At 42.6% G+C, this 144,179-nt stretch overlaps 4 protein-coding genes across 5 annotated transcripts; 3 read left to right on the top strand and 1 right to left on the bottom strand.

Annotated features, from left to right (window-relative positions):
- Nucleotides 1–2,785: 2,785 nt before the first annotated feature.
- On the bottom strand, nucleotides 2,786–11,056 carry LOC116973431. Its single transcript, XM_033021497.1, has 22 exons — nucleotides 10,910–11,056; nucleotides 10,761–10,822; nucleotides 10,576–10,668; nucleotides 9,173–9,297; nucleotides 8,467–8,607; nucleotides 7,854–7,934; nucleotides 7,446–7,613; nucleotides 7,249–7,345; nucleotides 6,488–6,705; nucleotides 5,929–6,082; nucleotides 5,136–5,350; nucleotides 4,954–5,068; nucleotides 4,677–4,879; nucleotides 4,483–4,600; nucleotides 4,235–4,401; nucleotides 4,070–4,146; nucleotides 3,871–3,998; nucleotides 3,553–3,742; nucleotides 3,334–3,478; nucleotides 3,171–3,264; nucleotides 3,008–3,103; nucleotides 2,786–2,930 (listed from the first exon to the last, which is right to left on the bottom strand). The coding sequence occupies exons 1-22, from the start codon at nucleotides 10,981–10,983 to the stop codon at nucleotides 2,809–2,811; spliced, it is 2,883 nt and encodes a 960-aa protein (XP_032877388.1). The 5' UTR covers nucleotides 10,984–11,056; the 3' UTR covers nucleotides 2,786–2,808.
- A 16,439-nt stretch (nucleotides 11,057–27,495) lies between these two features.
- Nucleotides 27,496–47,010, top strand: kcns3 (potassium voltage-gated channel modifier subfamily S member 3). 2 transcript variants are annotated; one of them, XM_033021495.1, is made up of 3 exons: nucleotides 27,496–28,110; nucleotides 29,000–29,120; nucleotides 45,202–47,010. In XM_033021495.1, the coding sequence occupies exon 3, from the start codon at nucleotides 45,266–45,268 to the stop codon at nucleotides 46,745–46,747; it is 1,482 nt and encodes a 493-aa protein (XP_032877386.1). In that variant the 5' UTR covers nucleotides 27,496–28,110; nucleotides 29,000–29,120; nucleotides 45,202–45,265; the 3' UTR covers nucleotides 46,748–47,010. The 2 variants fall into 2 exon arrangements, with proteins under 2 accessions (XP_032877386.1, XP_032877387.1); XM_033021496.1 differs by lacking the exon at nucleotides 29,000–29,120.
- An 18,069-nt stretch (nucleotides 47,011–65,079) lies between these two features.
- Nucleotides 65,080–66,043, top strand: LOC116973754 (disks large-associated protein 5-like). The gene has a single exon (XM_033022062.1). The coding sequence runs from the start codon at nucleotides 65,080–65,082 to the stop codon at nucleotides 65,977–65,979; it is 900 nt and encodes a 299-aa protein (XP_032877953.1). The 3' UTR covers nucleotides 65,980–66,043.
- A 6,124-nt stretch (nucleotides 66,044–72,167) lies between these two features.
- On the top strand, nucleotides 72,168–133,419 carry LOC116973753 (disks large-associated protein 5-like). Its single transcript, XM_033022060.1, has 3 exons — nucleotides 72,168–73,265; nucleotides 73,326–73,496; nucleotides 133,294–133,419. The coding sequence occupies exons 1-3, from the start codon at nucleotides 72,168–72,170 to the stop codon at nucleotides 133,417–133,419; spliced, it is 1,395 nt and encodes a 464-aa protein (XP_032877951.1).
- The last annotated feature ends 10,760 nt before the right edge of the window (nucleotides 133,420–144,179 follow it).

Below are 144,179 nucleotides of genomic sequence, written 5' to 3'. Positions count from 1 at the left end.
TAGAACAGAGGCGAGGAAACACTTTTTCCTCACAGAGAATGGCGAGTCTGTGGAATTCTCTGCCTCAGAAGGCGGTGGAGGCAGGTTCTCTGGATGCTTTCAAGAGAGACCTAGATAGGGCTCTTAAAAATAGCAGAGTCAGGGGATATGAAGAGAAGGCAGGAACGGGGTACTGATTGGGGATGATTAGCCATGATCACATTGAATGGCGATGCTGGCTCGAGGGGCCAAATGGCCTACTCCTGCACCTATTTTCTAAATCAGATTGTCATTCATGTCAAATATTGCTTAGCCTTCATGTCAAAACATTCTTGTCAAATTTCCTTAGCCTTCTGAGAAAGCAGAGTAGTGTGGTGTGCTTTTTTAGTTGTAGTTTCAATATAGTTGGTTTGGGACAGATTGTTAGTGATATTTACACCAAGAAGCTTAAAACCCTTGACCATTTCCACTTCGATAGCATTGATGGAGAGTAGAGTAGAATACCACTTTTCTTCATGATGGGTGGCACAGTTGCTGCTTTACAGTGCCAGAGACCCAGGTTCAATCCTGCTACAGCTGCTGGTTGGTGCATTGGCTATTATTGTGCAGGATGGTGTATTGACTATTCTCAATGATTGTGGTCTGTGGGTCAGAAAGTCAAGGATCCAGTTACAGAAGGGTTGTTCATTCCTAGGTCCAGGAATTTGGAGATGAATGGATTGTGGTATTGAAGGCAGAGCTATAGTCATTTAAGGAGGAAGAAATGAGTGTCCTTGTTATCCAGACAATGCAGCAAAGAATGTAGAGCCAGGGAGATGGCATCTGCCATGGACCAGTTGCAATTGTAGACACACTGAGTGGATCAAGACTGGCTGGATTAATAGGACCGACCTTTTGAAACACTTCATAATGGAGTAAAATTTGTGGTCTATGTTTCTAAATTACTTTTTAAATAATGCTCCAATTGTACATTGAGTGTAAGAGAATTTGAATAGCTTTGAAGATATGGTTGTCAAGGATCTGGAATATCCCATCTCCTCCCATGTGAATAATATTGCAATGCAGGAGGGGTAGATCTGATTAATAAATTGAAGTTGATGTGTCCAGAAATAAAAGTCAAGAATTGGTGTATATTTTATTGGTGAGCCACTGGAAAGACAGCTTGTCCAGCAAAACAGCTTCTATTGTATCAACAAATCAAATCAGACAATGAGGTGTTTTTGTAATAGCTTTAGCACTTAAATGCTCAGAGAGATTCCTATCAGTGAACCAAATTAAGATTGAGTCTACAATAACTTCTTGCTGTGGGTCAGAACATGAACCATCTCTGATACTCAAGCATTTATCACCATTGCATACAAATTCAATATAATGACTACAACTTGCTATGGTATTAAAGCTGGAGTAACTCAGGCACTACCTCTGGAGAACATGGGTGATGTTTCAGGTCAGGATGATCTGAGAAAGATCCCAACCTGAACCACCTCTACACATTTTCTCCAGAGATGGTGCCCGACTTGCTCCAGCAGTGTCAATTTTTGTAAACCAGCATCTGCAGTATTTCAGTGACCACTTGCAAAACTGCCAGCATTTGCATCTATAGGTAATTGTTCCAAATTTTGAAATCAGCAAGTTGGAGGTTTAACAGAAGGTAAGAAACACTGAGCTACATTGGTAGATCATGTAACTTTAATGCAATAACCTAGATGTATTTTTCAATACTAATGATCGGTAGTGCAGTTTAATGATTGGTATAGTCAAATTAAAAACCTAGCTTACAGCAAACCTCTGGGCAGTAGAGATTTTATTGAGCAAACAAGCCTTCAATGCGAAAATGTTCATCCGTTGCTGCATAATGCTACTCCAGGACCAATTGCTACAACTAGGTTATTACAGATGCATTCTGCAGACCAAATTTAAAGGATATTTTGATTGTGTCCCTTTTAACTTATCCCTACTAGGTATTGCAATATGGAGAAAGTGGCAAAAACAGAACTAATTTAACAACAAGTGCCTTTGCTTAACTGTCCATGCAATTATCTCAATAGGACACAACCCAGAAATCTATCACATGACTTATCCAGGAAGCTTCAAATAGGTACAACCTCTTGCCAAGAACTGGTGTCAAATAATAAAACGGAGTATACAAATTAAGGGAGACAAAATTACTAGTCAAAATAAAGCAGCATATAGTGAGAAGATTGAAGTTTGTGCAGTGCCCAAGTATGTGAATACCCATTTTGAAATTTGGCAACCTGTTTCTGAAACTGACTAATCTGTCCCATTAAAATGGGCCAAGGTTTACAAATGGATAAGGCAGTAAAGGACAAGGCAAACCCAGGGATATTCATGGGATTTAGGTACTTTAGCCTCAAGGAAAAATTTAGGATAGCAGAAAATGGCCAGCAAGGTTATGCAATACCAAATGGGGCACCAAGTCAGTAATAGGAATTGAGTCCAAAGGGTCACTACCTGAAATGTTACCCATTCCTTCTCTCCAGAGACGCTCCAACATGAGTTACTCCAACATTTTGTGTCTATCAATAGTTGAGCTTGAAAGTTTATTGGAATTAGCACAAGTGACAACATGGAATTCAATGGTACTTTAGTTCAGGATAGTGGCACCTCAAAAATTAGATTACATTTTAAAAATCCACAAAACACCAAGCCAGATGCAAAAGGCAACACCCCACAGACTAGGCATTGATGGAAGTTTTTCACATCTTTCATAAAATCCAAAGTTCAAGAAAGTAAATTACCTTCACAGCAAACTTACACTAAAAGGCAACGGAAGACTCGGGTAATAAACATTTCAATTAAGAGCTTGTTTTAATCAGAGTCACTGCTTTTTTGACATACATGACCAACAAGTCCAAGTACAATTGAACCAACAATAATTGTTGCACCTCCAATCAGCAGCACTGGCCAGGAGTAAAATTCCATTTGGGCATCTGTGGGCCAGGGAAAATTAACAATTACAATTTTGAAAATTATGTTGCCTTGTAATAGCTCAAGAATGCTGCCTCACCTCTCATGTCATGCTCTACATTTGGAAATTTTGCTACGAGCACTGCTCCCGACGACACAGATCCCTCCAAATGGTGCACTCCATCTACACTCCGACCTGCAATGACACCATGATCAGCACCAAGCTACAAGCCACAAACCACCTTGCCATATTGTTAACTTACCCATTCGTTGTTTTCTTGGCATACATTTACCAGGACAGAGAAACTCGTTAATTGGGTCCTTCTTGCACAAAACTACACTGCAATGAAAGTACACCTGCGGGAGGAAAACATTAGTGAGACACTGCTCACTGGGTCTGAACATGATGTGGATAGCAATTCTCACCTCTCGCAACAAGGTATTGAGATCTCCCAAGATGAATGCAAATGTCTTCACTTCAAATCTTTTCACATGGCTAGGATATCTCACCCTCTCATTCCTCACAACACGATGGAAGATGGTCACTTGCAGATCAGCTTCATACTCACAGCTATTAATAAAACAAATTAGTCCATGCCAATTATTAATTGCCAACTATCCTTCATCAGAAATGGTCACACTTACCTTTGGACAATGATGGGCCACTGTGGAATACTGTCTCTTCCTGGTGAGGCAGTTGCCCAGCAGGATTGCAAGAACAACTCAATTTGTGGATCTTCATTGTGCAGCAGTTGCACTTCAAAGTAGAGGGGGACAGCCAGATACTTCACTACTGGATATTCATCTTCTTTGTACAATGTGGTATAGGATTCGTCTGCAAATTCAAAGGAAAATGTGGGTAGGTATCCAAAATAAAGTTGGGCCAGGAGAGTCATAAATCCCAGTGATCCCTATTGAGAGTCAGGTCATTATAAAGACTGAAAATATACCAAAGACTTTTACCTTTGGCAAGTTGCATATCCAAGACGATGGGTCCCATCCCAGGTACAACAACTGGCAGAGGATTGATTTGATGTTCAAACTGAAGATGCAGAGAATCATTTATGGGGTAACGACAAGATATTGCAAGTCTAGGAGGAGAAAATGTATAATTTATTCATACACACATGGAATAAGGCAAACCCATTTAAATCGTTCTTACTGAAAGGTTGGCTCTTTAGTTGATTTGGCATCCATGTACACCACTTCATTCTCATAGATCATGTAATTCTTCTCAAACTAAGAAACAAAAAAAATGTTCAGCTATTAAATGGTTGTCCAGGACTTCCTGCAGGCTCCACATGCCATTCACACACCAATTGTTTACCCTTCTCGTTGTGCCACAGGAATCCGCAGAAAAGTCAAAGACTGCTTCGAACTTGCTTTCCTTTGCCTTGCAAGTCTGGTCTTTCAGCACGATTGTGCTAGTATCCATTCTCAACTGTCTTCCAAGTTTCACAGCAGTAATCATAATCCAGCCATTTGGGAAACATCCTGAAAGAGGAAAGGTTCATCATCACCAAGAAGAAATGATGGAATGCAGCTATTAGTTGGGAAGTAAAACCAAAAACTTACTTATGAAGTCTGCAGTAGGAAAGCTGCAGGAAAGAGAAAAGTTCATCAGCACCTCGAAGGTTTTATTATCCCTCAGTTGGAAGTCAAATCTGCTCCGAAGGCCTTGGTGATTAATTGCCTGTGATGAGATAGCAATTGATTAATTTTGATTCCATTCTAATAATTGCAAGACACCATTTGTGGAAACCACATACCTCATGGACAGCTTCAGGTGAATCATGTGGAACAGTGATTGTTAAGTGGGTACCATTCTCCCTCAAGATATACCCATCATGTTCAGAGTGTAGAGAGAGCTGCATGTTTCCAATGAAAGGGATCCAATACTGATCCAAAGTCCCGTGTGTAATCAGTAAAGTCACATTTTCCTGGTCACAAAAGCCACTTGCCACTGGAAGTACTGGAGGAGGAAAGAGTTCCTTAATCACAGTCAGGGGATCTCTAAGTTACAAGAAGAAGGCCAAAACAACTCACCTATGTTGTGCTTGTGTACTAATTGAGCTACATAGGTGAACATTTCATCTTCTGGCACGACAGCCAAGGTGTAGATGATGTCAAGGGTATATTGTTCAACACCATCTCCTATATACTAAAATATAAAGCAGAGACTTAGCAGCTGGTCAGATGACATGGACATTTTACAAATAGGCCATTACCTTCCTATCAACGACTGGAGACTCCATTGGAACTTCAAGAACAAATATTTTATCAAGGGTCGTCTCATTTGGGGTAGTCGCATTGTAAACATCAAACATCTGGTTTGGTTCATCCACAGAAAAGGACTGAGAACCCAGAGTGAGTTTGTGCAGTTCCACATCAGGAAGAAAATTGCCCAATGATACATTGAATAGCCATTGTTCAGGTTTAGTATCTGAATAAGAGAAGTAGAATTAATTCTTGGAGATGCAGGTAAAATATTTCTACCAATTGGTATGAACAGTCTTCAGACCACAATCTTTCACTGATTCTAGATACTTGACATTATTTTTGATTAGTTGTAAGATCACACCAGATCATTTGGATCCAGTCGATTACTTCCAAAATACTTGGTTCAGTCAACCAAGATTTCAGCAAAAAGAGCGAAAGAATACAGCAAGATGGAGTCCCTAGTTATTCACTCACAGCATTGTGTATGGTCAAACCCTGCAAGGTCAAGTACATTGCTTTCTTCTTTGTATACACTAACACATTGTTTCATGTGCACTAACATATTGTTTCACTTATAAGTGGTGCCTCCCATGAATGGCAATAGCATTTTTCCCTTCCCTGGTTCTATTATTTGCAGCCATATTTCATTCATGTTCTTCCAATAGCATTTGGAAAGATAACCATTTCCTGCCTTGATAGGAAATCAATCCTGAATTTAAACAATTCTCAGTAACTATAGAATGATTGAGAACCTTTGTCAATAAATAGCTCAAGTTTACATTAACGACCCACAGTACCTACCATCAGTGAGAACCAGAGGCTTAGGAATAAAGGGAGTGGAGGCTGGATATATCACATTCATTTTATTCATTCCCCAGGTTTCATCTTCCCACACGTGTTCCAAAAACAGATTAATGCTATACTTGATGCCATACTGTCCATCCATTACATGGCTCTGAAATAAAACATTTAAGTTATTAGAACCAAGTGACTTAAAGCTTCATTGGAAGACATTTAAAATTTTCTGATTGCTCATTGAGCCCTTCAAGTTCAAGTCTTCAGCTACATGCAGTCAAAAGTGGATGTGCAATTATGTAGAATGCTAAACTGGGTTGGGGCTTTGGTAGCACTATAGACTGCCAAGCCCAAGATATATTTGAAGTATGAACCACATGGCTCAGCGTACATGTGCTCTAGCCTCAAGACCTCAATCTTACTAATTTAGCAAGGTTAAGATTAGCTCCTATAATTAAAATTGGTTAATATATTTAGATGGATGCATTTAAATGTCCAGAGGGCCAAAGGTGATGTCTTCATTTGATACTTATGGACATTCATTCCAGCAGCAAATTCAACTAACCTTGTAGTGTCCATCTTGTGCTCCAATTGGAACCTTTACAGCAAGTGCAGTGTCATTTTTATCCAAAGAATAATTTCTTTCTGTCATTATTTCAGGATCCAATTTGATACCATTTACTCCCATAGAACTGTTGTCTTTAAGAACTGCACTGGTCACAATTGGAGTGAATATTCTTGGCAATGTCCAGGTGATTAGGTCATCCACAAATGAAATATCACCTGGCAAGTGCAAAGAGAAAACTCGTTGGTTAAGATGCCACATACCCAATTATTTTAGACAAAGATTAAATAATGTCCTTTAAAAGATAAACTAGAATCTAGTGTTGTGGATCATTTCAAGGATGTGGTTTAGGATGCACTCATGGTGGGAAGCATATGGTTGATTATTGTGCAGAAAACATCCAGAATTTAATTTCAAACTTGTCATTGGTAGACTTGTCTTTAGACTGATAAGGATTTGTTAAAGGCAAGGTAATCTTAGATCAACTTCACACCCAATTCAGCCAAATCAAATATTACTTAAAGCTTCAACCATTCTGAATGGCTTGATATTTCATTAAAGACAGGAAAATGACTAGTATCTGCTCACATTGGTAATAATTACAAGAATTAAATTTTATATCTATTACACCTCCAAGACCACAGGATTGAAGTCCAGGCTCGAAAGAAAGCTGGCCAACATGTAATTTAGTTGAACATAGTTTTAAATAGAATGCAAATCACAGTCAAATACAATTAATAGAACTGTAAAAATATTTTTACCAAGAGGACAAGCCACTGCAGTGTCAATTAAAAGAATAATCCAATGCTGTTTGTAGAAGCTTGTTGATTTGATAACAGACAAGGGAACACCTTGGACCTAAGGGAAGGAAGTTAAAGTATTATCTCACTCATCAGTGTTTTGAGGCGCCACACACACACACACTGCTACTAAGTGGAAAAGTAATTTGTGAACTCACCAAAACTACTTCAGCTTCTTTTGTATGATAAGGAGCACGGAGCAAGATACGAGACACTGTGGTGTTGATTCCGTAATTTAGCTGATGTGCTTCTTTCACAGTCTTACTCACTTTACCACTGGAAGTGTGAAATACCACTTGCCATATTCCAGTTTCTCCTCCGACTGCCTGCATGGAACACCAGGGAAACATGAGCAACTTGAAAGTAATGAAGCAAATTCAGAAATTAATAACTCCAATTGCATTTCACTTTTGTTCCCAATCAAAACAATGCATTTTATGGATAAATATCAGTTTGAGAAAGTCCTCAACTTAATCAATACACTTCTTATTTGTAGAATGAAACTGTTGCTATTCATTAAATTAGATTTAATTTGGAAAAACAGGTAGAGAAAAAGGTGAACCTACTTCAGGAAATGCTAAAGCCCAATCTTCAGCATCTTGAGCGTAATCCTCCTCTATGGTCGGTATCTTTCTTTGTACAGAGACCTGTGCACAATTGCAAGATTAGTGCATTGCAATAGAAACATTTGTACTCAAGTACAAGCATTAATTTACATTTAATAGATTTGGCCAACACTTTCTCACAAGTTAGTGGCAAGGTACATTTTAAGATCTTTATTTATTTTGAGTGTTTTCAGTGAAGTTAGGTGGAAAGATGAGATTTAGATATGTAACTAGGGACAACCCAGGATTGTTTTGGTGTTGCAGATGGTGTTCTTTGTCAACTATGGCTATAGTTCTGATCTTAAAAAACACTCAATGGAGTGGCAGAAATGTTGTTCACATTAACTACACATTGTGGCACATGGCTCCATCTTGAACAAATAATTTTCTAAACTAATCATGCAGGTCAACAATTTCACAACTTCAATTCTGATGAAAGAATCTCAGCAATGTCTACAAATCAGAAGTTCGAGTGTAATAAAATTTGATGAATTGTAGAATTTGAGGTATGTGTAGAAGCCTCTGATAAAGTTAGTCTGATCAACTCATCTTCATCATATAGAATGGAGTTTACCTGCATGTAGTTTTCTTCACAGAAGATTTCCCTTTCAGCCCATGGAGAGTACATACAAGATAGAGTTTCAATGTACGTTGCAGCTCCGGAGGCAGGTCCTGACACTTGTATTTGTATGGTCAGATTAAACTGCTCATCATTCTGCAAATGAATTGGAAATGCACAAGTTATACCAAGAAAAGCACATGGTGATAATCTTGTCATACATTGACACCACATTTGTACAATGTTGGGCCTGCTTTAGCATAGATCCATAATGCCATAAGCACTTCTTCCAGCTCACCTCAGGCACAGGGATATACCCATTCAATGGCAGATCACATCCTTAGGATATAGTACTTAACCAAACAGTTGGACATCTAATTTTAAAGCAATCCCCATCATCTATGCTGTAGCCATGTGCTCAACTATCCCCATGAAGTACCAGGGAATAGTTCAAACCTGACCTTTAGGAGCTCTCTGAAATTTACACATTCCCCTGCAACTGTGGGTTTGTTCCAGGAGCTCCAATTTTCGCACATCCCAAAGATGTTCAGGTTGGTAGTTTTTTTTGGCCAATGCAACATTGTATAGGGAGTGAATGTGAAATAGGTACAACAGAAATAATGCAAATGGGTGATTGATGGCTGACTAGTTTGGGGCCAAAGGGACTGTTTCCATGATGGATCTTGCAATCAAAACCGTCATCTTCCTAGTAATTACTTACCAGTATTTGCACACCACAGCTGAGGACAGATGCACGGAATTCAACATTCCAGTAATCTACTGAAATTGTGTAACCACACTGTGATGCAAATCTCGGTGTTACGGAGAATATATAACCCGACTGATCTGAGACAGGAAAACAGGATAAGTTAAACAGAAGATAGACAAAATGCTGGAGTAACTCATCAGGACAGGCAGCATCTCTGGAGAGAAGGAATGGGTGATGTTTCAGTTAGAGACCCTTCTTCAGCATCTGCAGTTCCTTCCTACACACAACAGGATAAGTTACTGTATTTAGTAGGTAGACACAGAATGCTGGAGAAACTCAGTGGGTGAGGCAGCATCTATGGAGAGAAGGAATTGGCGATGTTTCGGGTCAAGACCCTTCTTTGGAATGTGTATATCGCTACACATAGAAAAAAGCATTGGAATGAAGGACACAAATCCAAAAATTCAGGGAGTAAAGAACCAAATAATTACAAATGTTACAAATGGATTAGGACTTAGGAGAATTGTTGCCCCAGTACAGGTAGGAAAGCTGTTGTACTAACTGGTAGGGAGTCAACCTGACAAAGTAACTGCCAAACCATTACAGACAACATATCAAATGCAACCAAGACAAATTCTAAGACTACAGCAGTAAACTTAAGACTTTATATTAAAATCTTTATAGGACAAGGTGTTAGATGATTAATGTTGCACTGAACATCCTGATCATCAAATGAAATCATGTTCAAAGATAGATGTGAGATATATTAGGACAAGTACATGGATGGTTTAGAGAGATATTGGCCAAACAGACAAATGGGACTAGCTTAGAGGAGTATCAAGGGCAGTTGGGCTGAAAGTGTTCCACATGTGTATCTGTACAAAACTGGTGTGAATAATCTTGCAAAGGGAAACTATCTTGTTTCTGCTTAAATCTAACCTAATCACAAAAGTTTAATAGCTTATACAAGGTATAATCTTGGACAAAAGGACAGATTTCCAATTCAAACATTGATTAGACAATTACAAACTCTGGTAACAGATGCCCTTATTCAGGATTGTATGCTTTTGAAGCTTCTCTGACTGAAAGTGCAAAGTGGCTTAAATCACCAATGGAAGTAGAGTGAAACTGCAGCAACATTTAACTAACTTACCCAAAACTTAAATTCAAAGCGAGCAATATTTTCATTGTATCTATATCCCATCCTTGGGACAATAAACTGAATTAGAATCTGTTCTATGAATGTTGTATTCAAATTAGATATACTAATCTACTCCCAACATCCACCTTCAGGTGTAATGTTTTGCGCATAATTGTGAATTGTTCACTCCGCTAGTAATGATCAGTAACGTGGACAATGAACGTCGAGTCAGTGTAGTATCGTTCAACGCGGTTATAGCTCACGGAAAACTCACCGACGACGTTAATCTGCCACAGTTTCCCAGCGAGAAAGCGCTTGTCCAGTCCGACCCAAAATACACTGTCTCGGCATTCAGTCTTCACAAAGCCTGCAGGAACGTACAGAACACTCCAGTGTTAAGCGGACTGACCCGGCGCCTTCCCTGCCCTGCCCTCCCTCTAGTGCCACCCGGACACTGACCTGCAGGCGCACTTTGTATCCCCCTGTCAGGAGCTGCCGCGACCGCCGCCACCACCACCAATCTGTAAAATAAACGAGCGCCCATCAGTGGGACGGCAAACCCCGGCGCTGCTCACAAACCCTGCCACCGTCGAATGACAAAAACTCACCCAAATATCAGCAGTACACGCGCCATGGTCCAAAGCTCGCCCGTCCGGGCGGTGTCCGTCTTGTGTTGTTGCATCGTCCCCGTTTGCCAAGAGACAGAGCGTGAACCCGCTGTAAGTGGAAGCAGAGGGAGGGGGGGCGCGCGCTATTTATCCGGGTCCGGGTGGGACAGCGCGGCGGACACCTGGCGCTGATTGCAGGCGGACACGTGACCCGCGTCCAGGTGATGCGGCAAAAATGAATGATACCGGGGTATAGGATTGACCATAATAAACACCGCCAGTGGAATTGTTTACTCACTGCTCCAGTGAACCGTTACCTAAGTATACTGGGACTTGATGTAACAGCAGTACTTCTGAGAGCATTGCACCGGTAAGCCAGCATTGATTTTCATGTTCAGGTCTCATGGTGAAATTGGATCCCACAACATTCTGACTCAAATGCAAGGAACTTTCAATTGACTACGGTCAGAGTACCAATTGTTAGATATCAACATTTCCAACATAAAATACTGTAACGTTAATTTGCAACTGATGTATAAAAATCATGCTTTGTCAATATTTCTCTCACTTTATGATAGCATAAAGACTCTTAACAACATTGATGTAAAATTGATCTTGGGGCCCCAAGTGCCCAGCTCTTTGAAAGTGGCAATACATGAACCCAGATTTTAAATACTAATAAATGAATGATTTTTGATATCCTAACATACTCTCACACATAAAACAGCTGACATTATACATTTCAGATTATAGGTCTGATATGTGAACTGAAATTTCATTTAAATCTGCTACAATTGTCAAGTAAATTGACAGTTTCTAACAACTTTTTACCTTGCAAAATGAGGAAGTTAAACTATGCAAATTCTGAAGAAGGGTCTCGACCCGAAACATTTATTCTCTCCAGAAGTGCTGCCTGTCCCTCTGAGTTACCCCAGCATTTTGTGTCTACCATGCAAAATTACACAATCTGTGCAAAGTTATACAATCGATCTCAACTGAAAAATTATCTCTTATGCAATGGTTAGGCTTAAATATTAGGTATTATTTATTTAGTTTTGTTTGGGAAGAGAGTTATTGCAATAATATTATTATACTAGTCCATCTAACTAAATCCCTTTAGTAATTATTTTCTTGAATAAAAGACATAAATTATATTAATACAGCGGCAGTGTCCTTTAATAATGTAAGTGACTGGAGAAGTTAAGTGACGTGCCAACTCAGTGTGACTCACAAAGAGATGACTGATATTTCTATATTCACCAACAACTTTAAACATCCATGCAATAAATCAGGAGAGGAATTGCATCGGTAAGTACACAATCATCAGGATTATTGGCTTAAGTAAACTAATACAAAGGAAAAGCATTACACTAAATAAGAAAAATGTATAAAGCAATATGTATTTTGCAAGGGAGAATCACCATATGTTTAATAATATTTATACACATTTTTTCACAGTAAGAATACAACTTGAATTGTGCTGAAATCGATTGAATTCACAAAGTTTTGAGAGATGTGAGTAGTTACTTTGCAATGTTACCTTATATCTATAACTTTTATATTTACATGTTTCCTGAAATGTAAATAACTGTTGTGTATTTCCAGGAAGAATACGACTTTGGATAAAGCTAATGACGTTTCAATTTTGAACATTTGCAATGAGTGAGAATCCTCATCAGCATACAATCAGAAAATAATTATGACCGGTTCCTTCCTCAGCTTAATTGGTATGAACATTATTTTGCAATACACAATCAATGCACCTGGACTTAATCTTGGTTGAGGTGAAGGTCATGAAGTTAAAGCTGGTAATTGGCCTCATGCGGTGATTCTATATGATAATCTCTTTCATATCACTGGGATCTGCAGATACCAAATGCATTCAGGAGACAAATGAGACTGCAGATGCTGGAATCTTGAGCAAAACACAAAGTGTTGGAGGAGCTCAGTGGGTCAGGCAGCACCTGGGAAGGGAATGGACATGATATTTCAGGTTGGGACCTTTCTTCAGACTGAATGCATACAGGAGACACAAGAGATTACATATACTAGAATTTTGGGCATCAGTTTGAAGAAGTGCCCCGATTCAACATATCATCTCTCCATTTCTCCACAGATGTTGCCTGATCTGCTGAGTTTCCCCAGTAGTTTGTTGAATACAGGTCTGAGCTTGACTGTGATTTAAAAAAAGAATGTTACCCCACACCGCTCTTCCAAAACACTCCTTGCCCACATATGACATTGGGGGTGGCACAGTAGCACTGTAAAGGGCCTGTCCCACGAGCATGCGACTGCATGCGGTGAGCGCTACCAAACCGGAAGCGGGGGCCGTACAGAAGTCGAGTGATGCCGTACGAGTTGACGTGAAGTTCGAGTGAAGTCCGCGGGAAGTTCGCGATAGGCGTATGCCGTCAAGACGCTGCGTACGGCATCGAGACGCTGTGCACACCCGTCAAGGCGGTGCGTACGGCCTCAATGTGGCTGCGGGCCGGCAAGCCGTTGCCGTGCTGAACTTTTGGACAGTGTCAGCTCCACACAACTCCATACGACTCCGGCGATCGAAGTGGGACCAGCCCCACGAGGCCGTGCAGCTCAAGCGACCATGTTAGGTCGTGCTTGCTGCATGCAGTCGCATGCTCGTGGGACAGGCCCTTAAAGTTGTGCACCTGTCTCACAACTCCAGTGACCTGGGTTTGTTTCTGACCTCTGGAGCTGTGAGGATTTTGCATTTTCTCCTTGTGTCTGGATGGATTTCCCCTGAGTACTCAAATTTCCTCCCACATCCCACAGATGTACTAGCTGTTAGCTATAAATTAGCTATTTGGATGAGGAACTATAAGGAGGTTGATGTTCATGAGTCCACACCACTGGTATCTTCTGAAATGCAGGGTGATATCTGGGTATCTGGGGAGACTTTAAACTGGTATGGTTGGGGGGAGGGACTCAAATTGGGAAAGCTAGCAGTCCGTGTGTGAGGCAGGAGGCAGAGAATGGTAGCACTCTGACCCAAAATGTAGGGGAGAGAGAAGAAATCTCCTCCTTGGTCATCCACCTTGCTTACAATGCTCCTAGCATTAAAATATACACATTTAAGAAACCCGCCCTCTCTTATTCTCTGTTTATTGTCAAGGTGGATGAACTTAGAGCCTGGATTCACACCTGGAAGTATGATGTTGTGGCGATCAGTGAAACATGGTTGCAGGAGGGCTGTGATTGGAAACTAAATATTCCAGGATTTCGTTGCTTCAGGTGTGATAGAATTGGAGGGGCAAGAGGTGGAGGTGTTGCATTGCTTATCAGGGAAGATATTACAGCAGTGCTTTGGCAGGATAGATTAGAGGGCTCGTCTAGGGAGGCTATTTGGGTGGAACTGAGAAATGGGAAAGGGGTAGCAACACTTATAGGGGTGTATTATAGACCGCCAAATGGGGAGCGAGAATTGGAAGAGCAAATATGTAAGGAGATTGCAGATATTAGTAGTAAGCACAAGGTAGTGATTGTGGGAGATTTCAATTTTCCACACATAGACTGGGAAACACATTCTGTAAATGGGCTGGATGGGTTGGAGTTTGTAAAATGTGTGCAGGATAGTTTTTTGCAGCAATACATAGAAGTACCTACTAGAGAAGGGGCGGTGCTGGACCTCCTGTTAGGAAATGAGACGGGTCAGGTGGCAGAGGTATGCGTTGGGGAACAGTTCGGGACCAGTGATCACAATACCTTTAGTTTCAATATAATTATGGAGAGGGTCAGAACTGGACCTAGGGTTGAGATTTTTGATTGGAGAAAGGCTAACTTTGAGGAGATGCGAAAGGATATAAAAGAAGTAAATTGGGACAGTTTATTTTATGGGAAAGATGTGGAAGAGAAATGGAAGACATTTAAAGGTGAAATTTTAAGAGTACAGAATCTTTATGTCCCTGTTCGGTTGAAAGGAAATAGTAAAAATTGGAAAGAGCCATGGTTTTCAAGGGAAATTGGACACTTGGTTCGGAAAAAGAGAGAGATCTACAATAATTATAGGCAGCATGGAGTAAATGAGGTGCTTGAGGAGTATAAAGAATGTAAAAAGAATCTTAAGAAAGAAATTAGAAAAGCTAAAAGAAGATATGAGGTTGCTTTGGCAAGTAAGGTGAAAGTAAATCCAAAGGGTTTCTACAGCTATATTAATAGCAAAAGGATAACGAGGGATAAAATTGGTCCATTAGAGAGTCAGAGTGGACAGCTATCTGCAGAGCCAAAAGAGATGGGGGAGATATTGAACAATTTCTTTTCTTCGGTATTCACCAAGGAGAAGGATATTGAATTATGTGAGGTAAGGGAAACAAGTAGAGTAGCTATGGAAACTATGAGATTTAAAAGAAGAGGAAGTACTGACACTTTTGCGAAATATAAAAGTGAATAAGTCTCCAGGCCCGGACAGGATATTCCCTAGGACATTGAGGGAAGTTAGTGTAGAAATAGCAGGGGCTATGACAGAAATATTTCAAATGTCATTAGAAACGGGAATAGTGCCGGAGGATTGGCGTACTGCGCATGTTGTTCCATTGTTTAAAAAGGGGTCTAAGAGTAAACCTAGCAATTATAAACCTGTTAGTTTGACGTCAGTGGTGGGCAAATTAATGGAAAGGATACTTAGAGATAATATATATAAGCATCTGGATAAACAGGGTCTGATTAGGAACAGTCAACATGGATTTGTGCCTGGAAGGTCGTGTTTGACTAATCTTCTTGAATTTTTTTGAAGAGGTTACTCGGGAAATTGATGAGGGTAAAGCAGTGGATGTTGTATATATGGACTTCAGTAAGGCCTTTGACAAGGTTCCTCATGGAAGGTTGGTTAAGAAGGTTCAATTGTTGGGTATTAATGGTGGAGTAGCAAGATGGATTCAACAGTGGCTGAATGGGAGATGCCAGAGAGTAATGGTGAATGGTTGTTTGTCAGGTTGGAAGCCAGTGACTAGTGGGGTGCCACATGGATCTGTGTTGGGTCCACTGTTGTTTGTCATGTACATCAATGATCTGGATGATGGTGTGGTAAATTGGATTAGTAAGTATGCCGATGATACTAAGATAGGAGGGGTTGTGGATAATGAAATAGATTTTCAAAGTGTACAGAGAGATTTATGCCAGTTGGAAGAGTGGGCTGAAAGATGGCAGATGGAGTTTAATGCTGATAAGTGTGAGGTGCTACATCTTGGCAGGACAAATCAAAATAGGAAGTACATGGTAAATGGTAGGGAATTGAAGAATGCAGGTGAACAGAGGGATCTGGGAATAACTGTGCACAGTTCCCTGAAAGTGGAATCTCATGTAGATAGGGTGGTAAAGAAAGCTTTTGATGTGCTGGCCTTTATAAATCAGAGCATTGAGTATAGAAGTTGGGATGTAATGTTAAAATTGTACAAGGCATTGGTGAGGCCAATTCTGGAGTATGGTGTACAATTTTGGTCGCCTAATTATAGGAAGGACGTCAACAAAATAGAGAGAGTACAGAGGAGATTTACTAGAATGTTGCCTGGGTTTCAGCACCTAAGTTACAGAGAAAGGTTGAACAAGATAGGTCTTTATTCTTTGGAGCGCAGAAGGTTAAGGAGGGATTTGATCGATGTCTTTAAAATTATGAGAGGGATAGACAGAGTTGACGTGGATAAGCTTTTTCCATTGAGAGTAGGGAAGATTCAAACAAGAGGACATGATTTGAGAATTAAGGGGAAAAAGTTTAGGGGTAACATGAGGGGGATCTTCTTTACTCAGAGAGTGGTAGCTGTGTGGAATGAGCTTCCAGAGGAAGTGGTGGAGGCAGGTTCGATTTTATCACTTCCGGGTTGAACATGGGTTGAACAGCTGTGTGTGAGCGTGGCTCCCGATTACTGCTCAAGTCTACTCGTTTATCTTTGCTATATTTGGAAGTGGTGGAGGCAGGTTCGTTTTTATCATTTAAAAATAAATTGGATAGTTATATGGACGGGAAAGGAATGGAGGGTTATGGTCTGAGCGCAGGTATATGGGACTAGGGGAGAATACGTGTTCGGCACGGACTAGAAGGGTCGAGATGGCCTGTTTCCGTGCTGTAATTGTTATATGGTTATATACCAAAGTAATGAATGAGATCGACCATCTGCATTTATTTAGCCTTAATTCAACAAAAAGTCCCAAGATATTTCACAGACACATTTATCCTACAAAATCCTACTGGAGACCACACAAAATGTTACTCTCTACGGTAAAGTGTTTGGTCAAATCATCTATTTTTCTATAATACTTGAAAAGCTATTTGTGAATAGACTTGATGACTTCATTGAGAAATATGAGTTATTGAGTGATCATCAATATGGGTTTAGTAATCGATCGACATCTTTAGCGGTGATGGATTTTGTAGAAAATATAGCAACAGCAATAGATAAGAAACTACACACTGTGGGTGTATTTATTGATTTACGTAAAGCATTTGATACAATTGATCATTCCTTACTTTTGCAGGAATTGGAACGTTATGGTATAAGAGATGTCACACAAAATTGGTTGGGAAGTTATTTAAGTAATAGGTTTCAGTATGTAAAAATTAATAATACTGAATCACAGCTTAAAAGAGTGACCTGTGGTGTTCCACAAGGTTCGGTACTGGGACCTAAGTTATTTATACTTTATTTAAATGATATTTGTAAAGTATCCAATACGTTGAAGTTTGTTACGTTTGCGGATGATACAAATGAATTTTGTTCAGGGAATGATATAAAAGAACAAATGAAAACAGTAGAAAGAGAATTGATAGTGCTAAAAAAAATGGTTTGAAACATAAACATAGAAACATAGAAAATAGGTGCAGGAGGAGGTCATTCAGCCTTCGAGCCAGCACCGCCATTCATTGTGATCATGCTGATTGTCCCCTATCAATAACCTGTGCCTGCCTTCTCCCCATATCCCTTGACTCCACTAGCCCCTAGAGCCCTATCTAACTCTCTCTTAATAGATATTGTATTGATATTAATAAATTATCCCTAAAGGAAAATAAAACAACATTTATGGTGTTTGGTGGTGACAGGGATAATTGTGAAATAAAATTGAATTTAAATGGAGTTGAAATTGAAAGAGTATATCAAACAAAATTCCTGGGAGTGATTATAGATCATAAACTTTGTTGGAAGCAACAGATAGAATACATCAAACGGAAATTATCTAAATCCACTTCTATTCTTTACAAAACAAAGGATCTGTTGAATAAGAAGTGTTTGTATATATTGTATTGCTGGCTTATAATGCCATATATGTCATATTGTGTTGAAGTTTGGGGAAATGTATATAAAACAAATATAGACCCTATAATTAAACTCCAGAAAAGAGCTATTAGAATAATAAATAAAGCTTCTTACCTTGAAACTACAAATCCATTATTCATAAAGTCCGGTAACTTAAATTGTTTGGATATTGTGCATGTAAAGACATTAGAAATACTTTTCCGAGTTAGGAATAAAAGCCTTTCTGTTAGTATTCATAAACATTTTTAATTAAGAGAAGGACACTATAATTTAAGAGGGTTGTGTATTTTTGAAACATGCAAAGTGAGAACCAATGTAAAATACAGATGTGTCTCAGTTTTGGGAGTCAAATTATGGAACGGGCTTAGTGATGAGTTGAAATTTTGTAGCTTTCTGTCGAGTTTCAAAAAAGCATTAAAATGTAAAATAATTAAAGATTATAATGTAAAATGTTTAAAATGTAAAATAAGTAAGGATTACAATTTAGAGTAAATTTTATTATATTTTTCTTTCCTTTGTAATACTGATATTCTGGGTTATCTTATTTTATGGATTGTATAGGATAGGCAAAAATAAGCTTTGTGGCTTCAGCCTATTCCTTTTTCGTTCATTGATTATGTGAACGTTGTGTGAAATGGATACAGTGTTGGTTCATATTCACACAGATTGTAAAGTTTTGTTCTTTTTAATGTATGACCGAAATAAACCATTCATTCATTCATTCATTCATTCATTCATTCATGTTAAGGAATATCTTAAGAGGATAGAGAAGCAAAGGTTTAGGGATGCATTTTCAAAGCTTTGGCCCTGAGACATTGAAGGCACCTATGAATTGAAGGAATATATATTTCTCAGTAGCTTGTGAGGCTGTACAGGATTGCAGAGTGGGAAAAGACCAGAGTGGGATAAAAGCATTTGAAAATAAGGATGTTTTAAAGTCAAGCCACTTCTTACTTGGAACAAATGCAGGTCAGAAAACATGGAAGTGATGGGTGAGCAAGACTTAGCTTGTGTTTGGACACAAATAATGAAGTTTTGGCTGATAAGTTAATAGTAAATATAATTCACTAAGTTTAAAAGCCAGTTGGTGAATAATGTAAAACATAGAATAATTGCTTAACATAAAGGACAGAAAGCTGGACAGAAATGAGAATGTTTAGGCACAAAATGCTGGAGTAACTCAGCGAGGCAGGCAGCATCTCTGGAGAGAAGGCATGGATGGCGTTTCGGGTCGAGACCCTACTCCAGCATTTTGTGTCTACCTTCGATTTAAACCAGCATCTGCAGTTCTTTCCTACACGATGAGGATGTATAAGCAGAACTGATCAATTTTGGAGCATTGCTATTTCTAATGAACACCAACTACTTAGACACTTGCAGACTGGTCTAATTCATCAGTTTGAAAATGATTCCAAGCTAAAAACAATAGTTGAATCTAAAAAGGAGCTCATGAGTTCCAAGGTACATTAAATAAAATCTATTGGTGATGGAGAATTAGCTAATTGAATTTAATATAGTTAACCACATATTATTATGCATTTAACATTGATGGGTGATATAAATTTACTGTGCATGATGCTGAATTAAAGTTGTAATTGGCTACAGCACAAAATCAAAATAGAATCATATCTGAGGATGCCTAAAGTACTTGTTGGTACTTTGAAAGATTTTGTTTTTTACAGTTCTGGCCCTTGAGAAAAATATGAATGTGTGAAGATCATGGAGCTACTTTGTAGAGAATGGAAAGGTAGATTCCACATGTTTACAAGACGGGGCTATGAAGAAGTGCTGGAAACCTTGCACTTTACAGCTTTGAAAGGTAGTGCTGAGAAGTCATATTATAATAAACAGAAAGTAAGTTCATTCAAGTTGAATAATTGAAGTTGAACAAATTAGTTATATTCGTGGAAATAAAAAGCAAATGCAAGACCAAAGTGAAGATTTCACAAAATTGTGGAACATTGCTTCAGAAATGAATCAGAAACAATGGCATGGATATACTGGAAGATGCTGGAACCTTGAACAAAGCACAAAGTGCTGGAGTAACTCAACAGGTCAGGCAGCGTCTGTGGAGGGAATGGATAGGTGATTTTTTGGGGGTTGGGACCCTTGTTCAGATTGGAAACTATTGCAAGTTGTTATATTGTGATTTTAAAGGGCCTGATTAATAACAATAAGGACATTCCTCATTTATTTACAATATCACTGTGCAAATAGATGAGAAGGATGAAAAAGGATGACATTTTTTTTAACATTAGATGATTTTGCACAATATTAATTTCCTTTTATTATGACCCAGACTTTATGATTCTTATGAAATAGCTAACCCATCCTCATATATATTTGCTTAACTTCTATTTATACCTTCCCCGTAATTATCTTTATTTAATTTCTATTCTATTTGCTTGCTTATATTATAGTTGCACCACACAGTTATGTATTTTAGTTGATTTGTACTACGATAGCGTGGATATGTTGATTTGTATTTGTGATTATCTGTATAGGCCTCTAGAGGGAGGCAAAACATTTCATTTTCTACAGTTACCGCAGAGCAAAATAATCCATTCTAAGCAGAATTACCATCATTTACAGAATAAAACCAACTGGAATAAGAAGATTACAGGAAAACTAATACAATCATTGATATGATAAACTATTTCTCCTGCTCTTTTCAAATCTTGAGTAATTTTCACTCATAATAAATTGTCTGCGACTGCACCCAGCTGCTGACCTTGTAATTACCTGTCTGATTACTAATCCGTGCAAAATGAATCCATGGAGCACACAGAATACTGACACTCAAGTAACTGTTACATTCATGAGAAAAGACTCTAGATTTTATTTGGCCATACTGGATTACTAAATTTGTCAAAATGAAGTTACCAACATTTCCAGTAAAACTGAATCGCATAAGACCAAGATAAACTTACAGAGAAATTGAGCATAGAAATAGACGCTTTTTTTACACTGAGTTCAAAGATGACCATCAAACACCTATTTATACTGATTCTATGCTAATCCCATTTTGTTATCCCCGTGTTCCCATCAATTCTCCCATGATTATCCACTCACCTGTACAATTAAGTGCAATTTACATGGATTAATCAACCTACCAATCCTCATGTCTTTAGGATGGGGGAGGACAATTGACCACTTTAAGGAGATTCACGGGTCGAATGTGCAAATTCCACAAGCAACATCAGAAGCCAGGACTTAACGCAGGTCACAGGAATGGTGAGGCAGCTGCTTGCTATATTGCCGCACCACTGCACCTCCCATGAATCAATACAATCAAACAATGCAAAGAGTAAATAGAAAGAGAGGAACTGCCAATAACAGATCCATTTTCACCTTTTCCAACAATTGATATTTTTGCAGCTTGAATTGATCGCTTGTCTCTTTTGATCTTCAGTTAACATTGATATTTCTGCAGCAGTAGAGAGGACTTGTAGCATCAGTTGGCTGATTTAATGCTCAGACCTACAACTTGCTAAACTAATTAATATTTCTGCGGTGGCAAGAAAGATCTCTGGATTCGGTTGACTGCTACTCACTATGGATGGAGTGATGAACGCCATCTGTTAATTTTTACTACATAGTGATAAACGTCCAACACTCAATATCACTTCTAACCCCTTCAGAATTAATACAATTACCAGAAACTTAACTCTTCACCGAGAGGCATGACCAGTTTGCGTGAGTGAAAGAATTAATGACACAAAGGGTGGTGGGTGTATGGACCGAGCTGCCGGAGGAAGTTGTTGAGGCAGAGACTATCGCAACATTTAAGAAGCATCCAGGTACATGGAAATAATAATGATAATAATGGATGGGATTTCTAATACTCAAGGCGCTTTACATCGCATTATTCATTCACTCCTCAGTCACACTCGGTGGTGGTAAGCTACTTCTGTAGCCACAGCTGCCCTGGGGCAGACTGACGGAAGCGTGGCTGCCATTCTGCGCCTACGGCCCCTCCGACCACCACCAATCACTCACACACATTCACACACAGGCAAAGGTGGGTGAAGTGTCTTGCCCAAGGACACAACGACAGTATGCACTCCAGGCGGGATTCGAACCGGCCACCTTCCGGTCGCCAGCCGAACACTTAGCCCATTGTGCCATCTGTCGTCCCCGGAAAGGACAAGTTTAGAGGTTAATGGGCCAAATATAGACAGGTGTGACTAGTGTAGATGGGATATGTTGGTCTGTGTGGGCAAGTTGGGCCAAAGGGCCTATTTCAACACTAAGACATTGTGGCTACAAAATGGTGTTTTTTTTTTTTGTTTTCTTTTTTGATTTAAATCTTTTTATTTGAATTTCACAGCAATTTGCATACATACAATGATAACAGACAGTGACAGTCAAGGCATAATTGTGCAACAGTATGTAAGCGACCCTCAAAGCCCTTACCCTTACCCACCTTCAACCCACCCGAATCAGGTCGGAACCAAACGGGGACAAACAACACTCACATACATACACATCCACACAAATATGGTAAGATAAACGAAACAAAAAGTACAAAAAAAAAAAAAAAAAAAAGGGGGTCACTAACAACAGTAAATAAGTAAGTAATTAAATAAATAAGTGTGGGGAGGGGGGGGGGGTAAGGGGAGAGCAGCTTCAGTAGAGCAGAACAATGGTGGAGAGCACTCAGTCCTCTTCCGAGTCCGGGGACAAGTTGAGAGAGTTAACAAGTTCCAAGAAAGGGTTCCATGTATCTAGGAATGTCTTGGTAGAGCCTTTGAGAGAGAACCTAAGTTTTTCAAGCTTTAAATTGTAAAGCACCTCCTTAATCCAGCGGGTGTGTGTCGGGGGACAGGTGAGCCTCCAGTTAAGCAAGATCAGTCTCCGGGCTAACAAGGTTGTAAAAGCTAGAACCCGTTTCACCGCAACAGAGAGGTTGGTGTTGGGAGGGGTACCGAAAATGGCTGACAGTGGGTTTGGAGGAATAGTCTGGCCGTAGGCTCTGCTTATCAAGTCGAAAGCACCCTAACCCTAACCCAATAGTATCGCCTAAAGTGAGGAAGTGCCAAACCGCCGTCACTCTTAGGAGACTGCAGTATCGCCTTTCGGATTCTAGCCGGTTTGCTACCCCATAAAAATTTAGATATTGTCCTTTCTAATTTATCAAAAAAAGATTTAGTGATAAGTATAGGGACGTGCTGGAAAAGATACAGGAATTTGGGTAGGATGACCATCTTGACCAGATTTATCCGGCCCATGAGGGATAGCGGTAAAACTGACCAGCGGTCAAAATCTCTTTCAGCTTTCTCAACCAGAGGCAGAAAGTTTGTGCGGAACATATCAGATAAGGGTGTTGTGATAATGACACCGAGGTAACGAAACCCGTCCTCTGCCCATTTGAATGAGGTTAAAGAGCGAGGGAGCTGCACCAAAATGGTGTTTAAAACATTTGGAATACTAAGAGAAAAATCAAAAAATTGTTGACTTTAGAAAAGTTATACATGTTTCAATTATTCAGAGAGTAAGATATAAATGGAGGTATGTAAAGACAGAGCAAACAATAGATTTCCAGATAAAGTTACAATGGAATGGTGAGAAAAATACTTCATCAAATACAAAAAAAATCACAATGAATATTCAGTTCAGGAAAACCAACAGATGGCAAGGTCCCGTCCTGAATGATAACCTATTTATGTTCTCAAGAAATGCTCCTGATCTGCTGAGTTACTCCAGCACTTTGCATCTTCTTTTGTAAACCAACATCTGAGGTTCATTGTTCCTAAATAGCAAACAGATCAACTGGGAGGGAATAAGAAGAGGAGATACTGAAGAGGAATATGAAGAGGAAATTCATAATTAAATGATGAATTTAATTATGAATTTATGCACATTCTGTTGGGAGATAAATAGAAACATTGTGGACAAGGACTGGTTGGAATAAGTAGATTCTGCCTGACCCACTGAGTTACGCCAGGTTTAGTTTAGTTTAGAGATACAGCGCTGACCTGCAATCCCTGCATATAACACTATCCTACACACACTAGGGACAATTTTTCGTTTACCAAGCTAATTAACCTACATACCTGTACGTCTTTGGAGTGTGGGAGGAAACCAAAGATCTCGGAGAAAACCCTCGCAGGTCACGGGGAGAACGTACAAACTCCGTACAGACAGCACCCGTAGTCAGGATCGAACTCGGGTCACCGGTGATGCATTTGCTGTAAGGCAGCAACTCTACCGCTGTCTATCTCTGGTTGGAATAAGGTTGAGTGAGAACTAGTGGGGGGATCCTGTTTGTAAATCTCAGAAAAGAGGTAAAAGCAGACAAGCGTGGTTAGTCTGTGGAATTGGATGCTGTGGAAGGAAGATCTCCAGAGGAAATAATAGTCAAGGAGTCATAGGCGTGGAAACAGGCCCTTTGGCCCAACTTGCCCACGCTGACCAACATGCCCCATCCACACTAATCCCACCTGCCTGCATTTGGCCCATATCCCTTTAAACCAATCCTATCCATGTACCTGTCCCAATGTTTTTTAAATGTTGTGATAATAGGGATTGTAACAACTAGTAAGGGATAAGACATGAAGGACAAAATGGGGTTCAGAGAAAGTGAAGAGAAAGCAAAACCCAGAGATGTTTAAAATTCAGGATTTTTTTGGCATCTAAAAGGAAGGAATATGGTCTCTTCTGAAAGCACCATGTGCAACAAAGGATGAAGTGGGAGAATAAAACAGGACAACTTTGAGGAATTTCCAGTTGGTGCTGCTGTAGAGCGAGGAGAATGTTGATTAAAGGATTTCTGACTCTCCTTTGCCAATCTTTCTCTATGACTTACATGAAATACGAATCCGCTTACACGCTGCGCATGAGTGAAATAGGCATTTCTCTCCCTCATAATCTTAAACGGGTTCCCATATGACTTTTGGAAAGCAGAGAAACTCTTGCAAGTTTTTTGAATTACATACATGTGAAACGATTTTAAAATGCTTACTTTGTGTTCTTTCCTTCCATGAAGTTCTCCTTCATGTAGAATTGTGCATTGATTAGGTATGCATGGTTGGCAAACAAACATTCTGTGGCACCAATAACTGTTTGGTTATTTACATTAGTAAGTATTGGGTGCATGGGGCATATTCTGTAAAACAATTTAAATTTAAAACCTGACTGTTTTTGGACCATGCATTATATACACGTGTATCCTGAGCATGCTTGATGAGTATTGGGGTCTCTGCTCAGTGTCCCTCCCAATCTCCGTCACACCTCTCCCCGGGCAATCCCTCAGGTGAGAAATTAACACAAATTTGCTACTAGATCATAATGGGATGGTCAGATATTTCAAGAGAATCAGGGACTATGGACTTCGTGCAGTAAAGGGGGGCTGAGAAAAAAGACTAGTCTACTTTAATGAATAGCAGGACAGGCATACTCCTGTTTCAATATTTTCACGTCCAGCAGTCAAATTGTGGAGAAAAGTATAACAAACAGCAAAAGGCACAGCACCTCATATTATGCTTGGGTAGCTTGAGTTAGATAATTCAAACTTATGAACTTTGAATGATCTAATTCTAAGTGACTTCTACCAACACTCCCCATCCCCTCCCCTCTTGCCCCCTTCCTTCACCCTAGCCGTTTAACCAGCTCTACAGTCCATCACATTGTATTTCTCTTGAGATCACATGATACGATCGATACGATACGATTTAACTTTATTTATCCCAGGAGGGAAATTAACACATTACACAGGGGACACCTTCCCCAGCCAATAATTGGTCTACCAGGGTTATTTGTTGCCAGCCTTGATTGGTCTTGTTCTTTTCTCCCCACCAGCTCTTCCCCACCCCCTACTTTCAGTCTGAAGAGGGATTCTAACTCTGAAATGTCACCTATTCTTCACTATTCGTGTAGAATATGGTCTGTGTCACCAACTGAGTTACTCCAGCACTTTTTGTCTGTTAACTATTTGCATCAACCTGGTAAGCACTAGTAGTTTTTTTTTGTTTTCGAGATATAGCACGGAAACCGAGTCCGCATCGACCAGCGATCCGTTAACTAGGGACACCAAGGACAATTTATACCAAGATGTCTGTAAGACGTTATACGTATTTGGAGTGTAGGAAGAAACCAAAGCTCTTGGAGAAAACTCACGCGATCACGAGGAGAACGTACAAACTCCGTACAGACAGCACCCGTCGTCAGGATCAAACCTGGGTCTCTGGTGCTGCAATCGCTGTAGGGCAACAACTCTACCGCTGTGCCACGGTGATGCTGTGAATTATCGGCACTCTATAACTTTCCCTTGCCTTTACCAATTGTATTTGAGTTTGGCCTGATTTGTATTTATGTATACCGTACTGGAGAATTATAATATGCAAAACAAAGTTTTCCACTCTACCTCAGTACAAGTGAGAATAATAAACCTAAACTTAAAGTTTACTGTTATTTCAAACACAACATTGGTGAGTTTAGGCAATCGTTTTGATGGTGCAGTCAGATAGGAAGTGTGATTTGACATGACACGTGACAGTCACAGTCTCTGCTCCTTGCATCAAAGTGGTCACGCCCTGAAGATTATGCTAAGAGGAAAATCTATAAATGATGAACATGTCTCGCAGTCTGAATCTATTCGATTTCACGTTTCCATTATTTATGCAGATTATTAAGAAACCCCATATATCTGTCATAACTTTCCGATGCCAGGTCACATCCGGAGCAAATGAGCAGTGGAGTATCGACCCGAAACGTTGCTACACAGAAGATGCCTGATCCAGTTGATCATCCAGTTCTTCCAGGAGTTTGTTGGTTTCTAGTGAGTAATGGTTCTTTAGACAGATTAAGTTACAAACTGCACCATTTGCAAGCTTGTAAATTGAATATGTCTGCCTTTAATGTTCTACTGAGACGGAATTACGTGATATATTGCAACCTGCATGGAAATTTGTCTCAGAGCAAATTTCGTGATATTCTTGGCGCCTCTACTGATGAGTGTTAGCATCCAGGTATTTCCACTGTTGACATCCGAAATGAAAATGAGTAAAATAGAGTTATTACTAATTGCTTGCAAAACCACTCACTGCTGAACCTTCAATCACCCCAAAGGTCTTGTTACTGAAAACGCTGTACTTTTTCCAGGCACTTTTTGGTTCAATTTGTTCTGATTTGTCTCCATTCTGTACTGATTTCTGTACTGCCCAGTGTTTGCAATTGAAATAAATGATTGTTAACTGCAACCAAATGATGTTTTTAACTGTGATGCAGTTTTGCTGTTACTGTTTTTAATGTAATGGTCATGACAGACCTTATGCGCCGCGATGAAATAACACCAACGCCCTTCTACATTGTGTGATCTGATTGTAGATGATCATCCTGTACACAATCGGAATATATAAATGGAAGAAGAAACATTGCGTATTGCTGACAAGTCTGTTAACTGGTGACGGATAGATATCAGCGAAAAGGCCTTGGAGTTGGACAGTTCCACTACTTTTATCCAGTTTTGTAGTCGCAGTAGCGACACCTTTTTTCTCTCGCAGATACAGCCTCCAGTTGTAAATCGGCGGGGCTGTTGAAACTCTTCAATTACACCACATTCCCCCGGCGAAATTGTAATCGACCTTCCGCCGAGATACTAGCGATTTAGATCATCGCAATGAATGTCTGTTTGGTGAAAGGGACCACAGAGCCCTTCTACAGCAATTTGACCAATCAAACCCAGCAGACAGGCGGGAGAAAACCAACCAGCGAGCGAACGAGTCAAATCCCGCCCCCGTTTCTAATCCAGTGATGGGACTGCAACAGCAGCAGTGCTCGGAGCCCGAGGCATGTCACGGAAAGCGGCCAGCTTCAAGTCAGATACGCCTTGTGTCAGTTAAAACCAACAGGATGGACTTTAAGTGTGTTTGTATATTTTTTCACCTGCATGCTGAAAGTGTACTTTTGGACAAAAAATCTGACATCAAATTGCTGCGCAAGGTAATGAACATTTATTCTGCTATATTTAATTTCAAAGTTATCAATGCCCTCATTTTAGTCGAATGCTCGCATTGTTAATTTTGGTGGATTATTTTTTTAAACATTTGTGATTTTTCCGCAGCATAAAACTAAAACAGACATGTATACTGGATATAATACAAAGTTACTGATTCAATTACAAAATAAATTCGTAGCAAGGTCTATTCACTTGTTCTGTGTTTCCTGAACGTTCTTTGATTTTATACTATTATAATAATAGATAACTGCATTTTCGAAGTCGTATTGCATCGATTTCCTGTTAAGTATATACGTAACTGCCCTATATGTTACATGGGGCATGCCATTATAAGATTAAAGTAAACCATATTATGATTTACTGTTCATAACACTGTCAAAGGGTGACTCCTGTCCCTGTTTTCTATGTTTTTATGTGTATTGCTTAGTCTCATCACAATTATTAAGATACATATACAAAACTCTTCCTCAAAAGCACACATTTCAAATTCCCGGTCACATTTTCCATAAATCACCCATTCGCTTAAAACTGTTTGTTAAAAAGAATAACGTCCCTTTATATTTAATGTTTCAATATATATTTAAGTTTGGGATTTGCATTATCTTTGCAGTCTAATGGTATATCTAAAGCCTCTAATTTGTGATGTCGAATGAAAGCACGTTGAAAGTTATCTTGCGGCACAATTTGCATGGTTACATGCTTGGGCATGGGACACTCTCATTGAATTGCAAGGCGAATGGCTTCACACAATATTTCATGCCCAGACTTAGTAAACGTTAACTTTTCACATATATTCACGTCTAACATTAGATTAAATGTTGGCGTTATTCTGCACAGCATCAGCCTGCCTGACATTTCTACCGAAATTTACAGAAAGTGATCTCGAAGCAATGGCAGCGAATATTTGAACTTCAGCGATGTGCTCCCACGGGTCCCTTCTGAAGCATCGCGTCCCATCAACTAAATTCCATCGACAATTTGCTGAGATGGCCAAGTAGGTAGATGTATTTCAACGGCATGCCGGACTCGAAAGAGAAACACTATTGCCAACGCTATTAACTCATATTAGCAGAGATGCCCCGGTGACAAATTCATGTAAAACATTAAAATAATCGGGAGATTGGATTTCGAGAATATAATTTCAGTGGTTTATGTGGATTTGTATTTGTAATGATGCATGGAGGCAGTTATTCGGCATTGTAACATAACTCCGTGCATTCGCGTTTGGTGCATTACATACATTATTTTTAGATGTATGTACTTCGTGGATATTTTGCATAAACGGCGCCGTGCGTTGTTGATTTGTTTTATGGGTCTCCACTGATTCTTGTGTTTCCAAACAATCGATGAGCCATCGATCGAGGAAAATGTCCAGTAACTCCCATTTCATCATTACCATCTTGTCATTTATCAATGGTGCACAATTATGCTTCTTGTACAACCTATTTTGGAAACTGAACACTTTATAAACTTCACACGAGGTTGATTGGGTCACTAAAACAGTTTGGGTTCTAAAACAAATTGCTTTCTATTATAATAACAATCTTGTTTTTTTTTCATTAGGAAAATGTCCCAAAGAAGAATATTGCACAACTTTAGAATGGTGATTTTGAAAACCATGTTTAGTCCATCCCATTCAATTTATAATATAGTATAGTATAGTATATCTTTATTGTCATTTTCCTGAGTACTCACATACCCAGAGGAAACAAAAAAACGTTGCTCAACCAGTGTCCATTCAGTTTGCAGTAAAAAAATACATATATCATGAACAAATTAAACACTCTACTCTCTACTAAACATCAACAGGCGTTCCGATCGGCAGCAGCATGACAGTGGCTCTGCTGCAGTGTGTCCAGGTTGGTGGTTGGTGCGCGATACTTTGGCAGGGGGCAAAGTCCGTTTATCAGTCTTATAGCCTGCGGGAAGAAGCTGAGGAGCATCCTGCTGGTTTTTGCAGCTAATGCTCCTGTACCTCTTCCCAGATGGCAGGATGGAGAATATGTTATGCGATGGGTGGTAGGGGTCTTTGATGATGGAGATGGCTCTGCTGATACATCTCTTCCTGTATATGTCCAGCAGGAAAGGGAGTGGAGCACCAATAATCCTGCTGGCGGTCTTCACAATCCTGTCCAGTTGGTGCCTTGCAGCTCCCGAACCAGGAAGTGATGCCGTAGGTTAATGTGCTCTCGATTGTCCCCCTATAAAAAGTTCGTAGGTGTGTAGTGGGGAGACCTGCTTTCCGTAGTCTTCGGAGAGGGTGTATTCGCTGCTGGGCTCTCTTGACCAGTGCTGTGGTGTTGGTCGTGGACGTCAGGTCATCTGACAGGTGGAGTCCTAGGAACTTCACGCTGCTGACCCTTTCCACATCAGCTCCATCGATGTGCAGAGGTGTATGGTGTTGTTTTCCCGCCCTCCTGAAGTCAACCACCGTCTATAATTATAATTGTTGCAATTCAGCTGGAAAAAATATGGCAAGCCACAATAAATGTGGTTATTAGTTCCTGGCCAACAAGCCACTTCTGGTCATCATCATCATCATCATAATCATAATCATATTTTATTAGCCATGTTTAGCAAAGTATGAGGAATTTGATTTGCCATACAGTCATACCATTAAAAAGCAACAAAACACAATCAAATACATTTTAACATGAACATCCACCACAGTGACTCCTCCACATTGCTCATTGTGATGGAAGGCGAAAAAAAGTTCAATCCTTCCCGTTGTTCACCCGCGGTCGGGGGCCTCGAGCCTTCCGTTGATGGGACAATCTTGGCTCCCGTAGCCGGCGGGCGGGCCCTCTGCATCTGGGCGATCAAGCTCCTGCATTGGGGGAGATGTCAGCTCCACCACGCTGGGCGATCTGACCCCGGGTCGGGGCTGGACGAACCTTCTGCGACTGGAGCTTCCCGACTTCAGTCTCTACCCGAGACTGCGTGCTCCGCGATGTTGAAATCCGCAGGCCGCGGTTGAAATCCACAGGCCGCGGCTCCGATGGTAATTCCTCGTCCCTGTGTTGGGGCTCAAAGTCAGTCCTGAGCAAGGCCTCCAGCTCCATGATATTAGGCCGCAGAGCGACCAGAGATACGATACGGAAAACATTCACATCTCCGGCTAGGTAAGATACTGAAAAAAATTTCCCCCGACCCCCTCCCTCACCCCCCACATAAAACAAACCAGAGAACATTAACACAAACTTTTAAAACTCACTAAAAGTAACAATAAAAAGATGATAAAAACAGACAGACTGTTGGCGAGCGAGGCTGACATCGTGCGGCTCCCCCTGGTGATGATGTTTCTGAATCATCGCAAACTTCTCAATGCGGTGTGATGCTCTAATGTTTGCCTTGAGAAACAGGGAGCTTAGCAACAACCTTTCAATGATTCAAAGTGCATTTCTGGATTTAGTTTAGTTTAGTTTATTGTCACGTGTACCGAGGTACATTGAAAAGCTTTTGTTGCGTGCTATCCAATGAGTAACAAGACAATACATGATTACAATTGAGCTATTTACAGCGTACAGATACAAGATAAGGGAATATCATAGTTGAAGTAAGAAATTTTGCTGTAGGAATAGTGTGGAGTGATTGAAATATGTTTGTAGATCTGCTTCTGTGGCTAGCATGCAAATAGTCACCTTGGTTGGGTGCCATGTTGGTTTTCACCATGTTAATGATGTTGTTCCATGATTTAGAAATCCTAAGACTGGAATAATTTATGGTCCAGATGTGCCCACAAACTGTGGAGACCCACAGGAGTGTGGATTTGCCACTACATAAAGTACATTCTTTCTTGAACTTTTGAAAATCTTTAATTTTTACGTCTTTGTTCTTACTTTTCAATCTTCATTTCCCTTTGTTTCTTTTCCGTATTAATTCACAGATTCAATCAATTTTCTTCTCTGCACATTGTTGTTTCTTATCCCGTCCAAACAGGGAAGGTGGGATCTGCCTGAGGATTAGGAGATTTTAATACTCGGCTGAGGATGACCAAGACATTAGCAAAGAAAGGCCAGGCAAAATATGAGAACAGACGCGTACCAATGTAAAAGTGGATTGTAAGAGCTTTGGAAGGCATGTAAAATGGAAAAGACTAGCAATGGTAAATGTTGGTCCTATTCAGCCAGATACCATAGAATTTATACCAATGTATAAGCTAATGGCAAAGGAATTAAACAGCTACATTGTGTGATCTTTTTGGAGAAAGTCACATTGAACAAGAAACACCAGAAAATCAAGGATTTCATAAAAACGAGGAGCTAAGGAGACAAGTATGGGATAAAAAACAAGTACTATGGAAGTTGGCGAGACTGAAAGCCAATAAATTCCAACAACAAGATAATCTATGTTCTTGGGTCTTGAAGGAAGTGGGAAAGAGATATTCTAATTCTGAACTGGTTCCTATAGACTACTGCAATCAAATGTGACTCCATTATTTAAGAAGAAATAGTGGAGAGGCAATATTGGGTATTATTAATCTGTTAGATTAACTTCAATGGTGGGAAGGTGCATCATTTTTTAGTGAAAGATGCAGCCGAGTCAGTTAGGATTTATGAAGGGAAGGAAAGTTAATTTTAATCTATCTACTGCACATCCTTGAGGATGTGACCAATATAGTAGATAAGGTGGATCAAAGGATGTGGTGTATTTGGGTCTTCAGAGGCTTTAAATAAGATCCAGCAAACAAAGTTGACGAACAGGTTTAAAAAGAAGTGAGGTAAAAATTCACTGGATTTGTTCAGGATGGCCGTTGTGTCATCTGACAGGAAATGTGATTTTTTAAAAGTTTTCTTGCCATGTATTCTGCAGTGTTTTGAAGAATGAGAAGACATCTCCATGAAACCTGCAAAGTTCTAACAGGGCCTTTCAGGTGGGATGCAAGGAAGATGTTCTACCTGGCTGAGGGCTCTAAAACTGGGATCAGAAGAAATGTTGGGCCAATTTGAACTGAGGTGGAAAATTATTTATTTGCAAAGAAAAGATGGTGAATCATTGGCATTCTCTACCACACAAATTGTGAAGGATCAATCAATAAGTTCATTTCAAATTGACATCAATAGTTCTGGGCATGTACGGAATTAAGGGATTAGGCGATAGTGCATGAAAATAGCATTGAAGTAAAAGAAGGATGGTGGATCAGGTTCAGGATCAAATGGCTGCTCTTGCTTCTATTTATTTATTTAATTGATTCAGGAATGAGTCCTATCATTTGGCAAGATCACAGGTGACCCTAGTCCTCCCTGCACCGTAAGAAGTTTATATTTCCTGCAATAATTAATTTGAAAGATGAGGGGAAAAAAATATTCACAATGACCTCTTCCAGCAAATTGCTGGTCAATATACAGTAGTATATATATACAGGAAAGTTGGTTCTGATGATATGTTATTGACTTAACATTGTTCCTCTTTCCACAGATCCTGTCTCACTGTGATAATTTCTAACAGTTTCCATTTTAATTTCACATTTCCATCCTCTGCTGTATTTTTCTATAACTGGAATGGTTAATATGGTGTTGTTGCAAAAAAAAAAAAAATAGATCCTATTGTCTGATAATATCAGTGACAAGTGTTTTGTTTACTGTTATTAGATCTCATGGGATTTTGCTGGAAAGATGTAATGCATTTTCTACTACCTTTTAGGACAGGCTGCAAAGAGCCAGTGTAAGCATTCTTTTACTTATTTTTGTCACTTTGAATATTTTATGGTACTGTGATGCTAGGAGCTTTGGAAGCTGACATTGTGGACATAGGTAACATTAGTGTAAGTTGTCAATAATCTAGAAAGCACAAAGCTCTTGGCATGTATGGTTTATAGTGTCCACTGATTACATTTGCTCAATCATTAGGGGAATTAAATTTTGATAAAATACAGATGAATCTGCTGAACCATAGTGAATCATATCACAGCCAACAAAGAGATCAATGGTTCTTAGGTGAGCAATTTCTTTCTGAGAGCAGACCAAACTATTATAGTGATAATGCAATTTGAATGTATATTTATTACTGTAACATTAATTTAATATATCAACAAACATTGATTTCCAAATTTCAAAATGGCATTTTAACTTTTATTTTATACTTCCGAGGTTCTATGGTGATGGGATAAATGTCACCAATCTAGGCCATTGACTGGCTAAACAAAGGTGCAAAACATTTCATTCATCTGCTATACTAAATTGATCAGGAAGGAGCACCTTTCAGTGTTTGTAGAAGAGAATGTTACATACTTTAGGTGTCTGATGGTTTGTGGTCAGAACAACATATTTATTATTATTATTAGGAATATGAAAGATTCATAGTACTTACTGCCATGTCTATTCTAACAATATTAATACCACCAATGTTGAAGGTCTGTAATTAACACTCCAAACAAGTTATTAGTTCTAAATTGACTATTATTAATATTTAAGTATTTTGATTATATTTCAGTTCAGGTATAACGGATGTGCATATTTGGGTCAGTTTGCTAGATGGAAAACCATTATTTTCTATAGAAGAATACCTCCATGCCTAATTCGATTGGCCTGTACCCACTCAAGTAAATGATACCACACGATTTTTGCAGAGATGATTTGGAAACTTTCCTGAGGTCCTGGCCAATATTCACACCACAAAGAACACAATGAGAATGTATAAATTCAGCAGTCACCATTTTGCCAAACAGGAGATTAAGCTGTACCTATTAACAGATACATTTTCCTATGAAAAAAACAGTGAGAACACTGCAAATAAAAACCAGTTCAATTATTGCAAATACTTGGTGATATCACAAAGGTGTGATATTATATAAACATAATCTTGTGTTTTAACTACCCAAGTACTTTTAGCATGATGATTTGAAGTGATTTCGCTATGAATTGTAGCTATAAATGTATAGCTCCTCGGATCAACAATTCATTTTCCTTTGGAATGATAAAAACTAAGATAAAAATAAGAAAACCCAGAAAGTAGAAATTAGTGGCTGCTAACTAAAGAGAAACGGAATTAATCATTTAGATTGATAATCTGTATTATATGTAACTTTTTCAGAATTAAGGACTTAAAACATCTCTAGTCATCCAAACCACTTTTAGATTGAATTGCAAACTTTCTATAGAAATAATGGAATATATAGATCCTAGATTTTTATAATTTATGTAGTTTTATAAATAGTTTTGTCAGTGGGGATAGGAAGATCAAGATACACTTATATAACATCTTTAAGATTGTGGGGAAAAACGCAGTGTGTTTCACAAGATTGTTACAAAATAAATATTGATGCTGAGCCCTATAAAGTGATACTGAGACAAATTGGTCAGATGGCTAGCTTTTGAGGAATATCTTAAAGAAGTAAAGAAAAGTGGAAATTGCAGAGGACTGGAGAGGGAATTCAGAGCATATGATCTTGACAATTGGAGGCATGACTGCTAAATGTAAAGCAATTACATTTGGGAATGATAAAGAAGCCAGAATTTGAGGAGCTCTTGTATTGTTCATGATGTGGTACTGAAATAAGTTAGAGATGAGCAGGTTGAAAGCAAGTGAGGAAATGGAGACATGGGTGAGAATTTGCCTTACTGGTCCTAGTGGCGGCGCGGCTCTGGCTGCAGCGGCTCTCCGGCAGTCCTGTTTGTTTTGTGTTTTTGGGTTGTTTATTTTCGTTTTGGTTAGTCTTGTTTTGGTTTTTAGTTTCTGTTTGTGGGGGGGGGGGTTGAAACGGGGCTTGCTGTCTCTCCCTGCGGGGGAATGCGACTTTTATGTCGTATTCCCCTTCTCTGCCTCCGTCTGCGCTGAGGCCTAATGGCGGAGCTGGCGACCTCGAGGCTCAGGAGGCAGAGCCCGCCAGGACTCGCACTGGGCTCGTTCCCGTGAGGACGGCCCGGTCGGGGCTGGAACAGTGCTTCCGTGAGGGGCTGTGACGCTACTGTGAGGACGGCCGGCCCGAGGAAGGAACGGTGCTCCCGTCGGAGTGGCCGAGCTCGGGGAGGTACGACGTTCCCAGCCCGAGGGAGGAGCGGCGCCCGGTCGGGGCGGCCCAGCCCGAGGGAGAAGCGGCGCCCGGTCGGGGCGGCCCAGCCCGAGGGAGGAGCCGGCGCCCGGTCGGGGCGGTCCCAGCCCTAGGGGAGGAGCGGTGCCCGGTCGGGGCGGCCCAGCCCGAGGGAGGAGCGGCGCCCAGTCGGGGCGGCCCAGCCCGAGGGAGGAGCGGCGCCCAGTCGGGGCGTCCCAGCCCGAGGGAGGAGCGGTGCCTGGTCGGGGCGGCCCAGCCCGAGGGAGGAGCGGTGCCCGGTCGGGGCGGCCCAGCCCGAGGCTGAGACGGTAACGGCACTCACGTGAGGGCGATCCGGCTCGGGGCTGGAACGATGCTCCGGTGGCTTGCACGGTGTTCTGGCGGCGTTGGCCTGAGTCCGGGGTTCGGCCGCGGGCCAGCGGCTGCGTCAGCAGGACTGGTGGGCGGCAGCTTCGACCACCCCGGGCCGCGGTGTTTGAGCCGCGGGACATTTGTAACATCGCCCGGGGGGTATCGCCTCAGCGCAGAAGGAGAAGAGGAGGGAAGAGACTGGAGACCTAAGACTTTTGCCTCCATCACAGTGAGGAGATGTTGGGTGGACTCACTGTGGTGGATGTTAATATGTGTTTATTGTTGTTTTTTATTGTATTGTATTGTATGTATGACTGCTTCAATTTCGTTCAGACTTCGGTCTGGATGACAATAAAAGGCTATCTATCTATCTATCTATCTATCTATCTATCTATCTATCTATCTATCTATCTATCTATCTATCTATCTATCTATATGATTATAAAGAATATATAATTGCTGTTACATTTGGAGATATTTTAACCATTCTCCTACTGAAAAAATTCAGTAAAAAAATAAACTTTAAATGTTATGTTCTGAAGCTTGGTGTTTAAATGCCAAAGGATGTGCGCCAATAATAATAAATATGCCAAGGAGACAGTTTTATTTCCTCATCTCCTATCTATCTATGCGTAACTAAAACTCTGATCTTGTGCTCTTCCGGTTTTCGGGGTTTTTCAATTTGCGCAAAAACTGTACGCGATAGTGCTACGGTTATTCTCCAGCTTACTCACCGTTCTCCTGTGCTGCGAGTGCAACACGTTTCGTTCCGATCGATGGTATATTGTAAAAGTTATTAAGGTTTAAAAATCGTAAAAACTGCGCTCGCGCACTTTGCTGTCAGTCGCCGCCATGCAAATTGGTCTAATTTCCTGCCTGTCAGTCAGGAAGGGGCGTCCCGGGACGCCCCTTTCTGGCACCATCGCCACACTGATTGGCCGCGTCCACTGTCAATTGGTTCGAGGTTGCCATGGTGAAGGAGTGGCACCGACGGCCAGTACCTGGTGGGGAGGGTGGAACTGCGGGCCGAGCCCGGCGACTGGGCCCGGACTGGAGCCAAGGACGAGCCCGGGGACTGGGCCTGGGCCTGGGATGGAGCTGCGCGCCGAGCCCGGGGACTGGGCCTGGGCTGGAACCAAGGACGAGCCTGGGTTCAGGGTCAGGGACAAGCCCGGAGATGAAGTCAAGGCCTGGACTGGAGTTTAGATGGCGGCCGAGCTGAGGTGTGGAGTCGTGCCCAAGCCCAGGGCCTGGGTCAAGGTGTACCAACGCATCGGGGGCCACACAGCACACATCACAGCATCCTGCAGCACAGCCTTCGCTTTCTGCTCTGCGGGCAGCTCTAGCTCGGCCGCCTGCCGCCCTCACCCCGCCCCCGACACAGCGAGCCCGACTCCGTCGAGGCCCAGGTCTGCGAGTGCTTCAGCTGCCTACAGCCAGCGTCAGGTCGAGTACGAGAACCAGGCCGAGTTCCAGGCCCTGGCGCTGCTCTACAACCTGGGTAGGTGCTGGGGCAGGGAATGGGAGTGAGGGGAGCAGGATGAGTGAAATGGGGGGGGGGAGGGAGATAGGGTGGTAGAGAGAGATGGGGGGGTGCAGCGTCGAGCCCCGCTGTCTACCTGTTGGCGAGGGACACCATGGGTCCCGGGACGGGCAGCGCTCCAGCGGCACCTGCCTGCAGGCGTGGACACCGGGAGCCGCCCTAACGCACTGCACCATTACACAGAGAGAGGGAGCGCCACAGCCCGGCCCACAGCACGGGGGGGGGGGGGGAAGAGAAGACAGAGGAAGGGGGGAGGGATGAGGGAGGGAGGGGGGAGAGAGGGATGAGGGATGGAGGGGGGAGAGAGGGATGAGGGAGGGAGGGGGGAAAGAGAGGGAGGAAGTGGGGTAGAGGGGTGGTGGAGTGCAGGGGGGGGGGGGGTAGGGAGGGGAGTAGAAGGTGTCCGGGGTGATGGGCAAGGTGGGCTAGAGGGGGGAGTAGAGGGAGAGGTGGACAAGGACGGGTGGATTTGATGGGAGGGGGATAGGCGTGAGTGGTGGAATATTGCTTTGGGGGAACGGGTTGCATTGGGGGAACGGGTGAGTGGTGGAATATTGCGTTGCGGAACGGGTTGCGTTGGGGTACCAGGCCTCATGTGTGACAAGGACCCAACGGGTCCCACTTAGTCTAGAAGATTATTAATAGTTAGCAATTATTCAGGATGGTTAGGAAAATGATAAACATCTCACATCTGTAAAATCTGGTCTTGGACTCGCAGCAGAATAATTTCCTGTTTGTGATTGTGAATGGAAAGATGAAACAGTCAGGTACTTTCAGCCAAGAAGAGGAAACATTCGCCATGAAGCCACACGGGAGTAAAATGCTATTAGAAGGCTAGAATGGTAGGGCTCTGGGAGACGTGGTGAGAAGAATCCTAGTGACCTAGTTTATTATAGGAAGACTAATTTCAATAGGAAAGTGTGCAATGCTCTTTATTTTGGTAAGGCAAGCCATACTCGTTGAATTATGTGACTCTGCTTATATCTGCCTCTCTGGAGTTTCACCTTACTGTGAAATAATATATTTTAACAATTCATACTAAAACATCTTTTCACTGATACCTTAGTCCATTTTTGGAAAGATTGAAAATTTACAACTGCAAACAGCATCCATAAATTGGAGACTCAAGGAGCTGCAGATGCTAGAATTGAATTGAATTGAATAAATGTTATTAGCCAAGTATGTATACATACAAGGAATTTGCCTTGGTGCTTTGCTCACAAGTAACACTGCGATATACAGTAGACAATTAAAAATAAAACATTATAATTTAATCATGTGAAGAATTAAATAAAATACCAGAGAAAAAGGAGGCTACAGACTTTTGGCTGTTGAGTAGAGCTACTGCTCGTGGAAAAAAGCTGTTTTTATGTCTGGCTGTGGCGGCTTTGATAGTCCAGAATCGCCTTTCAGAGGGAAGTGCTTCAGAGCAATACACAAAGTGCTGGAGCTATTCAACAGGTCAAGGCATCATCTGTGGAAACAATGGACAGGCAAAGTTATATTTGATCTGAAGAAGGGTCCCAACCCAAATAGTTGCCTATCCATTTCCTCCACAGATGCTGCATGACCCACTGAGATCATCCAGCCCTTTGTATTTTGCATTTGTTTGGTTAACTTGGATCCCATAGTTAAATCCATGGTTTCAGCTTTCATGCAATATCACGAACATAGTGTGAGCCAAAATAAATTAAAGGACTGGAAATTTGAAGGGCAAAATGCTGGAAATACACAACAGATCAGGTGCATCTATGGAAAGATAAATCATAGCGTGAGTCAACTCCCATAAAGTTGAAGAGGATTAACGTTCATGCAGAACTAATTGATACTCTTATCTTATGAATGTTCTGACAATGGACCCAAATAATTAACAGTGACCATTTACCAATTCCGAAATGTTAAATTTCACAAAAGTTTAATTAATTCAGCAGTAGCCTCCAAAGTATTTCTCTTTAAAAGCTTAAGTGGAAAGTTTGATTTTTTTTTCATTTACTTGTGAGTCCTTCTTCATGTGTATGCTCACTTTGGTCTAAATATGATATTTAATACTTTTATCTTGAAACTTTCATGACTATCTTTCAAGTATGCTTTCCTTTAAAAAAAAAAAAAAAACGTGGATTATTTTACAATATAATGCATTCAATATGAATAATACTGAATATTACTATGGATAAATATTGTTAACAGTATGACATGTCCGTCGCAGACCAAATGTATTATTTCAAATAATTTTGTGTAATAATTAATCTGCCAATTACAAATTCAATCTTGGGGCATGAATATGTTTTCACAATTAAATGGTAACAAGATGAAGAGGATAGTCTATTTAAAACAAATGCAGCTGGAGTTTATAAACAAGATAGTGGGAAGAAGGAAGACAGGGTGTAAATATATTGAAGTGGAGTGGATATGGATTTCAATCCTATGATATCCATGGGATGCTGCTTCTGATGATATGCAAATAACCAGCATTTTTCAGATTCTTTATCCATTGACCTTTAAGGTGAAAAACTGAGTGGATTAGTTATCATCTGACACCCACTTCACTTTCTTGTCTGGGCAACTGTGTTAAAATATTTCGATCCAGCTCCATCATCAAAGCTTGAAATATGGCTTTAAATAGTCTCTGAAGATTTACCCCATACTTCATAAATTGATGTATCCATTATTTTTAAAAGGCCAGTGTTACTGCTAACATAAAATGAATGAGAGAGAAATTGCTTAAATCTTGATATTGGTCTCACAGTGTGGTTTTAATATCTGAACATGATTTTGATATTAAATAATTATTTTTCTTTTAAAGTTCCATATTCCCCCCCCCCCCCCCCCCCCCCTGCAATTTGCTTAATCTTGCATACATGGCAAGGTTAGCAAGTTTGCAAATGATACAATAGTGGATGGTTTTGCAGATAGTAAAAATGGTTGTGAAAAATTGCAGCAGGATCTTGATCAATTGGCTAAGTGGGCTGAGGAATGGTTGATGGAATTTAATGCAGAAAATGTGAAGTGTTACATTTTATGGAAGTCTAACATGGGCAGGACCTACACAGTGAATGGCAGGGCTTTGGAGAGTGTTGTAGAGCAGAGGGATCTAGGAGTGCAGGTGCATAGTTCCCGGAAGATGTAGTCGCAGGTAGATCGGGTGGTCAAAAAGGCTTTTAGCACATTGGCCTTCATCAGCCAGAGTATTGAGCATAGAAATTGGGAGGTCATGTTGCAGTTGTATAAGATGTTGGTGAGGCCACGTTTAGAATACTGTGTTCAGTTCTGGGCACCATGTTATAGGAAATATGTTGTCAAGCTGGAAAGGGTACAGAGAAGATTTATGAGGATGTTGTCATTATTAGAGGGTCTGAGCTATAGGCAGAGGTTGAGTAGGTGGGGACTCCTTGGAGCACAGGAGGATGAGGGGTGACCTTATAGAGGTGTATATGATCATGTGAGGAATAGTTCAGGTAGATGCACAGGTTCTCTTGCCCAGAGTAGGTGAATCGAGGACCAGAGGACAGGTTTAAGGTGAGGGGGAAAAGATTTAATAGGAATCTGAAGAGTAACCTTTTCACACAAAGGGTGGTGGATGTATGGAACAAGCTGCCAGAGGAGGTAGTTGAGGCAGGGTTTATCCCCACATTTTAGAGGCAGTTGGACAGGTACATGGATATGACAGGTTTGGAGGGATATGGACCAAATGCTGGCAGGTGGGACCAGTGTAGCTGGGACATGTTGGCCGGTGTGGGCAGGTTGGGATGAAGGGCCGGTTTACACACTGTATCACTCTATGACCTGAGGACTAAAAAATTCCTTAAACATTATTTTGATTTTATAAAATGTTGGAAGAGCAATCATCACTGACACTAATAAAGTTCCTTTTATCAAAGGCATTTCACTGAGGGAAAATGGATGCTGAGGAAAAATGACATTAAGAAGCTTGAGTAAAGGTGGGTTTAATGAACCAGTGACTGAACATATAGGAGGAAGTTGCCATGTTTTGGGATGAGTTTTCAAAATGTGTTTCCATTGTTAACTGGCACTGATGGGGTTAAAGTAGGAATAGCCTATAAAATGGTTTAAGGGCCTGTCCCACTTGGGCGTAATTTGCCCGTCATTTACGTGACATCCTAAAAATTGGTTGGCGTGTCGTGATGCGCGCATGGCGCGTGGTGAGGCGTGGTGGCGTATGCAGTGACGCGCGACGCCTCAGGATTTTGGAATGCTCAAAATCCTCGCGCACCACCTGCATGACGTATCCCTTGCGCACGCTGACGTACTGATGGCGTACGCTGACATACTGACGGCGTATGTGTAGCAGGTGGTGACGTATGGTTAAGCACGATGACGCACGAATATTGCCTATGCTAATTTATTATGCGTCACTGTGCGTCAACGTCCGTAACCATGCGCCGCCCATATGCCGTCGGCTTATTATTTGCGCGTCATTTGAATGCCGCACCACGTGACCACCCGAGTATAAAGCGCGTGTAGTTTTGAAATTTTTTCACTGGGAAAATCCTTGCCACGGAGGTCGGACTAAGTACGAATGACATCGCAAATGGCTCCCAAAAAAAACAGGGCCCTCAGGAGCACTTGGCACTCGACTGTCATACTGCTAGACGATTTTTGCGTGACAGTCGCGCGACTGTCGCACGTCAGTCACTACCGGCCTGTCGCGTAAATGACGTGCAAATGACGCCCAAGTGGGACAGGGCCTTCCTTTACTCTGCCCAAGTGCTCCAATTAGATACAGGTCTCCCAGTGTAACTCATCAAAATGTTCAAGATTACTGAATCATATTCATACAGCACGCATTTGGAAACACCTGAGAAACCCATGACTTATAAATGGGGAAGCAAAGTAATTTTCCAGTAAAAATGTAGAAACAAGGAACTGTTGGTTTACACAATGGACACAAAGTATTGGAGTAACTCAACAGCGCAGGCAGCATCTCTGGAGAACATTGATAGGTGACATTTCAGGTCAGGACCCTTCTTCAATCAGTTGAGCTAGCTGAACCAGGAAGATTGGCATACACTTATATAACACCTTTAACATCGTGAAATGACCCTATGTGCATTACAAGAGTCTTATGCAATAAATATTGATGCAGGGCCATATAAATGTAATCGAACAATGCAAAAACTGACTCTGGACTGGAATCTTTCCAACGGCTGATTTCACTGTGCAGTTCTTAAATCCTGAAATCCTGAAGAAAAGGGTTTTACGATAATTTTGAATTTAGAAAAACGGAGAAGGGTCGGTAGGGCATAGGTATGTGGGGAAGGGAGAGGTTTAAACTGAATGATGACAATTTAACTTTTCAGGTACTTGGGTAGGGGACTGTACATATTCCTTTTGCCTTCTTGAGGCAGAGCTCCATTTAGATTCTGTTTAAAGTGGGGAGGGCTGTGCCCATGATTGAGCCGAGTCCACCCTTCTCTGCAGCCTCTGTTGTTCCAGTGCATTAGAGAGTCATAGAGTGATACAGTGTGGAAACAGGCCCTTCGGCCCAGCTCGCCCACATCTGACCAACAATGTCCCAGCTACACTAGTCCCACTTGCCCGTGCTTGGTCCACATCCCTACAAACCTGTTCTATCCATGTACCTGTCTAAGTGTTTCTTAAACAATGGGATAGTCCCAGTTGCAACTACCTCCTCTGGCAGCTTGTTCCACCCACCACCCTTTGTGTGATTAAGTTACCCCTCAGATTCTTATTAAATCTTTTCCCCTTCACCTTGAACTTATGTCCTCTGGTCCTCGATTCCCCTACTCTGGGCAAAGGACTGTGGAACTACCCGATCTATTCCTCTCATGATTTTGTACACCTCTATAAGATCTCCCCTCATCCTCCTGCGCTCCATGGAATAGAGACCCAGCCTACTCAACCCCTCCCTATAGCTCACACCCTTTAGTCCTGGCAACATCCTCGTAAATCTTTTCTGAACCCTTTCAAGCTTAACAATATTGTTCCTAAAACATGTTGCCCTGAACTGAACACAATATTCTAAATGCGGTCTCACCAATTCTTAAACAACTGCAACATGACATCCCAACTTCTATATTCAATGCTCTGACTGATGAAGGCCAAAGTGCCAAAAGCCTTATTGACCACCTTATCTACCTGCGACTCGACCTTCAAAGAACCATGCACCTGTACTCCCAGATCCCTCTGCTCTACAACACTACCATTTACTGTGTCGGTCCTGCCCTTGTCGGCGTCCCAAAATGCAACACCTCACACTTCTTTGTATTAAATGCCATCAACCATTCCTCCGCCCACCTGACCAATCGATCCAGATACTGCTGCAGTCGTTCACAACCATCTTCACTATCTGCAAAACCACTAACTTTTGTATCAGTTATCTGTCTCTTTAAATACCCCTCCTCTATTCATTACTGTTCATATAAATGGTCATTGATCTTGTACATTATGACTTTTTTCCTTTCCACTGTTGCTGTATGATATTCTGAATATAATATTTTCTGTTGTTCTTCAATTCCACAGTGATTATTGAGTTTGTTTGCTTTCTGAATGTTTTATGAAAACAGTTCACTAGTTGTTCTGTGCAGATTGTAACACCCACACTTACTTCTGTCAAAGTATATAAGCTTATTCAATGAGTTTGTGAAAGCTTCACATAGTATAGTTAAATGAAAATATATAATTTTCCTTCTGTCGATATGATACTCTCATTTCAAATTTGGGGAAGTATTTTGCAATGCAATTGGTGATGGAGATAAGTGAATTTCTGATAAATACCAGATGTGTTTTTTGTCAATTATCCATGTTTAAAAAAAATAATCTAAAACTATAATAGACCAAAAAAACCCTACTCTGCCTCATGTAACCATATGGCTTTAACCATAAGGATGGCTTTCTAAGCTGTAAAAGAAGCATGCTTTATTTTAATAAAACTTACTTGGCTCGCTCCTCAGCTTACCCATGCAATAACTTTTATAGAATCCTTGATCAATTATCTCAAATTGCTATTGAAAGTGAATGCCATGAGAGAACCACTGTATGTGACATTAAAGATAAATGATTGTAGTATTATTCTGTGACTTGTGTTTATAAACAATGTCAATGTTTTAGATAAGAATTGGGATTTATTGACCCCAATGCTGTAGAGAAATTAGGCAGATTTTCTTACCATTTCCTTTATTCCATTGACAAAGTAATATTACTTTATTTTAGGTGTCAATCGTTTTTTATTTGGAACAAGTAAATGGAAGATACTAAACGATAAGGATTTGCCAACATGATTTGTGGGCAGTTGTTTGAAAGGACTTCCACTGAATGCGAACTTATCAACATAAATGTGGGAGGATACAAACAGCGAGTTGACCATCGTACTCTGCTGCAGTTTCCATACACCAGGTTAGGAAAACTGCTGAAATGTGATACCGAGGAGGATATTTTGGAGCTCTGCGATGATTACAATGTTGTGGACAAGGAATTCTACTTTGATCGGAATCCCTGCCTCTTCCGGTACATTCTGAACTTCTACTACACTGGCAAACTGCATGTCATGGAAGAACTCTGTGCATTTTCATTCAGTCAAGAAATTGAATACTGGGGGATTAATGAACATTTTATTGACTCCTGCTGCAACAATAGGTATCAAGAGAGGAAAGAGGATGTGGTGGATAGAGATTGGGATCAGAAAAGTGAGGAGAGTATTGACTCTTCCTTTGAGGAATTATCAGCCATGGATAAAGATATGGATAAATTTGAAAGCATGCGGTATGGAAAACTAAGAATGAATCTGTGGGTCAGGTTAGAAAATCCTGGACATTCGCTCTCAGCCAAGATCTATGCAGTTTTATCATTGGGTGTGGTCCTGACATCCATTGTGGCGATGTGCATTCATAGCATGCATGAGTTCCAGCAATTTGATGCAAATGATAAAGAGATAGTTCATCCTGCTCTAGAAGGACTGGAGTTTGCGTGTGTCGTCTGGTTCACTGCGGAGTTCATCGTGAGGTTCTCTGTTACGCCAAGTTTAATGAAATTCTTCAAAAAACCTCTGAACCTAATTGACTTTGTTTCAATCTTACCTTTCTACTTTACGCTGGCCCTGGAGACAATGGACGAGGACAGTGAAGAGTTGGAAAATGTGGGTAAGGTGATTCAGATCCTGCGTTTAATGAGGATATTCCGTATCCTGAAACTGGCTCGGCATTCAGTGGGTCTGCGATCACTGGGAGCCACACTCAGGCACAGCTACCACGAGGTTGGTCTCTTACTCCTCTTCTTGACAGTCGGGATCTCTATATTCTCTGTCCTTGCTTATTCTGTTGAAAAGGATGAAAGCGAGTCAGGACTTCACAGTATTCCCATGAGCTGGTGGTGGGCAACCATTAGCATGACTACAGTTGGGTATGGGGACACATATCCTGTCACATTACTGGGAAAGCTCATCGGAAGCATTTGCATTATATGTGGAATTTTGGTAGTGGCTCTCCCCATTACTATCATTTTCAACAAATTTTCCAAGTACTACAGGAAGAATAAGATGATAGACATTGACCGCTGCAATGCAGAACTTGCAGAAAGTTGTCCTGATTTACCTTATGTGAACATTCGAGACATATATGCCAAAAATATGCACTCTTTCATAGCTAGTATCTCTTCCATAATTAGCACTGATGCCAGTGATCACACCATAGATGCCTCGAGCATCCAAGACCTTGAAACTGTTCATAACAATGCAACGTTTGAGAATTGCTCAGTAAAATAGACCATTTACACTTTTACTTTGTTGGCTCAAGTCACTGCTTTCCTCTCAAAATTATGTTCTACGATTTATTTATTTGTAGCACTTTAAAATACTCAGGGTATTATATGTTTGACAGACGATGGCTATTTAACTGATTGTAATATCATCATGAAAATGAAAGAAGCATGTGAATTAATTTCCTGACTTCTACTTTATGCAAGTACATATTGTCATTGTTTTATCTGTTTCTAAATGAAATGTCAATGCAATAATAAACTCAGTAAAATGAAAAACATACGATAAAGACTATATGCCTATGGAAATATGTGATTTAACCTGATGTGTTTTCTGGGAGGGAGATGGAAACCAACAGAAATTTGAACTATATAATTTCTGAAACAACTTTTGCTTCATAAGTATGAAGTGACATCTTTCCTCTAGCACAACTTAAAACATGTACAGTACCAAAGTTAAGACAAATAAGCAGCCTAGGTAAGTGTGCAAATTTCACACTCAACAATGCATGTTACTAAAATCATCATACATGTCATATTAGCAGTAACAAAGATAAAAAATAAACAACATATAAAGAAAACATTTATTTTAAAATTGTTACAGAATCTGTGTTAGTCACATACAATCTTATTTTCTTTTCAGAGGCATCTCACCTATTGGTTGAAAATAGAATTGAAAGTTTTAGGAGCAAGAAAACTACCACAATTGTTAACTTTGGCCATTTGTAACAATTTATTCTGTGATACAATTTGACAATTTAAAACCACATCAAAGACTTGAGAACAGAAAATCCAAGCTGGTGCTAAGTGTAGTAAGGGAATTGTCTGCCCGATGAAATATTAAACTAAGGCTCTCTCTATCCTTTCAAAAGAGGGAAAATGCACAGTTGAAGAAAATATGGGGCAATTTCCTCGAGTCCTTCGACTAACATCAATTAATTATGTACTCACCACATGCCTGGGTGAAAGTCTACTCGACATAAACATAAATACCATAACTAAGAACAGGTCACAAGATGGGTATCCTGTGGTGATTGACTCTCCCCCTTTTCCAAGGCCTTTTAGGCACCAGTCAGGAGTGTGGTGGAATACTCTCCACTTGTCGAATGAGAGCAGCTCCAACAACACAAGTGGCTTGACTTGAACAAAGCAAGCACTGGATTGACACCCCATCCTCCACACTAAATTTTAATTTCCTCCATCATAAATGCAGAGTGGCTGCATTGCATATCATCTTACAAAATGCACTGCAGTTACTCTCCTTGGCTATTCTGAAAGCACATCAAAAGCTATAACCTCTGCCTCCAAGAAGGACATGGGCAGCAGGTGCATGGGATGTTTCCTTCCATGTTGTGCATTTTCCTGGTTTGGACATGTGTCACCTATCCTTCATTGTTGTTGAGTTTAATCCCAGGTACTCCATCTCCAACAGCACTCTGGCAGTACCTTTCCCAGATGGACCACAAATGCGTGAGAAATGATGGCACACCACCACCTTCACAACAATAATTAGGCTTTGGCAATAAATGCCAGTGACACCCAGATGCTGAAAACTGATTAAAAATGTAATCTTGTCATTATCTTATTACTGCTTGGGGGATCTCGCTCATTCTAATATGTTGAGATTGCTCTGTGTCAATTCTAACATGTTGAGATTGATCTTCATTGGGTGTAAAGTAGTTTTGCATATTATAAGGCCACTGTGGTGCAGCAGTAGAGTTGCTGCCTTACAGTGCCAGAGACCCGGGTTCGATCCTGATTGCGGGTGCTGTCTGTACGAGTTTGTTTATTCTCCCTGTGACCACATAGGTTTTCTCAGGGTGCTCCGGTTTCCTCCCACATTCTAAAGATTAGCAGCTTTGTAGGTGAATTGGCACCTGTAAATTGTCGCTAGGATAGAACTAATGTACGGGTAATCGTTAGTCGGCGCAGACTTGGTGGGCCGAAGGGCCTGCTTCCATGCTATATCTTTAAACTAAGCTAAATCATCCTATGTTAATATAATTTCCTTTATATTAATTATGAATTTAGAAGGACATTGAAAACTCAGATGCTGCAGATCACAAATGTGAGGTGTTGCATTTAGGGATGTCAAACAAGAGCAGGACCTACACAGTGAATGGTAGGGCTATAGGTAATGTTGTAGAGCAGAGGGATCTAGAAGTGCAGGCGCATACTGTACTTCCCTGAAGGTGGAGTCGCAGGTAGATTGGGTGGTCAAAATGGCTTTTGGCCCATTGACCTTCATCAGGCAGAGTATTGGTACAGAAATTGGGAGGTCATGTGTATAAGACATTGGTGTGGCCGCATTTAGAGTATTGTGTTCAGTTCTGGGCACCATGTTGTCAAGACGTTGTCAAGCTAGAAAGGGTACAGAGAAGATTTACGAGGATGTTGCCAGGGCTAGAGGGACTGAGCTACAGGGAAAAGTTGAGTAGGCTGGGATTCTATTCCTTGGAGGTTCAATTAGGTTCCTTGGTGGTGATCCACAGGTGTATAAAATCACAAGAGGAATAGATCGAGTAGATGCACAGAGTCCCTTGCCTAGAGTAGGTGAATCGAACACAAGAGGACATAGATTTAAGGTGAAGCGGAAAAGATTTAATAGGACTCTGAGGGGTAACTTTTTCACACAAAGGTTGGTGGGGGTATGGAACCAGCTGCCCCAGGAGGTAGTTGAGGCTGGGACTATCCCAACATTTAAGAAATATTTAGCCAGGTACAAGGATAGGACATGTTTAGAGGGATATGGGCCAAATGCGGGCAGGTGGTACTAGTGTAGCTCGGACATGTTAGCTGGTGTGGGCAAGTTGGGGCCAATAACTTGCTTCCATGCTGTACCAGGTGGCGCCGTCTGCGATGACAGCCTCACCAACAGTCTATCTTTTCATCTTTTTTGTTATTTTTTGTTTATTTTTAAATGTTTGTGTTATAAGTATATGTTTCTTTATAATTTTAACTTTATTGGCCAAGTACGTACACATACAAGGAATTTGCCTTGGTTTTTCTGGTTTGTTTTACATGGGGGGTGGGGGAAACGTTTTTCAATCTCTTACCTTGCGAGTGTTTTCTTGATTGTATCTCCGGTCGCTCTGCGGCCTAACATCATGGAGCTGGCGGCCTTGCTCGAGACTGACTTTAAGCCCCATCGCGGGGCCGTAGACTTACCATCGGAGTCTGCGCTCTCTTGCCTGGGATCGATGCTCCATCCGTGGCCTGCACATTTCACCATCGAGGAGCTCACAGTTTTGAGTAGAGGTTGATGACGGGAAGCTCCAAAGTCGCAGAAGGTTCGACCTGCCCCGACCCGGGGTCCGATCATAAGGCGCGGGGGAGCTGAGATCCCCCCAATGTGGGAGCTACGGGAGCAAAGATTGTCCCGTCAACGGAAGGCTCAAGGCCCCCGACCGCAGGAGAACAAAGAAGGGAAGAGATTGAACTATTTTTTCGCCGTCCATTGTTAATCCTGGCCAAATTGGAGCGGCTAGGACACTAAAATTGAGTAAAGGCTTCTGGGCTGCTAGGCCATTTGGTCAATTTAAAAGTGCCTTCTGTAGAGATGGGACAAGCTGCAGAATGGTGCCAGTTTTAGAGCCTAGATTAGAGCTGCAGGAAGAGTATGGGAACATCTGCAGATACTGACAATTAGGTGCAAAATGCATAGAATGGATTGGATGAATGCAAACCAGACATACACATTGTAAATAATGTTGCAAAGCTTTACTTTGCTGGATGTTGATTGGATTAAGCATTGAGCCTTGTCTGGTTTTCTTGCATATCAGGGCACATGTTGCGATGTTCGTTTCCTTTGAGAAACACTGTTTGAATACAATGTATTAGCTACTGTATTATTGGGTTAGGGAAATGTCTGTCATGTACGGGGTTAATCAATACCTATTATTGGACTGTAAAGAGACCACCCCCATGTGGTTCGGCCCTCAAGGTTCGGGGACCTATAAAAGACCGCTCCCACGAGGTCCTGTATTGATCTTCTGGGAGAACGCTTAGGACAGCATGACCTTCTGGAGTGTTTCTGTTTGAGCGAGGCCAAGAGGGCTTGATCAGGCAGATACGAGGATCGAACACGCGGTGGTTAGGTAAAGTAGTTGGAACTGGAATTGTGTTTTGTCAAAATAAAGTTTCGATGCGCAAGTGTTTGACAGTGATTTCTGACTGAAACTAGCCCAGGGGGAAGCTTAGAATGAGCAATTTACACCATCACAGTGAGGAATGTGGAGGAGTCACTGTGGTGGATGTTTATGTTAAAATGTATTTTGTGTGTCTTGTTGCTTTTTTTTAATTGATATGACTGTATGGCAAATCAAATTCCTCGTATGTTGCAAAACAGACTTGGCTAATAAAGTATTATTATGATTATTATGTATCACTGTATGACTATGACTATCAGGCAAATGTAAATCAGGACTATGGATACATTTACTGATCTTTCCACTACCGTCTATAATTCATATTAATTTGGGATTACTCCAAGCCCAAAGAGAAACAATTTTTGGAAGAACAAACTTTACTTTGCTAAAATAATTTATTCTGAAGATATTCCACATTAATCATGGGGAAAGTCAGATTGAGTTTATTGTTATATGCACATGTATGATGAGGTACACGTATAATTAAAGTTTTGCTTGCAGCAGCATTTAGACTCAGAGAACACACATATATTCTGTAATACAGTAAACTGATTGTACACAGAAAAGACCTTACTGCAAAACACAATTAGAAAAACAGGTCCACGATAAAGCAAGAGTTGTTCAGTTACTGAGATACGATTAAGGTTGTTGGGGGTCAGTTTAGGAACTTGACAGTTGTATGAAAATAACTTTCTGGACCTTGTGTGCAAATTCAGGCTTTGTACCACCTTCCTGACTGTAGTAGTGGGAAGAGTGCCTTATGTGGATGGTAAGAATCCTTGATGATAATTTTTGCCTTCTTGAGGCAGAGCTCCATTTAGATTCTGTTTAAAGTGGGGAGGGCTGTGACCATGATTGAGCCGAGTCCACCCTTCTCTGTAGCCTCTGTTGTTCCAGTGCATTAGAGAGTCATAAAGTGATACAGTGTGGAAACAGGCCCTTCGGCCCAACTCGTCACACTGGCCAATAATGTCCCAGCTACACTAGTCCCGCTTGCCTGTGCTTGGTCCATATCCTTCCAAACCTGTCCTATCCATGTATCTATCTACCTGTTTCTTAAACGATGGGATAGTCCCAGCCTACTACCTCCTTTGGCAGCTTGTTCCATACACCCACCACCCTTTGTGTGAATAAGTTACCTCTTGCATTCCAATTAAATCTTTTCCCCTTCACCTGGAACCTATGTCCTCTGTTCCTCGATTCCCCTACTATGGGCAAAAGACTGTGCATCTACCCGATCCATTTCTCTCATGATCTTATACACCTCTATAAGATCACCCCTTAACCTCCTGCACTCCATGGAATAGAGACCCAACCTACTCAACCTCTCCCTATAGCTCACAACCTCTAGTCCTGGCAACATCCTCGTAAATCTTTTCTGAACCCTTTCGAGCTTGACAATATCTTTCCTATAACATGGTGCCCTAAATGCGGTCTCACCAACGTCTTAAATAACTGCAACATGACTTCCCAACTTCTATAGTCAATACTCTGTCTGATGAAGGCCAAAGTGCCAAAAGCTTTTTTGACCACCTTATCTACCTGTGCCTCGACCTTCAAGGAACCATGCACCTGTACTCCAAGATCCCTCTGCTCTACAACTCTACCCAGAGGCCTACCATTTACTGTGTAGGTCCTGCCCTTATTCGACATCCCAAAATGCAACACCTCACACTTCTCTGTATTAAATGCCATCAACCATTCCTCCGCCCACCTGGCCAATTGATCCAGATCCTGCTGCAATCGTTCACAACCATCTTCACTATCTGCTAAACCACTAACTTTTGTATCATCAGCAAACTTGCTAATCTTGCCCTGTATGTTCTCATGCAAATCATTGATGTAAATGACAAATAGTAACGGGCACAGCACCGAACCCTGAGGCACACCACTAGCCACAGGCATACAGTCTGATAAGCAACCTTCCACCATTACCTTCTGCTTCCTTCCATGGAGCTAATTTGCTATCCATTCAGCTATCTCTCCTTGGATCCCATGCGATCTAATCTTCCAGAGCAGTGTACCATATGGAACCTTGTTGAACGCCTTATTGAAGTCCATGTACACAACATTTACAGCTTTGCCTTCATCAACCTTTTTGGTCACGTCTTCAAAATAATCAATCAGATTTGTGAGACATGACCTCCCATGTACAAAATCATGTTGACTATCCTAAATCAACCCTTGCCCATCCTAATTCCTGTATATCCTATCTCTCAGAATACTCTTCAGTAACTTACCAACTACAGACGTTAAGCTCACAGACCTATAGTTCCCAGCATTTTCCCTGCAGCCCTTCTTGAAAAGAGGCACAACATTTGCCACCCTCCAGTCTGCCAGCATCTCCTGCATTTAAGGACGACTCGTAAATTTCAACCAGGGCTCCCGCAATTTCCTCTCTAGTTTCCCACAATGTCCTCGGATATATCAGATCAGGCCCTGGAGATTTGTCTACCTCAAACACGACAGTACTTCTTCGACAATAACCCTGACTGCTCTCAAGACACTTCCAAAGACTGTTCCAATTTCCTTCGTCCTACTGTCTTTCTCCTCAGTAAATACAGAGGAGAAATACTAATTTAGGACCTTGCCCATCTCCTGTGGCTCCACCCAGAGATGACTGCTTTGATTCCTGAGAGGTCCCATTCTCCTTACCCCTTTCCCCCTTATGTATTTATAAAATATTTTTGGATTGTCCTTAATGTTACCCACCAGAGCTATCTCCTGGCCCCTTTTTGCCCTTCTGGTTTTCTTTTTTATGTTACTCCTTAGCTTCCGAAACTCCTCCAGGGATGCACTTGAAATTCCTCTGGAGATGCATTGAAATTGTTGGACCAGGCCACGATGCAACCAGTCAGGATGCTTTCAGGTGTACATCTGTAGACGTTTGATAGAGTATTCAAAGACAGGCTGAATCTCTTTCAATTTCTAAAAAAGTAGAGGCACTGTCATTTTTGGTATTAACGTTATGTGCTTGGCCCTTATTTATTAAATTAAATTAAAATCCTGGTCAAATTCTTTCAGGGTATGACATTAGGTCAATCCAAGAGATTAAGAAATACATTTTAGATTTCATTTAACAAAGAGACTTTTTAACACATGATATTTATAGTTTAAGGGTTCTCACAGAAACAATTGAATAGTAAGGCAGCAAATCAATACATAAACATTGACCTTTAGTTTTTGAATCAACGAGCAATTAATTTAAAATCTCATAGTTATAGGAAGGATGCAAATGGAGCAGAATAATCAACAAGAAGTTCAAACTTTATTCAAAATAAGGATCAGTTTTTTTACACAAATAACATAATTTTTAATTTGTTCAACATGGATTATGGAAAGTATTATCATTGAGTACTCATAGCAAGCTGGCCTTCATCATTCAGGAAATTAAGTATGGACATTGAAACATCATGTTACAGTTATACAAGACAGTGGTGTACCGTATTCAGCTTTGGTCACCCTATCAGAAGAAAGATGCCATTAAACTAGGGAATTGAAGAATGTAGGTGAACAGAGGGATCTGGGAATAACTGTGCACAGTTCCATGAAAGTGGAATCTCATGTAGATAGGGTGGTAAAGAAAGCTTTTGGTGTGCTGGCCTTTATAAATCAGAGCATTGAGTATAGAAGTTGGGATGTAATGTTAAAATTGTACAAGGCATTGGTGAGGCCAATTCTGGAGTATGGTGTACAATTTTGGTCGCCTAATTATAGGAAGGATGTCAACAAAATAGAGAGAGTACAGAGGAGATTTACTGGAATGTTGCCTGGGTTTCAGCAACTAAGTTACAGAGAAAGGTTGAACAAGTTAGGGCTTTATTCTTTGGAGCGCAGAAGGTTAAGGGGGGACTTGATAGAGGTTTTTAAAATGATGAGAGGGATAGACAGAGTTGACGTGGAAAAGCTTTTCCCACTGAGAGTAGGGAAGATTCAAACAAGGGGACATGACTTGAGAATTAAGGGACTGAAGTTTAGGGGTAACATGAGGGGGAACTTCTTTACTCAGAGAGTGGTAGCTGTGTGGAATGAGCTTCCAGTGAAGGTGGTGGAGGCAGGTTCGTTTTTATCATTTAAAAATAAATTGGATAGTTATATGGATGGGAAAGGAATGGAGGGTTATGGTCTGAGCGCAGGTATATGGGACTAGGGGAGATTATGTGTTCGGCACGGACTAGAGGGGTCGAGATGGCCTGTTTCCGTGCTGTAATTGTTATATGGTTATATGGTTATATGGTTATATAAACTGTAATAATGTACAAGGATGTTGCCAGGACTTGAAGGCCTGAGCTATAGAGAAGTTGGGTAGGATAAGACTATTTCTTGGAGCTCAGGAGGCTGAGAAGTGATCTTATAGAGTTGTATAAAACCATGAGGAGAATAGATAGGATGAGTGCACAGAGCCTTGTATCCGGAGTAGGTGAATCGAGATACCCATATAGCATAGCTTTAAGATGAGAGTGGGTAGATTTAACAGGAACCTGAGAAGCAACTTTTTCACACAGAAGGTGGGAGTATATGGAACGAGCTGTCAGAGGAAGTACACCAACACCATTTAAAAGACATTTGGATAGGCACATGAATGGGAAAGATTAAGAGGGATATGGTGCAAATGCGGGTAAATGGAATTAGTTTAGATGGGGCACCTTGGTTTGCATAGGCGAGTTGGGCTAAAGGGTCTGTTTCTATGCTGCATGATTCTTGGACTCTATTATCTGATCTAAAATAGATAACTTCATTTTCTATTTTACATTTAAAAGTTAAAGCTGTATTGCAGATCACACATTTCAACATAATTCTTTCTCTTTGCAAGTTGAAAGTAGTCAAGAATATAAAAGCCATTCTTTAAAAAAATATAAAACCCCAAATTCCGCTATTAATATACTTGAGACTGAAAAGAAAGAATATGTTTCACATGAAAGTTAAGTTTGAGATCTTAAAGCAAAGCCAGAGAAGGGGAAAATATTTTTAATTATATCTGGCGTATACAGATAAGTTTTCTATTTCCTCAACTGGTGTGACTGGGGCCATACCATGAGTAAACTAGCGGCACAATACTTCGTTCCCCATTCATAGATGGACACTACTTTAAATGGTATCACACTACCGTGAAATCTCAGTGGTCCGAGGTTCTCGGGTGTCAGAGGTTATGGGGAGAAGAAGGGTAAGGAGGGAGAAATAGATCAGCTGTGATTAAATGGCTGAGTAGAATTGATGGGCTGAATGGCCTAATTCTGCTCCCATCACATGACCTTATGGTCCATATAGAGAACTGGCTGGCAAACAGGAAGCAAAGAGTAGGAGTAAACGGGTCCTTTTCACAATGGCAGGCAGTGACTAGTGGGGTACCGCAAGGCTCAGTGCTGGGACCCCAGCTATTTACAATATATATTAATGATCTGGATGAGGGAATTGAAGGCAATATCTCCAAGTTTGCGGATGACACTAAGCTGGGGGGCAGTGTTAGCTGTGAGGAGGATGCTAGGAGACTGCAAGGTGACTTGGATAGGCTGGGTGAGTGGGCAAATGTTTGGCAGATGCAGTATAATGTGGATAAATGTGAGGTTATCCATTTTGGTGGCAAAAACAGGAAAGCAGACTGTTATCTAAATGGTGGCCGACTAGGAAAAGGGGAGATGCAGCGAGACCTGGGTGTCATGGTACACCAGTCATTGAAAGTGGGCATGCAGGTGCAGCAGGCAGTGAAGAAAGCGAATGGTATGTTAGCTTTCATAGCAAAAGGATTTGAGTATAGGAGCAGGGAGGTTCTACTACAGTTGTACAGGGTCTTGGTGAGACCACACCTGGAGTATTGCGTACAGTTTTGGTCTCCAAATCTGAGGAAGGACATTATTGCCATAGAGGGAGTGCAGAGAAGGTTCACCAGACTGATTCCTGGGATGTCAGGACTGTCTTATGAAGAAAGACTGGATAGACTTGGTTTATACTCTCTAGAATTTAGGAGATTGAGAGCGGATCTTATAGAAACTTACAAAATTCTTAAGGGGTTGGACAGGCTAGATGCAGGAAGATTGCTCCCGATGTTGGGGAAGTCCAGGACAAGGGGTCACAGCTTAAGGATAAGGGGGAAATCCTTTAAAACCGAGATGAGAAGAACTTTTTTCACACAGAGAGTGGTGAATCTCTGGAACTCTCTGCCACTGAGGGTAGTCGAGGCCAGTTCATTGGCTATATTTAAGAGGGAGTTAGATGTGGCCCTTGTGGCTAAGGGGATCAGAGGGTATGGAGAGAAGGCAGGTACGGGATACTGAGTTGGATGATCAGCCATGATCATATTGAATGGTGGTGCAGGCTCGAAGGGCCGAATGGCCTACTCCTGCACCTAATTTCTATGTTTCTATGTTTCTATATGGCATATTTTAATGCTGACCCTCAAAAACCCTCCAACCCATTGCTTGATTCTCTATTGCCATCCCCAAGGACAAGTTCTTGTGTTTCCATTTTATTTTACCTGAACCATTTTGGTTCTGCAAAGGAGCTTCCAGATTTCTGGCTGTCCCATTTAGCAAGCTGCTCAAACATGTGTTATTAGTCCATGGGTCATCAGGACCAAAGATAAAATTGGTTGTGGTGCCTTAGATGGGGAGGCAACACATTTTTTTCACTCCTCCTGGTTAACATGAAAATCCACCCCACAGAACCAAATGCATTTGATTTGTAAATTATTTTGGAATATAAGATTTAATCAGAATATTTAGCATCACTAAATGTCAAATGAATGATCACTTCTTGGCTATTAAATGCATTCTGACAATAATAGTTATGATATTTTAAAGTACCATAGACAGCCTCCTATATAAAATCATGGCTGAAAGGTGATAATTTTTGTAATATAAGTATTCTTTATGTGTTATTCTAACTGCGTTTTGATAGTGTTAGTATTTTTTTACAAGGATAATTGGATAAATGATTATTGCACGATACTTTAAAGAATATTTTAATATTCAGTGCAAAGAATATCTGACAGAAATTATGGAGCCTAGTCACAGCTGGCACAACCGGTGTGCTTTATAGTTATTGCCCTGCTGAGTTGTATGTTACAATGGAGAATTATATCACATCAGCATTAACAGCACAGCTGATGCAGAGAGTGCAGTTGCCATAACTGGCAGGAGGTTGTAGTTCCTTTACCCGCAAGGGAACAATTACCATGGAGACACAAGAGACTGCAGATACAGGTATCTGGAACAAAAAAAAACAGCTGGAGGAACTCAAGTGGGTTAAGCAGCCTCTGTGCACGCAAATGGAGACATGTTGGGTCGAGACCCTGCATCAGGACTGAAAGTGGAGAGGGAAGATATACTGAAGATGAACGGGTGGTTGTGAGAATGTATAATATGTATACTTCTATATAGTGGATAAAGTAGAATCATTGAATGGTTACAGCACAGAAGGAAGCCATTCCTCTCTTCCCACATGCACCAATTCTGCACCAGAACAACAAAACAGTTCTATCCCATCCTCTTCTCCATTGCCTTTAATATAATTCCTCAAGATACAATGTGGTTATGGCGCTCTGCAGAACCTGTAGCTGAAGTCACTAAAGAGCAGATAAGGTACTTCCCTCTAATTTGGTAAAGGAGCACAGAAGAGGTTGGGGGTGGAGGAGGGGGAAGTGGGGCTTGGATGGGGCTGGGCCTTCATTTCATGTTAAGATTTTAAAATTAACCTCTGATGGATAGCCCTTTCAAAGGACACTCCACCTGTAGTGGTAAGGGAGAATGATGTGGGAATGGTGGAAATATTCCTGTCTGTGTTTTTTTCATCTTGGAAAGATGTTGCATTGTCACGGATTCCATTCCGACGGCCCAGACACTGTGTAAACTGGAGTTCTGATGCCCTGGGCTCCTGCTCCAGTTATTTTATTTTATTCCCAAATTTCAAATAAAGAATATGTTCCTAAGTAATAAAGACAAGAAAATTGTGAACAAATCCCTTGTTGTTCAGATTCACCTGAGTGCTTTTAATCTCCTTTATATTTTCTAGCTGATTGCTGAACATGTATTTTTGTATCTAATATTCTAAGATAGACATGGTTCTATTATTACAAATCTTTACTGGGCATTTTTTTTTAATTCACATATTTCTCCCAAGCCTCTACGTTTTTAGAAGTTCAAAGAGATTTGGCATGTCTTCAACTACTCTAGCAAGCTTTGCCAAATGCATTATAGAAAGTAACCTGACTGGTTGCAACATGGCCTGGTGTGGCAATTCCAATGTACAGGAATGCAAGGGGCTGCAGAGAGTGGTGCTCAGCCCAGTCCAGCATGGGTACAGCCCTCCCCTCCATTGAAAGTATTTACATGAGCCACTGGCTCAAGAAGGCGGCATCTATCATCCAGGATCTCCACCATCCGGGCCCTGGAGTGGCGACTGTCAGAGTGGAACACACACACTGTCAAGTCTTCTAATGTTTTGCAGTTTCCCCGCTTGAAAGGGATTTAATTTATCTACCCCGAAATGATGAACTGGATTCACTCAGACCAAACACTTCTTTTCCACCTTTTATTTTCTCCTTCTTTTATTTTGGCAGATTAGTTTTTATCAGTTTAGGTCTTTATCAGTTTTGGTCTTTAACAGGTGAAAAACCTTTAGACACAAAGGCAAAAAATATACACATTACTGTAACCAAATATAAATAACAGAAAATTACATGTATTTACATTCCAACTCATAGCAGCCATTTTGTTTTTTAAATAATTTTCACATTTCATTAAATGAAAAATACAAATAATGCCCACTACTGCTACCAATTTTTTAGCAGGTGTCATATGAATCTTTACTGTTTTTTAACACATTTTATCATATTTTTTAAAGTGCAATTATTTAAACTAACACCACACATAGCATATAAGTATTAGAAATTAGCTTACATTAGCCCTTAACATATGCACTTTACTGGGGCAACAAACATTATCATCACCCTGTCATCTTGGTTAACAAACACCACCAATATCAACACGTTAGCCAGACAAGTTTCTCAGCTTTTAAATGGTTAAACAGAGTCTCTGGGGCTGCAGTCTTCGACTCAGTCCATTTAGAGTTCAGTCCTTACCGGCTGCCAATCGGGTCTGTAGAAAAATCAGTCCTGCTTGCCTTTTTTGGCTCTCGCGGCAGTCTTTTCGGACAGTCTTTTTGATTTACTGCTGGATTCACTGCTCGCAAGTTTCTTGTGGCTTCTGGTGCTCTGTGCCCTTTTGACCCCCAGGCAGAACTCGGCAGGCTGGGGTTCCGCCCACTTCAATCACTGTCTCGTGATTTCAATTGTAGCATTTCTCTGCTCGCAAGTTTCTTGCATTTCAGTTTGACTTGACACCTCCCACTCGATCTTCCAATGGAACCACTTGGGAGATCGACGCTTTAAAGTCAAACTTTGAATGGGGGTTTGAACTTAGTCACCTGATGCATTTTTGTCTTGTTCTTCTACTGGAAGTAAGACAACTCCCCAGACTTTGAGTTTTACCCTCTTCTTGACGTCATCGTGTACGTGGTAGGGTCCAAAGAGGTCTACTGTTGTAAACTCAAAAGGAGCAGCAGGTTCAGTTCTTTCAGGCGGCAGATCACTCATTACTTGTTGACATTTCTTTGCTTTTGCTTTCTTGCAGATTATGCAGTGATCAACGACTTTTTGAGCAAATCTCCTTCCTTTTATGACCCAAGCCTTTCTTCTCATTTTAAGCAAGGTCCCAGCCACTCCGTCATGACTCTCCCTGTGAGCCTCCCGAGCTAGCAGCATGGACCCCCAGGCATCAACGGGTAGGATGGGAACAGCAACTTTATCCTCTTCAAAGCTCTGCACTCTGCCACCACAAACCATCAGCCCAGAATCTTGGTCTTTATAGGCTACCAGTCGATCTGTTGTGGTGCTTGGGAAAGTTGTGCCCAATTGCGCAGCACAAAAAATGTCTTTTAGAGCATTTTCTCGTTCTCTTACTGTAATGACTCCTGTCAAAGAGATGGCCTCCCACTTTGGATTGTTTAGGGCTTTCCACAAGATGATACCACTTCTCCACTTGAATTTGACTGTGTAGCTCAAATACTTCTTTAAACGTGAGGCGAACACTGCTCCACACATCTCTGCTTTAACAGCGTCTCCTCTGTGGTCCAAGGGAGTTAACTTGGCCTTGGATTCCACAAGTCTGACAATTGGGCCATGGTCTGAATCCCATCTCAGGTACATCACTGCCCCGTAGGTGTGCTCACTTCCGTCAGAAAAGGTGATTCCCAAGGGTTCAGTTGCGGAGCAAGAGGGAGTCAGTGCCCTGACGAACTTGACTTTTCCAAGTTGTACGTACTGTTCAAAGAGCTTAATTGCATCCTCCCTGAGTCCATCTGAGAGTGCCATGTCCCATGTGTCTCTGACCGAACAGCTTCCCTCTTTTGCTTCTTGGAAAGCTCTGCGTACTAGAATCGCTCCCTTTTGCTTAACAGGAGCCACTATGCCGATGGGGTCATATAGCCCTGCTACCTGGCTGAGAAGCTCTCTTCTTGTTAGGGGATTCGGCGTCTGAGTTTTGATTTGCTCTTGTAGAAGGCTTTGACCAAGCCGCATCTTTTTCTTTCTCTTGGAGAAATTGATGTCGTCAACATAGCTGTCTTTCTGGAGCACTTGCTGCTCATCCTTGAGGTGGGTAAAAGAAGGAAGATTAGCAGTCTCACGCATTTCCAACTGTGCAATGCACCCCGCAGGTTTGTCTCCGATGTTCACTCTTGTGATAGCATACTCTCCCTGCTCCTCGTCCTCGGAATCTCGCCAGAGGAATCTGTGCAAGTGTACTTCACGGTCCTCCAACCAGACTGAGTTATACATCTTCTTTATGTCTCCCAGAGCAGCATAGATTCCGCCTCTGAATCTGAGGAGGACGGCGCGAATTTGGTTGAGGACGTCTGGACCTTTCATCAGCAAATCATTTAAGCTGACACCATTGCACTTTTGGCTGCTGTTCCACACTAGTCTCACTGGGGTTGTGACAGAGTGGGGGTTTGGAGCAATAAGGTGACTCACATACCACACTGGTCCCTTCCAGTTTGCAATCATGTCTTCGGACAATTTGATTGCAGCCTTTCGGTCCACCATGTCGTGCACCTGAGCTGTGTAGGCACTTTTCCATTCAGGTTCTCTGGATAGCTGCCTCTCCGTCCTGAGAAATGTGGCTTCCACTGTCCTTTTATTATTTGGTAGAGAAGCTGGGTCTTCCAACCAAGGATAGCTAGCATGCCAATGTGGGTCTTTACTGTGACGGTCTCCTGTTACGTAGGTGAGGCCTTCCCTTACCACTTCGAGCTCTCTCTCTTCAGCAAGAGTAATTTCTTTTCCGCCTGGCTGGCAGTTTCCACAGCGGCAACCCCCGCACTTTGGCTCGCATGCTGCTCCAATGCTATCCCACTTCCACCAATCCAAGAAGTCCCGATTGGCGGTTGATGTGCGTGACTTCTGAACTTTGACGGCGACCTGTCCGTTTGGTGAAAGTTCCTCAGGGACTGGGGCAGTGAGCTCCTCATACTTTAAAGCAGCTGCTCTCATTGATCTTGCGAAGTGTGTTTTGGACATGTGGGCTGACATGGTAAGCTTCTCAAACAGCTCAGGATGACAACCTCCAACAGTCTTTCCCAGTGGTCCATCCCACAGAATGAGATCTCCAACAGTTCTAATCCTCTGAGGCGCTAGCTGACCTTCTCTATGACTTATGAGCAAATGTATCTCTTTTGGTCTCACAAGTTCCTCAAGTGGGACGTCTGGAAAGAACTTTTGCAGCTGCTGTGGTGTCACATGTTTGTGAACATCTGCGATGCTGTCCAATCCATAACAAACTAACTGGTGCGACTTGAGTGTGCCCTTGGGAGTCTTCACTCGGATCTTTAGAAGGTAGCGCATTGTCTCTACGTGGACCTTCATCCCCCCAACTCCATGGACGATAAGCGTGATGTCTTCACTCCTAAGGTTCAGTCTACTCGCAGCCTTGTGAGTTATGTAGTTGGTATCTGATGCCAAGTCAATTAATGTCCCAACCTTTTGTCCAGCATTTGCTATGACCTCCAAAAGCATCATAATCACTGGATGCTCTTGCAGTCCACCTTCCTTTAGGAGGCTTGGCTGATGCCTTGCAGTGTTGAAGGCTCTTGATGCAGTGTTGGAGAACACATCTCGGCATTGTTTTGCCAACTCTGGTGGAAGTTTGCTGAAAAACTCCTCTTGGTGCACTGTATATTTCTTTTTGCCTTTATCTTCCTCTGGACCAAATTTACTCCTTCTCTGATCCACACTGCTTTTCCTCATCTCATAATTGGGGCACAGATAAAAATGATGCTCAGGATTTTGTTCATCCTTGCAGATTAGATTTTTACACAGATATGCAGGTTTGCAGTATGAACCATCATCATGGACTTCAAGACACTTTTTGCATGCTCCCAACTTCTTTACTGCAGCTCTTTTCTCTGTCAGCTTTAGCCCTCGAAACTGCTTGCAGAAGTACAGCTTCCTTTTATGCTTTATGTCACCACAGACTACACAACTTGTGTGGTCATTTTCTGACTTGGTAGACTTGGTTCTGGCATGTCTTGGTTCAGTCCGAGTTTCCTTTCTACTCGGCTCCTCGTCCCTCAGTTGCTCGAGCTGTTCGTATATGCTCTCCTGCTCTTTGAGAAATGACAAGAGACTGTCAAACCGTTTCTCTGGTGCCACACCATTCCTCTTGTCAGCTACATAAACCAGCCATTCCTTCTTAAGGGTTTCTGGAAGCTTGGTTTCAATTGATTTTGTCATCAGTGGATTTTTAATAGCGCCTGTGTCTCCGAGATCGCTCAAGTCATTAAGCGCCTTTTCCACAGCTTGAATTAATTCCACTATTTTACGTGGCTGATGTCCTCTGACAGGTGGGATTCCCTGAAGCTCCTCCACTATCTCAATAGCAATAGCTGTTTGATTTCCAAACCGGTTCTCTAGGACACGAAAGATATCATCTGCAGTGTTATAACTTGTGAGGCGGAGGTCTCTTGTAATTTTGTCCTCCAGACTGTCCAGCAATTGAACCTTCTTCACCTCATTTGATCCAGTGGGTTCACCTTGCTTTTGCAGTGCTTCCCAATCCTTCCTCCATCTATAAAAGTCACGCTTGTTTCCAGTAAACGTAGGAAGGGCCGTGGGTCTCAGTCTGATGGCTGGTGAAGGATAATTGAAAGCATTCACCGCTTGTGCTAATCCTTCAGCGTCCTTCTTTATTCTTGCCTGTATGAAGTCAGCCTTCCTGGAAACCAGCTTGGGGACGAGAAGCTCGAGTGTTCTTAGGTGTTTCTGGAAGCTCTCTTGCTCATCCAGAGGGACCCAACGTTTCCACCGACTATACGTCTCCTTTGCAGTCTTTACCAGTTTCTGCAGGTGGTTAAGCATGAATTCATATGCTTCTTGGTTGCTATTTGATGGTGCGGTGGCAGCAGCAAGTTCACATGCACCATCTGCTGTCTGTAGTGAGGTGGATAATTCAACATTTCCAAAGTTTGCCCATAGAGTGTCCTGGATGAGCCCTTTGACCTCTTTTAGTTTCGACTCACACTCCTTTGCAGTCTTTGCCAGGTCGGCTTTTTGCTGTTCAGTTAACACAGTTTCTTCATCTGCGTCCAGCTCCGCCTCCAGCTCTGCAATGAGTCCAGCCTCCACATCGTCATTGGCTTCCATGACTTTTTCGGCCTCCTGCATGAGTTTGTTGAAATTGTTCCTGAGCTCCTCTTCAGACATTTCTTCATGGTTTCTAATGATGCTGTTAACAAGACGAGAGAATGCCCGTTTTGCTGTTGTCCTCTTCAGCTTGAGCTGCTCAGCTGACTTTCCAGCAACTTCATCAGCCATGATTTATCTTGACTTAACTGTCTTTTTTCCAGGTTTCCAGATATCCTGGCCCCGCCCGGTTTTTCACTGTTAAGTCTTCTACTGTTTCCAGATCTCCTGGTCACAGCGGTTTTTCACTGTCAAGACCAAAACTGATAAAGACCTAAACTGATAAAAACTAATCTGCCAAAATAAAAGAAGGAGAAAATAAAAGGTGGAAAAGAAGTGTTTGGTCTGAGTGAATCCAGTTCATCATTTCGGGGTAGATAAATTAAATCCCTTTCAAGCGGGGAAACTGCAAAACATTAGAAGACTTGACAGCCTTTTTCTTGACCACTCTTTTGGGCAATGAGGGCTCCTCCCAGCTTGCCAACTACGAGTGGCAGTGTGAGCCAACAACCGCTGGGTGCTCCTATGGACCTTGGAGATATGGAGAAGAAAGTCTCCTTTGCCCCTGACAACTACGTCTTTGCCCCTATGGAGGGGCTTGACCAATTCAAATTTACTGCCCTCAGCCCACGAAGTGTGTCGAGCTTCTTTACCTCTCATACCTGGAGTCCTGCCAAACCCCAGTTGCGAAGCAACGCTGAATCTCCCGCAACAGTGCGTTATGTAACAAGATCGCAAAAGAATATTTTGAAACCAGAGGTTGAGTCGAATCTGCCTGAGGCACAAACTGAAGATCCTGCTAGGCCTGCTTTTGAAGTGCCTGTGGAAAACACACCACAAGAATCTTTTGGGTGTTCTCAACCTGACGGCAGTGGACCCGTACATGATGTGGCTTATTTCAGAGGAGTCATCACATTGGAGACTGAGAAATTGACTCTGCTTTGTCAGCAGTGGGATGGATGGGAAAACTCTGACGTGGTTCCAGATAGTGTTAAGGACCTGCTTCGTACAACTGTGGGACAGGCACGTCTCCTTATGGCTGAACGATTCAAACAATTCAGAGGTCTTGTCGACAACTGCGAGTTCAAGACTAGTGAAAAGGAAGTCACCTCTGCAGATCTGGAAGGGTTTTGGGACATGGTCTACTTCCAGGTTGAAAGTGTCAACAATAAGTTTCAGAGATTGAAAAAGATTCAAGAAAATAACTGGGAGGAGCCCTCATTGCCCAAAAGAGTGGTCCAAGAAAAAGGCTGTCAGGTCAAAACCAGAGGAAGTAATGAAACCAAGTGCAGCAGCAACGAGCCGCTTTGCAGCTATGAAGGCAGCTCTGAAGGCCAAAATGAAGCAGGAAATTGCTGACTCCAGCAACAAAGAAGCTCAAAGTGATGCCATTGTGTTTGACGCAGGTTTCTTCAGAGTGGAGAGTCCTACAAAATACTTCACCGTGACTCCTAAAGCATGTCCACCAAGGCAAAGATCCAAAGGCCAATGCAGTGCCACCAGGTTGAGTGTCCGTTCAGCTATTCCTGCATCTCCTGTGCCGTTTGTCACAAAGAGTTCAAGCCCGCAGACTTGTGCAAGCTTTAATAACGTGACAAAGACAGAATCGCGTGTCATGACAAACCTCATTAGTTCCATGGATGGAGAGGGCACTGCACAGCAAAGTACTTGTTCTGGAAAGAGCACAAAACGGGTAGATTTTGAGCAGTATCTCCAGCCCAGTTTGAGTGCTCTCGACCAGCCAGAAGCAATGCAGTCTTCATTCCATAATGGTGTCAAGTCTTCTAATGTTTTGCAGTTTCCCCGCTTGAAAGGGATTTAATTTATCTACCCCGAAATGATGAACTGGATTCACTCAGACCAAACACTTCTTTTCCACCTTTTATTTTCTCCTTCTTTTATTTTGGCAGATTAGTTTTTATCAGTTTAGGTCTTTATCAGTTTTGGTCTTTAACAGGTGAAAAACCTTTAGACACAAAGGCAAAAAATATACACATTACTGTAACCAAATATAAATAACAGAAAATTACATGTATTTACATTCCAACTCATAGCAGCCATTTTGTTTTTTAAATAATTTTCACATTTCATTAAATGAAAAATACAAATAATGCCCACTACTGCTACCAATTTTTTAGCAGGTGTCATATGAATCTTTACTGTTTTTTAACACATTTTATCATATTTTTTAAAGTGCAATTATTTAAACTAACACCACACATAGCATATAAGTATTAGAAATTAGCTTACATTAGCCCTTAACATATGCACTTTACTGGGGCAACAAACATTATCATCACCCTGTCATCTTGGTTAACAAACACCACCAATATCAACACGTTAGCCAGACAAGTTTCTCAGCTTTTAAATGGTTAAACAGAGTCTCTGGGGCTGCAGTCTTCGACTCAGTCCATTTAGAGTTCAGTCCTTACCGGCTGCCAATCGGGTCTGTAGAAAAATCAGTCCTGCTTGCCTTTTTTGGCTCTCGCGGCAGTCTTTTCGGACAGTCTTTTTGATTTACTGCTGGATTCACTGCTCGCAAGTTTCTTGTGGCTTCTGGTGCTCTGTGCCCTTTTGACCCCCAGGCAGAACTCGGCAGGCTGGGGTTCCGCCCACTTCAATCACTGTCTCGTGATTTCAATTGTAGCATTTCTCTGCTCGCAAGTTTCTTGCATTTCAGTTTGACTTGACACCTCCCACTCGATCTTCCAATGGAACCACTTGGGAGATCGACGCTTTAAAGTCAAACTTTGAATGGGGGTTTGAACTTAGTCACCTGATGCATTTTTGTCTTGTTCTTCTACTGGAAGTAAGACAACTCCCCAGACTTTGAGTTTTACCCTCTTCTTGACGTCATCGTGTACGTGGTAGGGTCCAAAGAGGTCTACTGTTGTAAACTCAAAAGGAGCAGCAGGTTCAGTTCTTTCAGGCGGCAGATCACTCATTACTTGTTGACATTTCTTTGCTTTTGCTTTCTTGCAGATTATGCAGTGATCAACGACTTTTTGAGCAAATCTCCTTCCTTTTATGACCCAAGCCTTTCTTCTCATTTTAAGCAAGGTCCCAGCCACTCCGTCATGACTCTCCCTGTGAGCCTCCCGAGCTAGCAGCATGGACCCCCAGGCATCAACGGGTAGGATGGGAACAGCAACTTTATCCTCTTCAAAGCTCTGCACTCTGCCACCACAAACCATCAGCCCAGAATCTTGGTCTTTATAGGCTACCAGTCGATCTGTTGTGGTGCTTGGGAAAGTTGTGCCCAATTGCGCAGCACAAAAAATGTCTTTTAGAGCATTTTCTCGTTCTCTTACTGTAATGACTCCTGTCAAAGAGATGGCCTCCCACTTTGGATTGTTTAGGGCTTTCCACAAGATGATACCACTTCTCCACTTGAATTTGACTGTGTAGCTCAAATACTTCTTTAAACGTGAGGCGAACACTGCTCCACACATCTCTGCTTTAACAGCGTCTCCTCTGTGGTCCAAGGGAGTTAACTTGGCCTTGGATTCCACAAGTCTGACAATTGGGCCATGGTCTGAATCCCATCTCAGGTACATCACTGCCCCGTAGGTGTGCTCACTTCCGTCAGAAAAGGTGATTCCCAAGGGTTCAGTTGCGGAGCAAGAGGGAGTCAGTGCCCTGACGAACTTGACTTTTCCAAGTTGTACGTACTGTTCAAAGAGCTTAATTGCATCCTCCCTGAGTCCATCTGAGAGTGCCATGTCCCATGTGTCTCTGACCGAACAGCTTCCCTCTTTTGCTTCTTGGAAAGCTCTGCGTACTAGAATCGCTCCCTTTTGCTTAACAGGAGCCACTATGCCGATGGGGTCATATAGCCCTGCTACCTGGCTGAGAAGCTCTCTTCTTGTTAGGGGATTCGGCGTCTGAGTTTTGATTTGCTCTTGTAGAAGGCTTTGACCAAGCCGCATCTTTTTCTTTCTCTTGGAGAAATTGATGTCGTCAACATAGCTGTCTTTCTGGAGCACTTGCTGCTCATCCTTGAGGTGGGTAAAAGAAGGAAGATTAGCAGTCTCACGCATTTCCAACTGTGCAATGCACCCCGCAGGTTTGTCTCCGATGTTCACTCTTGTGATAGCATACTCTCCCTGCTCCTCGTCCTCGGAATCTCGCCAGAGGAATCTGTGCAAGTGTACTTCACGGTCCTCCAACCAGACTGAGTTATACATCTTCTTTATGTCTCCCAGAGCAGCATAGATTCCGCCTCTGAATCTGAGGAGGACGGCGCGAATTTGGTTGAGGACGTCTGGACCTTTCATCAGCAAATCATTTAAGCTGACACCATTGCACTTTTGGCTGCTGTTCCACACTAGTCTCACTGGGGTTGTGACAGAGTGGGGGTTTGGAGCAATAAGGTGACTCACATACCACACTGGTCCCTTCCAGTTTGCAATCATGTCTTCGGACAATTTGATTGCAGCCTTTCGGTCCACCATGTCGTGCACCTGAGCTGTGTAGGCACTTTTCCATTCAGGTTCTCTGGATAGCTGCCTCTCCGTCCTGAGAAATGTGGCTTCCACTGTCCTTTTATTATTTGGTAGAGAAGCTGGGTCTTCCAACCAAGGATAGCTAGCATGCCAATGTGGGTCTTTACTGTGACGGTCTCCTGTTACGTAGGTGAGGCCTTCCCTTACCACTTCGAGCTCTCTCTCTTCAGCAAGAGTAATTTCTTTTCCGCCTGGCTGGCAGTTTCCACAGCGGCAACCCCCGCACTTTGGCTCGCATGCTGCTCCAATGCTATCCCACTTCCACCAATCCAAGAAGTCCCGATTGGCGGTTGATGTGCGTGACTTCTGAACTTTGACGGCGACCTGTCCGTTTGGTGAAAGTTCCTCAGGGACTGGGGCAGTGAGCTCCTCATACTTTAAAGCAGCTGCTCTCATTGATCTTGCGAAGTGTGTTTTGGACATGTGGGCTGACATGGTAAGCTTCTCAAACAGCTCAGGATGACAACCTCCAACAGTCTTTCCCAGTGGTCCATCCCACAGAATGAGATCTCCAACAGTTCTAATCCTCTGAGGCGCTAGCTGACCTTCTCTATGGCTTATGAGCAAATGTATCTCTTTTGGTCTCACAAGTTCCTCAAGTGGGACGTCTGGAAAGAACTTTTGCAGCTGCTGTGGTGTCACATGTTTGTGAACATCTGCGATGCTGTCCAATCCATAACAAACTAACTGGTGCGACTTGAGTGTGCCCTTGGGAGTCTTCACTCGGATCTTTAGAAGGTAGCGCATTGTCTCTACGTGGACCTTCATCCCCCCAACTCCATGGACGATAAGCGTGATGTCTTCACTCCTAAGGTTCAGTCTACTCGCAGCCTTGTGAGTTATGTAGTTGGTATCTGATGCCAAGTCAATTAATGTCCCAACCTTTTGTCCAGCATTTGCTATGACCTCCAAAAGCATCATAATCACTGGATGCTCTTGCAGTCCACCTTCCTTTAGGAGGCTTGGCTGATGCCTTGCAGTGTTGAAGGCTCTTGATGCAGTGTTGGAGAACACATCTCGGCATTGTTTTGCCAACTCTGGTGGAAGTTTGCTGAAAAACTCCTCTTGGTGCACTGTATATTTCTTTTTGCCTTTATCTTCCTCTGGACCAAATTTACTCCTTCTCTGATCCACACTGCTTTTCCTCATCTCATAATTGGGGCACAGATAAAAATGATGCTCAGGATTTTGTTCATCCTTGCAGATTAGATTTTTACACAGATATGCAGGTTTGCAGTATGAACCATCATCATGGACTTCAAGACACTTTTTGCATGCTCCCAACTTCTTTACTGCAGCTCTTTTCTCTGTCAGCTTTAGCCCTCGAAACTGCTTGCAGAAGTACAGCTTCCTTTTATGCTTTATGTCACCACAGACTACACAACTTGTGTGGTCATTTTCTGACTTGGTAGACTTGGTTCTGGCATGTCTTGGTTCAGTCCGAGTTTCCTTTCTACTCGGCTCCTCGTCCCTCAGTTGCTCGAGCTGTTCGTATATGCTCTCCTGCTCTTTGAGAAATGACAAGAGACTGTCAAACCGTTTCTCTGGTGCCACACCATTCCTCTTGTCAGCTACATAAACCAGCCATTCCTTCTTAAGGGTTTCTGGAAGCTTGGTTTCAATTGATTTTGTCATCAGTGGATTTTTAATAGCGCCTGTGTCTCCGAGATCGCTCAAGTCATTAAGCGCCTTTTCCACAGCTTGAATTAATTCCACTATTTTACGTGGCTGATGTCCTCTGACAGGTGGGATTCCCTGAAGCTCCTCCACTATCTCAATAGCAATAGCTGTTTGATTTCCAAACCGGTTCTCTAGGACACGAAAGATATCATCTGCAGTGTTATAACTTGTGAGGCGGAGGTCTCTTGTAATTTTGTCCTCCAGACTGTCCAGCAATTGAACCTTCTTCACCTCATTTGATCCAGTGGGTTCACCTTGCTTTTGCAGTGCTTCCCAATCCTTCCTCCATCTATAAAAGTCACGCTTGTTTCCAGTAAACGTAGGAAGGGCCGTGGGTCTCAGTCTGATGGCTGGTGAAGGATAATTGAAAGCATTCACCGCTTGTGCTAATCCTTCAGCGTCCTTCTTTATTCTTGCCTGTATGAAGTCAGCCTTCCTGGAAACCAGCTTGGGGACGAGAAGCTCGAGTGTTCTTAGGTGTTTCTGGAAGCTCTCTTGCTCATCCAGAGGGACCCAACGTTTCCACCGACTATACGTCTCCTTTGCAGTCTTTACCAGTTTCTGCAGGTGGTTAAGCATGAATTCATATGCTTCTTGGTTGCTATTTGATGGTGCGGTGGCAGCAGCAAGTTCACATGCACCATCTGCTGTCTGTAGTGAGGTGGATAATTCAACATTTCCAAAGTTTGCCCATAGAGTGTCCTGGATGAGCCCTTTGACCTCTTTTAGTTTCGACTCACACTCCTTTGCAGTCTTTGCCAGGTCGGCTTTTTGCTGTTCAGTTAACACAGTTTCTTCATCTGCGTCCAGCTCCGCCTCCAGCTCTGCAATGAGTCCAGCCTCCACATCGTCATTGGCTTCCATGACTTTTTCGGCCTCCTGCATGAGTTTGTTGAAATTGTTCCTGAGCTCCTCTTCAGACATTTCTTCATGGTTTCTAATGATGCTGTTAACAAGACGAGAGAATGCCCGTTTTGCTGTTGTCCTCTTCAGCTTGAGCTGCTCAGCTGACTTTCCAGCAACTTCATCAGCCATGATTTATCTTGACTTAACTGTCTTTTTTCCAGGTTTCCAGATATCCTGGCCCCGCCCGGTTTTTCACTGTTAAGTCTTCTACTGTTTCCAGATCTCCTGGTCACAGCGGTTTTTCACTGTCAAGACCAAAACTGATAAAGACCTAAACTGATAAAAACTAATCTGCCAAAATAAAAGAAGGAGAAAATAAAAGGTGGAAAAGAAGTGTTTGGTCTGAGTGAATCCAGTTCATCATTTCGGGGTAGATAAATTAAATCCCTTTCAAGCGGGGAAACTGCAAAACATTAGAAGACTTGACAGCCTTTTTCTTGACCACTCTTTTGGGCAATGAGGGCTCCTCCCAGCTTGCCAACTACGAGTGGCAGTGTGAGCCAACAACCGCTGGGTGCTCCTATGGACCTTGGAGATATGGAGAAGAAAGTCTCCTTTGCCCCTGACAACTACGTCTTTGCCCCTATGGAGGGGCTTGACCAATTCAAATTTACTGCCCTCAGCCCACGAAGTGTGTCGAGCTTCTTTACCTCTCATACCTGGAGTCCTGCCAAACCCCAGTTGCGAAGCAACGCTGAATCTCCCGCAACAGTGCGTTATGTAACAAGATCGCAAAAGAATATTTTGAAACCAGAGGTTGAGTCGAATCTGCCTGAGGCACAAACTGAAGATCCTGCTAGGCCTGCTTTTGAAGTGCCTGTGGAAAACACACCACAAGAATCTTTTGGGTGTTCTCAACCTGACGGCAGTGGACCCGTACATGATGTGGCTTATTTCAGAGGAGTCATCACATTGGAGACTGAGAAATTGACTCTGCTTTGTCAGCAGTGGGATGGATGGGAAAACTCTGACGTGGTTCCAGATAGTGTTAAGGACCTGCTTCGTACAACTGTGGGACAGGCACGTCTCCTTATGGCTGAACGATTCAAACAATTCAGAGGTCTTGTCGACAACTGCGAGTTCAAGACTAGTGAAAAGGAAGTCACCTCTGCAGATCTGGAAGGGTTTTGGGACATGGTCTACTTCCAGGTTGAAAGTGTCAACAATAAGTTTCAGAGATTGAAAAAGATTCAAGAAAATAACTGGGAGGAGCCCTCATTGCCCAAAAGAGTGGTCAAGAAAAAGGCTGTCAGGTCAAAACCAGAGGAAGTAATGAAACCAAGTGCAGCAGCAACGAGCCGCTTTGCAGCTATGAAGGCAGCTCTGAAGGCCAAAATGAAGCAGGAAATTGCTGACTCCAGCAACAAAGAAGCTCAAAGTGATGCCATTGTGTTTGACGCAGGTTTCTTCAGAGTGGAGAGTCCTGCAAAATACTTCACCGTGACTCCTAAAGCATGTCCACCAAGGCAAAGATCCAAAGGCCAATGCAGTGCCACCAGGTTGAGTGTCCGTTCAGCTATTCCTGCATCTCCTGTGCCGTTTGTCACAAAGAGTTCAAGCCCGCAGACTTGTGCAAGCTTTAATAACGTGACAAAGACAGAATCGCGTGTCATGACAAACCTCATTAGTTCCATGGATGGAGAGGGCACTGCACAGCAAAGTACTTGTTCTGGAAAGAGCACAAAACGGGTAGATTTTGAGCAGTATCTCCAGCCCAGTTTGAGTGCTCTCGACCAGCCAGAAGCAATGCAGTCTTCATTCCATAATGGTGTCAAGTCTTCTAATGTTTTGCAGTTTCCCCGCTTGAAAGGGATTTAATTTATCTACCCCGAAATGATGAACTGGATTCACTCAGACCAAACACTTCTTTTCCACCTTTTATTTTCTCCTTCTTTTATTTTGGCAGATTAGTTTTTATCAGTTTAGGTCTTTATCAGTTTTGGTCTTTAACAGGTGAAAAACCTTTAGACACAAAGGCAAAAAATATACACATTACTGTAACCAAATATAAATAACAGAAAATTACATGTATTTACATTCCAACTCATAGCAGCCATTTTGTTTTTTAAATAATTTTCACATTTCATTAAATGAAAAATACAAATAATGCCCACTACTGCTACCAATTTTTTAGCAGGTGTCATATGAATCTTTACTGTTTTTTAACACATTTTATCATATTTTTTAAAGTGCAATTATTTAAACTAACACCACACATAGCATATAAGTATTAGAAATTAGCTTACATTAGCCCTTAACATATGCACTTTACTGGGGCAACAAACATTATCATCACCCTGTCATCTTGGTTAACAAACACCACCAATATCAACACGTTAGCCAGACAAGTTTCTCAGCTTTTAAATGGTTAAACAGAGTCTCTGGGGCTGCAGTCTTCGACTCAGTCCATTTAGAGTTCAGTCCTTACCGGCTGCCAATCGGGTCTGTAGAAAAATCAGTCCTGCTTGCCTTTTCTGGCTCTCGCGGCAGTCTTTTCGGACAGTCTTTTTGATTTACTGCTGGATTCACTGCTCGCAAGTTTCTTGTGGCTTCTGGTGCTCTGTGCCCTTTTGACCCCCAGGCAGAACTCGGCAGGCTGGGGTTCCGCCCACTTCAATCACTGTCTCGTGATTTCAATTGTAGCATTTCTCTGCTCGCAAGTTTCTTGCATTTCAGTTTGACTTGACACACACACACACAAACACATCGCTTCCTTCACCAGCCCGTTATGCAGGTGGGGGACAGGGCAAGCGGGGGGAGCGCTGTCTAAAAAATTCACACGGTGCAAAGCCAAGGTGAAACAGACACACACCGCGATGAACAGGAAGGTTGGCGCTGTAAAAAGATGGCGAAAGCACAGTGTACGGTAAGTCCTTTAAAAGAGGGGGGGAGAAGGGGGTAGAAGGAATGGAGACAACTTTTAAGAAGCCAGAGATACATGGCTGTGAAGCTCGGCGGACATTTAACATTACTGGTCGGTTATCCTTGGCTCTGAAAACTACTGCTTACCTTTTTATTCCCGATGAGCCAATGAAATGCACCAGTCAGCACCGGCTACAACCTACGAGAACCTCAGAGAACCTTCGACCTCCTGGCAACCCATTTGGACCTCCTGGCGACCCACCTACGGCTCGAGAATTCTCGCTTCTCTCCATGGCAGCTTCATTCTAGTCGCCGCTAATTTTTCAACATGTTGAAAAATTCACGGCAACCATAATGAGGCTGCGACTAGTTCCCAGAATGCGGGAACTCTTCACGACCATGAAGGCGACTCCCCGGCAACCACCCGCGAACATGTGGTGACCATATGGTGACTGCATAGTCTCCTGCAGCCACCTAAAAAGTCGCCTAAGTGGGACAGGCCCATAAGCTAGTACGATGTGCCTGAATCTGGCCCATGTTCCTCCAAAAACTTCCCTATTCATGTAACTGTCCATATGGCTTTTAAATGTTGTTATTGTGCCTGCCTCAGCTACTTCCTCTGACAGCTCGATCCATATACCCACCACCCTCTATATGAAAAAGATCCCTCTCAGGTTTCGATTAATTCTTCCCGCTGTTACTTTAAACCCGTGCCCTTTAGTTCTTGATTCACCTAGCTTGGGAAGAAGAATTTGTGCATTCACCTTATCTATGCCCCTTATGATTTTACATAACTCTATTAGATCAGTTCTCAATTTCATGCACTCCAAGGAATAAAGTCCTAGCCCACCGAACCTCTCACTCAAGAATGATTGCCCATCTTTATTTCATGCGGAATTGAGTACAAGGGACTAGGTTAGCTCACATCTTAGCAAATACTTGTTTGATAACCAGAGTAATTTTAGAAATTCTAGGGTGCATCTTTTGTTTTTAATTAAATTTATTAAGGGACATGAGGAAAAGTAAAATTATGGAACCGGGTGGCAAATCAGCCAAACTTTCACTGAGTGACAGAAGAGCTTTAGGAAATGGCAGTCACGCCTTCAGCTTTGTGGCCTAATTTTCCCATGCCAACCAAGATGCCCCATCTACACCAGTCCCATCTGCCTGCATTTGGCACATATCCCTCTAAATCATTCCTATCCAGGTACCTCTCAAAGTGCCTTTTAAATGTCGTTATAGTATCTGCTTCAACTATCTCCTCTGGCAGTTCGTTCCATATAACCCCCACCCTCTGTGTGAATAGGTTTCCCATCAGGTTCATATCAAATCTTTATTTATTTACCCACAAACAAAATGATAGTACTAACTACTTACTTTCAGATATAAAATTGATTCTAAACTTGACCAAGAATAAATTCATTCAGTCCCTCGAAGTCTTCTCTTCAATCAATCCCTTCGCTACAAGCTGAACTGAGCACCTCTAAAACAAATATGCTTTAGGTATTGGTGATTTCAGTAAACCACTTCCTCACATTGGCTCAGCCACGTGTGTTCTGGCATCCTGTTTCACATTTGTTGCATTAACGGAAGTATTTCTGTGACAGTGAATACACTCTATTGCTTGATTTGGATTATCCATTTCTTAACATCACCAGTATGTAACATTCAGTTTGCATGAGCCTTAATTCAAGCATTTAATGTCTCTAACTACAACAGCCAAAATGATCTAATATATTTTGCAACCTACTTAACGCTCAATTTTAACATCTGCAATGTTTTGTCAGAACTGGGAAAGCAGGAATGCATGTTAATTTTGAGAAGAAGAGAAGATGGGGAAGGGATGTGTAGAACAAATGTCTGTACAAATGGCAATATGGTGCATTCAACTTCTTGATCTGGATAACATGTTATTAATGGTAAGGTAATGGGACCTGTCCAGCAAGTTAAATAAGCAGGATAAGAAAAACTGAGCCAACATAATATAAAAACAGAAAAAGAAAAATGGAAAACTTAACTGTTTTAAGGTGAAGGGGGAAAGATTTTATTGGAATCTGAGGGGTAACATTTTCATACAAAGGGTGGTGGGTGTATGGAACTAGCTGCTGGAGGAGGTAGCTGAGGCAGGGACTGTCACAATGTTTAAGAAGCTCCATAGATGCTGCTTCACCCGCTGAGTTTCTCCAGCATTTTTGTCTACCATGGGATTTGTCAAAGGTCATTTGTGATAAAGAAAAGCGGTCAATTGACAATAACGGACACCATTCCCCCCCTATGATTCATTATAACATTATAACGTTATCTGTACTGTAATCATTCACTCATGTGACCTGCGATAGAAATACCATGCTTGCTAATAATGCGTTGGTGATCGATCTGATGAATTTGTGACCTTGATGTTGACTAAAAGCTTGCTGATGCTGCTTCCCTCCGCATTGGGATTCAAGAAGCCAAACACATTACAATTGAATTCTGTAATGACTTTTTCATCTACAGGAAGTACTCTATGGATAATGGATCTCATCAGCAGTGCTTTTAAAATTGCTGGCGCACTCTGCCTCTGTTTCCTTGCTATGTCTCAGGCTCAGAATCTTTGACAAATGACTACCATTTCCCAGTAGTTATATCTGAATGCTCGACATGTTATCTTGCATATCAGAAAGACTCATCAAAGGGCTTTTGTGCCAAATTATGTACATAATGCTATTTTTTTCTGATATCGTTTCTGCTCTTCTACTGTTCATAACATTAGAGCACAATCCCTATAAGATCCCAGCAAACAAATAGCAGTTTAATAAAGTAAACACCGGTTCACCTATTAGTAAATAGTCAAACAAACATTTTAACCTTTCATTTAAACCACACTGGTTTTGCACAATGGTGGCAAAGGGTTACACTATGCTAAGAATGTATAAACTAGGATTCTGGTCACAGGAATTTAGAAAGTTAAGGAATAGTTATGGGGAACTGATTAGGTAACCAATCAGCACTAAACTACACTGAGTGGGGAATTCAGAACTAGGGGATATATTCTTATAATTAAACTAGGCCTTTCATTTGTGAAATTAGTTAGCACTACTATAAAAAGAAGATGGTACAAAAACATTTCAAAATTTCTTCTACGATCTAGATCTATAATTTTTTGTTAATAAAGTTAGTAAATAAATATGGGACAGGGGTAGACAGATTTAGGCCACAAGGCAGATGTAATCTCATTGAATGGATGAATAGGCTTGAAAGACAAAATTACTTATTTGGTGGAGGCACGGTGGTGCAGAGGTAGAATTGCTGCCACACGCCAGAGACCCGGGTTCGATCCTGACTATGGGTGCTTTCTGTTCGGAGTTTGTACATTCTCCCTGTGACTATGTGGGTTTCTCCGGTTGCTCTGGATTCCCTTCATATTCCAAAGACGTGCATGTTTATAGGTTAATTGGTTTCTGTGAATTATCCCTTGTGTGTAGGATAGACACTTGTGTGTAGGTAGTACTGCTGGTTGGCATGGACTTGGTGGGCTGAAGGGCCTGTTTCCACTCTAAAGTGTATTTCTAAAGTGTAAAGTGTTCACATGGTCCTTAGTGGCATCTATACCTTTGACTGAGGCTTTTATCATCCTTGGACAGATAACTGTATGGGAAAGATTCGGAGGGATATGGGTCAGACACAGGCAAGTGGGCCAGCATGGATGTGTCGGGCCAAAAGGCCTGTTTACTTACTCATACCACAATAACTCCATGACCCCCACATATTATTTCACTTTCTCTGGCTTGGTGTTCAGTTTTCTCTGAGTATGCCTCCCTGACGTGACTTTGAATCTTTTCCACGTTAAAATGCCACATAATTATATGTTATTTTTGATGTTGTTTGGCAAGTCAAAAACAAGTCATGCTGCAAGCCCTCAATTTATGGAATTTCTAAACAAAAGACTGGCCTCCCAGCGAATGTCATTCAGCAAATGAGCAGCTGTGCTGATAAAGACCAATTTACTTTGAACATGATGTTGTGGAATTAATTAAGCATTTAGATGTGTCTTCCAAAATCTTAACCCCCTGTCATTGAAGCTACCTTGCTGTTTCTGGGGCCTTTTCATTTGCCATTTAAGGCACTGGTTTCTATGTCATAAGGTCATAAGTGATAGGAGCAGAATTAGGCCATTCAGCCCATCAAGTTTATTCCGAATTCAATCATGGCTGATCTATCTCTTTCTCCTAACTCCATTCTCCTGCCTTCTCCCCACAATGCCTGACACCCATACCAATCAAGAATCTATCTATCTCTGCCTTTAAAATATCAATTGACTTATCCTCCACAGCCTTCTGTGACATAGAATTCCATTGGTGCGCTTCGAAATAAGGTGGGTGTTATATCAATACTAATAAGTCAATGATCTCAATACACTGTTCCAGTACCGGAACAAGATGACTATGGCTGAGACAGGCACTTCCATTCTGTAAGATCAATCTACCCCACATCTGTCAACACTAGCCAGCATTGCAATGGCGATGGAGCTCCTAGGACGACTTTCTTACAGGCAAGCTTTATGTGGGGTGTGTGCAGTGAGTGTAATGTTTTGGAGAGTGTGGGAGCTGAGGGATGTATTGTGGGAAGATAAAGTAGGGAGTGAGGCAGATGTGGCGATAGGTAGAAGTGGCTGGAACGATTCCACACTTGGTCACAAGCCTTGGTCGGCATTGCTGCTAGCAGTGGGGTGGTAGGCACTGGGAAATGGATGTGAGAGAAGGAGGAGAGAATGAAGGAGTAGATGGTCAGTGGTGGTGGCGGGGAGGGGGTGAGGGAGGGTAGTTAAAGAAATGAGAGTCTTGGCAAGAGTATGTAAGAAGGTAAATATTTGCATCTGCTTGCTTGTATCTAGCGTATGAGTTGGCCATCTCTAATCACCTCGGACCCTTTTGCTAAAGGACCTAGCCTGTGTGAGTTTAACAATACACAACCCTTGTGAAAATAAATCACACAAAGACACCTTTCACATGAAGAAACATAAAACCATTCCTTCTTTGAAGCAACCCCCCACATCCATCAACAACAAATATCAAAAGACACGGCAGAATGCTCAAATAAACTCCAGGACCATTTTGTTTACTGGAGCTGTTATTGCCGAACACTCATTTTAAGTGAAGTTTATAATATCTGTATTGAAGATTTTAATGTTTGCAGGAAAAGAAACCTAAATATATCTCTGGTACTCCATCACAAAGATATTTGCAGAAATTCAAGTAGCAGGTGTGCACTGTTTTTTTGCTTGCATTCATAGAGGGCTAATACTGCCTATATGCATTGAATTAATTCACTGCTGCATAGCTAGCTCATGAAATATTAAAATGCATTACATGTACAAATCAATAAACAGTTGTGTGCATTAGCCACTAGATTGATGCACTAAAAATGTAGTCTAGACATCAAAATGCAGCAAAAAAGACATCCACTTCAAGCACTTTGACACAATTTTAAAATGAGTCATGGAGTCGTTATGCATAGAAATGGGTCTTCCATCAAGCATCGATACACTCTCCCCACATTTCTTTTCACATCCCTATCCATTCCTTTCCCAAGACCCCTCACCGCAAAATCCTCTTGCCACCCTGCCACTGACGAGCAAGTTACATTAACCAATTAAACTATAAACCGGTGCATTTAGGGCATATGAGAGGAAACCCAAATGATGACAGGGAATATGTACCAACCAAACACAGACTCTATCAAAGGTCGGGATCAAACGCAGATCTTTGACCCCATGAGCCATCTATCCTATCGATTGCATCACTGGGCTGCTCTTGAAAAGCACAATTTACCAGCACAAATTGTTTCCCAGCAGATAGAAAGTCATGATCAGTTATCAGAATGAATCCAGTGTTTCCTATAAACTTCCACCTAGTATGTGTGATGACAATGGCATATACGTGTAATATTATTAATAATATGTGCAATAATTTGATAAGGTGTGAGATTTCCTTTATTATTAATGAAAGTACATCTTCCTAATATTTGGGCTGAAAGTGAGTTGATATAGCCAAAATATAGCTTTAAGTCCCGCAAAAACCATTGATATTAATGAAGACGGATCATTACATTAGATTTTTGTCTGGTTACTTGTCTTCAATGTATCTTCATGAGAGAGAGTGGTACAAGAAGCAGGTTGAGTAGGTTGCTATGTCATTTGAATATTAAGTTGTGTGTTCTTAAAGATTCTGATAAGCAGTGCATTGTGTAATTACTAATGAGTACTATTGGCCCATCTCAATTGTACTTAGCTGAGCTCATGCGTAATGATTATTTTAACATTGCATAGAAGTGATCAGGGTAATTCTCTGGGCTTCTGAATAGGGAACCCTGATGACAAGAGCTATTGAGGCTCTGGTCAGGGAAAAGAATGTGGAAGGGAATGGATAGGTGATGTTTTGGGATGGGTCCTTTCTTCAGACTGGAGAAGGGTCCCAACCTGAAATGTTGCCTATCCATTCCCTCCACAGATGCTGCCGGACCCATTGAGTTACTCCAGCATTTTATGTTTTGTTGCTGTTCTGTTAATTTGTATTTAGAATTCTTGATCTTGTAACATTCATAAAGATGAATCACAATGGTACTTCAAATCAAAAATGGTATAGTTTAGCCGATCAAAGACAATGGTCGGTAGGTTCGAATCGAATTTATTCAGAATTAGATTCACCGATCAAACACTCTGTCATTGAAACACAACCGACCACAACGGTGGTCTCACAATGACTGAAGGGCAGAGCCCAGAAACCGCGCGAAAACACGACCCCTCCCAGATTTTGTTTTTCTTTAGACATCAACTCTGTATTTGTCTTTGATAAAAGTCCATTACATCAGCACAGTTTGCATGGGAAACTGGCCTTTGCACATAATTCTATTAATGAACCTTAATTTTAGTTAAACCAGCACAAAGATACCAAATAAATGAATACTGTATGTCCAAAAGATAGCAGTTCTTAGGTAGTGGTAGTACAAGGGTGTGACTTTAAAGGATTGAGTTTGAATAAATGTATGCTGAGTATTTCTTGGCTGTTTCAACCTCTTACTGCTAACATTTGGTTGTGTCCAGGTCATGGATAAAGATGGGGATGGAGCTAGGAGGGGGGAGAATATTATGTCAATATTGATGCTGCATTTTCTGAATTTCCTGCTTTTTAAACAAATATGTAAATTAAATGTTAACCCTACTATATGGATTGGATAATCTTAATCTCTTTTTTATATGTTGTCTCAAATGTTAATATTTGAAATTACACGTGCACATTCCAGCTTATTGGCAGCAGCCTCTGCTCTATTAGTTACGTAAACTCTTCACACTATTTATAACTACTTCATCTGGAATATCTTTATTTTGATGATTACATAGAAACATAGAAACATAGAAACATAGAAAATAGGTGGAGTAGGCCATTCGGCCCTTCAAGCCTGCACCGCCATTCAATATGATCATGGCTGATCATCCAACTCAGTATCCTGTACCTGCCTTCTCTCCATACCCCTTGATACCTTTAGCCACAAGGGCCACATCTAACTCCCTCTTAAATATAGCCAATGAACTGGCCTCTGTGGTAGAGAATTCCAAAGATTCACCACTCTCTGTGTGAAAAATGTTTTTCTCATCTTGGTCCTAAAAGATTTCCCCCTTATCCTTAAACTGTGCCCCCTTGTTCTGGACTTCCCCAACATCGGGAACAACTTCCTGCATCTAGCCTGTCCAACCCCTTAAGAATGTTGTAAGTTTCTATAAGATCCCCCCTCAATCTTCTAAATTCTAGCGAGTACAAGCTATCCAGTCTTTCTTCATATGAAAGTCCTGACATCCCAGGAATCAGTCTGGTGAACCTTCTCTGTACTCCCTCTATGGCAAGAATGTCTTTACTGGCTACTCTGTTTGATATTACATTATAATGTTCACAGCAGTGGTCAGCCTTGTGATGCAGTAACACAGGACTGATTACTTGCTAAACAATTGAAAAAAACCTCATGCAAAAGTCAGCACTGTACAATGCCACAACTAATAATTCAAATCAAACCTCTGAAATCTAATCCATGTCTCATGGAGAAGAGCAGTGAGCTAAAACAGCTAACATGGGGAGGAAGCCCCGAGAACATCCCCACCTTCAATAATGGCAGGTCCAACATTATATTTTGTGATCTGGGCATTTGACCAGCTGCATAAATACTGCAGATGCAAGAGCAGGTCAGAGGCTGGGTATTTGGTAGCAAATAAGTCACCTGTTGTCACCCCAAAGTCAGGGTGAAGTTAATGGGAATAAAAGCAAAGAGATGTGTAAAAGATTCTGCTTACTTTTGACTCCCATTTTATGCTCTTACCCATTGTTAAGATTTCACACGTCTGGCAAAATGGTCTGAACCATCTTTTGAATTTGCTTGATCTGTTCTGGGCTTTCCTTCAGGAATGTGGAGAGAAATGACCATAGCAGCTATTGATATATTACATGAATGAAGAATGGTGATGGTGGTGAACTGCTGATGTTTGAAGATCTTGTAAAACATGTAAATGCTTCTTTTATGTCCTTGTACAAAATGCCTTTGCATTAATAATAATGTTTATCTGGTTATGTGTCACAACACTGTGCACTGAAATAGGAAATACTGTGTAATCATAATAAATGATTGCATGGACCATTTGATAAGGTTGTGCACACCTTGTGTTGTATGCACTGTTAACGCCCCACAGGTGCAAAACATAGGTTATTTGCAAGTTCTATGAATTTATATCTGGAATCTTTTTGGCTGAGGAGGAGAATGGAATGGAGCATTGAAAAAAGTTGCAATATTTTATTCTTCTTTAGCACATGATTACCATCCCTCATCTCACTGTCATAGTTACCTCTACAGATTGCCTCCTGTAGGTGCTCATTTGCCTGGAGGGCAAATCTCATTGACCCACTTGATCTCAGACTCTAAAGATGTTCTTTTCATGGAGACGTGGCTTTGCTAATGCAGTGCAAGCCCCTCACCCCCATATACTGATAGGAACTGATAGCTGGTAAAGGTGGAGCTGGTGAGCTTTTCTGGCCGTAAAGCCTTAAGCACTGCCATAAGCTCAGGATTGAGGAGCACTTCAACAACAACTCTGACCCCCGACGCATGTGGCAAGGCATCCAGGCCACCACGGACTATAGACCCACCAACACCACCCCCACATCGAGCAACGCCTCCTTCCTTGAGGAGCTTAACCACTTCTATGGCCGCTTCGACAGGGACAATCTAGAGATGGCCATCAAGGCTGTGCTCCCTGCCGATCACCAGCCCCTCACACTCACCCCCTACGACGTGTACGTGGCACTGAGTAGGACTAATGCACGTAAAGCTGCTGGCCCTGACGGCATCCCCGGGCGCGTCCACAGGGCCTGTGCTGCGCAGCTGACAGACGTCTGGATGACATCTTCAACCTGTCACTTGCCCAAGCAGTTGTCCCCACGTGCCTTAAAACCACCTCCATCGTGCCGGTGCCAAAACACTCCACTGCGGCAAGCCTCAACGACTTCCGCCCAGTTGCACTTACTCCCATCATCACCAAGTGCTTCGAGAGGCTGGTCCTGGCACACCTCAAAGGCTGCCTACCCCCCACATTGGATCCCTATCAGTTTGCCTACCGCAAGAACAGGAGTACGGAGGATGCCATCTCAACGGCACTTCACTCCGCCCTCTCCCACCTCGACAACAGAGACACTTACGTAAGAATGCTGTTCATCAATTACAGCTCAGCATTCAACACCATCATACCCTCTAAACTGATCACCAAACTTGGTGACCTGGGCATCGACCCCTCCCTCTGCAACTGGATACTGGACTTTCTAACCAACAGACCCCAGTCTGTTAGGTTAGACAAGCACACCTCTTCAACCCTCACCCTGAACACCAGCGTTCCACAGGGCTGTTTGCTGAGCCCCCTCCTCTACTCCCTGTTCACCTACGACTGCACACCTGTACATGGGACTAACACCATCATCAAGTATGCAGATCATACAACGGTGATTGGCCTCATCAGCAACAACGATGAGTCGGCCTATAGGGAGGAGGTCCAGCTCCTAGCAGCATGGTGCGCTGACAACAACCTGGCCCTTAACTCCAAGAAGATCAAGGAGCGCATTGTAGACTTCAGGAAGTCTAGGGGCGGCACGCACACCCCCATCCACATTAACGGGACGGAGGTGGAACGTGTTTCCAGCTTCAGGTTCCTGGGGGTCAACATCTCCGATGACCTCTCTTGGACCCACAATACCTCAACACTGGTCAAGAAGGCTCACCAGCGTCTCTTCTTCCTGAGGAGACTAAAGAAGGTCCATCTGTCTCCTCAGATTCTGGTGAACTTCTACCGCTGCACCATCGAGAGCATCCTTACCAACTGTATCACAGTATGGTATGGCAACTGCTCTATCTCCGACCGGAAAGCACTGCAGAGGGTGGTGAAAATTGCCCAACGCATCACCGGTTCCTCACTCCCCTCCATTGAGTCTGTCCAAAGCAAGCGTTGTCTGCGAAGGGCGCTCAGCATCGCCAAGGACTGCTCTCACCCCAACCATGGACTGTTTACCCTCCTACTATCCGGGAGGCGCTACAGGTCTCTCCGTTGCCGGACCAGCAGGTCCAGGAACAGCTTCTTCCCTGCGGCTGTTACACTACTCAACAATGTACCTCGGTGATTGCCAATCACACCCCCCCCCGGACATTCCTCCCACCAGGAAAAAAATACTATGACTGTTTGCACGTAAACAGATTTATTTATTGGTCATATTTATGTCGCTCTTCTAGGGAGATGCTAACTGCATTTCGTTGTCTCTGTACTGTACACTGCACAATGACAATAAAGTTGAATCTGAATCTGAATCTGAAAAGAAGGGTCTCGACCCCAAACGTCACCCATTCCGTCTCTCCAGAGATGCTGCCTGGCCTGCTGAGTTACTCCAGCTTTTTGTGTCTATCTTCAGTTTAAACTAACATCTGCAGCTCCTTCCTACACATTGATTTCAAATATATTTTTTAATGACTCAAACATTCAGAAACTTTTAACAATTACTAAAATTAAAATAATTAAAACATTCAAAAATCATGAAAGGGTTAAAATATTGCTAAATCAAATTCTTTGAGAACACCTTGACTATAATTAATTAAAGATACTAAACAAAAGAGGTATAATTAGCACAATGGAATTATCTTCCCCTTTGGCTCATTACCTTCTGCACATATAATGCCATTTAAAGTGAAGAACATTTTGAACCCGGTGCTGATTCTGGTGAATTCTTGCAAGGCAGGGGAGAAGGAAACAAGACAGGTTTATTAGTAAAGCAGTGGACAAAACTATGCTTGTGATATGATTGTAGAATCCACTAAATCTCACAATCGAAAGTAAAGGACAAGCGACACTAAGCTTTGCTAAACACCTTGTGTCTCGTTTATTCCAGAACACCCTTTTAACATAAAATCTGCTGATTACTACTTGTGTGAGGATAAGGCCAATCAGTGTATCTGACCTCGGAGTTGTTATTCTGCTCTTGTGTCTGGACCTTCACGTGAGGCTGCTGGCTAGCTGCCAGCGTTAACAAGTTGTATGAAAAAACTACATGGGCATGATGTCGCCACATGATCATACAGGCATGCGTGGCCTGGTTATGAACCGCTGACCTAAGGACATCCTATAGATGTGAACAAGTGCTTGAAGGTGGATTTGCTGTGGGTCTACAGGCCATCTTCTCTCCTTTTGGAACTTGGTTCATAGCATCACATCTTGCAGAGAGATCTGAATGGTTGAATTAAACGATCTGTTCAAGATTCAAGATTCAAGATTCAAGAGAGTTTATTGTCATGTGTCCCAGATCGGACAATGAAATTCTTGCTTTGCTTCAGCACAACAGAGTTATAGAAGGCATGAATACGGAACGGATCAGTGTGTCCATATACCATTGTATAAATATATACACACACATGCACAAATAAAACAGATAAAGTGCAAATAAACAGATAATGAGCTATTAATGTTCAGAGTTTTGTTTGAGTTGAGTTCAATAGCCTGATGGCTGTGGGAAAGAAGCTGTTTCAAAACCTGGACGTTGCAGTCTTCAAGCTCCTGTACCTTCTACCTGAAGGTAGCGGGGAGATGAGTGTGTGGCCAGGATGGTGTGGGCCCTTGATGCTGCCAGCCTTTTTGAGGCAGCGACTGCGATAGATCCCCTCGATGGTAGGGAGGTCAGAGCCGATGATGGACTGGGCAGTGTTTACTAAGTTACGCTTTTCCGCTCCTGGGCGCTCAGGTTGCCGAACCAAGCCACGATGCAACCGGTCAGCATGCTCTCTACTGTACACCTGTAGAAGTTAGAGAGAGTCCTCCTTGACATACCGACCCTCCGTAATCTTTTCAGGAAGTTGAGGCGCTGATGTGCTCTCTTTATGATTGCATCAGTGTTCTCGGACCAGGAGAGATCTTCAGAGATGTGTATGCCCAGGAATTTGAAGCTCTTGACCCTTTCCACCATCGACCCATTGATATAAACGGGACTGTGGGTCCCCATCCTACCTCTTCCAAAGTCCACAATCAGTTCCTTGGTTTTGCTGGTGTTGAGGGCCAGGTTATTGTGCTGGCACCATTTGGTCAGTCGGTCGATCTCTCTTCTATACTCTGACTCGTCCCCATCAGAGATACGTCCCACAACAGTGGTGTCGTCGGCGAACTTGATGATGGAGTTCGCACCATGACCAGCTATGCAGTCATGAGTATTGAGTGAGTACAGCAGGTGGCTGAGCAAGCAGCCTTGAGGTGCACCCGTGCTGATTGTTATCGAGGCTGACACCTTTCCACCAATTCGAACAGTCTGTGGTCTGTAAATGAGGAAGTCGAGGATCCAATTGCAGAGAGATGCGCAGAGACCCAGTTCTGCGAGTTTGGTAACCAGTTTGGAGGGGATGATTGTATTAAATGCCGAGCTGTAATCAATGAATAACAGCCTGACATATGAGTTATAACCATATAACCATATAACAATTACAGCACGGAAACAGGCCATCTCGGCCCTACAAGTCCGTGCCGAACAATTTTTTCCCTTAGTCCCACCTGCCTGCACTCATACCATAACCCTCCATTCCCTTCTCATCCATATGCCTATCCAATTTATTCTTAAATGATACCAACGAACCTGCCGCCACCACTTCCACTGGAAGCTCATTCCACACCGCTACCACTCTCTGAGTAAAGAAGTTCCCCCTCATGTTACCCCTAAACTTCTGTCCCTTAATTCTGAAGTCATGTCCTCTTGTTTGAATCTTCCCTATTCTCAAAGGGAAAAGCTTGATCACATCAACTCTGTCTATCCCTCTCATCATTTTAAAGACCTCTATCAAGTCCCCCCTTAACCTTCTGCGCTCCAGAGAATAAAGACCTAACTTATTCAACCTATCTCTGTAACTTAGTTGTTGAAACCCAGGCAACATTCTAGTAAATCTCCTCTGTACTCTCTCTATTTTGTTGACATCCTTCCTATAATTGGGCGACCAAAATTGTACACCATACTCCAGATTTGGTCTCACCAATGCCTTGTACAATTTTAACATTACATCCCAGCTTCTATACTCAATGCTCTGATTTATAAAGGCTAGCATACCTAAAGCTTTCTTTACCACCCTATCTATATGAGATTCCACCTTCAAGGAACTATGCACGGTTATTCCCAGATCCCTCTGTTCAACTGTATTCTTCAATTCCCTACCATTTATCATGTACGTCCTATTTTGATTTGTCCTGCCAAGGTGTAACACCTCACATTTATCAGCATTAAACTCCATCTGCCATCTTTCAGCCCATTTTTCCAAATGGCCTAAATCACTCTGTAGACTTTGGAAATCCTCTTCATTATCCACAACACCCCCTATCTTGGTATCATCTGCATACTTAGAGTTGTCCTTGGTTGTTGGTAAACTACATGTTGCCCTTGGTTAGCCTGTGTTTTTACTTAATTATATTGCTGGGCAGCCACATTTCAGACTTGCCAAATGTCTGGGTTACAAATAGATCTCAGGAACAGAAACCTGTCATAACCTGAGGAGGACCTGCAAGATACATTTACAAAACCATACCGGTAAAAAATTTAAGTTAGTTTCACTCTTGGCCTGCAAGGTAAACAGCAAAAGCCATCCCATCATATCCTTTCTGATTATTCTAAGTAGAAGTGCGGTTGTAGTTTTAAAAGAATTGCATTGCAAGTTTCAACATCAGAGCTGTCATGTAATGCAAACTTCTGATTAATTGCGCTACCTTCTGCACCATTTCTGCCCTTGATATGTTCGTTGGTGTATCCTGCTCATTCAGGCTGGTAATGGGCTGCACCAAGCTTCAGCGAGTCCCTTAGCACGTACTCCTGCAGTCTGCAGTGGGCCAGTCGGCAACATTCCCTGACGGACATCTCGCTCTGCTGGGTGGTGAGCAACGCTCGGGCAGACCAAAGAGCGTCTTTCACCGAGTTCATAGGAAATCCACACAGGAAGAACGTACAAACTCCACATGGAGGTTAGGATTGACCTTGGGTTGCTGGAGCTGTGAGGCAGCAGCTCCCACACTTATGCCACTGTGCTGCCCTAGAGTATGACTACATTCCCTTAACACCGAAAGGACTTTTATTTTACTTGGATAATTTGTGCAAAGATCAACACTGAGAAGCAATTCTGATTGGAGAATCACAATGCAATATTTATCACGACCAAAGATTGGATTTTGGGTGGGTGCATGAAGCACAGTTAATTGAACATGCAGGACTTCATTGTTTTACTTTGAATTCCCTTTCTTCTCCATCTGTCAACATAAACCAGTGATAGGTAGCTCAAATGTCAGCCAGGTGGTGAATAATTGAAATTCTTTGCCACAGAAGGCTGTGGAGGCCAAGTCAGTGGATATTTTTATGTCAGAGATAGATAGATTCTTGACTAGTATGAGTTTCAGAGGTGATGGAGAGAATGCAGGAGAATGGGGTTTGGAGGGAGAGATAGATCAACCATGTTTGAATGGTGGAGTAGACTTGATGGGCAAATGACCTTATTCTACTCCTATCCCTTGTGACCTTATGACATGACCTTATGACCTTATGACAAGAGAGTGGGCATTATTCACAGAAATGGCACCTTTCTGCAATAAAAATCTCCAAAATTTGTTAAGGAATCTGGAGATTGAAACCAACTGTGAGATGTTCAGAAATATTAAGTATTACCTGATTCCATGCATGTGAACATTATCCCAGTCAAAATGATCCTCTCACAACTGCTGCAGCAAGAGGAGAGCATGTGAAAAATAGATGAAACAGTGGGTTGTTTGACCTTTAGTTTCTGCTTGGCCATTTAATATGATTACAGCTGACCCTATCAATCTCAGTGAATCTATCCAACAATTTACCCAACATCAATAGCCCCTGGAGGTAGACTATTTCAAAGATTTATTTCAAAGGTTTGCACAAATACATTTCTCTTCATCTTAGTTGTAAGGGATCAATTGTTCATCCTGACTCCATGAATACAGTAATAAAAAGGAACTGCAGATGTTGGTTGATATCAAAGATAGACACAAAATGCTGGAGTAACGGTGGGTACATAGAAACATAGAAAATAGGTGCAGGAGTAGCCCATTCGGCCCTTCGAGCCTGCACCGCCATTCAATATGATCATGGCTGATCATCCAACAGTATCCTGTACCTGCCTTCTCTCCATACCCCCTGATCCCTTTAGCCACAAGGGCCACATCTAACTCCCTCTTAAATATAGCCAATTAACTGGCCTCAACTACCTTCTGTGGCAGGGAATTCCACAGATTCACCACTCTCTGTGTGAAAAAAGTTTTTCTCATCTCGGTCCTAAAGGATTTCCCCTTTATCCTTAAACTGTGACCCCTTGTCCTGGACTTCCCCAACATCGGGAACATTCTTCCTGCATCTAGCCTGTCCAACCCCTTAAGAATTTTGTACGTTTCTATAAGATCTCCCCTCAATCTTCTAAATTCTAGCGAGTACAAGCTGAGTCTATCCAGTCTTTCTTCATATGAAAGTCCTGACATCCCAGGAATTAGTCTGGTGAACCTTCTCTGTACTCACTCTATGGCAAGAATGTCTTTCCTCAGATTTGGAGACCAAAACTGTACGCAATACTCCAGGTGTGATCTCACCAAGAACCTGTACAACTGCAGTAGAACCTCCCTGCTCCTATACTCAAATCCTTTTGCTATGATTGCTAACATACTATTCGCTTTCTTCACTGCCTGCTGCACCTGCATGCCTACTTTCAATGACTGGTGTACCATGACACCCAGGTCTCGTTGCATGTCCCCTTTTCCTAATCGGCCACCATTTAGATAATAGTCTACTTTCCTGTTTTTGCCACCAAAGTGGATAACCTCACATTTATCCACATTATACTGCATCTGCCATGCATTTGCCCACTCACCCAGCCTATCCAAGTCACCTTGCAGCCTCCTAGCATCCTCCTCACAGCTAGCACTGCCCCCCAGCTTTGTGTCTAAATTACAAGTTGATTTTATTTTTGGGGTTGTGTAATATTTGTAGCACAATTCAGGTAGTTAGCAACTTTTCATGGGAGTAATTGTGGAATGGTGTCCTGATCAGTGTAATTGAGTCTCCTCATTGTAATGGCTTCTTCGAGAAGGTGAAAGATGAGAGACCTGAATGTGAGAGGTATCTTTAGCATTGGGGTACATCACAGCAAGGTATTGGAACAGCTCCATCCAAGACCGCAAGAAATTGCAGAAAATTGTGGACGTAACTCAGACCATCACTCACACCAATCTCTGTTTGACTAACTCCATTTACACCTCACGCTGTCTCTGCAAGGCCACCAGCATAATCAAGGATGAGAATTACCCTGGCCACTCCTTCTTCTCCCCTCTCCCATCAGGCAAGAGGTGTGAAAACTCACAACTCCAGATTCAAGGACAGTTTCTTCCCAGCTGTTATCAAGCAACTGAACTAACCTCCCAATAACTAGAGAGCAGTCCTGAACTACTATCTACCTCATTGGTGACCTTCGGACTATCTTTCATTGAACTTTATTGGACTTTATCTTGCACTAAATGTTATTCCTTTTAACATTGATTGATTATACCTTTAATAATCCTTTACAGGAAATTACAGTGCCACGACAGCTTCAAGACAGACATAACACCACACATTTCCTCAAATGGCTTCCATACTTAACAAGTTAAAATACAAGTTAAAATACAAGTTAAAATACAAGTTAAAATACAATTAATTTAAAAAAAGTGCAGTTATTTATGCGCATTATATAACCTTATAGCAGCTGGTAAACAGGACTTCCTATGTCTCTCAGTTTTGCACATTGGTGCAATCAGCCTCTGACTGAAGATGCTGCTCTTGATCACCTTCAGGGCATGGAGTGGGTGAGTGGGGTTGGTCATTATTGAACCCAGTTTGTTCAGAGTTCTGGCCTCTGCCACCTGCTAGACCGTTCGTTGCTCAGCCCCGACCACTGAGCCGGCCTTCCTGATTAGCTTGTCCAGTCTGTTTTTGTCCGCTATGCGGTGATGGCTTGATTGTAATCATGTATTGTCTTTCTGCCGACTGGTTAGTACGTGACAAAAGCTTTTCACTGCACCACTTGACAAGAAACTAAACTAAACTAAACTAAATCTAGCTCTTAAGTTTCAAAGCACTGAAACCGTTGTGAGCAAATGAGAATATTAAAGCAAAACCATCATCTGAACCAAGGTTTTCAAATATAAGTTTAGACAAAATATTGCCATTGTACATATTTATCTTCACAGGCCAATTTTTATAACTCCACAAAACAGATGCCTACAGGCCACATATACTTAGATGGTGGGTAAATGGAGCGAGGTAGTTGAGGTAGGTACTATGACAATATTTAAAATACATTTGAACAGGTACATGGATAGGAAAGGCTTAGAGGGATATGGGCCAAATACGGGCAGGTGGGACTGGTGTACATGGGGTATCTCATCGGTATGGACAAATTGGGCCGAAAGGCCTATTTCCATGCTGTATGACTCTATGACTATGACTTCCCCATTGTTTTTATGTGGGACATCCACAAGTGGCAGGTAAGGAATAACAGATCAAGTCATCTTGTTATGTTTCCTATTGAGGAGTTAAATTAGACTTAATCATATCATCACATCAGAGCAGAGTGCCTAATTCCATGTTTACTAGGTAGCCATTATACACAGCAGCATTGGCAATTCTTGTTCGATTACTTTATTTCCTCCAAACAAAAAATATGTATGAATCTTCGATTCATGAGTCACTTGTCTGCTATACCCTCTGCAGCATCAACAGCATTTTTAATGCTCTCTGCTTGAGAGAGAAGGATCAGGCCAAACCATTAGCCTGCAGAATGACTAATGGCTGCAGTAATTTGTCTTGCTTGGAAGAGACAGGAGATATCATGCATAGTAATACATGAAACAAATCAATAAAAATTTGTCAATAAAATAAATGTATTCTTTGAAGCAGCATTTAAAAAAACCCCATTGTTTTTTCCATTCGAACCAGACAAAGACTTTGAATATCCATTTGGAAAATATATTTGATGGTATACGATTTCTTTTATCTGAGTTCATGTAGAGATTCTGAGTGTTTTGCCTTGAAGTACTAACCTTTCTTTTCAGACGATAATGGGCCTGCTGTGCACATTCAGCATTTTCCGTCTGATATTATTAGCGTAGATCTCCACCCATACACATAAAATTCGCATTAATATTGTGCAATATCAGTTGTAAACTGTAAACTGAAAGTGTTTAATCAACACCTGCTTAAGATGCAAGATAATTGCAACTGATGAGATACATACACAGTGATAATGGCTTTTACACAGGAGCTAAGGAAAATAAGATAATTAACAACCTAAAGGCTCGAGTGATATAACTAAACACAGTAGAACAGCTAAGAAGTTTGTGATGTAATTTACTGACAATGGAATCAAATACTAGAGGACATAGCTTTAAGGTGAGAGAGGTAAAGAATACAGCATGCGGTTCTGTCACCCCATTACAGGTAGTATGTGGAGGCTTTGGAGAAGGTGCAGAGGAGGTTTAACAGAATGCTGCCTGGATTAGAGGCTTTCAGCTACAAGGAGAGGTTGATAAACTTGGATTGTTTTCTCTGGAATGTCAGATGTTGAGGAGAGACTTGATAGAAGTATATAAAATTATGAGAGTCATAGTAAAAGGGCTGTCTCACGGGAGGAGCTGACCCACGAGGTACCCCGAGTGAAAGACTCGTGGTTGTGTACGAGATCCCAAGTGTATGATCAAGAGTTTAACCGAGTTCCCACGGGTATGACAAGTTTACCATTTACTTGTCATTTCTGCGATGTTCCAAGTTCGTCTCCCGAGTTACTCTTGAGCCAATCCTGATTGAAGGTTTGTTTTAATAAGCAACAGTGTTATGTTTTAATAAGCAACAGTGTTAAAGAAGACTTCTCCATCCTGTGGCTTTGTTTTAAAGATAGAATTCAGCGCGGCCGCATCTATTGATGTGACCTACAAAGGGAAAATGCGCACCATCCAGTGGCAGAGCAGTTATACTTATGATTTGTTTGAAACACACAGGTTTGATATATTTTAATTGAATTTACAGCCATGTCTACACACTGCGGGGAGACGGGAGATTAAATCTTTGAATGTGGACGGATGTGCACATCAAATTGTTGGGAGACGGAGCTCAGGGTTCGCCTCCTGAGCTGCTTTGGTGCCCAGGCGTGAGTTGAGGTGGAGAGAGGTTGGGGGGGGGGTGTGATTGCCCACCAGTCTCAAAAGCCGCTGTGTCTCCCTGTCCCTGGGATAGTAGGGGGCGATCAAACAGCACAATACACCCCTCCCCCTCCACGGCAACACGAAGGGCAACGATCCCAAGGCTTAGCGTCAGAAACAGCGGGCAGGCGACAATCACCCGCCATAATGCGAGAGAGATCATGCACTATTGAAGGTCTCCTTTGCACATCGGTGTTTCTGTCTTTCTCCACTCATTGTTGGCCCTGTCTGTCGCTACCCCCACCCACACCCCTCTGCTTCCCGGCCATGTGTGTGACCCCTTCCCTCCCCTCTCCAGCTCCCTGCCCATTGCACCGGGCGCGGGGGCTTTGCACTCTCCTCACGTCGGCGATGCCAGCAGGTCAGTGCCAGTCGCCCCGGGGCAGTCGCTCCCCTCAGTTTCCCAGGGGGTCGGGACGGGACTGGAGTTGGGAGGGAAAGGTGGAGGGGGGGGGGGTGGAATGGGTGGGTTAGGTGAGCAGGAGAGTGGGGTTGTTTGCAGTTGCAGAGGGAGGGGGCAAGGGCGGTACAGTTCCCAGTCTCAGCTCCTGTTCCACCTGGGGGGGGGGGGTCAGGTTAAACAGCTGTGCATGGAGTCCGCCACCGGAGTCATGTATGACTGCCTGTGCAGCCTGAGGGTGGCAGATGCACCCTGCCTGTGGACTGGCCGGGGAGAGACTGCGGGGGGAGTACCTCACTCTGACTGTGAGAGAGACAGAGGCGCGCACACACACACACAAACACACAGTGTGGAGTTCCTCTGACTGACTGACTGACTGTCTGTGTGTGGGTGTGGGGGGTGGGACAGAGAGAGAGAGAGAGAGAGAGACACACACACACACACACACACACACACACAAACACACACACACACACACACACACACACACACACACACACACATACACACACACACACACACACACGCACACACACACACACACACACACACACACATACACACACACACAGGCAGCGTGGAGTACCTTTAACTGTGTGTGTGGGAGAGCGAGACAGAGGCAGACACACACACACAATGGGCAGTGTGTACCTCAGCCTGTGTGTGTGTGTAGGGGAGAGAGAGACACAGAGACAGTGTGGACCTCTGCCTGTGTAGGAAGGAGAGAGGGGGAGAGAGAGACAGAGAGAGAGAGAGAGGCACAGAGGCAGTGTGGTGTACTTCGGCATAACTGGGGGAGAGAAAGAGCGCACATGACCTCGGTCTATCTGTGTGTGTGGGAGGGAAGAGAGACTAAGCAGAATACATCGATCTTATTGTATGTGGGGGGAGAAAGAGAGAGTTGGGGGGAGACGTATATACACACACAAAGCAGAGTTTTACTGTGTATGTGGGAGACACAGATGGACTGAGCACAGTACCTCGGTCTTACTGTGCGTGGGAGAGGGGGAGAAAGAGACGTACACTCACAGAGGCAGAATCTCTCAGCCTGTGTGAGAGGGAGGAAGGGAGAGAGAGAGACACACACACAAGGTGGATGTGAAATCTCACCTGCCTGTTTCAGTGACAGGCACTCGCTGCCAGTAAATGAAGACACCCCCATCTGTCTCCCCCTCCTCTCCCCCTCCTCTCCTCCGACTCTCCACCCTCTCTCCTCCACCCCCTCCCCCTCCCTTCCCCCCCCCCCCCACCTTTCCCTCCCAACTCCAGTCCCGTCCCGACCCCCTGGGAAACTGAAGAGAGCGACATTCAACTGCTGCCTGCTCGCTGAGTTAAAGAGTTCCCACAGTAGACTCACGATACACTAAGGTAAACGCACGGGCCACTACGTTCTTACAACGAGTTAAAATGTTTCAATTCTTAACCACAAGAGTAAATTTGACTTGTGGAAAACTTTAAACATGTTTGATTATTTTCAAGAGTTGACAAGTTTCACGGGTACCTGCCGTTAGCGCCACGAGTCTCTAAGTTGCGTCCACGAGTTCCGACGTTACAGCTACGTTAATCGTACGTTATTACCACGAGTTTTAACTCGGGGTACCTCTTGTGTCAACTCGCAACGTGAGACAGCCCTTTTAGAGTAGACATTCAGAACTTTTTCCTAGGGTTGAAATGTCTAACAATAGAGGGCATGGTGTCGCGACTCTTTGCGTGCTGGTCCCAGAAGAGTATCTACTATCATCTGATTCATTCGCTCCATTCCTTTAAATCTCTTTTCCACAATTTTGAGACAATGTTGAGAAACTATATTCTACATGCTGATATTTTCTCTTCACTCTAACTGTTGTGCTTGTATGTAGTATGATTGTATTCATGTATCTAATTTGATTGGATAGCATGCAAACAAGAGCTCTTCTCTCTATCTCGGTACACATGACAATAATAAACCAATAGCAATGCCAATAGGGAATCATGGCGTCAGAATAAAGTGGTACCTGTTTAGGACTGAGGAGAGAAGAAATGCATTCATTCAAAGTGTTTTTAATATGTACAAATAACGCAGAGGGCTATGAATGGTCAGCCGTTGTGTGCAATCATTAGATGGGGAAAAACCCGTTTATTTCAAGGGAATCAGAGAATGCAGGATCAATGCATGAAAGTGGACCACTTCTTAGAGGATCAGTTTTGCACTGAGTGAATCGTGAGGATAGAAATGTCCCGTTCCCTGTCTTCATATTTGTTCACATATGCTGAATAATGCAGAAGGTCAGAATGACCATTAAACTGAATCAACAAAGGATCACCAAAGATAGACACAAAATGGTGGAGTAACTCAGCGGGACAAGCAGTAAGCCATCGTCCACAATGGCTAATATTTCTATGTTATGTAACATCAGTGCCAGATAGTGCAATCAATAGAAATCTTTATAGTAGAGAGTATATATTTTTTGTAGTCGTGCCTGTCTTCTGATACTTACATTACTGAAACAATGGATCTAAATTGTTATTAATGAGTTTGAAAAAAACAATTTAATTCCGATTCATGTTTACAAAGGTTTCAATAACAAACCCAGCATGAAACTAAAAAGCATTAGTATTAGAATGGATTTCCTGACAGTTACTAAATACAATTAGTGAAAATAACTCAAGGAATAACAAGAACAATTAAAAGCTAACAGCAACTTTAATTTACAATGGTGTCTTTACCATCACAAAACGCCCCAAGGAGTTTCAGTGGAGTTTTATTGTCAAGTCAAGAGAGTTTATTGTCATGTGTCTCTGATAGGACAATGAAATTCTTGCTTGCTGCAGCACAAACAGAGTATTGTAAGCATAAAGCAGAAAGATGGCGGCGCTGGCTTAACAGCTGCGGCCCACCTGCAGTCCGTCTGTTTTTTTTTTCTTTCGTTTTGTTCCTTGTCATGTTTTAGTTAATTTTGTTTTATTAAGTTGTGTATGTGTGTGGGTGGGGTGGGAGAAACATGTTTTGGTCTCTTCCTTCGGGGGATGCGACTTTCTTCGGTCGTGTTCCCCGTCTCCGTCTGCGCCGGGGCCTGGTGGCGGAGCGGGCGGCGCCGAGGCTGTGGCGGCGGCAGCGGCAGCAGCGGAGACCGGACTCGGCACCGAAGCTGTGGCGGCGGCAGCAGCAGCACCGGAGACCTGACTCGGCACCGAAGCTGTGGCGGCGGCAGCAGCAGCAGCGGAGACCCGGCTCGGCCCTGGAGCTGTGGCGGCGGCAGCAGCAGCAACGGAGACCTGACTCGGCCCCGAAGGTGTGGCGGCGGCAGCAGCAGCAGCGGAGACCTGACTCGGCCCTGGAGCTGTAGCGGCAACAGCAGCAGCAGCGGAGACCTGACTCGGCCCCGAAGGTGTAGCGGCGGCAGCAGCGACAGCGGAGACCCGGCTCGGCCCTGGGGCTGTGGCGGCGGCAGCAGCAGCAGCGGAGACCTGACTCGGCCCCGAAGGTGTAGCGGCGGCAGCGGCGGCGGCGGAGACCTGACTCGGCCCCGAAGGTGTGGCGGCGGCGGCGGCAACGGCGGAGACCGGGCTCGGCACGGGGGCTGTGGCGGCGGCAGCAGCAGCAGCGGCGGAGACCCGACTCGGCCCTGGAGTTGTGGCGGGGGCGGCGGCCGCCCGCGGGGTTTGGGCCGTCGCCTCGGCGCGGGGGGAGAACAAAGGGGGAAGAGACAGAGACTTTAAGATTTTGCCTTCCACCACAGTGAGGAGGTGTTTGGTGAACTCACTGTGGTGGATGTTAAATTTGTGTTGATGTGTGTTTTTGCCATTTTTTTAATTATATGTATGACTGCAGGGAAACAAAATTTCGTTCAGACCGAAAGGTCTGAATGACAATAAAACGAATCTAATCTAATCTAATCTAATCTAATAAATACAGAACAGTTCAGTGTGTCTATATAGCATAGACCATATATATACAAATAAATAAACAGATAAAGTGCAATAGGCTGTTATAGTTCAGAGTTTGTTTGATGGCGAGTTTAATAGCCTGATGGTTGTGGGGAAGTAGCTGTTCCTGAACCTGGATGTACCAGATTTCAGGCTCCTGTACCTTCTACCTGATGGCAGCAGAGATGAGTGTGTGGCCAGGATGGTGTGGGCCTTTGATGATGTTGGCAGCCTTTTTAAGGCAGCGACTGCGGTAGATCCCTTCGATGGTGAGGAGGTCAGAGCCGATGACGGACTGGGCAGTGGTCACAACTTTCTGCATTCATTTCCGCTCCTGGACGCCCAAGTTGCTGAACCAAGCCACGATGCAACCAGTCAGCATGCTTTCTAATGTGCACCTGTAGAAGTTCGAGAGAGTCCTTTTTGACATACCGACTCTCCGTAATCTTCTCAGGAAGTAGAGGGGCTGATGTGCTTTCTTTATAATTGCATCAGTGTGCTGGGACCAGGAAAGATCTTCGGAAATATGTACGCCCAGGAATTTGAAGTTCTTGACCCTTTCCACCGTCATCTCGTTGATATAAATGGGATTGTGGGTCCCTATCCTACCCCTTCCAAAGTCCACAATCAGTTCCTTGGTTTTGCTGGTGTTGAGAGCCAGGTTATTGTGCTGGCACCATTTGGTCAATCGATCTCATTTCTATACTCTGACTCGTCACCATCAGTGATTCGTCCCACAACAGTGGTGCCGTCGGCGAACTTGATAATGGAGTTCACACTATGTCTGGCAGCACAATCATGAGTATAGAGTGAGTACAGCAGGGGGCTGAACACGCAGCCTTGAGGTGCTGATTGTTATCGAGGATGACACATTTCCACCAATACGGACAGACTGTGGTCTGTGGATGAGAAAGTCAAGGATCCAACTGCAGAGGGATGTGCAGAGACCCAGACCTGAGAGCTTGGTAACCAGCTTGGAGGGGATGATGGTGTTAAACGCCGAGCTGTAGCCAATCAATAATAGCCTGACATATGAGTTTTTGTTGTCCAAGTGGTCCAGAGCGGAGTGGAGAGCCAGTGAGATCGCATCCACCATTGATCTGTTATGGTGGTAAGCGAACTGTAGTGGGTCGACGTTATTGTCGAGGTAGGCGTTGAAATGCACCATAATTAACCTCTCAAAGCACTTCATCACCACAGATGTTAGTGCCACTGGTCAATAGTCGCTGAGGCACGTCACCTTGCTCTTCTTGGGCACCGGTATTATTGATGCCCTTTTAAAGCAGGTGGAAAAATAGATTTTACAGCTGATAACCAAAAGCCAGGAAGGAATACAAGCTGTGTTCTAGAGGAGAAAAGAAAGATAGAAAGATAAAGAATTGTTTAGGGAAGGATTTTGAGAGCTAGTTCAGGATGAGCAAGAAGTTCTGAATTAAAGGAATGCAGATAGGTTTAACGGGTTCAGCAAAGTTAAGTTAACATCATTTATGATACCAACATTTGGTTCAATTTCAAACAGTTACCAAGGAAAAGAACACAAATTGCTGGAGTAACAGGTCAGGTAGCATCTCTGGAAAACATAGAGGAGAGGTGACATTTCAGGTATGGAACCTTCTTCAGGCTGGGAACAGAATGGACTCGATGGCAAATAAAAGCTTATAACAAAACTGAAGAGAGATGCTTAGGACTTTACAATATTTAGTTTGGTAAAAGTATTATAAAACTGGTAAGTAGGATGCCAATTGGGGACAGTGGAAGAGACAGGGGAAGAAGCAGCAGTGGATAAGATCATACTGTGCATACTAGTGCCATTCTTTTGAATGATGTTGCCAAGAGGTTGTAAGGACATGATAAATATAATGTGATTAAGAATAGATCTTAAAGTTTAGAGGATGCAGGGGGCCGTGAATGAGAAGAATAGACATTACAAGTGATACCATGGCCGTGGCTTTTTAAGACATTCAAATATGTGGACATCATTGGCATTGGCAGAGTCAACCATATTAGTGGGTCTGGAGATGCATGTAGGCCAGGCTGGGAGATAGGGAGGGGGTGGAGGGGAGCCTATTATTTTAATAACAATATGGTGGTTTTAAGATTGTCATTACAGTACCTGGGAACAAAGGGCAAGCCTCCATTGTGTCCGGAAACGTGGCCGTCGGGCAGGACTTCAGGTCAGAATGAAGCGCAGGGGACTTCGGCCCCCTCTCCCAACTATCCTACTGGCTAATGTACAGTCCCTTGAAAACAAAGTGGAGGACTTAAGGGCAAGACTGCTTTATCAAAGGGAGCTGAGGGAATGCTCTGTGTTCTGTTTCACAGAGACATGGCTCACCCCCAGCTCCCCAGACTCAGCGGTCCAGCCTGAAGGGTTCTCCATCCACCGCATGGACCGTACCCTGGCATCTGGGAAAGGGAGAGGAGGGGGCGTCTGCCTCATGGTCAACTCTGCGTGGTGTTCAGACGTGACAGTCCTGTCCAACTCCTGCTCACCACACATCGAACATCTGGCGGTGAAGTGCCGTCCCTTCTACCTCCCAAGAGAATTCACCTCCGTTATCCTGACCGCGGTCTACATCCCACCCCAGGCAGACGTCCGTCTGGCACTGGAGGAGCTGCAGGCCGTGGTCAACAAACACCAGACGTCTTACCCCGAGGCATTTACCACCATTGCTGGGGACTTCAATAAGGCGAAACTCAAGAAATAACTCCCCAACTTCCACCAACATGTCTCCTGCTGCACCAGAGGACCTAACACCCTCGACCACTGCTACACCACCATCAAGAATGCCTATCGTTCTATCCCTCGCCCTCACTTCGGTAAGTCCGACCATACCGCGGTGCTGCTTCTTCCTTGCTACAGGCAGCAATTAAAGAGCGCACCCCCAGAAGTGAGGACAGCACAGAGCTGGTTGGGGGGGGGGGGCAGAAGAACAACTCCAGGACTGTTTGGAGTCTGTAGACGGGGCAATGTTCAAGGACTCGGCAACGGACTTGAACGAATATGCCACAGTCGTTACAGACTTCATAAAGAAATGTGTGGAGGACTGCATCCCTACAAAAACCTTCCGAGTGTTTCCCAATCAGAAACCTTGGATGAACTTTGAGATCCGCACTCTCCTGAAGTCCAGACACAGGGCATTCACCTCCAATGATACAGTGGCCTACATGAAGACCAGATACGACCTTGGTAAGGCCATCAAAAAGTCCAAAAGGGACATCTGCTCCAAACTGGAGGACGAGACAGATGTTCGGCAGCTGTGGCAGGGTCTGAGTGCAATCACCTCCTACAAGGCAAAACCAGGAGGCAGCTCGAATGCCGGTGCAACATCACTCCCTGACGAGCTCAATGCGTTTTACGCACGCTTTGACAGGGAGAATACTGATGTGCCTTCCCGATCCCCCATTCGCTGTGATGGCATTTCAGTCTCAGTCACAGAGGCCGATGTCAGGAAATCCTTCAGAGGGGTGAACCCCCGAAAAGCACCTGGACCTGATGGTATACCCGGTCGTGTTCTAAAAACCTGTGCGGACCAACTGGCGGGAGTTTTTACGGACATTTTCAACCTCTCACTTCTGAGGCCTGAGGTCCCCACCTGCTTTAAAAGGGCATCAATTATACCGGTGCCCAAGAAGAGTAAGGTGACGTGCCTCAATGACTATCGACCAGTGGCACTAACGCCAGGTGGTGATGAAGTGCTTTGAGAGGTTGATCATGGAGCAAATCAACTCCTACCTCGACAAAAACCTGGACCCACTGCAGTTCGCGTACCGCCACAACAGATCAACGGTGGATGCGATCTCGCTGGCCCTCCACTCCGCACTGGACCACTTGGACAACAAAAACTCATATGTCAGGCTGTTATTCATTGATTACAGCTCGGCATTTAACACAATCATCCCCTCCAAACTGGTTACCAAACTCGCAGAACTGGGTCTCTGCTCATCCCTCTGCAACTGGATCCTCGACTTCCTCGTCCACAGGCCACAGTCTGTTCGTATTGGTGGAAATGTGTCAGCCTCGATAACGATCAGCACGGGAGCACCTCAAGGCTGCGTGCTCAGCCCCCTGCTGTACTCACTCTATACCCATGACTGCGTAGCGAACCACAGTGCGAACTCCATCATCAAGTTCGCTGACGACACCACTATTGTGGGGCGTATCACTGATGGGGATGAGTCAGAGTACAGAAGAGAGATCGAGCAACTGTCCATATGGTGCCAGCGCAATAACCTGGCCCTCAACACCAGCAAAACCAAGGAACTGATTGTGGACTTTGGAAGGAGTAGGAGGGGGACCCACAGCCCCATTTATATCAACGGGTCGATGGTTGAAAGGGTCAAGAACTTCAAATTCCTGGGCGTGCACATCTCTGAAGATCTTTCCTGGTCCGAGAACACTAACGCAATTATCAAAAAAGCTCATCAGCGCCTCTACTTCCTGAGAAGATTACGGAGAGTCGGATTGTCAAGGAAGACTCTCTCTAACTTCTACAGGTGCACAGTTGAGAGCATGCTGACCGGTTGCATCGTGGCTTGGTTCGGCAATTTGAGCGCCCTGGAGAGGAAAAGACTACAAAAAGTAGTAAACACTGCCCAGTCCATCATCGGCTCTGACCTTCCTTCCATCTAGGGGATTTATCGCAGTCGCTGCCTCAAAAAGGCTGGCGGTATCATCAAAGACCCACACCATCCTGGCCACATACTCATCTCCCTGCTACCTTCAGGTAGAATGTACAGGATCCTGAAGACTGCAACAACCAGGTCCAGGAATACCTACTTCCCCTCAGCCATCAGGCTATTAAACCTGGCTCGGACAAAACTCTGATTATTAAAACCACTTTCTGTTATTTGCACTTTACCAGTTTATTTATTCATGTGTGTATATATTTATATCATGGTATATGGACACATTTATCTGTTTTGTAGTAAATGCCTACTATTTTCTGTGTGCTTAAGCAAAGCAAGAATTTCATTGTCCTATACAGGGACACATGACAATAAACTCACTTGAACTTGAACTTGAACTTGCTTCTTGCTTTTAACAACTAAAGCTATCCAATTAACTGTATTTACATTCCCTAGCTGCCCTGGTGAGTTTCACATCCCTGTTTCAGTGGGCTAGACCTCGGATTGCTAAACATAATGTGACTGTGCCCCTAATCTGTCATAGTGAAGGTTCACGATTGGGAGTTTAAAACATATTACACTGAGAATCAAGAAATCAAGAAGGCGTTGAGCATGAATTTAGGAACTTACTACACAGGCAAGGTTTTTATGGAAGTAAGAGGGGATGGAGTGGATGGAAGCTTCCTTAGGTATGTGAAGAGGAAAAAATAAAGACCAAAGTTGGGCCCTTGAAGACTGAAAAAGGTGAATTTATTATGGGGAACAAGGAAATGGCAGATGAGTTGAACAGGCACTTTGGATCCATCTTCACTAAGGAGGACACAAACAATCTTCCTGATATAGAAGTGGCCAGAGGATCTGGGGTGATGGAGGAACTGAAGGAAATCCACATTAGGCAGGAAATGGTGTTGGGTAGAGTAATGGGACTGAAGGCTGATAAATCCCCAGGGCATGATGGTCTGCATCCCAGGGTACTTAAGGAAGCGGCTCTAGAAATCGTGGATGCATTGGTGACAATATACCAATGTTCTATAGTTTCAGGATCAGTTCCTGTGGATTGAAGGGTAGCTAATGTTATCCCACTTTTTAAGAAAGGCAGGAGAGAGAAAACAGCGAATTATAGACCAGTTAGACTGACATCAGTGGTGGGGAAGATGCTGGAGTCATATATAAAAGATGAAATAGTGGCACATTTGGATAGCAGTAACAGGATCGGTCCGAAGCATGGATTTACGAAGGGGAAATCATGCTTGACTAATCTTCTGGAATTTTTTGAGGATGTAACTAGGAAAATGGACAAGAGAGAGCCAGTGGATGTAGTGTACATGGACTTTCAGAAAGCATTTGATAAGGTCCCACATAGGATATTAGTGGGCACAATTAGGGCACATAATATTGGGGGTAGAGTGTTGACATGGATAGAAAATTAGTTGGCAAACAGGAAACAAAGAGTAGGGATTAACAGGTCCCTTTCAGAATGGCAGGCAGTGACTAGTGGGGTACCGCAAGGCTCGGTGCTGGGACCGCAGCTATTTACAATATACATCAATGATTTAGATGAAGGGATTCAAAGTAACATTAGCAAATTACCAGTTGACACAAAGCTGGGTGGCACTGTGAGGAGGATGCTATGAGAATGCAGGGTGACTAGGACAGGTTGGGTGAGTGGGCAGATGCATGGCAGATGCAGTTCAATGTGGATAAATGTGAGGTTATCCACTTTGATAGCAAAAACAGGAAGGCAGATTACTATCTAAAATGTGTCAAGTTGGGAAAAGGGGAAGTACAATGGGATCTGGGGGTCCTTGTTTATCGGTCAATGAAAGTAAAGCGGCCTTTTCACGGAGCGACTTGACACAAGAGTTAACCGGAGTTTAACATCGTGGGAACCTCGTGCGATAACAGTACGGCATTCGTGGACCACCGTGGACCACCGTAGCGCTAACGGCAGGTCATCGTGTAACTTGGTCACTCGAGAGAAAATTCAAGAAAGTTTGAATTTCTCCAAGATTGACTTGTACACTTGTGGTTGAGTATTGCAACATTATATGAACGTAGTGGCCAGTGCGATATCCGTAATAACTCTTGCGGGTACCGTGGGAACTCCTGCGAACGGTGAACCCGGAAGCTGGACAGAGGGGACAGAAGGTGAGTAAAAATTATCTTCTGTGGGATTGAATTTTAAAAATAAATAAAAATAAAGATTTGCATCCGCATATGGACATCAACTTATTCATGAGTTATGTTAATGAGATTCAAGAAAATAACTATAATCTTTAAAAGGGACTTTAAAAGGGACTTTACTGAAAGGTTACGCATTTTTATGGTCCGTGAGAAATTTTTCACATGTACTTCTTTGAGAGATACAGGTCGGAGTCCTCGCCGACTAGCGATCGATGCCTTTCCGAAGCAGGGTCCGGAACGCTACCAATCAATGTTGTACAGAGACCCGTGTAAGGAGTGAACTGCACATGCTGGTTTAAACCGAAGACAGACACAAAAAGCTGGAGTAACTCAGCGAGTCAAGCAGCATCTCTGGAGAAAAATAGCTGATGTTTCGGGACGAGACACATCTTCAGACTCAATTCCGATTAGGCTGTCTGAAGAAGGTCTCCGATTCGAATCGTCACCTATTCTTTTTCTCCAGAGATGCTGCCTGACCCGCTGACTTACTCCAGCTTTTTATGTTTTTCTTCCCAGATCTGACTTACCTGCTGAGTTACACCAACATTTTGTGTCCTTCTGTGCGTATTAACCAGCATTAACCAGCGTCTGCAGTTCCTTTAGACAATACCTAACTTCAGATTTTAGAGATATAGCGCGTGGGAACTCCTGCGAACGGTAAACCCGGAAGCTGGACAGAGGGGACAGAAGGTGAGTAAATAAGGTGGTCTCAATATCGACAAGGGAACATGTGTCCTTCGAGGACGTCCCACCTAATTGTCATTGTTGGATAATCTTTTTAACAGGAAGAGATGGCTCCCAGAAAATCTCAAAGAAAGGGGGTAAAGCGTGTCAGAGATGTTTTTGCCATGTTGCGCTATTCAGTTTCTATATTGTTTCAGTTTCTATATCTATATTGTTGCTCTATTCAGTTTCCCAGGGGGTCGGGACGGGACTGGAGTTGGGAGGGAAAGGTGGGGGAGTCGAGGGAGAGGTGGGGGAGACAGATGGGGGTGTCTTCATTTACTGGCGGCGGGTGTCTGTCACTGAAACAGGCAGGTGAGATTTCACATCCACCTTGTGTGTGCCTCTCTCTCTCTCTCCCTCCCTCTTACACAGGCTGAGAGACTCTGCCTCTGTGAGTGTACGTCTCTTTCTCCCCCTCTCCCACACACAGTAAGACCGAGGTACTATGCTCAGTCCATCTGTGTCTCCCACATACACAGTAAAATATGTCTCCAAATGAGCCAATTCAACCAAGGGAGGATATATATAGTGTGTGAAAAAAAAAGTTACATCATTTGTGTCACGTGTAGTTCACGATGTTCATTCAAGATTTAACGCGAAAGCTCGGGAAACGGACAAGTCACTCGCACAAATAACAGAAATGCCGAGTACCGTGGGAACTCTTTATCTACCCCCGTTATATCGTGCGAGACTCGTGCTGGACCACGACCTCTTCACTCTGGTGACATCTTGCGTCAAACTCGCCCCGTGAAAAAGCCCCATATGCATGCAGGCAGTGAAGATTGCGAATGGCATGTTGGCCTTTATAACAATAGGAGTTGAGTATAGGAGGAAAGAGGTCTTTCTGCAGTTGAATAGGGCTCTAGTGAGACCACACCTGGAGTATTGTGTGCAATTTTGGTCCCCTAATTTGAGGAAGGACATTCTTGCTACTGAGGGAATTACAAGGTTAATTCCCGGGATGGCAGGACTGTCACATGCTGAGAGAATGGAGCAGCTGGGCTTGTATATTCTGCAGTTTAGAAGGATGAGAGGTGATCTTATTGAAACATATAAGATTATTAAGGGTTTGGACAAGCTAGAGGCAGGAAACATGTTCCTGATGTTGGGGGAGTCCAGAATCAGAGGCCTCAGTTTCAGAATAATGGGTAAGCCGTTTAGAACAGAGACGAGGAAACACTTTTTCTCACAGAGAGTTGTGAGTCTGCGGAATTCTCTGCCTCAGAGGGCAGTGGAGGCTGGTTCTTTGGATTCTTTCAAGAGAGAGCTAGATAGGGCTCTTAAAGATAGCCGAGTCAGGGGATATGGGGAGAAGGCAGGAACGGGATACTGATTGGGGAAGATCAGCCATGATCACATTAAATGGCAGTGCTGGCTCGAAGGGCCGAATGGCCTACTCCTGCACTTATTGTCTATTGTCTATTGAGATGCAATGCTGGTTCACGATTGGGAGTTTAAAACATATTACACTGATAATCAAAAAATAGATTGGCAAACTTTACAAATGGCATAGTAAACTGGCATTCCAAATTAATTATATGTTACAGAATCCAAAGGCCTTTCTTTGTACAATCATTATTCAATTGATGAAAGGGATACATGACATTTTGTAAATTGAAAAGTCTGAGCCCAACGCATTGTGAGTTTCTTGCTACAGTGTTTACCATTGGATGGAGAGGAATGTTTTTTTGTTACACAGAAAAATATGTTCGTAAATCGATGTGCATACCCCAGGTAGTCAATTATGTCATACCAAATATTCATAAATCAAATGTTCTTCCAAACCATTCCATTCTTTGTTTGGGGAGTTAAGACTTTCTAGGTAATATTACAGGAAAGTGAAGCATGGGTTAAAACATTGTAGAGAATTATTATTCTGAAGATACCATTCAACTTTCAACCAACATTACAAACATAGCTAAATTAACTGGTTAATAATCTGATAGGCTGCCTGTGAAATTGGTGCAGTAGAAGTTAACTTGGGAATCACAAGGGACCAATCCAAAGAATATTGCAAGATGCAACACTTTATTTTTCATGGTTTGATACCAATGCCTGATGAACATTATTAAGCTTAATTTGGATTTTTCAATGAAGAATGATATACAGGTACACAACCTTTTATCCGAAAGCTTTGGGACCAGAAACTTCTCGGATTTCGGTAATGTTCGGATTTCGGAATGGAAGATTTTTAGCGTAGATTAGGTAGGTAGCGCGGGTGGCTTGGAAAGTCTGGAGCGGCTGTAAATCATTGCTTAAATGTTAGTCAGTTAGTTTAGAGGGCTTTTATGTGGTGGTGGGGGGGGGGGGTGAAGGGGGTGAAGGGGGAAACTTTAATTCTTAGTCCCCTACCTGGTCGGAGAGGCGGGGAGCGGGCAATGCCTTTCCGGGTCGCCATGCGGTAAGCACCGGAGCGCTGTGGCTGCCGACTCCCAACATCGCAGAGCTGGGGATGCGGGCGTCCGGCCGCGGGCGGCGCTGGATTTGGAGCGCCGCGGAGCCAGGGATCGAGTTCGCCGGGGTCAGAGCTCCAACCGGCGCCGCCCGCGGCCGGACGCCCGCAACCCCAGCTCCGCGATGTTGGGAGTCGGCGGCCACAGCACTCCGGAGCTTACCGCACGGCGACCCGGTAAGGCATTGCCCGCTCCCCGCCTCTCCGACCAGGTAGGGGACTAAAAATTAAAGTTTCCCCCTTCACCCCCCCCTTCACCCCCTTCACCCCCTTCACCCCTTCACCCCCTTCACCCCTTCACCCCCTTCACCCCCCCCCCCCCCCCACCACATAAAAGCCCATCAAACTAACTGACTAACATTTAAGCAATGATTTACAGATGTTTAAGTGTCTCCCCGGTCTCCGGGGAGGAGGCAGCCGCTACAGTAGTACAGACCTGGGTTGACCGTGGGTCGTTTCGGGTCAAGTTTGGCGCCAAACGCGAGCTTTGGTGTGCAGACGACATCCTGGAAAAAATGTCTGGTTTTCGGAGCTTTTCGGTTTCCGGAGTTTCGGTTAAAAGGTTGTGTACCTGTATAACTCCCCAAATCGGGCATTCACCACTTTTTAATAATTAACTTCTAAAACTACAAAAAAAAAAGTTTATGTTCTAATAATGAAGTTTGAGTATAGGAGCAGGGAGGTTCTACTGCAGTTGTACAGGGTCTTGGTGAGACCACACCTGGAGTATTGTGTACAGTTTTGGTCTCCAAATGTGAGGAAAGACATTCTTGCCATAGAGGGAGTACAGAGAAGGTTCACCAGACTGATTACTGGGATGTCAGGACTTTCATATGAAGAAAGACTGGATAGACCTTTTTCATTTAAATCTCTATGTTAAAAGAGCTGCATTGCCTTACCCACAGACTTTAGTGGGGATTTTTGGCCCTGCTTTTGTGTCTATATCTATATGTAGAAATAATATAACTTCCAATTCTATTTGTCATACATAGCATTGTAAGGATTGATGATAAAGCACACACACCAAAATCCTATACTTCCAGCAGTGGAAATCCACAGGAACTGGAGGACAGAGATGTGTGGTGCGTCCGTCACTGTAACTGTTGGAAACCAGCACCACTGGGTCGCTAATGTTTTCAACGATGATGAATTTTTTTTTTTTTTTTTTTTTTTAATATTTTATTTTATTAGAAGTAAGTACAGTCATATGGCACCAAAGTGCCTAATATATATTTTCATAATACATTTTATGTACAATTTCTTTTTTTTTTTTTGTTACATTGAAAAAAGATTAGAATAAGAAAAAGATGTTAGATAGTAAAGGATAGAAAGATATGAAATATATAGTGTGTGAAAAAAGAAAACGAGTAAATGAAGAAAGTTGAGAGAGAAAATAGAGAAAATAAAATAAAATAAAAAAGAAAAGGAGATCATTATTTATAATCTTGACCAACCCTCATCCAGTCCTGAAACAGTTCTTTTTTACAATTGTGTTGCACCATATGATTCCAAAAAAACGACGAATGGAGACCAACTCGTTATGAATTGGTCTGATTTATCCATTAGGAGGAATCGCATTTCCTCAAGATGAGCGGTGTCCAACATACTTGCAATCCACATTTTAAGCGTTGGTATTGATGTACCCTTCCAAAATTTAAGAATTAATTTTTTTGCTAATATTAAACCATAGTTAAGGAATAGATTTTGAGATGTGTTCAATTTATTCCCATCTTCCATTACGCTAAATATAATAATTTCAGTATTAGGTTCCATTCTTGTCTTGAATAATTTTGTAAATATTTCAAAAATATAATTCCAAAATCTATAAAGTTTTATGCAGGAAACTAAAGAGTGTGTTATAGTTGCCTTTTGGGCTAGACATTTATCACAAGTGGCGGATATATTTGGATAAAATTTGTTCAATCTTGTTTTTGAATAATATAATCTATGTACAATTTTAAATTGAATTAGATTATGTCTTACATTAATTGAACATTTGTGAATATATATCAGTTATTTTTCCCATTTAACCTTCGTAATTTTTATCATTAGTTCCCGTTCCCACTCTTCTCTAAGTACCTCTGTCGATGGTAGGTCTATATTTAGAATACTATTATATAAATATGATATTAATTTTTGTGAGTCAGCTTCAATATTCATTGCTTCTTCCAATAAGTCAGGAGTTACTTTTTGATATCCTTGTATATATTTTTTCACGAAATCGCAAATCTGAAGATATTTAAAATATTGGTTGTTTTTCAATTTAAATTTTAATTGTAGTTGTTGGAATGATAGTAGGTTTCCCATTTCGTACATATCCCCGATCCTTCTAATTCCGAGACTTTCCCATTGGTTATATGTCTTATCAATAAGAGATGGTTTAAATAAAGGGTTATTCGCTATTGGCATTAACAGTGATAGATTTCTTAATTTTAAAGATAATTTTATTTGTTTCCAAATTCTTATTGTACCATATATAATTGGGTTCTTCTTATATATTGTGTTATTCAGTTTTTTTGGGGAGAAGAGGATCGTTCCTATATTACAAGGATGGCAATCCTCCTTCTCCATTTTTATCCATTCTGTCTGTTGGGTAGAACTATCCAACCAATAAATCATATTCTTAATATGCACTGCCCAGTAATAATACATAAAATTCGGAAGTGAAAGTCCCCCGACCTCTTTTGGTTTACATAAGTGTTTTTTTGTGATTCTATGTGATCTATAGTCCCAAATATAATTAGCAATATTTGAGTCTAATTTAAAAAAAAAATATTTTGGTATATATACCGGTATAGATTGAAATAGGTATAGTAATTGTGGTAGTAAGATCATTTTTATTGCATTTATTCTACCTAATAATGATAAGGGAAGTGTTTTCCAAAATTTAATCAACGTATTAAGTTTATTTAATAAAGGTATGAAATTAGCGTTGAATAATGCTTTATATTTTCTAGTAATCTGAATACCCAAATATTTAAAAATTTCTGTTGTGATTTTAAAGGGGAACTTCAGTAAGTGTGTAGGTTCTTGAGGTTTTAATGTCATGATTTCACTTTTATTCCAGTTTATTCTATATCCAGAAAAAGACCCAAATTCCTCTATTAAGTTTAATAAATTTGGTATGCTCGTTTGTGACTTTGTAATATATAAAAGTATATCGTCTGCATATAATGAGATTTTATTCTTTGAGTCCCTGGTATTATAGCCCTGAATATTCGGATGAATTCTTATACTTTCAGCCAGGGGTTCTATCATAAGGGCAAATAGCAGGGGTGATAGTGCACATCCCTGCCTATTACCCCTTGATAGTTGAAATTTTTGAGATAACATGTTATTAGTTAAAATTCTTGCCGTTGGTTTATCATATAATAATTTTACCCATGTTATAAAATTCTCTCCCATATTAAATTTTTGTAGTACTTTATATAAGTATTGCCACTCTACCTGATCAAATGCTTTCTCTGCATCCAAAGAAATAATTGATATATCTTCTTCCTCTACTTTATGCGAGTACATTATATTAAACAGGTGTCTCAGATTATTAAATTAGTATCTTTTAGGTATAAACCCCATTTGATCAGGGTTTATCAATTTACTAATATATTTGCTTAATCTTCTTGCTAAAATCTTTGCTAAAATTTTCTGATCTGTATTTAAAAGTGATATAGCTCTGTACGATGAATGAATGAATGATTCCATTTGACAATGTAAAATCTCATGATGTGGCTGTAGGTCATATTATCAGGTGCCTCAGAAACGGGTAGGTTCCAGCTTCTCCAGAACTCCAGTCCAAAAAACAACCTTCCACCCTCTCCCTTTGATTCATTTGATGAGGCAAATTCTTTGTTACAACCCAATGGTATGAATATTGATTTCCCTCACTTTTGGTAGCCCCGGCATTCCCTCTCTCTCTATCCCTCCCCCACCCAAGTTGCACGAGCTTCTCATTTTCACCCTACAAACAGCTGACAATGGCCTGTTTCCTATATCATCGTTACTTTTTTGCATATTTTTCATTCAGTTCTTTATCTCTCCCCATCATTGTCTATATTTTTCATTTTCCTTATCCCTAACTAGTCTGAGAAGGGTCTCCACCCGAAACATCACCCATTCCTTCTCTCCAGAGATGCTGCCTGTCCCACTGAGTTACTCCAGCTTTTGTGTCTTTTGTGCTGGTTTAAACCAGCATCTGCAGTTCCTTCTAACGCAAATTCTTTGTCCAGTCGGCTAGCTCTCCCTGAATAATTAATTACAATAACAATAGAATTCTGAACTATGTTATGATGACTCTTTGTAATTTTCCATCGTTCTGCTGGGAAGAATACTCTCCAAGATAAGTTTGAGGAATATCTAGTATAGGCAGACACATCACAACCATCGAGATTCTACAATGAAAGTGACAACCTCAGATAACTGGGCTTACCAACGTGAATCAGAGCTGCCTCTTTTAATGAAAATGATCAGTTTTTCTCTTTCCACAGATGGGGCAAAAACAGTATGCAATAGCGCTATGATTTTTCATCACTTCATTCACCATTCCCCTGTGCTGAGAGTGCAACAAGTTTCGTTCCAATCGGTGGCATATTGTAAAAGTTAGCGAGGTTTAAAAATAGTAAAAATCGCGCATATGCAGATCGATCTCCTCTCCTGCCAGTCAGTCCCCGGGACGGTCCGCCCCTTCCTGCGCCAATCTGATCCCGGCAGAGGAGAGCGTCCAGCGCCCGCTGTGAGTCCCAAACGCACCGCCATCGCAACGCCCCGCAGCTCCAGCCCCTTCCCCTCTGGTTCCCTTCGCTGGCTCCTGTCCCCCTCCCCCATGATACCCCCCTCTCCCCCATGGCTCTTCCCCCGTCTTTTCTCCGAGGGATAGGAGGGGGGTAGGGAGGGGAGAGGAGTTATGGAGGGAGTGACTGAGGGTAGGGGAAAGGAGATGGAGAGTGAGGTAAGGGGAGGGGGGGATTGGGGGATTGGGGGAGGGGAGGAGGGGAGGAGGGGAGGAGGAGAGGGGAAAGAAGCGAGAGGGTGAAGAGGAGGGGGGAGAGAGTGCTAGGGATGAGGGGAAATGAGCTGCGCCTGTGCAGTTGGGGGCTATGGGTGAGTGGTGAATATTGCGTTGGGGACCAAGCCTCCTGTGTGACCCCACTTAGTCTAGTAGACACTAAATGCTGGAGTAACTCAGCAGTACAGGCAGCATCTCTGGAGAGCAGGAATGGGTGACGTTTTGGGTTGAGACCCTTCAGACTGATCCCATTGTATTCTTTCCACATTACCATCAATATTTCCCAGAATTCTACCATTCACTTAGATGCTAGAGACAATTTATGATGGGCAATTCACTTACTAAACACATCTTTGGGGATATTAGAGACAACTGGAATTTCTGGAAGAAACCCACATGGGGAGCATGCAAACTGCACACACATTGCATCAGAGATGAACCCAGGTCTCTGGAGCTGTGAGGTAGCAGCTCTGTTAGTTGTGCCACTTGTTGTGCTTTGTTTCAGTGTAAGGAAGAATGCCATAAACTCAGGTCCAATATAATAGATTATGATCTTTCAGATTTAAAATTCACTTTAGACACAAAATGCTGGAGTAACTCAGCGGGACAGGCAGCATCTCTGGAGAGAAGGAATGGGTGACGTTTCGGTTCGAGACCCTTCTTCAGACAGGTAACAAATAAATGTTGTTATTTAACCTTCTGCGAATTATTGCGAAAATATTTAGACCTGCTTAGTGAGTGGAAGGGGAGTGGAATGAAGACAAAAGGTTATCTGATATTTAAAATTTTAACAATATTACTGATGATCAGCTTGATGTCAACAAACACAATGTGAAACTGCAAACTACCAAGCTGGTCTGCTTGTTACAGTTTGTATACTCTTTCTGGTAAAACACATTTGACTATAGCAGTACACTAACCTTGGTGCAATGTTTATAGAATAAATCAATTAGATTTGGGTAAGTGTTTGTTTAATTTCAAGGTTCAGTAGGTGTAGTAGCAACACCTGCTAGACCATCTGCCAAATCTACTTCTTTAATGGCAGAATAAATGGAATCACTATAATACAGTTAGATTGACAATGTGGTCGGAGGTACAAATTGGGGCTGTCCCACTTGGGCGACCTAATTGGCGAGTTTAGGAGAATTTGAAAAAATGTCATGTTGAGAACCTCCTTCAACTATGTAGAAGACCTCCTTCAACCTCCTTCGACTATGTTGAAGACTAGCTTCGGGAAAATTGGACACCGAATAGTGGAGACTGAAGACGACCTCCTTCGATCTCCTTCGACCTCCCTTCGACCTCCCTTCGACAATGATGAAGACTATCTACGACTACCTTCCACTACCTTCGACTACCCTCAATTACCTACGACTAACATGCCGACCTACCACGACCTACTACGACCTACTACGACCTACTACGACTAAATCTACGAGTAAAAAACGTATCGATTTTTTCCATGGCAACCTTTTTTTAACTCGCTGATATTTTTCAACATTTAGAAAAATACGCCACGACCTAGCTGAGGCCTCGAGTATACAGGGACTACTCTCGAGCATGAAGGAGAGTTACAAATATCTCCTAGGACCTTGTGTCGACCAGGCTGCAAGTATGTCAGAACTCACGGATTAGGTCGCCCAAGTGGGACAGCCCCTTCATTCTCACCTGTTGTACTTCTGTCAGGTTTTGGCCAAGATATGAAAACTACTATTAGAAAAAACTGACATCATTTGCTCAAAGAGTAATTCCCCAAACAACAAACAATCTGGGGAATCTTTGCAGTACTCCCTCTATCACAAGTATGTCCTTAACTAAGGAGGAGGATCAGACATACTGTTCCTATCAGGACCTTATGTAATTGCATTAAAATACCTTTGGCCTTGTACAGCAAAATGCTCTTGGTCTTTCTGATCACTTGCTGTACCCTTCAGTGATTGGCATGTAAACATTGTATGTTTCAGTGTGATTACCTTTCATTCTTCAAATTTAAGAATATGTATTGAGTGTCCTCAATCTCTGCTCAAAGAAAATCCTTCCCCATCCCAGAATTCTCAGTTCATCAACATCTTTCAATTCCTTATCATTTTAAATATATTAAAAACTATTTTCTATTTTTTCACAGAAACGGATGACCTTACATTTTCCCACAATATATTCCACTGTAGGTAAGAGGGAACTGCAGATACTGGTTTACACCAAAGATAGATATAGTTTGTAACTGAGCGGATCAGGCAACATCTCTGGAAAAAAGGAACAGGTGATGTTTTGGGTCAAGACCCTTCATCAGACTGAGAGTCAGAGAGGGGGACACTAAAGGTATGGGAAGGTACAGAACAAAGCCAAGCCTGCATCGGTGATTCAGGGAAGGTGGAGCCCACAATGGTCCATTGTTGGCTGGGGATGAGGTGACAATGAAAGAGTACAAATGGTGAAATTAGCACCAGGACTAGGGTCGGGGAGGGATGGAGAGAGAGGGAGTGTAAGGGTCACTTGAAGTTAGAGTAATCAATATTCATGCTGCTGTTGAAGTGAGACAAATCATTATTTCTCTAACTTTAAGAGTGGCATGAATATTGATTACACTTTATACTTACACTGTAGTTTAAAGATACAGCACAGAAGCAGGTCCTTTGGCCAACCGTGTCCATTCCAACAATCAATCACCCATTCATACTAGTTCTATATTATTCAATTTTCTCATCCACTCGCGATACTACCGATGACGATTAACCTATAAGCCCACACGTCTTAGCGATGTGTGAAGAAACCAAGGCATCCAGAGGAAACCTACGGGATCACAGCGAGAAAGTGCAGACTCCCCACAGACAGTACCTGAGGTCAGGATCACACCCGGGTCTCCAGCACTGTGAGGCAGCTGCTCTACCAGGTTTGTTCACTCATCGAGATTATTGATACAGATTGTGAACAATTGGGGTCCTTGTAGCTATCCACTAGTTGCAGCTTTTCAATTCAAACATGACCTATTTATTCCTACTCTGTCTATGTAAATATTTTGCAAACACAATTAAGATTTTAATACTCTGAAAACTGGTTGATAATCATGACAAAGCCCTGTGTGGTGTCAGATGGTTGATTTAATCTCTTTTGACCAACTGCATGCTCCTTTCCAAGCACTAAATGTAATATCTGGGACCTTGTGGTCCATGCAGAGTGTGGACACAGGTACCTCATGATGACAACTGTGACTGAGCCATGTACGTGGGCAGATTTATAAACCAATGTTCTACAGCTTCAGAATTCACTGGGTAGCTGAGCACAATATTAGAGATAATTGTTATTGTGGTTTGACAGATTAGTAAGATGATGGTGGATATTCTAGAGATGCATTATTAAGCCATGAAGTGTGTGCAAATTCATCAGACATGCCTGATGATTGCCTTGTGTCTTGGTCAGCTCCTGATCTATGTAAGATGGGGTAGAATAAATCTTAGCCATCTGGTAAATCAGTTTAAGGGAGAGGTGTACATGTTTTCCGTTCTGCTATTCTAAATTACAGCAAGAAATATATTTCAGAAATTTGTCATGAAACAACTTAGGATAGTTAATTACATTGAAAGCACTATAGAAAGTTAATTTGGATGTTGTATCAACTACTTTAATGCACAAATCATGATCTGCTTCCATGAACTATTATCAAACAAACTTTTCCTATACGACTACTGAACAGGTCATGTTTTCTTAAGTTTAAAACCCATTTGAAAAGTCAATGATGAATGTATTTATAGTATTGTAATGCCCCAGGTCATGATATTATCCTATGAGGGAATATTAACCCGTCAGTTTGAATGAAACGTTCTTTTTATTCCTATTGTCTGCTGGCGCTTATTTTGTTTACATATGATTGCAGCAAGACTGGTCCTTATACAATCATAATATTCTTTTTAAAAATTATTTTCTGCCGGAGGCTTTGCTAATAATATTAACATCCAGACAAGTGTAATTTAATCTGATTATTAAAGTATAGCTCACATAACTTATTGGTCATTTAAGAGATAGTAGGAGCAAAATTTGATGTTTTTGGAACACGTCTGCTGTGATCATCATGCCCATTTAACTTATGCCTGTTTGACTTTTAATTTAGTTTAGTTTAGATATACAGATATACAGCGCAGAAACAGAGACTTCGGCCCAACGAGTCCACGCCGACCAGTGATCCCCATACATTTACACAATCCTGCACACACTAGGGACAATTCACACATACACCAAGCCAATTAACCTACAAACCTGTACGTCTTTGGAGTATTGGAGGAAACCGAAGACCTCGGAGAAAATCCACGCAGGTTATGGAGAGAACATACAAACTCTGTACAGACAGCACCCGTAGTCAGGATTGAACCCAGGTCTCCGGCGCTGTAAGCGCTGTAAGGCAGCAATTCTACCGCTGCGTCACCGTGCCACCCTTCCTTAGTGCAAGTGGAATCCAAATTCGGTGCTGTTTGTTCTTTCCCCAAAGCAGCTTGCAAGAAGCAATGCCTAAACAACAGGTGATGGCTGACAAGTAGAATTTCTGACTCAACACGTACTTTCTTCATACAATCACGAACAATCCCTTTCAAACAGCCCTTGAATATCACATATTCTCCAGGGATGCTACCTGACCCTCTGGATCACTCCAGCTGTTTGTGTCTATTTTTTTTATTATCACATGTTCCTCATTCTTGTTAGAAATGGTGATACATGATCGGTACCAACCATAACAAATTGGACTGAAAGGAGCAAAGGAGATATAGGAGGTTTCTGTGTTATTGGTTCTTCTTTCTTCCTCCTCCTCTTCTTACCAATCTAGTTTTTGCTATTGCCTAACTTTTCAACTGATAGACAGTGATATGGAAAGTCTGCTCACGATGATAAAATAGTAAGATTAAACGAGAACTTACCAGTTTGAAGTTTGATCTGTATTTTATGAGGAGTTACGATGAGGGATTACGTGAAGAACCCGATCAGCACGCATGCGCAGCATACTTCAAAGCAGCGGTGTGGAATCATAGATAGACACAGTTATTGAAGTAAACATAGTAAAGATAAGGAGACATCAGTTTATGAATTTGACCCATATTATTGAGGGTGGGAGCGGAGGGCACGTAATCCCTCATCGTAACTCCTCATAAAATACAGATCAAACTTCAAACTGGTAAACACGTTTAATCTTACTATTTTACTTCGGAGTCACGTGAGTGATTCCGTGAAGATTTCAAAGCTCTGTGATTTCAAACCGTGTAACAGTTATTACTACATCACTGCCGAAGTCTTTGAGGGAGGAAGTGTGTTATCGTAACCAACCAATGAATCTGTAGTAAAACACAATGGTATTTTTTAACAATAACACCAAAGAAATTAAATTGCTCCCCTGGGCTTAAATTAAATATTTGCAGTCTGTAAAATCTTTCCTGCAAATAAAACAGGTTTTGCCAACGGCTTATTATAAAATTTCTGAACGGACTTTCCCCCCACCATCCTGCTGTAGCCAGGATGTGGTTTATAGGCACGTCCATTCTTTTAGCCGTCGACGTGGATGCTGCCCTGGTGGAATGAAATTTGTACATGTTAGTTTTTATCCCAGCAGCTTTTAGCACCTGCTTGAGCCATCTCGAAATGGCTCGTCACCCGACCATAAGGTTTTTATGACTGACCCACAAGGCTTTTCATCTCCCTCGAATATTTTGGTTGTGTCTATGTAGGATAGTAGGGTCATGGCACATAACCGTGTTTCTGGCGGGTAAGCCTGGAATTCCACGACTGGATTAGGTGTTCCTGGTCGGCTATGTTTGATCATTCCCTGGATAACGACAGAGATCTGGTCTGGAGCTGTGAGCATGGTGTCCAGTCGCAATAGGTGTAGTGACTGGACCCTCTGTGCAGCTACAAGTGCCATCAACATGAGTGTTTTGAGCATAGATGGTTCCAGGTTGAGGGATCTGGCTGGTGGCCATCCCCTGAGGTATGTCAGGACCACACTGACATCCCATATATGGGTGTACCTTGGTCTAGGGGGTTAGAGTTGTAAATACCCTTCATTAGTTTGACCACCAGCTGGTGGGACCCCATGGCCTGTTGTCCTGGAGCTGGTTTTAAATAGACAGGCAGGGCAATTCTAGCTGTGTTGATGGCTCTGTAGCTGAGTCCTTCATCGTGGTGAAGGTTCGCCAGGAATTTCAGTACGTTGGTAACTGTAGCGGTTGAGTAGGTGGTCCCTGTATCCAAGCAGTATTTCTCCCATTTTTTGATGCTGGACGTGCTGTTTTTTAGTGGATGTTCGGAGGGATGCTGACATGGTGTCGACGGTTTGTTATAATAATCCCAGTCCCAGAAGTGGTTTGTGCAGAATCTGCAACCCAGGAGTTTGATCTTTTTCATGGCACGGGTGGCTTGTGCCCGACACTGGGTGTTAATAACTCTGGGTCACTGGGGAATACCATCGGAGTTTCAACAACCATGTCATGGAGTATTGGGAACCATGGCTGTGTAGGCCAGTCAGGTACTATCAAAATACCTGAAGCAGAGTCCATTTGTACTGTGCGTAGTCCCCGACTGATGAGGCAGAAGGGAGGAAATGCATAGAAGAAGAATTTCCCCAATCCAGCGCGAACGCATCTACCGCTGCTGCCTCAGGGTCTGGTTCCCAAGCGACATACATAGGTACCTGGTGATTTAGCCTTGATGCAAATAAATCGATATCTGGCGTGCCATATTGCTTGATAACTTTTGTGAAAAAAAAAAAAAATTGGGGGGGTTTTAACATCCATTCGATGTTGTCATTAAATTTACGTGACCTGGTGTCTGCCACTGTATTTAGCTTACCTGGCAGGTAAGTTACTGATAGCCAAATATGTCTTTGGACACACCATTGCCAAATTGTGTTGACCAACTTGTCGCATGATACCGATTTTATGCCGCCCATATGGTTAATGTAGGCCACCACCGTAGTATTATCTATTTATAACCGTACATGCAAGTGATGCATATTTATGCATATGCTTTTAAACCATAAAAGTCACCCAACATCTCTAGATAATTAATGCCCAGTGTAAGTGGTAACGATGATTCTGGGTTAGTCCATCTAATACTTGTGCTGGATATAGAGTTAGTTGCTCCCCAGCCTTGAGCACTGGCATCTGTTTGGATAACTGACGTAGGGTTAGTGATGATAATAGGCTGAAACTATGTCAAACGTTTTTTGCCCACCACTGTAGTTCTGATATTACTTCAGTGGGTAACTTCATGAAACGATCATAATGACCTGTATGTCGTTTTTGGTACAAAGGTCCGAATTATGTAGCCGGAAATGCTGCTACCATTTTCCCAATTACTCTGTTACTTGTCGAGTAGTTGGTAGTTTGTTGACCATTAAATTGTTGCATGATTGTGCCAATTCAACTATGTTGTCTCTTGGCAATGTTACAGTCACGTAGACTGAATTAATTGTGAAGCCCAAGTAGTCCATGATAGTGGATGGCTTCAACTTAGATTTACCTGGATGTAAGATAACCCCAGGGTTTCGAATAACTGTTTGGCAGCTGAACAGCTAACATAGTCAATTTCATGGTCTTGCCTACCATTTAGGATATCATCAAGATATGCCATGACAATATGTTTTTGTCTTCTGAATATTGCCAGAGCTGGTTTTAGTGTCTTGGTGACACTCTTGGGCAGATGTGAACCCATTGGGTAACACTTTAAACTGCTATAGCTGCCCAATCCAGGTAAATTTCAGGTATCTGCAATGATCCTTGTGAATGGTACTAAATAGTAAACATCTTTAAGATGAATGCTTGCCATGAAGTATCCTTTGGAATTTAGTTGTTTGGCAGTAACAACCGGTTCCATTTTGAAATGTATATACTTAACAAACATATTTAGTGAAGTTAAGTCAATGATGATGCGACATCCACCATCTTTTTTGGGTTTAGTGAATATATTTTATACGAATTGCAAGGGTTCAGGTTTTCCCATGATACCCTTTGTAATTATTCTCACCAGTTCAGCTTGTCCCTCTTGTTTCTTTAATGGAGAGGGGAAAAATACCCTCTGGGGTGAATGTTGGCCTGGTGGCAATTTTTCTAGTATGAATTGTATTTGTATTCACTAATGCCATTGAGTATATACTGATCACTCGTGATAGACTCCCATGTGTTAGTATTACTCTATATACTGGTAGGAACCAGACCCACCTACCTCCATGGTTATGGGTATTCTTCTGTTTCCTGCCGGTCCAACAAGTGTTGCACGTCATCTGACGTGGCGGTGACGTTGGGGGGTGGCACATTTTCCATGGGGTCCGCTCTGGGCCCTGGTCTAAAGAAGACTTTCGGTGATAGAATGTGGACCCCGAGCTTTCATCAGTCCGATATGATAGACGTTGACTGATGGATGCGGTGGGGTGCTGCTGCGTAGGAATTACTGTTTTTGGTTTGCTCATCCCGGCCCTGCCCTCATGAGCCGAAAGTTTTGTAAAACCTCTTGCATGTCCTTCATATGCTTTGTGAGGTTTTTGCCAAAGAGCAGTGGGTCTGGCTCAGTGGCTGGGGTATGCACAACCCCGCAATGTAGGATTTTATGGCAGGTCCTATGACTTGTTTATGAAGGTTGTGGTCATCTCCGTATTTGTCCATGGAACGAGGAAAAACAATGTGATGGCTGACGTCAGGCTTTTAACGGCCTCCTGCACGTGGGGTTTCCACGTAGCTGTCCACCACACCTAGCAGCTCTTCCTGTTCCTGCACCCCTTGCATACTCCCGAGATCTTCAGCCATTGCCCCTGTTCTTGACCAGCCCAGTCCTGGTCACTAAAGCTATCCTCTGGAAAGGAGGAAGCAATGGACAGTGCACAAGGCACTGTGGAGGGAGTCCCTGACCCCTCTCTGCGAGAGCGCCCCTCCTGGGGTGCACCTCGCTGGAGCTCCTGCTCCAAGAGCCGCTCCATGCGGCTCAAGCGGCTGTCTCTCCCCCGCCTGGGTGGAGAGACGTCCCCGTCCAACAAATCGGAGCCACCGGCCGGACGCCTCTTCCATGGCTTTACATCCAGCCCGCTGCTCAGGCGCTAGCGGACTGGGCTCGTCGCGGTGTCGGGGTATAGCGGAGCGCCGGGTAAGTGATCCTACCGCCTTGATGCTGCCCCCTCCCCCAGATGGAACGCTCCTCCGTGGAGTCGAGCGGAGGACAGGTCTGTTCTGTTGCTGCCCCCTCCCCAGATGGAACGCTCCTCCGTGGAGTCGAGCGGGGGACAGGTCTGTTCTGTTGCTGCCCCCCACCAGATGGAACGCTCCTCCGTGGAGTCGAGCGGGGGACAGGTTTGTTCTAGAGCCTTTGTTCTCTGCCTGAAAGCAGAAGGCTCCCTGTGAAAGAAGAACCCGACGTCAGCTTACCTGACGGTCCGTCTTTCACCTCCGTAGCGGGAGCGCCTGACTCCCGCTGTGCCGCTGTTGCTCTGCTGGACATAATGCCGCGCATGCGTGCTGAGCGGGTTCTTCACGGAATCACTCACGTGACTCCGAAGTAAAATAGTGTAGTAAGAAGCACATCATAATAGATATGACCAATCACCCCTCTTGAGTAGTAAAGGGTTGCTTGGGAGATGTTCAGATGGTGCAATATTGGCTCAGTAAGCCAAGTGGCTTGTTCTGTCATGTTGCTTTTGGCTATGGCATTATCACTATGTACATACTAACCACCAACCTTTGCTACTAAACATCTTTACCAGCACCACCACTGCCTGGCCACCACTGACCAGAAACGCCACAGTCTGGTAACTACAAGAGAAAATAGGATGCTGGATATTCCAAGGCAAATAACTCACTATATTCCAAAGCATTTGACAAAAAACAAAGAACAAGCAGGAGTATGATGGAATCACCAGGACTTGTTTGGATTATTGGAGGTCTAACTACACACAAGCAACTCTGACACACTGAAATAATCTAAAACTAGAGGGCATAAATTTAAGGTGAGAAGAGGAAGGATTTAAAAGAGTCTCTCAATGAGTACTTCTCTGTTTTTACCGTGGAGGTCGGAGGAACTTGGGGCAGTCAATGGACGTGTTTTGAGCGCAGTCACTATTACGGTCAAAGAAGCGCTGAGGGTCCTGATGCATATGAAGGTGGACAAATCTCCTGGGCCAGATCAGATATGTCCAAGGACACTGTGGGAAACTAGAGAAGAAATTGCGGGAGCCTTGGCTGAAATTTATGAGTCGTCATTAAATACAGGCAATCTAATTTCTCAGAAATCACCTGATCTTGGCCTAAGGAGACATACATTTCTTATTTTCTCATCTTAAAGCTAGGTGTCTAGTCGGCACTGAATCAATAATATTTGACCAATCTACTTTCCTCCATAAAACAATTTGCATCTTTCTTTCTGTGAAGGACCTTCCTTTCATCATCCACCATCAATGTCAGGGGATTAATTCTGCTTCATTGCAAAACATAGCAGCTCTTCAATACAGTGAAAACTTTTGTTATCGAAGCACTATATCATACCATGGTTAATCATTTACAGTAAAACACTATTGAGGTTGTCCTTTGTAATAAAATTCTGCATTTTCATAGCATATTTACTCCGTGACAACTCATTTCCTTATATATTTCACATGATTGATTAGATAACAGTAAAATATCATTCACATAACAGCATTCCTATTAAAATGACTTTGTGCTTTCAGAAGAAATCCAACCAAATATACCACGTAATGTTATTTAAATGACCATTTTACATAACAGAACTTAACCTTTTCATGGTAGATTTAATTTGGGTTAAAACTGATACAAATCAATTCAGTTTAAGGTTCAATAATGTCACTGGCATCATTAAAGTAATTCCCCGCAACATACAATGACCCTCAAAAGGTAATGGAGGAAATAATTAATGTCAGTTAATTGTTTCACCATGAAATTAAATGCAAATTAACTATTAAGTGTTAAGAATTGTCATTATCAATATTTATGTCTTTTGGTTACCTCTTCTACATTTTAATTAAAGTTCAATATGTAATTTTGTTTTAGTAAAACTTTGGAGAAATTCGTCCTGTATTGTGTAAAAAAATGTCTGCAAGATTAAATTTTGCAACCATAAATGGAGACAGCAGAGAGAAATGCTGGGAAGAAAAGCCAAGCAAAGAGACTAACTTAAAATGTTAAGTTAGGTTAAATGTATACAATGGGAATGTTTCTGCTCCTTGACAACCAACAGATAAAGGAAATGTTTTCATCAACACATGCAGGGGGTAGCTGGAAGGTGCATCAAATCTTTACAGTGTTAGCTGATGAAGATGCACATAGCTCTATCCTATCATTTTGAAGAGAGAAAGATTTTTAGTTTAGTTTATTATGTAACCTATTTTAGTGCAAAATGTGAGTATTAATATAGAATAAAAACACAGCTTTAAGTAGTTATGAACCAACCTTTGAGATGCACGCCAGACTTCAGGCCAGATGAAATTCCACGCTGATGGAAACATAACCTTATCTTTTGGGGTCATGTGAAACAAGTTATTCCAGTTCATGTTCAGCCAGGATATATTTATAGTTCGTGCTTGTAATGAACATTGTTGACATACATGCTTTCTGTCCAATACCGGAATCAAACTTAGCATCTTTTTTTGTATGAACAACTATGCTACAATACTGATCTTTATTATTTTTATGTAGGAAATAAATCTTACTGCTATTAACCACATTGGTGCTGGATTGAATCATAGCCCCAGCCCCCTCCAGACCCACAAGATTCATTCTTATAATTAGTGGAACAAATGCACAGTAGAATTATGGTGTTAGGTTGTATTCCATCCGGCCCTTCACACTTGACGTTCATTCCCATCAGTTTGTGCCAGAGCTACTACATTCCAAACTCTCCAAGTTGACCGTGCCTGAACCCCTCTGTCAGTATATCACCAGCTTCCTGACAGACAGGAAGCAGCATGTGAGGCTGGGAAAGCACATCTCGGACCCGCAAACGCTCAGCATAGGAGCACCGCAAGACTGCGTACTCTCTCCTCTCCTCTACTCTCTCTACACCAACGACTGCACCTCCACAGACACCTCTGTCAAGCTTCTCAAGTTTGTGGATGACACAACCCTGATTGGACTGATCCAGGATGGGGAGGAATCTGCCTACAGACAGGAAGTGTCACAGCTGGCTTCCTGGTGCCGTAGCAACAACCTGGAGCTCAATGCTCTAAAGACAGTGGAATTGATTGTAGACTTTAGGAGAGCTCCCCCTCCCCTCACCCCACTCACCATCAACAACACCACAGTTACATCTGTGGAGTCTTTTAAGTTCCTGGGAACCATCATCTCCAAGGACCTTAAGTGGGGGGCTACCATCAACTCCACAGTCAAAAAGGCACAACAGAGGATGTACTTCCTACAGCAGCTGAGGAAGCACAATCTGCCACAGGTAATGATGATCCAATTCTACACGGCCATCGTAGAGTCTGTTCTCACCTTCTCCATCATGGTCTGGTTTGGCTCAGCCACCAAGCACGACACCTGGAGGCTGCAGAGAATCGTCCGATCAGCAGAGAAGGTTATTGGCTGCAACCTTCTCTCCATTGATGAACTATACACTGCAAGGGCCAGGAAGTGAGCGGGCAAGATCATCTCTGACCCCTCTCACCCTGGCCACAAACTCTTTGAATCACTTCCCTCTGGAAGGCGACTCCAGACTGTCAAAGCTGCCACAGCCAGACATAAAAACTGTTTTTATCCACGAATAGTTGCTCTACTCAACAGCCAAAAATCTGTAGCCTCCCTTTGATCTGGTATTTTGTTGGTTCACGTGCTTGATCAATGGTGTTTTATCATAAATGTTTTATTATTATTAATGTTTAGTGTTTTCTGAGTCATTCGTAACTGTCACTGTATGTCATGTTGTTGCTTGTGGACGGAGCACCAAGACAAATTCCTTGTATGTGAATACTTAGCCAATAAACTAACTTACTTACTTACTTAATGGGCCTGTAATTCATACCATCATCAAAGGCAGGTCTTCAACTCACTAAAGCTCCTCCAACTGCAGTAATTAAGCAATTGATCTCAGAAACCTAGAAAGACAGAAAGAATGCACGAGAATGCAACTAATTGCATGCTCAACTCAAACCTACCAATGGTCTTGATATGCAATTAAATTGTTGATCTTTTATTGGGTCAAAATCCTGGAACTCTCTTGTATAAGATCATCTACTTCTCTGAGAAGATTACGGAGAGTCGGATTGTCAAGGAAGACTCTCTCTAACTTCTACAGGTGCACAGTTGAGAGCATGCTGACCGGTTGCATCGTGGCTTGGTTCGGCAATTTGAGCGCCCTGGAGAGGAAAAGACTACAAAAAGTAGTAAACACTGCCCAGTCCATCATCGGCTCTGACCTTCCTTCCATCGAGGGGATTTATCGCAGTCGCTGCCTCAAAAAGGCTGGCAGTATCATCAAAGACCCACACCATCCTGGCCACACACTCATCTCCCTGCTACCTTCAGGTAGAAGGTACAGGAGCCTGAAGACTGCAACAACCAGGTTCAGGAATAGCTACTTCGCCTCAGCCATCAGGCTATTAAACCTGGCTCGGACAAAACTCTGATTATTAGCAACCACTTTCTGTTATTTGCACTACCAGTTTATTTATTCATGTGTGTATATATTTATATCATGGTATATGGACACATTTATCTGTTTTGTAGTAAATGCCTACTATTTTCTGTGTGCTTAAGCAAAGCAAGAATTTCATTGTCCTATACAGGGACACATGACAATAAACTCACTTGAACTTGAACTTGAACTATATCATGGAAATGGCATTACCAAGAGAAATAAGAGATGGGTTAGATTCAGATTCAAACGTTATTGTCATTGTGCAGTGTACAGTACAGAGACAACGAAATGCAGTTAGCATCTCCCCAGAAGAGCGAACATATAGAATATGAGCAATAAATATGTATACGTACATACAGTCGTCGTAGTGCATTTTTTTCCGGGGGAAGGCGTGTCCGGGGAGGGGGGGGGGGGGTGGTGAATGGCAATCACCGAGGTACAGAGTTAAGTAATGTAACAGCCACAGGGAAGAAGCTGTTCCTGGACCTGCTGGTCCAGCAACGGAGAGACCTGTAGCGCCTCCCGGATGGTAGGAGGGTAAACAGACTGTGGTTGGGGTGAGAGCAGTCCTTGGCGATGCTGAGCGCCCTTCGCAGACATCGCTTGCTTTGGACAGACTCAATGGAGGGGAGTGAGGAACCGGTGATGCGTTGGGCAATTTTCACCACCCTCTGCAGTGCTTTCCGGTTGGAGACAGAGCAGTTGCCATACCATACTGTGATACAGTTGGTAAAGATGCTCTCGATGGTGCAGCGGTAGAAGTTCACCAGAATCTGAGGAGACAGATGGACCTTCTTTAGTCTCCTCAGGAAGAAGAGACGCAGGTGAACCTTCTTGACCCGCGTTGAGGTGTTGGGGGTCCAAGAGAGGTCATCGGAAATGTTGACCCCCGGAAACCTGAAGCTGGAAACACGTTCCACCTCCGTCCTGTTAATATGGATGGGGGTGTGCGTGCCACCCCTAGACCTTCTGAAGTCTACAATGAGCTCCTTGGTCTTCTTGGAGTTAAGGGCCAGGTTGTTGGTGTTATTAAATGTTGGTGTTGTTAATGATGTCCACATGTTCTGAATGAATGAAATGGATCCACAATGTCCAAGTACGTTATGTTTGAGGATAGTGACCTACCAATTTTGAGTAGGAAAGGGTTTGCTCGAGCAATCACTATGAGGTCATAAGGAATAGGAGTAGAATTAGACCATTCAGCCCATCAAGTCTACTCCTCCATTCAATCATCTCTCTCTCCTAAACCTGCCTTCTCCCCATAACCTCTGATACCTGTATTAATCAAGAATCTATCTCTGCCTTAAAAATATCCACTGACTTGGCCTCCACAACTTTCTGTGGCAAATAATTCCACAGATTCACCACCCACTGACTAAAGACATTTCTCCTCATCTCCTTCCTAAAAGAACGTCCTTTAGTTCTGGGACTAAGACCCCCTAGTTCTAGACTCTTCCATAAGTGGAAACATCATCTCCACATCCACTCTATCCAAGCCTTTCACTATTCTGTATGTTTCAATGAGATCCCTCCTCACTCTTCTAAACTCCAGCGAGTACAGGCCCAGTGCTGACAAACACTCATCATAGATTAACCTACTCATTCCTGGGATCATTCTTGTAAACCTCCTCTAGACCCTTTCCAGAACCAGCACATCCTTCCTCATATAAGGTGCTCGAAATTGCTCACAATATTCCAAATGCAGCTTTACCAGCGATTATAGAACTTCAACATTACATCTATATAAATTTATTTATTTATTTATTTATTAGAAGTAGACATATTATACAATGTAGTTACATATTATAGTAGAAAAAAAACTTTTCATATACATCAGTCATACATTATTAAAATTTTCCATTATCAATTACTTCTGCTTCTAGTATTTTTATTTTTTATAGAAAGCGAGAAAAAGAGAGGGTAGAAAGTTACAAATAAAAAAGAAAGCAAAAAAAAAAACACAACAGAAAAACAAGGGAGGTGGAATGGGTTACCTGTGATACATCAATGGAGATAGGTTCGTAGGTTATAAAGTATAGAGTATAGTTTTTCATCTGTTCCTGAGTTCAAGTTTCAGCTGGGTCCTCGTGCTGTGCCAGTCTATCCCTTCAGATAGTTAATGAATGGAGCCCAAATTTTATGGAAAAGATCTTGTTTGTCCATTAAGACAAGTCTAATTCTTTCTAAGTATAGGGTCTCCGACATTTCCGTAATCCACATTTTGATTGTGGGGGTTGTAGGGCCTTTCCAAAATTTTAATATTAATTTTTTTCCGGTTATTATACTGTAATTGAGGAAGTTTCTTTGGTTTGTTGTGAGTGTTAAGCTTTGTTCTGATATTCCAAGTATTATTAATTTTGTGTCTGGGTCCAGTTTTGTATTAATAACTTTTGAAGTTATTTCAAAAATATCTGTCCAGAAATGTTTAAGTTTTATACAGTTTGCAAAAGTATGTGTTAAATTAGCCTCTAAATGTAGACATTTATCACAAATAGGAGAGATTTGTGGGAAGATTCTATTTAGTTTTATTTTAGAGAAGTGTAGTCTATGTAAGACCTTGAATTGTATTAAAATATGTCTGGCATTTAATGAACATTGATGTATTTGTTGTAAACTTTCGTCCCACATATCTTTCGTGACATCTATATAATTAAAAGTCTCATCGTGACCACTTCCTGGCTGCGCTGTATATTGATTTTAGAAAAAACACTAGCCTGTATCGCTGTAATTTTTGGCCATCTTACTCACAGGCCTCCTCCGCTGAGCCAGCCCTGAGGATGTTTCCCATCGATGAAAAATAAAAAAGTTATGCGTGTTTAAAAAAACGTTGAAATCGGCTGATTGGTCCTCTCGCCTGTCAATCACCGCGATGAAGGTAATGCCCATTCCGGGGTGGGGGGACTATAAAACCCCGGATGCCTGGACGTGAGTCAGTGACTCTGCAAGATCGCGAGGGAGAGGCCACGACTGTAATTTTAAGTTGTGAATCAACTGAAATGTGAGTCTGCAATGTACTTGCACTAAATGAGTTGTTAGCCCTTAATGAAAATGCCGTGAGTTGTTTGGCCTGCTGCCCTGCCTGTGCTTGAAAGTGCAATGCTTAATTGGAAATTAAATGAAATTAAATGACAATGCCACGAGTTGTTTGGCCTGATGCCCTGCCTGTGTTTGAAACTGCAATGCTTTATTAGGTCCGACTGTGTTTGGAAGGAATACATGCTTTATTAGGTCCGACTGTCTTTGGAAGGAATAAATGCTTTATGTTTAGTCCAAAAGTCCCGGTCATTTCGTGACTTCAGCTTAGTGGACAGGTCGCGCTGATTGCGTAATTTCCGGTGAGTGCAGAGGTCACGCTGATTGTATAATTTCAGTAAGTGCAGAGGGCATGCTGATTGTGGAAGTGCCGCTGACTTCGGAAGCCCCACAGTGGAGAGGCCGCGCTCAGCCATGTGAGTAGATTCAAGAAGGTTTACTGTCATATATATGGTGTGTGAGTCAGTGTGTGTGAGTGTGTGTGTGTGTGTGCATGAGTGTATGTATGTGAGTCTGTGTGTGGGTGTGTGAGTGTATGTGTGTGAGTCTGTGTGTGGGTGTGTGAGTGTATGTGTGTGTGTGTGTGTGTGTGAGTGTGTGTGAGTGTATGTGTGTGTGTGTGTGTGTGTGAGTGTGTGTGAGTGTATGTGTGTGTGTGTGTGTGCATGTGAGTGTGTGTGAGTGAGTGAGTGAGTGTATGTGTAAGTGGATGTGTGAGTGGATGTGTGAGTGTGTGTGAGTGAGTGTGTGAGTGAGTGGGTGTGTGAGAGAGTGTGTGTGAGCGAGTGAGTGTGTGTGTGTATGTGCGTGTGTAAGTGTATGTGTGTGGGTGAGTGTATGTTTGTGAGTGTATGTGTGTGTGTATGTGTGAGGTGGAGGGTGTGTGTGAGTGTGTGTGTATTTGTGTGAGTCTGTGTGAATGTGTGTGTGTGTGTGTGTGTGTGTGTATATTGGAATTGGTGGAGAGGTGGAATATTGCGTTGGGGGACCAGCCCTCCCGTGTGAAGGTGAGACCCAACGCAATAAATCTTCAAGAACTGATCTTCAAAAGAAGGGCAAACTATGTTGATCTCCCTATTGGAAAATCATTTAAATATTTTTTGTGTGTTTTCGAATTTTATATTTTACTGAAATTAAGTAGTGATATTGTTGGTGAAAGCTTCTAGTAACTTGCTTCTTTCCTGTGCTACATTTTTACCAGTCCATGAACAAGATAATTTTTGGAGAACTTTAAGGTATCTGCGAGTGATGAAAAAAATACGTAAATTCCTCAAGAATATATATAAATACTGAAAATCCAAATGGATTGGCAAATTAAGAAGAATATCAGTCAGATGTCTTACAGCCATATATTTGGCTCACTTGATTTTCCAATGTTCACATTGATCACCTCAACTCTTATAGTATAGTGCAAACTCAGGAGAACCTTCACTTAATTGATTGCTATCCTTTGAAGAAAGTCATAGAAAACTAGTTACAATTGTCAAATAACACAGAGATTTTACATGAGTTTAACTCCCAAAGCTACCGCAAGGCTCAGTGCTGGGTGCCCAGTTATTTACAATATGTATTAACGATTTAGATGAAGGAATTAAAGGTAACATCTCCAAGTTTGCGGATGACCCAAAGCTGGGTGGCAGTGTGAGCTTCGAGGAGGATGCTATGAGGCTGCAAGGTGATTTGGATAGGTTTGGGTGAGTGGGCAGATGCAGTATAATGTGGATAAATGTGAGTTTATCCACTTTGGTGGCAAGAATATGAAGGCAGATTATTATCTGAATGGTGTCAGATTTGGAAAAGAGGAGATGCAACGTGACCTTGGTGTCCTTGTATGCCAGTCACTGAACGTAAGCTTGCAAGTACAGCAGGTAATGAAGAAAGCAAATTAATTGAATTGAATTGAATTGAATACATTTTATTAGCCAAGTATGTATACATACAAGGAATTTGCCTTGGTGCTTTGCTCGCAAGTAACCACACGATATACAGTAGACAATTTAAACATTATAATTTAAACATGTGAAGAATTAAATGGCATGTTGGGCTTCATAATTAGTGGAACAAATGCACAGTGGGATTGTGGTCACCACAAGGTTTTGACTGATCCGCATTTATTGGAACCAAAGAGATGGTAAGACAATCCCTCCCCTGTCGTATTCCTTAATCAACTCCTTCAATGCCATGCTGTTGTTGACCCACACCTCTACAGATCTCAGCAGGGATTTCATGCACTATGTCAGGGGAATAGAGAAGTCCTTACATCTCCTCTGCTGTGCCCTCCTGATATCAGTTGACAATGGTACAATAGGCAATGGGTTGCAATAGAAACAAAGAAACATAGAAAAATAGGTGCAGGAGTAGGCCATGTGATCCTTCGAGCCAGCACCTCCATTTAATATGATCATGGCTGATCATCTAAAATCCATTACTGCTTTTTCCCTATATCCCTTGATTCCTTTAGCCCTAAGAGCTAAATCTCTCTTGAAAACATTCAGTGAATTTACACCCTTCTGTGGCAGAGAATTTCACAGATTCACAACTCGCTGGATGAAAATGTTTTTCCTCATCTCAGTCCTAAATGGCCTAGCCCTTATTCTTAAACTGTGATCCCTGGTTCTGGATGGTGTTGCAGAGGAATATGTGAAGCAGAAATAATTTTTTTATCTATCCTGCTCCATATCCGAGCTCCACTTAGGCTACTGATTAATCTCCAACTATTAGTAACTTTACATATTTTACTGTGCTCTTGTACCAAACCCGAAATTTTACTTCGGAGTCACGTGAGTGACTACGTGAAGAACCCGCTCAGCACGCATGCGTGTCATTACGCTACACGCATTGCGAAACGTCAGACGCGGTGGAAGGACGGGTCAGGGAGGACCGCGAAGCAGCTTCCCCCGCGGCGGCAATTTCAAAAAGCCGCTATTGCAGGTAAGATTTCTTACTCTGTCGTCTTTTTGCCCACTACAGGGAAGGCAAAAAGTAAACGGGGGCTGCGACAAAGCTGGTCAGGGAGGACCGCGAAGCAGCGGACAGCCAGCAAAGCAGCCGCCGGCACAACATCACCCGCAGTGGGATCAGCTGTGCCCTGTGTAGCCGCCGCGCCGGCCAAATCAACGCAGCCGGGCGGCAGGCAAAACACAAAACAAACAGAGTCGTGGACTCGGAGGAGTCCGACTCTGATACACCACGGGAGGCCAGCGACCGAGAGCGCTGGACCCGCATGGAATGGTGTTTGGAGCATCTGCTCCTGCGTGACCGGCTCCGGGATTTGGAGTCAGGCCACTGTGGGCATATATCAAACCCACAGCAGCACCTTTTCAAGGGCTGCACAATGTCCCCACCTTATCAGAGGGGAGCACCTCGAGTCAGTTCTGGGCTGACTTGGAAGAGGGGACCGTGGAAGAAAACACCAGTGCATGCATCGGGTGCAGGGTGAAGAGAATTTGCTGGATATGGTGGTAAGCTTCATGCAGCCAGACCAAACAGGGGCAAACCTGGAGCCTAAGCTTGCAACAAGCATTGACTACATGTCACTGAACCAGCTACAGGAACAGGCTGTGCTGGATACAACAGAGACATTTAACACCAGGAAACTGCATTTCCCTGAATGTGCCAATTGTAAACAGCTGCATCTGGAAGCACATCGGCCACGGGCAGAAGATGGATGAGAAGTTTAAAAAAGTCCTGAAGTTACTAAACTTCAGGAATAACCGCCTTTGCCCGTACGGTGGCACCACGGCCATGTTCCAAGGCAACAGGACACGCAGGCACTGCTATGCAACACTCAGCACGAATTTTACTTCGGAGTCACGTGAGTGACTACGTGAAGAACCCGCTCAGTGCGCAGGCGCGGCATTACGCCAGCAGTGCAACAGCGGCCTGCAACGGGAGTTAGGCTCTCCCGCTACAGAATGAACCGGACCGTCAGGTGAGTACCCTGAGGTCGGGTTTTCTTTTACAGGTGAGCCTTTTTCTGCTTGTGTTTTTTACAGGCAGAGAAAAAGGCTCTGGAACAAAACTGTCCCCCGTTCGAAGAGGAACGTTTTCCCGTCGGGGAGGGGGGCAGCAACAGGCGGTAGGAGCGTTACCCGGTGTTCCGTAATTCCCCGACACCGTGCCGTGGCCAGCCCGCTAGTACCTGAGCAGCGGGCTGGATGCATAGCCACTCGAGAGGCATCCGGCAGGTGTTCCCGATGTCAGACGGGACGTCTCTCCACCCGCACGGGGGGAGAGAGAGCCGCCTGAGCCACTGGAGCGGCTCACGGAGCAGGTGCCTGCGAGACGCGCTGCTTGAGGGGCGCTCTCGCTACTACAAGGCACAAAAGCTCCAGAAGAAGGCGGTAGGAACAATTACCGGGCGCTCCGCTATCCCCATCACCGCGCCGAGCCCAGTCCCGCTAGTGCCTGAACTGCGGGCTGGATGTCTAGCCATCCGAACAGGCATCCGGCCGGTGGCGTCCGATTCGTCGGACGGGGACATGTCTCCACCTAAATGGAGGAGAGACAGCCGCCTGAGCTGCATCCAACAGCAATTGGAGCAGCTCCAGCGAGATGCGAAGAAAGAGCACTCTCGCGGAGGGAGGTCAGGCACCCCCTCCACAGTGTTTCATGCACTGCCCTCTGCTCCCTCATTACTGGAGGCTAGCATTGGTGACCAGGGCTGGGCTGGTCTGGAACAGGGGCAGGCGGACGAATTCGGGAGTATGCCAGCGGTGCAGGAACATGAAGAGCTGTTGGGTGTGATGGACCGCTTGTAGCAACCCCACGGGCTGGAGCACCGCTGGAACCAAGAATGGCGGCCAGCATCAACCATTACTGGAAAAGGTGCTCGCTGAGGTGCTGAAACAACACAGCACCAGAAAACGGTGAGGCCCTCAAAGTAAAAAGTGTCAACAGCCAAATCTGGGGGCATGTGGGGTCACACATCCGGACCCAAGAACTCAAGCTACAGCGGATCCTAAGGCTCCTGACGTCGGCCATCACAGCCTTTGCTCGTTCCGTGGAGACCACGGAGATGGATACCTGCCAGCAGGATGTGCTGGTATTAATGTGTACCACACAATTTGAGATCAACAATCTCCGGAGGAAAACATAAGACCTGCCCTCAATCCCAAATTTGCTGGCTTGTGTAAAGCCCCAGCTGCGGAGACGGACGCGCTGCTATTTGGGAAAGATTTCGATAAAAAACTGAAGGAGATGCAGGAAGCATCAAAAGCCTTCGGCCTAATGAGGGCAGGCCCCGGGACGAGCAAACCAAGACCTCCGATACCCAAGCGGCAGCACCCCACGGCATCCACCAGTCGACGTCCGCAATATGGGACTGGTGAACGCTTGGGGTCCGCACATTATCCCCAAAGATCTTTTTAGATCAGGGCCCGCAGCGGACCCTCTGGAAAATGCGCCTCCCCCCAACATCGCCAGCACGTCAGAACAAAATCTTCAGGAAAATGAAGAAACAGAATCGCCAATAACCATGGAGGTAGGTGGGTCTGGTCCCTACCAGCATATAGAGAATAAGGGTGCTTTATTAACAGGGGGGAGATTACACTTGTTTAAAGAAGCATGGGGTATGGTCACGAGTGACAAGTATATACTCAACAGCATTAGTGGACATAAAATACAATTCATGTCAGAAAAAACGCCGCCAGTTCAACAATGGCCCCAAAGGGTATTTCTCCCTCCGTCAAAGAGAAACGTGAGGGACAAGCTGAACTGGTGAGACTTATCACAAAGGGGGTCATCGAAAAGACCAAACATGAACCTTTGGAATTTGTATCGAATATATTCACTAAAACCAAAAAAGATGGTGGCTGTCGCATCATCATTGACTTAACATCACTAAACAAATTTGTTAAGTATATACATTTCAAAATGGAGACATATGTTACTGCCAAACAACTGAATTCCAAAGGACACTTCATGGCAAGCATTATCTTAAAGATGCTCACTATCTAGTACCCATATACAAGGATCATCGCAGATACCTAAAATTTATCTGGATGGTACAAAGCATTGCCCTATGGGCTAACTTCAGCCCAAGATTATTCACCAAAATATTGAACCCAGCCATGGCAATACTAAGAAAACAAAAACATATTGGTGCTTTATTAACAGGGGGGAGATTACACTATCATGGACTACCTGGGCTTCACAATTAACTCAGTCCATATGACTGTTACCTTGCCAAAGGCAAAAATGGTTGAATTAGCACAATCATGCAACAAATTAATGGTCAACGAGCGACCAACTATTCGACAAGTAGCAAGAGTAATTGGGGAAATGGTAGCAGCATTTCCGGCTACACAATTCGGACCTTTGCACTATCAAAAAAATTTACAGAGAGCAAAGGTACGGGCAATAAAACGACATACAGGTCACTATGATCGTGTCATGAACTTACCCACTGAAACAATATCAGAGCTACAGTGGTGGGCAGAAAACGTTTGGCATAGTTTCAGCCCTATCTTTATCACTAACCCTACTTTAGTTATTCAAACAGATGCCAGTGCTCAAGGCTGGGGAGCGACTAACTCCATATCCAGCACAAGTGGTAGATGGACTAACCTAGAGTCATCATTACTACTTACACTGGGCATTAACTATCTAGAGATGTTGGGCGCCTTTTATGGTTTAAAAGCATATGTATCTAATATGCAGCACTTGCATGTTCGGTTACAAATTGATAAATACTACGGTGATGGCTTATATTAACCATATGGGTGGCATAAAATCATTATCATGCGACAAATTGGTCAACATGATTTGGCAATGGTGTGTCGAAAGACATATTTGGCTATCAGCTACTTACCTACCAGGTAAGCTAAACACCCATGCCATGAGAAAATTAAACGCCTGGGTTGCAAGTTTGAACAGACCTTACCTGGAACTGGAATTGTCCAAACAAACCATCACCACCATGTCGGCATCCCTTCGAACATCCACCAAGAGGCAGTACTTAACCAGCATCAAAAAAGGGAGAAGTACTGCCAGGAAACAGGGACAACATACGCAACAGCTACAGCCACCAACATACTGGAGTTCCTGGCCATCTACACCACGATGTAGGGATCAGCTACAGTGCCATCAACACAGCGCAGAGTGCTCTTTTTGCTTATCTCAAACCAGCGCCAGGACAACAGGCGATGGGATCCCATCCACTTGTGGTAAAACTGATGAAGGGCATTTACAATATCAAGCCCTAAGCCCAGGTATACCCTTATTTGGGATATCAGTGTGGTCCTGACATATCTCAGGGAATGGCCACCAGCCAGATCCCCCGGCCTCGAGCAAGCTACACTAAAGACGCTCATGTTGATGGCACTTGTATCTGCTCAGAGGGCCCAGTCACTACACCTATTGCGACTGGACAACATGATCACAGCTCCAGACCAGATCTGTCGTTATCCAGCGACTGGTCAAACAGAGCAGACCAGGAACACCTAATCCAGTCGTGGCTTACCCACCAGAACCACGGTTATGTGCCATGACCCACCTACTATCCTACATAGACACAACCAGAATATTCGAGGGTGATGAAAAGCCTTATGGGTCAGTCACAAAAACCTAATGGTGGGGTACGAGCCAAACCATTGCGAGATGGCTCAAGCAGGTGCTAGAAACTGCTGGGATAAACACTAACATGTACAAATTTTATTCCACCAGGGCAGCATCCATGTCGACGGCTAAAGAATGGACATGCCTATAGACCACATCCTGGCTACAGCAGGATGGTGGGAAGGGAAAAGACCGTTCAGAAATTTTATAATAAGCCGTTGGCAAAACCTGGTTTATTTGCAGTAAAGATTTACGAACTGCAAATATTTAATTTAAGCCCAGGGGAGCAACTTAATTCTTTGTTGTTATTGTTTAAAAAATACCATTGTGTTTTTCTACAAATAGACTCATTGGTTCATTACGATAACACTTCCTCCCTCAAGAACTTCGGCAGTGAGTGAAATGAAACTGTTACACGGTTTGAAATCACAGAGCTTTGAAATCTTCACGTAGTCACTCACGTGACTCCGAAGTAAAATAGTAAGATTAAACGAGAACTTACCAGTTTGAAGTTTGATCTGTATTTTATGAGGAGTTACGATGAGGGTATTACGTGCCCTCCGCTCCCACCCTCATTATATGGATCAAACTAATAAATTGATGTCTCCTTATCTTTACTATGTTTACTTCAAAATAACTGTGTCTATCTGTGATTCCACACCGCTGCTTGGAAGTATGCCGCGCCTGCGCACTGAGCGGGTTCTTCACGTAATACCCTCATCGTAACTCCTCATAAAATACAAATCAAACTTCAAACTGGTAAGTTCTCGTTTAATCTTACTATTAAATAGCATTAGAAAAAGTGCCATACAGCCAACGCTAAATCCAAAAATCCGCGGGGCTGTGTAAGCCTGGAGCCACCAAGCCGCCTATTCTCCTGTTCAGGAGGCAACTTGTCTAAGCAGGTAAAGGAGCTGGACGAAGAAGCCAGAACTTTGGGGTTAATCAAAGTATCAACCTACCCTGCCAAAAACCCACCATAACCTACGACAACACCCCTACGCACCCACTAGCAGAACTGGTGAAATTTCGAGGGCTCGGCCCTCTAAACATGAGTCTTTTAGGCCATGGCCCAGGCCGACCCTCCGGGAAGATGCGGGTAACCCCAATAACACCAGCAACCAACCCGAAGAACCAACCACCAGCACAGCAACGGAAGAACTTCAGGAAGAAGTAGTCCTGCCACTGGTAACAATGGAGGTAGGGGGTCTGGTTCCCCAAATAATATGGGAAGCATGGAGGTTGGGGGGAAGACTGCACTAGGTTTTAAATGCATGGAGCATGCTAACATCCGATACTTACGTCTTAAGCAGTATCCAGGGATATGCCATAGAGTTTGTACACCAAAAACAGCCCTCCAGTTCAACACAAACGAAACCGAGAATTTGTGCTCTCTGATAGGTAAAAAACAGAAGCACAAGCTGAACTGGAGCGGCTTTACATAAAAGGTGTAATTGAGCAAACGAGACACGAACCATTAGAATTCGTGTCCAATATATTTACCAAAACCAAAAAAGATGGTGGTTGTCGCATCATCATAGATCTGACAAATTGAATATATTTGTACAATATATTCACTTTAAAATGGAAACCTTTGTTACTGCTAAACAACTAATTTCCAAAGGGTACTTCATGGCTAGCATCGATTTAAAAGATGCTTACTATTCAGTACCCATACGAGGTGACCACAGATGTTACTTAAAATTCAACTGGATGGGACAACTCTGACAATATAAAGCACTGCCAAATGGGCTAACATCAGCCCCAGGCTGTTCACAAAAATCTTGAAAACCAGCCCTAGCGTTTCTACGGAAACGCAAACACATGATTATGGCATATTTAGATGACATACTCATTGTGGGCATAACTTTGGAATTGGCCATACTAACTGTAACAGCCACAAAAACAGTTGTTTGAAAAACTGGGATTTATCATCCATCCAATTAAATCTAAACTAACACCGTCCACTACTATGGACTACTTGGGATTTACCATTGATTCAGTTCACAACGGTGACACTACCCAAGGGAAAGGCCAGAGAAATAATAGAGGTTCTAGCAACCTCATTGATATCACAAATCCATCCATCAGATTGGTAGCCAAAATAATTGGTAAAATGGTGGCTGCTTTCCCAGCCACACAATTTGGATTACATGACCAAAAATTACAGAGAGCTAAAAATCAAGCTCTAAAAATCAATGCAGGTCACTTTAACAGACCTATGAGACTACCAATTCAAGCCAAAACGGAGCTAAAATGGTGGATCGATAACATCTGGCTTTGTTCCAAACCTATCATTGTCAGTAACCCTTCGATGGTACTACAAACTGATGCCAGTGCACTGGGGTGGGGAGCCACCATTACCATCACCAGCTGTGGAGATAGATGGACAGTGCAGGAGGCATCCTTCCTACTGACACTGGGTATAAATTACTTGGAAATGTTGGGTGCATTTCATAGCCTTAAGTCATATTGTACTGGATCACACCACCAGCATGTTAGATTACAAATAGACAATACCACTGTGGTAGCATACATCAACCACATGGGCGGCAACAAATCGATATCATGTGACAATCTCGCTAATTCAATTTGGCAATGGTGCATCCAGAGAAATATTTGGATATCAGCCACTTACCTACCGGGGAGACTAAATTTAGTGTCAGACACCAGGTCACGCAAATTTAATGAAAACACCGAATGGATGTTAAACAAAACGGTGTTTGCTGATATTACTGCAAAATATGGAACACCGGATATCGATCTTTTCGCATCCAGACTAAACAACCAGATATCTAACTATGTTTCATGGGAACCAGACCCTGGGGCAGCGGCAACAGATGCATTTTGGCTGCATTGGGAGAAATTGTTTATTTACGCATTCCCTCCCTTCTGCCTCATCAGTCGGGTATTAAGGAAAATACAACAAGACTCTGCGTCTGGTATTTTGGTAGTACCCGATTGGCCTACTCAACCATGGTTCTCAGTGGTGCAAAACATGGTATTCGAACCATGTATTACAATCCCACACAGACCAGATCTACTACTACATCCCGTGACGGGATAGCCATCCAAGCCATAAAGCTGGAATCTGCTAATTTGTAGAGGGTTTTTAAAAACACCGCTTCTACAACTGGGACTCACGGACCGAACAGCAAACATCATCTCGTAGGCCCAAAGAGAGTCAACCAAAAAGCAATATCTGGTCTACATCAGAAAGTGGGAAACGTACTACCATAAGAACAAAACCACCAACAGAAATATCAACATCCCATCTGTTCTGGAATATCTGGCAGGCCTCCACTATGATGAGGGGCTCAGCTACAGTGCCATCAACAGCACCAGAAGTGCCCTGTCGACATACCTATGGCAAGGGACAGAGCGTTACACGGTAGGGACTCACCCTCTGGTAACCAAGCTCATGAGGGGAATATTTAACACAAACCCCCAAAAAAACAGGTACTCCCATGTATGGGATGTAAGCATTGTCCTGAAAGTACTCAGGAACTGGTCACCAGCATCTACCCTGTCCCCATACAGACTAACGTTTTAAAAAACAGTCATGGTAATGGCACTGGTCACGGCACAGAGGGTTCAGTCACTGCACAGACTGGACAACATGACCTCCTCACCTGACGATATTACGTTCCATATTTACGAACTAGTAAAACAGAACAGACAGGGATCAGCAGGCCTCAATATCCAATGTAGGTCATACCCTGCAGATGACCGCCTCTGTATAGTTAAACATCTATCACTATACATGGTGAAACTAAAAACCTGAGAGGCATGAGAAGGGACTGCTGATCAGCCATAAGAAACATCACAAAAAAGCGATGGTCGAAATGACCTCGAGATGGCTGAAAAAGGTACTGACGCGGGCTGGGGTGGATACTAATGTGTTCAAATCTCATTCCACCAGGGCCGCAGCTACATCAGCGGCAGTACGACTGGATCTGCCCATGGACCAAGTCCGCGAAGCAGCAGGATGGTCAGGGGAAAGAACTTCCAGTTATTTTATAACAAACCAGTTAGAGAGACTGGAACATTTGCAGAAAGAAATTTAAATTCTGTAAATTAATTAAAACCCATAAATAGGGTTATATTTGTGTTAATACATTTTATGATTTCAATAACGAATCATGTGCAATTGTGTTAACACTATTCCTCCCACAGTCAAGGCAGACGTGTGCATGGACGTTTCTACGGCATGAGATCACCGAGCTTTGAAGTCTTCACGTAGTCACTCACGTGACTCCGAAGTAAAATAGTAAGGGTAAACGAGAATTTACCAGTTTGAAGTTTAATCTGTATTTTATGAGGAGTTACGATGAGGGATTACGTGCCCTCCGCTCCCACCCAGGTCATATATACTTAACTGGTACCTCTTCTCTAATCTTACTATGTTTAGTCATTACAGTTATCTGTGATCTCACACCACTGCTTTGAAGAATGACACGCATGCGTGCTGAGCGGGTTCTTCACGTAATCCCTCATCGTAACTCCTCATAAAATACAGATCAAACTTCAAACTGGTAAGTTCTCGTTTAATCTTACTATTATATCTCATTTATCCAATTTGATTTTACACTCAAATCAGCAATTTTACTGACTTTTTTTTGCAGGTAAGGTGAAATTAAGAAATATTAATGAAAGTGAATAACCTATGGCAACTATTCTGACTGTCCAGAAATACTAAATGGATATTATTCAATCAAATCACCTACATAATACATTGTAGAATCACCTTCATGGAAGGTTAATTTAGGTCAAGTGATGAGCTCTGTAGAATGAAGTGAAGTTTGAGTTTAGCAATGATTCTACTCCAACATTTGTGATGCTGAATTGGAAAACTAGGTTGAATTTTTAATAAAACGATCAAGAGGAATAAATAATTAATAGTTCACTTTTTGCAACGGTAAAAACTGTGCTAATGTTTCACTGACGTATCTTATATTTACCAATTATAAGATTCTACACTTAATGGGAACTCTTCTATAATGTATTAATATAATATTCCAAGATAAATTAAAGTTAATAATTAAAAATTTGTTCTTGGAAGATATGTAATTTATGCATAAATGAAATAACTCTTATTTATATTTGTCTTTATAAATGCAGCATTTGTTTGCATCGTTAATCTCATGATGGCAACATAACCATGCATATTATGAATATATAATTTTGTTCCATGCTCTGTAACTTCCTTAGCTTGTTATCTATATTCTTGTAACGTGGATATCAAGAATCTCCCAATTGTTACAGCCTCGGAAATGGTGCATTTATAGACAAATATAAATAAGAGTTATTTCATTTATGCATAAATTACATATCTTCCAAGAACAAAATTTTAATTATTAACTTTAATTTATCTTGGAATATTATATTAATACATTATAGAAGAGTTCCCATTAAGTGTAGAATCTTATAATTGGTAAATATAAGATACGTCAGTGAAACATTAGCACAGTTTTTACCGTTGCAAAAAGTGAACTATTAATTATTTATTCCTCTTGATCGTTTTATTAAAAATTCAACCTAGTTTTCCAACCTATTTAATTCGTTTTGAATAATAGACTGTTTTCATGTTCTAGATGTAAGAATAATACAAGTAAGGAAAGATAATTGCCAAGTCAAGAACGGGAGGCTTAAATCTGTACCTGTCCTTTGTGTAAAATGTTTGTCAAAATGCCACACCCAATAAATGGGGATAAATAAAATTGACTGCAGAATTTAAAATATTTTTTATAAAGATATGCATGTTAAAATAATTGTTTGCATCATTTACATTTTAAAATTTTATTAGTGATGATTAGAACAAAAATTACTCTAATTAAATAATCAAGCCTACAAACCCCAAATAACACGGGCATACATGAGTTCTATGATATTGTATAAAACCGCCCAAGCACAAGATACATTGACTCAAATTAAAATATTATTCTTACATCTGGTCTACTTCTTTAGCTCTTTCTGGAATGGTTTTCATTATACAGTAAGATTATTTTCTTTGGAAAAACATTTATTTTATGTCTTTGCTTCCTGACTCCCAGTGTTGAATGGGCATGAATATATAACTATTGATGGGATGTGAACTGGCTTTGTAGGCAGATGGTTTGTTACTACTGTATATTAAATATCGACACTTTTAAAAAACGTTTTATATATATTTATTTTACAGAACCATGCTCATGAGGCATTTTTATGGACGCACCTAGCACTTTTACTTTTACTATTTACCTGATTTGGAGAGTCAAATGCAACAAAATTTCGTTCAAGGTGCACTGTGTCTAGGTGTA

Source organism: Amblyraja radiata, chromosome 5 (assembly GCF_010909765.2).
Source record: "Amblyraja radiata isolate CabotCenter1 chromosome 5, sAmbRad1.1.pri, whole genome shotgun sequence".
In the NCBI taxonomy this organism is placed as follows: Eukaryota; Metazoa; Chordata; class Chondrichthyes; order Rajiformes; family Rajidae; genus Amblyraja; species Amblyraja radiata.
Note: the sequence above shows the minus strand (reverse complement) of the source record. Positions and strands in the feature narration are given on the sequence as shown.

Coding starts and splice junctions, on each gene's coding strand:
- LOC116973431 (XM_033021497.1), bottom strand. CDS start 10,983: ATGCAACAACACAAGACGGACACCGCCCGGACGGGCGAGCTTTGGACC. Junction 8,608..9,172: donor GCTGTGGTGTGCAAATACTG/GTAAGTAATTAC, acceptor ATTCATTTGCAG/AATGATGAGCAGTTTAATCT. Junction 4,880..4,953: donor AGTACACAAGCACAACATAG/GTGAGTTGTTTT, acceptor TTCCTCCTCCAG/TACTTCCAGTGGCAAGTGGC.
- kcns3 (XM_033021496.1), top strand. CDS start 45,266: ATGATTTGTGGGCAGTTGTTTGAAAGGACTTCCACTGAATGCGAACTT.
- LOC116973754 (XM_033022062.1), top strand. CDS start 65,080: ATGAGGGCTCCTCCCAGCTTGCCAACTACGAGTGGCAGTGTGAGCCAA.
- LOC116973753 (XM_033022060.1), top strand. CDS start 72,168: ATGAGGGCTCCTCCCAGCTTGCCAACTACGAGTGGCAGTGTGAGCCAA. Junction 73,266..73,325: donor TGCCGTTTGTCACAAAGAGT/TCAAGCCCGCAG, acceptor TCGCGTGTCATG/ACAAACCTCATTAGTTCCAT. Junction 73,497..133,293: donor ATGGTGTCAAGTCTTCTAAT/GTTTTGCAGTTT, acceptor TGCCCACTACAG/GGAAGGCAAAAAGTAAACGG.